Raw genomic sequence first — 141,905 nt, 5'->3', positions numbered from 1 at the left:
GATCCTCATTTACATACGAAATACTCGGTATCGAAGAGCTTGAGTGAAAACTTGAATTTTTCGTAAAAATGATGAATCTGACAAGTTGAATGGATTTCTTGTAATTCGTATGAGTTTAGAAAATGATTGTGAAAAGGCTTGTTCTGATGAATTTTATGCTGACTTTTTTCACAAATATTTATAACGTTTTTTATTGAAGTATACAATATCATCATTTAAAACTAGAATATCTATATTTTTCGATCTTTATTTTTGGTACTCTTCTGTATCGTGTTTCAACAATATTTCAGTAAGTTCATCACCTTTACTTTTCGTTTATAGATGAAGAATATGTTTCGAGATTGTTTGCCCATTTCATAATTTTTTTAATAAAAAAAAATAAGCAACAGTCTTATAAAGTAGTATAGAAATAAGTTTAAAATCTGTGTTAATAAGTAACGCAAGTAAGTTACGGAGTCAGTTTAAAGTACTACGAATTTGTTGATTTTAGCTCTCGAACGAATCTGCAGCAGTTGTTTCTCATCTAAAGATTGTCAAAAAGGTTCATTATTGGACAGAAACGTTGACATTACATTGAACGAGGAGTTGAATTATTTTAATTGATCAACTGTCAACCCTGTTTGACAACATACTAGATTAGGAGCAGCTCTTAATTTAATGAAAAACTGAAAACATGCTAACCTGCTGATTTAATTTGAATTTCTTCTGTTATTTCTTCACTCAAAATCGTTTATGTTTTTTATTGTTGAGAATTTTCTTACTTACGTGAAGATTTATAGTGTTATGATATTATGGAATATTTGAAACAGTTACATGAAAAAGTCAACAAGATCGTATAATAAAACTATCGTTTCAGGACATTGAACAATGGTGCAATGATAGTTGTTAGCACAAAGTTCAAATAAGGCACACTCATATTGGCCAAATTTTTATTGGAATTATAGAAAAGTTTATTCTTGAACATACTAACACATGGGTACTTTTTGCAACCCCCGTGGACAGCTGTATTTTGGTGTCTTCTCAAATTGCTTGAATCCCCAAATTTTTGTTCACATTTGTCACATGTATAATCTTTGCAACCTGTGTACAATTTTTTTATGCTTGAACAAATCTGATTTTTGTCCAAATCTCTTTTCGCAATTGTCGCAAGAGTAATCTTTGCGACCCTCATGAACCGTTGTCATGTGTAAGAGCAAACTCGATTTTTTTCCACATTTCTTCCCGCAATTATTGCATAAGTAATCTTTGAAGACGTCGTGTACTGCCCTTAGATGAAAAAGCAATTGATCTGCTTATTTACCGATGTATCTGTTTATTTATTGTCCTCACAATATTTGAACTAGTTTAAAATTCAAACTTGATGACGATTTCTTCGGAAATTTTTTTGCCTTCTAAATTATAAAAAACTTTAATATTCATTTCGAACTTTGCCGACCCAATCCACTGCCACCCTCACGCTATGTTGTGATTGTCGTACTCCATAATACGCCACCGTCTATAAGCAAATCTAAGTAGAAAAAAGTTGCAAAAACCATTGACTCGTCGTCATTTTTTGGTAACGTCAAGTAACTGAAACATCGTAGAAGCATGAAGCTCAAAATATTTCGATGTTAAAGTCCTTTTTTTAAAAAGGTTTGATAGAAATTTTCATTCTGTGCTATTGGTCGTTCAAATATTTGTGCCTGGAACACACACGGGATGATGATACACGAATTGGCACGGGGACATTACAAAATTCATAATATTATAAATGTATGAGTTAGGAGCGCGAGCTGATTCGATGATCGGCAAGTCATTATTCGATTAAAATCCAAACGGGTGCGGAATATGCACATAAGTTCAACGAAACTTTTTACTCGCATTGCGGGGGCACGCGCACACATACATAAGCGCGCGCGATTACAACGAATCTCCGCGGCTCTGTCTCTCTCTGTCTCGTTGAATATGCACGTCACAAAAGATGCATTGTAATACGAGCGTGAGACGCATCTTTTATGCGTGCGCGTTACGGAAAAATGGCTCACTTCTTTTTCTCCTTCTCTCTCTCTCTCTCGTTCACTCTCTTTTATCGTGTATGCATTATAAAGATTTATAAATGCACGAAAGAGCTTATGTATACTCTTGGATGAAGGCAGTCGTAAAAATATCGTAGTGCAGAAGCCATGCTATTAGTACAATTACATTTCAGTCGGATCAGGCAAAAACGTCGATGTCAATACGACGAACTCAAATTTCTCGATTGCAATAAGTATGAAATGTAAAGCAAGTGTGTTACTGTTGCTGCTAGATGCACGCGTATGTGAGAGAGAGAGAGAGAGAGAGAAAGAAAGAGGAGGGATGCAATGACGCAAATCATATCGGATTCTAATTTTTTTTTCACTTTAATTTAATGCGTTTTCAATTTGATGCCTGATACACCGCGCGATATACATGTATATAATAATATCGACGACGCGTGGAATTATCAAACGTTCTAATAATATACATGGCACACATAAGCAAACATTTATTCGGACACTAGCACGCTCGCACATATCGCGTCGAAATTTTCAGTTGTCCCGTTGCAAACATTAAATATACGATTAGGTAAACATGAGCCCTGTAATATAAAGCCCAGTAACAACTTAAAGACACTTGAAGACATGATTATCGATTTCTTGCGAGCGCGGCTTTACTTTAGCTGTGCCACTAATATAACAAAAGCTTCAGTAAGTTGCCGATTTTTCATTTTTTATTCGTGGCGACCGCTCGAGTCATCGTATCGCGACGTACACTAAAAAAATCGTAAAGGTATGGATCAAAAAAGATATTTTGCTGGTACAGCTGTCCACTTTTGCTGGATCGAACACTAAGATTTTTGTCAATGTGCATCAGGCAAACAGCTGAGACAGATGAGGAGGCGAAACGAGAGCCTACTACGCCCACGCTATCGTAATCCAAGGCACGCGAATGAAAGTCAACAGCTGCGATCGCGATCGTGAGATAACATGCGCTGAGAGGTCGAAATATACTAAGTTAATGTCCACTGCTCTGTCGGGCTTATGAGGTGTTTTTATGATAATGCGTATATGATATCTACGAGTTCGATAACGTACAGCTATTCATACGCGCTCGGAGGACACTCGGCCGAGGCTTGGATCACGCTGCTGTAACAGGCTGCTGTGCGCATAATATAGCTCTGAAGCAAAAGGCGCGCAGGCATGAGCGATCCACAATTTGGCGCTCTCCATGCCGCGGCTGCTGCTGCTGCTGTCGCTGCTACGGAGGTCAGCATTGACGCAATTCCATTCGCCGAGTCACGTGGTACTGCGCAGCGATCGTCGTGCTGCAGGAGCCCCTCGACTCTCAACACTTGTGGGATTATGTACGTGTGCATATATGCGCGACATGCCTACGTTACATTGAGACGCCTACTGTTTCGTGCACTCGTATCGAACGCACACGCGTATTGTATGATCGTGATACGCACGTGTAAGCTCGCGGTCGTAGTCAAAAAATTTCGTGAAAGAGAGAGACTTTGACGGGGAAGGCGAAAATCGAGCCAGAAAAGTAGAATCTACAGAGATCGAAGCCGAGCTGTATGATTCCGCACGCCGACTCGGACCTCGATACATCGTGATTGATCGTTTATATTATTCACACATATAATTACTGCGTCGAGAGAGCAAATTGTTTTTCGCTACTCGCAATATTATGCTACTGTCCACGCAGGTGCCTTTGTATACGTTCGAGATTTAATGATACAACTCCAGAGCATAGGCTCTCGGATCGTAACAAACGGGATTTTTCTTATCGCACATAGCAACAAGAGTGAAATTATTACGATTGCCGTCGAGCTGGTTTTTGTGCGATGGTTTGATCGTCGTTAATTCTCCGATCCCATATCCGCGCGAGCAATGAAAGATTCACGCTCGAATGAAATAATCCCAGTTACATACACGCGTGGGTGTGCATTGAGCGATCGATAGGATATTTTTCACATTTATTACAATCAAGGACGAACAATATGACAAATACATCTTTCGCGCGTATAAATATATGTAAAACCGCGACTCACTCGCGACGTCATACCAGAATTCCAGCTGGATTTTCTGTTTATCCGTTTCTGATAATTCTATCTGCGACAACAATTGTGCACCTGGCTAATTTTGGGAATTGCTCTTGCTACTTATAGGGCAAAAATATATCGTGCGATTGACGTACTTTTTTTCGATCGACGATCGTGCATGTTATTATACGCTTCGATCTCCGAGGGAAAATTCATTATCTCTTATCGTACGAGATTAAATATAGAAGAAAAAATGCTCTTGCTTCTTTAGTGCGCTTGCTCTTAAATATATTTTTGTATAACTTGATCGACTTAAAAGTCGATTCGTCCCATTCATGTATACACCAGCTATGCAATAAAATAATTCGCGCTCGAGTTTTATTTTGAAAACGAGCATCGCTGTGAATTTAATGTGACATTGTCGAAAGAACATATCGTCCACTTGTGGCATATATAAAATACAATGTCGCGGAAAGGATGTAGCGTTCGGCGCATGTCATTATGAAGAATGTCTCTCTCGCCGGTTTCGAGAGAGAGAACAAAAAACAACACTCTATACCTACACGAAAGGCGGGCCCATTTTGCGTTATTTCGAATGCGTCAGGCCTCTAGTCGAGCAATATTATGATCTAAACAATCATGAGTAATGCATACTCTTCAATGATTTGCGGTTGTGCCAATTTTTTCGAGTATTGCATCATATATCACACACATATAATACATTATATTATACTCGAACAGAATACAAAAAACTTTTTTTTCTCCTAGTGATGACAGGCGCGTCCGCATGCAACGTGTTTAACATCCACGACGCGGTCCTGCGCTAACCACCATTCGATTCTTTTATCTTTCTCTCGCATGGAAAAAACTATATAATGCAGTGATCAATTGGGCCTTTGTACTGTACATGTAAGTGAAAGAAAAAAAAAATGAAAAATGAAAAAAAATATCAAATAATGCCCGAGTTGATTGGCAAAATTTTCACGTATATTGCAGTACATGAATACGAGACACTGCGATGCGATATCGCTACATCACTCCCAAACATCGCTTCGGGCGAGCAAATGTTTAAAGGTAAAATATGTTGTTAAGGATATTAAGCGCGTTACTATCAGATTTTGTGCAGCGCACACATCGTTTCGATCGTTGCTTTCATCGAATAAAAGTTTGCGCGTATCACGTACATAACGCGCGTCAATCATTTTGCGAGAAGTCGTATCATTCTCTCTCTCTCTCTCTCTTTCACGCTGAATCGCGTAATGAGCCTTTATCGTTTGGGATTCTCAATTTTATATTAATTATTTCTTTAATATTTTTCGTCGAATTTCCTGCAATTTTTTTTGTTTCGTATCCGGGGTTCGTATAATTCGTAGGCTTATATCTTTATGCAGCCTAAAAAAATACAAGAATCATATGATGATCGATGTAATTGAAGAAAATTGGAGTAGAATATAACTCTATTAAATGAATTTGATTTCATGTGAGAAAATACAAAAGTTTATTAATCATAAAATATTTAACCACAAGTTAATAGTCTTATAGTAATGGGTTGACAGACGATACAAAACATCAAAACACACATTTACAAGATTCCATTTTCACCTCAGAATATTCTTATATAAAAATATTACATAATTTATTAACATATTGTTGTACAGGCACTTGTTCAATTTCTTCTTCTTCTTTTTTTTTTGTAGGATATATTACAAAACAATTGTAATGTTTCAGCTTCGCAACATTTACAAAAATTGGGAAAGATATTCAGTCAGCTTATGTACAAATAAAAGTCGCCCATTTCACCACGCAGCTGCACGGTAAAATCGTCATCAGTTGAATATCACCTGGGGCGTATGACTTGCAGAATGTACTCGAGCATCTTTTTCAGCTCACGCTCCTTTTCGCCATTTTCGTTCTGTTGTAACGAGAGCCGACTGATGGCGGCGTTTAAGCAGGCGGGAAAACCGGCGCTGCGAGCTATGACTTTGCCACGTTGATTGTTGCTCACCAGAGCCCACAAGGATGATCCTGCGATTTCAATGTCCATCAGATCGCCTTTATTCATTAATGTCAGCAACAGATCCAAAAAATCGGCTGCAAAAATAAAACGAAGAAAAATTGTTTGTTTAATGTTTTTTTATATTGCTCAGGGCTAAAAGTGCCATTGACATGTTTTCCGCAGTCGAGTCTCGTTATCATTAAAAATAGGTAAACCGAATGCACAATTGCTGCGACATTTTATGACTTTATGACGGACGACTTACTTGAGCCCAAAAGCCTTGGACGATTACTCGCATTGAACGACAAGTTGCGAAGGATTGACATTGCTAAAAGTCTAATAGAACCAGTCGATAGTCGAGCTAAATTTATAAGCACCTCCAAGCTATCCACAGCCTGAAAAAAAAATTAACATATTTTCTGCGGTCACGTTGTGTTTTGTTATTATTTTACGTCGCAATTTCAATGCGAATGAATTGTTGTAAGAACGCATTGTTACGAGAAAAATGCAATTTTCAATAAAAAATGAATAATGACCAATTTTTTTCACTTCTCAATTCATTAATAAAAGCTTCATTACGTAAGAATTATAAAATGTAAAAAAATGACTTACCTTGGAAACCGCCATTTGTCCTTCGTCGTAAAACGTGAAGTCTATTAGAAATTCTAAGAAATTCATTTCGACGCTTTGCCAAACTTTTGTCCTCTTAGTTACCGCTGAATGGATTTTTGGAAAAATCGTCAACAAATTGCTCTAATTTAAACATAATCATTCAATCAATAAAAAAGTGTTAATTATATTCGACAATGTAATGAAAAATATTCGCATTACTTTTGATAAAACGACGCGGCACTCGTGATTGTGAATGGCATTTCTCAGCACGGTCAGTGCATACCTCAATTTTTGGCCATGATTGTTGCGACCGATTGTTTCTATTTCCTTAACAATGAGTTGTACGATGACGTGTACTAGTGAAACAGAATTTGGGGTTTTTCTCAGTCCGACTCCAGGCGTAACAGTCGTCAATGTCAATGAATGAGCGGCTGCGAAAACAAAAAAAAACGAGGCATCAGAAATTATCAATGCTATTTTTTTACATCATAGCAAGACCGAGTCAATAGTATTGTGCAAATGTCAACAATGGTCAATCTAAAATTAATCTTCCACTTGAAAACAATGACACGACAGCTCGATCTTGTGCACAAATGTATAAAGAAATTCAATGAAAATTCTTGCGTTAGTACGCGATAATGAGAGAGACGCTACCACAACTCACCTTCTGTGCAATTAGCGGTAAACGCCGATAACATCGTTAATGTGCCGATCAAAACTTTTTTATTAGTCGAGGTGTGCGACCATAGTTTGTGAATGATGTCAGCAAAGCCGACCTTAGCCAAAGCTTGCTTCGCCTCGTCGCAGTCGAACATGAAATTCATAGCTAGCATGTAGATTGCCTCGATCTCTTGTAACAGTGGATGTAACTGTAGAAGAAAACAACATAAGAGGGTGAATATAGTAAGAAGCACAGAATTTATCGATCGTAAATTGCAATTTATCGCTCGTTTGTAATGCCGCGCCAGCAACAAAAAAAATCTGCATTTTAGATGGTAATTTTCATTTCGATTCAGCCTGCTGCGCGCATCGCGTTGCTATGACGAGAATGTCGAAGCATTGGATTATGTGCATCGGGCGATAAAATTAATACATTTTTGTCCTATAACAAACCTTATCACCGGTTTGATTCTTAAACGTTGTTATTGGTAACGAGTTGAGCTTGAGGTAAATCTCTTTCAGCACCATCATAATCGTAGCGGGGAATTTTTCGCTGACCGCAAGTTTTTTAGCCGTCGACGATATACACAACAGATTTGTCAAAGCCACAGTTATGACTTCTCGGTCGTTGCTGTGCTTGTTCTTCTTCGCGCCAGTCTTTGCGTAATTATGCGTGATGAACAGATTGATTAAAGTTTTGCAAAGATCTGCCCCTATAGTGATGGCATTTTGATTTTCGGTGGCTTCAATTGGATGCTCGATCGACGCAGCGCCAATAATATTTCTCGTATTTCTCTTTTGCATCGTCGTCGCTTCTTGATGCTCGTTATCCCAGCTGTCTTCAGACTCGACGATACGTTTTGTATCGAGTGCATCTTTGAATATCAAAACTTTTTCGTCTTCCTCACAGTCCTTTTGCATTTCTTGACTAAGAAGGAAAGCTAGAAAACTGATGGCGGTCAGGCCGAGGTCGCTCTTAGAATTTCTAATTATATTGGCAAGCGTGCGTGCCAAAGATTCCACGTCGAGTGACTTGAGAGCTGTCTGAACAGAGTCAAAGTGTTGACTTTCGGTCAGTGACAACGATGTAAAGAATTTGAAAATTTCTGTAGCCAATCGATTTCGTAGAGAAATCATTCGCTGCGTATTTGTATCTACAATCATTTCAATTATTTGAATTGTGCCAAAATGAATTATTATGATTTAAATACTCACGGTATAGGTCAACATTTATGAAGCCTAGTAGATGGCGAATGAATTCTGGAGGAAAGACTATAATTGAGGCAAAATCCGGACTATGAATCAAACAGTTGGTAAGGATGATTGTCAACGAAGCGAACATTTCGAGAATGTTGCAGTAGTTTTCCACATCTCGTTCGGTATTGATTGATCTTGGAAAATCGCTATAACAGCTGCATTGAAAGTAAAAATTCAATATTCACATTTATTCTCACAATTATAAGCTGTAACAAATCAAAATTTTATGGCGTACCCAATTATGTATTTATGCACCGAATGTTCGAAAATTTCACGGATAACTTCGGTTTCTCCTATAGTTATGAGGCTATTAAGCATAGTGCACAGAGATGTTACTAAATTTGGAGTAGTTATGAACTGCACCTGACTTTCGTCGATCATTGCATCGTCTGAACTTCTAGCTGAGTCTAGAAAAATAAATTAAAAAAAATATATTAAATTTGCTCAAACCACCTTACATTATCAAGAACTTACATCGCTGTAAGTCATCGTCACAGTCATACAAATAGTAAACGGCTCTGGGTACCAATGAAACGGTACCACTAGATTGATCGCCCGACAAAAGTTGGCTCTGTGCCCCCGAGGATTCGAATATCTCGCAAATATCAGGATCCAAGGTAGCGAGCATGTAACAGTTCGACAACATAACGGCTATCTCGTGATAAACGTTGTTTTCCTTGACATAACTTAGCATTGCACTAGCATTCATCGAGTCGATCTGTAATTGGAATTATTTTTATTTTTATAAACATTCGATTTATAATAAGAAAAACAAGTCTATAAAATTAGAGCAACATAAAATTCAATTACATAGGCCAAGTTAACTTACGTATTGGAACGCAATTGTTTTGGAATTCCTAATGAGATTGGCCATCGTCAAGCAGGCTTCTTCTTTGACGATCGACGATTCCTCGCGAGCCGTCACGAAGTACAGCAAAGCCTGACAAAGCTCGTGCGGCGATATGTCAATGGCAGCGAGCAATTGCAAAGCCGTGTGAGGTCCATCGACAAGACTTGTCAGAAGTTGCAAGGCAGAGGCACGCACCAATGGATCTCGGCTACGCCACAAAGCCGGTAACCAGCACAAACTTTGACTATTGTCGTCGTACCAAAACTTCATCCAAGACTACGAAATTTATAGAAATTGAATGGTTCGGCTCGGATAGGGTGAAAATTCATTACTTACGTTTTTATTCAAATGAGTTTGCATTTCGAGCAGGATATGATTGAGGCAAATGATGCAGTCTCTGGTAATCGTCAGACCCATGAAACTAATAATTCCATTACGATGAAATGATAATATCAGTTCATTTAAGGCTAGACCGATTGATGTTAAAGAGTCTTTGTGAGTTCTCCAATGGCAGTTTTTAATCACATAAGTCAATGTTGACAAGACCCAATCGAGAAAAGCTGCGATTGATCGAATTATTATATGGATAAACTTGAAACACTTTCAATCTATTTTCACAATTAGTTATTTACCTAGATTATAATATTCTCCACTGAAAAAATTAGACACAGCAAACTCGACGAAATTGATCCAGACGTTTTTCGATTCATCAGATTCATCTTGATCCGTTGTGGCACAAGCTCGCATCAATTTCAGTATAGAATGATGCACTTCTTCTCCGCCTTCCGGTACGTTTAACCAGTCCGGTAATGATTTAATCATTCTTTTGACAGCCTTGCAAAGCCAAGTTGATTGATCTAATAAAAATTAATATGTTTACATAAAATAAAGTTCTTCATTGGATTTTTTTTTATTTAAAAATATAATTTTACCAGCCGCTAATTTGATGTATAAATGTAAGAAGTTGAGAACATCTACGAATAATTCGTGGTCTTCTTTATTTGTTGGGTGAGCTTGCAAGAATCGTTCAAAAGTGTCTGCCCACGGTAAATCTAAAATGGCTTGGAAATTATCTAAGCCAACCAAATTGGATAATTTCAAGTACCTATGAAAAATTTACGATTAATTTTTTAAAATTAATTTATAATTATTTTCAAACGTAATTGACTAACATGGTTAGATAATCAACTGCCGAGGTCACTCCACTGTGAGTGATTGAATTCTGAATATTGTAAATTTGACGTTGTACGCAAAAATGAATGGAAGTAAAAGTTAGACAAGCAAATTCGTTTTCTTTAATCATTAAATTTTCATTTATTGATTGGTCGTTCACGTGTTCCCATTTCTTCCATAAAACTTTTTCTGCTCCATTCCATTCCCAAGCCCAAAATTGTCTGATGAATACTGAAGCTGCGGGATTGCTTCTGTGCAAAACTAAAAGAGAAAATTCTTATAATAAATTTAAAAAATAATGAAGAATATTTCAAAGTACTTTATTTATTTTATACCAGAAATGTCTGCTCTTCGATGGATACTGGTTTTCCAATGTGCCTTACAAGCAAAAGGAAGTTTCATATTTACAGTTATGATGTAAGGTAACGATATATTAAAAGGATTGTTAGCAGACATATCTGTAAGTCTCATTATGTATCCACTGTAAAGTAATAGAACTAGAAGTTGTGCTGCATCCATTTTGTTGTTATCATTATCAGGATAAAGAAATAAACCTTAACAATTTAAAAAGTTAAAATAAATTAATAAATTAAATTTTTTCATTTTTAGTATACTTGCGTATATAAAAACTTACTTCTGAGTATATTATAAAATATTTCGATAGAATTTGAAAGCTCTACTCTAACTGAATTTTCGGAAGATGCAAGGTTTTTCAAAATCGTAATAATCGATATTACTGAATCTGGATAGTTGGCGTAATCTTTTTCAATCTGTCAAAAAGTAATTTCAATAGAAAATGTTTTGTAAGTTATATTCAAAAATAATTGATTCAATACCAGTGCTTTTGTAAATATATCAGATACTAATGAAATTCCATTTTCTGCTATAAACGGTTTGTGCAACGAGGAGTCAGACAACATAACACTTATTTGAACCAACGCTGATTTTCTAACGGTTGGTTCAACGTTTCCTGATCGCAACATATCAAGAACCGAACTAAGAGAACTTCGCTGAAAGATAAATAATTTTTTTTATAAAATGCTACAGACTTCAAAATGTGCATAAGTTCTTAAATTTACCTGATAAGTTCCTTCCGATCGTCTAGCAGTATTTTGCTGATCAAAAACACACAATGAACTAAGAGGAAGACCATGTAATGACGTTAGACGGGGTAATTTTTGCGTTGAATTCTTTTCTTGAGATAGCATCCATAGAATTCGACACAATGCTTCGTCTCTTATCTCTGATATTGGAAAGAACAAAAATCTGACGTTGCCTTTCAAAACCTTTGGACAAATCAATAATTATTACAACTTTTTGATTTACTCTTTCATTTACTTCATGATGAATGTATTTTATAGTTTACTTCTATAAATGGCAATTGAATGGATGAAGATATGTCAGGATCGAACATTTTAGTAATTGATTTCCCAAGAGAAGTTGAAGGATGAGCAAGGCATTGTAAAAGAGGTAGCACTGGAATTAATTCTTCTATGAATTTCTGCCATCCAGCCTCAGTCATTTCTATTCTACCATTCAATAAAAATAATAGTATTTCTTCAGCTAAAATTTTTACCTAAGAAAATATAATACATTTAGTACAGTAAAATAATGTATAATTTTCATAATAAATGTGCAAACTTTTTGATTTTCTGATACGGCGCCATGACAAATGATTTCTGTTAAAATGTGTGAGTTCATCATAAACATTATATTTTTCCAGTTACTTCTGTAATCTCCTACTAACGTGGATGTGACAAGAGAATGGCATTCAGTATATGTTACTTCTTGCACATCATCGTCACTATGAGCGAGAAATGAAAGAGTTATTTTGGTTATCATTTCAGTATCATTGGCACTTAGTTTATAACTGTTAAAAAAATATAAAATTAAATAATATATAACACTTTTGAGATCCATTTTGCAATAATTTGACTAACCAGGATTTATTTTGAGCGAGAATTATGAATTTTTTAATTAACTTAAAATTTTTATGGTAAAGTAAACTTAATTTTGAAGCATGGATAGCTTTGAGTTCTTCAGAAAATGTTTGTTCCTTGGTATTTTTTATTAGTGATATAGAAGCTTTAATTGATTTTGTAACTAATCGAGTTTCATCTAATAATTTTACTAATTCACATTCTTCTGCTCCCCGGAATCTCTAAATAGAAAAATTTATATGAATAAAACATACATTTGGATCAAAATGATTTTGGATGCAATACTTACTCTAGCATATTCTTGTATTGTTATGTGCAATGAGGAATACATCAAATATATAGAAGCATCCATAAGAGCTGAACACATGGACAATTTCATTTTCTTTGGTATAACTTGATCAGCTAGCTCTAAAGGCACAACATTACTCAAAAACTTTATTGCTATCCACAAGAAGTATATATAAGTTGCTCTGTAGTAATCAATACTATCAAATTGAACAAAATAATCTAAAATTTCGCTGAATGATTCAAACACATTTTTCATGCTTTCATGAATTCGAAAAGCTATGTTATCGTTGCAAAACCAAACAGTTGGCATAACACTTGTTATAAGTAACTGAATAAGTTCATATGACAGATCGGCTATATATTTCACAATTGTCAGTGGTCTAGTTGGGTCATTTGGAATGCTCAATAATCTTAAGGCTGTCAACAAAGTTTCTGTACAATATATTGGAATATACATTTGGTGAGTTTGTGATGCTGAGTCATTTAAGTCACTCATGATACTAGGATTTCTTGCACTTGGCCGCTAAAATTTATAAATTGCAGGTAAATATTTTATTTATTAAAACTTATATAAATAAAATTATAATTATCATTACTGCTGATTGAAAAGGGTCATGTTCATCTATTGGTTCGCCATCTGGACTGTCTCTTTCATGATTTATTGCACAATATTCACTTGTTAAATTTCTAACTAAAATCTGAAATAAAAATAATAATTATAAATTTATATTATGCAGGCATAGATTTTTATATTATTTTTTTTAGTACCTTGTTTGCTTTATGAGCAATACCAGGATCACAATAATAGCATATTCTAAACCTCAATAATTGTGTTAATTTAATTAACACTTTGAGTATTGCTAAAATTAAACTGTGTGATTCCTCAGTAGAATCACTAATATGAAATTCTAAAAGACCTAATAATACCTGAAAAAAGCAGTATCTTTGATTTTGTATTCATTTATAAAATTCATTATAACTAGAAATTTTATTTACTTTTACAGTAGTAGGTCTCTGAAGGAAAACTTCTGCTGGAAAATCTTGTAACATAATATTAGTGATGAACTGACAACTTTGTAATTTAACAGGTATTTCATCTGCGTTTCTGAGGGAATCTTCTAATCTAGATAAAATTCCTCTATCTGATGAAGCCAATATTTGCCAAGGCATAGCTAACCACCTGATACTATTATCAGATCGTCTAGCCACAACTGTCGTTTCTCCTGGATTCATAGTCAGCTCAATAGGTGCAGTGCTGAACAATTAAACATTTTTATAAAACAGTGTTTAAATTCATTAGTTTTGCAAAAAATGTTTTACCTGTCTAAAGGTGATACATGAGGTAGATTGCTTGATTCCAGATTAACTTGACATTGCTGATTAAAATTACGTTGTAATGATTCATGTGGGGAAACAAAGTGTTCATTCTGTAATGTTATATATAAAATTAGTTAATAAAATTCATATAGAAATAATTAAATGTTACCTACATCTAAATTATTTGAATATGACGATAAATTATCAGCAAGTTCTTCCAACTTGTTTAGTTTATCTTGCCACCTGTAGTCCAATTTGGCTTTCAAATCACGCAACTCTTGTTTGAACCTAACTCTGCCAAAAGAATTCAAGTAACTTCCTCCATCGTGCTAAAAAAACGGTCAATAAAATACTATTTACATTGCTTCTAAATTGACATTATTGTTTACTTTATTAAAAATTACCTGAGATAATTTGATGAGTAAATTTAATACTTTTTCCTCTTTGACAATAGGCTCAAGCGAAAACCACTTGAATAGTTTGGCCAGCAACTCCTTTTTAATGGCATTGCAGTCACATTCGAAGCCAAGTTCCAATTTTGAAATTATATTTTCCAAAGCTCTCAAGCGAATTTCACTTAAACTGTGATCTGCGATGGGAGAAAAGAGAAAAAAGTAGCATTTAAATTGGATGTCTTATTGTGTTTACATTTTCAAAGATTGTGCATCCTAACGACCAGCTGATGAGTAATACACGCAGGCACGCTACGATGTATACAAACATACAAAAAGAAAACAAGCCAATTGTTCTTACCGAGTTTTTTAACATGCGCAGCAGTTATGTGAGAAACGTTCGACATTTTTGCAAATGTAAAATTCAATCACAATCAAAATAAATCCGATAAAGAGTACACGCTATATTTCATATAAACTTTAGAGCATTTTCTGCTATATATTTATAGTGTTGGCTTGTGTATGTCCTGCTGCGCTGTAATATTTGTAATGTTGTGTCAGCGGACAGCGGTTGTAACGCAGCGCCTGTGCCGCCGCATAGTTCAAAGCCCCGGCGAGTAAGCCTACGCGCTCCGTTCCGTTACAACTCCGACAGCAGCAGGCAGCTTCGCAGCGGCACATGAGCGTGTAAACATGAAAATGCGCGCCTTTATACGTGACACACAGAATGACATCTGTGACACATGCAGTGTATATACAAGCGTACGGCATTCGATGACGCGACGAAGTGCATACGATAACAAACAGTCATTGAATTATGCATCTTGACCAGTCAAATAGGTGTTGATTTTACATATACAGGAAGGAAAACGTGTAATTTTGTCGGCAAGGTGAGAGAACGAGAGGCAACTATCTCGCAATTTGAACGCACATTAATAACAGACACGAGAATTTGCATCTGGGTTGCGTATGCATGCGTTAACTGCGAGCGAATACTCTCGCAACGCGAGGGTTATACATGCGCAACGAGCTTGTGCGCATCGCAAAAAATCGCGCGCTTTTCTGAGCAGTTTCATAAACGCTGTTAAATGTTAAGCAATATATTTAGAAACATTTTACGAAATTTTAAATTTATTCAAGGAAATTAGCGAGGAATATTTTTTCCATTTTCATTGTTATTTTTCTTTTTATAATAGTAGTTGAAATAATGATGTAAAGATACATCGAAACTAAGATTACTTGCATCAAATTATCGGAAAACGAATTCAATAATCTACTCGTATTTTTTTGTGAAAGCAATAAATTTTACAACAAAAGTAGTAGAGAAAGACCATCATTCTGTTACCAGAAATTACTTATACATATGTCTGGGTGCCTTGTAGCTTACGCTTGCATTACAGTACAATATATAGTTGTAGTTGCTACAAAAAGAAATGAATCACTCAATTTTATATTTTACTTTCTAAACTTTGCAAAAGGGTAAGTATATATTCTATGCGCACGATATATCGCTACAATAATACATGGCTGTTTTAAACTCGCAGCCATTCAACTTTCGACCTACATCATAAAACTCGTTTGAAACTTCCAAGAGGAGCCGGAATAGTTATATATACTTACATCTTTGGAATTCCTTTTAACGCAGCGACGAAGCCAAGATATATTCTTACAAATTTCTACTCTGATGATGAAAAAGAAAACCATCGAACGAGGCATTTCATTCGAATTTTTTGAGTTTATTAATATAGAACAAAAGGCACAAGACTTTTTCAGGACTTAAAAATTCAAACAAAAACCGTATTCGAAGTAACTTTTGGAAAAACCGCGTAAAAGGAAAAAACCTTGAATTAAAGAAAAGTGATAATAATGTTAAAATAAGATGATCAAGGTAAAATTGAATAATTTGTTGATTTATAGTCAAAATGCACTTTATTTAATTTAATTTTTATCTGTAATATTTATACACCATAATAACACATTATATCAAGAGAAACATTCGAGCCTTTTTTTTTTGTTTTATCATTTTTATGTATTGCACGCAAAAAACATCATCCTTTTGTACGCTGAAAAGGGCGTCGGACGTTTTTCCTCGTATAATGCACGATTTTACACATATCAAATAATAATCATTCGCTAACTTCGCTGACTTTTAAATTTTATATTTTCAATATCGTAATCGTTAAAACATACACGTCATCGCCATAATCGAAGAGCATACTTTTGGATTTTGAATTTTTCCTAATATGTTCAATCCAGTATATCTTAAGTATTTTTATAATATATAATCTTGTTACTTTTTTTAGTTATACAATCGAATGATCGAATTGCACAATTATAAAACGCCGCTTAATAAGGGAAGTTTTTTTATATGGAAACTCCAAGGAATATACACATTTATCTAGGGAATAAGAAATATAGGATTATACATTATGTATATTTATTCGTCAATTTTTTTTTTCAATAAAATTTGGATATATTTTATAAGAAGAAGGAATCGCACTTGGCGTCTATTATAATCATTCGTCTATAACTTATAATAATTTCAACCATTCAGATTAAGGATGCTTATTGGATTTTCAAGAGACTGGTTTATTTTTATCGCTGATCAATAGGCGAACGTGCGAGACACGGCACCGAACATTTCCTTAATTTTTGTGTTAGATATTTTGTCGAATACTTGTAAACCTTCAAAATTAATGACGAACAATCATAATTATAGTCTCGTTAATTCTGCGCAAGTTCGGCTATTAATCTGGGTATTATTATTTTTTTTCATTTTTCGTAATTTTTTTTCAACATCAATAATACACCATTTATATACATTATTTAACTGCATATAAAACGTACAAAACAGATTTGAAACATATATTTTATATTCAAGTAGATATTGATAATCATTTCATATTAATCGTGTCATGTCGACAAAAATTGCACGTTAAATTATTTCTGAATACTGATGTCTTCTGTTAATATGCGTATCGACTTTTTTTACTTTTGTTTTCTTTTTCTCTTATATTTTTGAGCTTCATTTTTTTGTACTGTACAGTATAATATTTTATTGTATCGCATGAGACAAATTTTGATATTTCTCATACTGGCTAAAAGTATCGCAAAACACTAATGCATTATTCGTATAAATTCTAAATTTAACTCTTCGTCCTCCCTGAAAAAAATTGTATATATAACTTGTAAAATCAAGTTCTGCTGAAACTTTCAAAATGAATAAAAGAAGAAGATATTGTGGTTTAATAAATTTTCTAGCATTAAAAGAAAACTCGTCATTCTATTGTATAATCGTCGATGATATTTGTTTGTCCTGCTTTTCATTCGTCGATACGCACTTCGTCCGGGGGTTGTTTCACTCTTCGTTATATTTATTAATTATTATGTTGGTACGAGTAAAATCTTTTAAAATTATTTTTCATCGTATAGTAAAAGTGACATACAATATCATTATTAAGTATTGTTTGTATATACTTGTAATCATAATTGTGAAAAAACGTCGATACAAATATGTTTTTAAGTTGTAATCGTTGTCGGCTCTTATGCGTATCCAGTCGATTCGAGAGTTGTTAGTTTTATTTTTCTCGTTATATATTTTTTAGCATTGCCCATGTGTTGACTTTTTCATGCATTTATTGCTTAGTTGTTTATCACTACAATTTTTTGTTTTTTTTTTAGTTTGTTTTAACAATACATTGAATAGCAACGAGCGAGTCCTCGAAACTCTAATATTTTTGGCTCGGAGCAAGATATGCGTATGTTTTGATTTTTCCACGTTTTTTTTGTTTCACGTAGTTCATAGAAGCTTTTTGGCTTTTTATAACAAAAAATTCAGCTGTCAACTTTTATTCTCAATTAGAGCTCAGAACATCGAATCAAATTGAATACGCCTGTTTTCATCTCAACAGTGACGTAAATTTAATTATCTTTTCACATTAACACGTGCAATTTTAGAAAAACCATGGGCAAAAATTGAATCGCACTATTCTTTCGTTTATATCTTTCGTTCTCGGAGTTCTCATTAAATAAAAACGAAAAATCCCCCGAATAAAAGCAAAGAAAAAAGGGCTTGGCCACACTTTTTGGATACACTGTTTAAAGTATATCATTTTTTGTATGTATAATAAAACTTACTTATACGTACACACATATTGTTAGGTAAAATTTTTTCGTTAAATGTAAATGCATCATATAAAGAGCTCGTTTTTTACGCGGCTGCAAACCGTCACGGATAAAAACCCTGTAATATTGCTTTGAAACACACATTTACTGCACACATCATATCGCCTACAATACAAACAATAATAGCAATTGTTTGAGTACTTCACGCTGTATCAGCACGAAATTAATTTCCTTTTAACTAGATTTGGTTTTTTTCTTCGATATAATTATTGAACGATGAAAAAAATCGTTTAAGACGATTTACACACATCAATAAATGGTGAACGAGTCATCAATAAAGATCCACAAAAATGTCAACATTTATTGCATTGAATTCATCAAAATTTTAATATTGGAGCTTAACAAGTTGAAGAAAAAAAAAACGACGAATCAGTTTTGAACAAGCAACACACATTTGTCGTACATAATGCGCCACTGCATGAGAGAATTGATTTGTCAAATTGTGTATACTCGTGCTTTTGCGTGCGATAAATATGGATGCATATAGGTAAAGGCGAGTACAAGTTAGATTGACACTCGTCGGGTGTATGATGAATTAGCTGCGGATGTTTTATTTGTGCGCACGTATACTTCAAATCAAATGCTTCGCCTTATTTTTTGTTCTCGTTTATCTCTCACGGCGAGAGTATAAAACACATATATACGTAAATATCTCAGGCTATAGATGGGTCGAAGGAAGATTGTTAATTTTTAATCAGTCGAACGAATTTAATTTAAAGTCGAAAGTTGCCGAAGGAAAAGTTTGTTACTGTATACTACTACTATGCGCGCGAATGTACTCATGTTTACCTCAAGTTAAATTAAATTCCAAGCCTTCATGTATAAAGCCGTGCTGTATTACACAGTCCGACCCTCTTGTTTTTTTTTCTCTTTGCTTTTTACATCCGACCCTATAGAACGCGTAAATATAGTACGGAGTCCGGTATAAAGAAGATGGGAAAGGAAAAAGAAACACAAAAATCAGGTTAATCAAGCTAAATTTTCAATATAAAAACTCGTCACTCGGATAATGAATCAACGTGAACTGATTTATTATAGGAATAATAGCCGGACATTTCATGATTTATATGCACCTATAGATCGTTAAAAAAAAAAGTAATTTTTCGTGTCAGTGAGAGATAGAACATGTTGGCTGTTATTGTTGGGTCGGATAAAATACCGGCGGATCGTACGAGCTTAAAAAAAGGGGCTTTATACCTGCATCGTGTGTAATAAAGTTTTCTGAATCCACGAATACAACACGTTGCAGAGAGTCGACTAATTGTTTCTAAACTTGCGCTCGTATAATTTACGGGTTTTGTGCGGAATTTAAATATAAACTTGGATTTTCTAACTGAATCACCAGATCTTGGTGTTTATTAATTAATTTTTTTCCCTTCAAGATTTACGACTAAGGAAAAACTTATAAATAAAACGGCTAAATGCGAGAGAAAAATAACATCGACGCTGCTGCAGCTCTGATCCCTCGTATAATCGAGTGCTTTAATACAATGTTATAATTCGTGCGCGTTGCAGCAGCAGCCGGGGGACGAGCAGAGGAGCAATTACGCGGGAGATCTATTACGCGCGCATAGTACGTGTGTATAACTTAACGACAGTAACAAGAACAACCAACAACAATGCAACAACACGAGCTGCAGCAGTGGTGAAATTCACGCACTGCTCGAGGGTCTAAATTTCGAGCTGCTCGCAACAAAGGTTGTACATCAGTCTCTCTCTCTCTCTCTCTCTTACTCTCTTGTGCATAGCATATATAACGCAAGCCGAGGCTAACGACACGGCGGCGGCGGTGGAGGCTGTGTTCCTCGCGCGGTTCGAAATTTATCGTCTTTAGATTTTACACCCTATATATACCCGTACGAACCTGTACTAATCGCGCGTTCTCATTATAACGCGCTGAGCGTGAAATTAACTCGACTTCGAGAGACCAGAGTAAGAGAGAAAATCGATGATTTGTGGCTGTGTGTGTGTGCGTGCGTGCGAGTGTGTACGTAAGCGCGAATGTATACAGACACGTTAGCTCTTGTTACGGCGAGCAAACAAATTGTTCAAATTCGATATTTTTTTCTCGTACAAGCGCGCCAGAATAACAGGCATTTTCGAGGGCCATCGAGTCGAGAGAGAGAGATGGAAAAGTTTGTCTCAACCCCGATTGAACTAATATTGACTCTCATTGGATACATTCGGCCCTCCGCTCACTATACTGTAATTTTAAAGCTAACAGCGAGCTGTAAAAAAGGGCTGCAGATTATTATTTTTTGTCATTATACCTCGTGACTCGTACTTGGACGAACGCATTACGAAATTGAATTCGCGTGTACGAACCGACTACGCGAGCTAAGCTTCGTGACATGCAATCGAGCTAATTTTGTACGTCCAAACAATTTTCAAAAGCAATTTTCGGTATTGCGTAAAAAAAAATATCGACAAAAATCAGCCTCGGTATAACGCGCGAGGGCCAAAGAGAGATAGAGACGCGCGAAAGTCCACCGCAGAGATTAAAAAAGCTCCGAGATACAGCCTCGGAGCTTTTACACTATGGCTTTTCTGTATAGGAGAGCGAGAGAGAAAAAACATAGCAGGCGGCCAAGTTATATGTACTATATGGCGCACGATCGTTCGGACTGACGGAAAATCTGGCTAATCCGACCCGGGATGAAGGGGAGGGAGGATTCGGGAGGGCGTTACGAAACTTTACGGCCAAGTCCCACGAGATGTGTTTGATCAATATGGGCCGAGACGAGAGAGAGAGAGAGAGAGAGAGCGTGTGCGAACGGAGATCGATGGCCTCTGGCTTTATAACGTGTGCCCGTTTGTCTATGTACTTTACCTATACTTGTTTACGTACGTGTACAGGTGAGTGTGTGTACGAGCAAACGTGTACGTGTGAGCTCGAACGCATGCCCGTATATATGTGTATAGCATCCATCAGCGCACCAGTAGCCGGCCGGTCTATTCGGAAGGCTCTACCACCTGAGATTAATCTCCTGTATGGCGGTGTCAGATTTTGAGATTATTTTTTCTCTACCCGCCCTCCTGGCGCCCCCGTATAGCCGATGCGAATCGTTCGCCCGGCAAAAGAAATGCGTATGTGATTGATTTCGAAAGTGTTCGGTTCTTCGGTTCGAACGTGGTATCATCGGCCTCGAACTCGTCGTTAAATTTTCCATTTTCTCATTAAACGAGCGCAGGGCTTCGTTAGAACTGGCGCGCGAAATAACCGATTGCCTATGCGTACGCGTAAGCGTATAACGAAAAATACAAGAGAGAGTGAGAGAGAGATAAAGAGAGAAAATTAACAAAGTTACCGAGAACTATAAGCCGATGATCTTAACATGCAGCTATCCAACTCGCTAATTAATTTTCTAAACTTTCCGATACGAAGACGACGTTGCGATAAAGAAGGAAGAGACAACCTTATGCGGTGTTCTTGAGAATTCTCTTCCCTTATAACTCGACGTATCCGCTAGAAAATATAATGATGCGTTATAGACACCCGATAAAATGCGTAATAAGTTGTTCAGAAGGCAGTAGGGGCAAAAAATTACTCCGTATAGAGGGAGAACTACACACGTAGTCGTAATTATCTATCTAATACAAAGTAATGTAAAGTTTTCAACGTTTGTATATGCAGTTAAACAATTAGCGAGAAACGCGCCGTGGACGTACGCTAGCCGGGGCCTCTGCAGCTCTTTGCTGCAAACTCGAGCTCGGAAAACAAGACTGCGCAATCCTACACATAAAATACACGTACAGCACATTTGCGCGTCTGTGCGCGGGGGTGTGCAGCTAGGAGTCCAATAGAGGGGAAGAAGGCGAGAGGGTAGTAGTAAGACGTGATCTTACCGACGCGTGTACACCCACTCTCGCGCGTATACACACACCTAGAGAGAAAGAGAGTAAACGCGCCGAGGGGTCAGCTAAGGAAAACGACAACACGAGCGTGTGCGAACACGAAACTTTCTTCGCTTTTTTTTTCGCTATATAAGTAAGGTAACAGTTTTTTTTTTCTTACTCTCTACACAATTTTAGATTTTTCTCGGGGTTTATTTTCATTTTTATTTTTTCAACAAGAACACGGACGAGAGAGAGCGAAACTTGCTTCTCTCGTATTATATATATATACTGCACGCGCACACTTTGTCCGCCAAGACTCGACTGTACGATAATCTATTATGTATGCATCATTAAAAAGGAAGGAGCTAGAGAAGAAAATAGGAAATAACGGAGATACCGAGAAAAAGAGAGTGCAAGTAGGAGAGAGAGAGAGAGAGAGCAAGAAATGCGAGAAGCTACGCGAGTTTATCATTTTTACTTTTTTTCAAGTGTCCAATAGAACGAAAGATCAGGCGTATAATATGTTCGGGTTGAAGGTAATTCTTTCGGATTGTTTCTTTTATTTCTATTATATTACATTGTACAAGTAGTTAATTGTTGCGTTAATTTTTCATCGTGTACCCGTTTGTCGTTATATCAAAAAAGTAAAAACACGCTTCGGCGGTGTAAAAAAATTGTTCATTATATATTTTCTCTTCTTATTATTCACTTATCGGTCAAAAGCTGGTCGCAGCTGCAAACTATGTTTTTTTACACATTTATATTTTTCTAAATGTTACTTATAATATAGACGACTTATCCCAAAGAAACGACGTACATACATATATCAAACCGGACTAACAAGTATATTTTATAATAATGATGCTCGATACATATACGCGGTTTATCGCAATTTTTAAATCCTCAAATAAGTCGTATATTCATCGAGCGCATTGCTCGTTTACAGTATACTCTCGTCGAAAAAATGGGCTAAAATATTTACACGTCGATGCGAGAAAATCTACCGCGCGCGTCATTCACAGGAATCCGCGCGCTCGTATCGATACTATATGTACATAAATGTCACGGCTCAACTTGCGCCATTCCTTAAATCACGCATTCGACTGACGTTTTTAATCGATGAATATACTTTCATTTTAAATAATGCATGCGGTACGCAAATCGAGGTACCATGGCAACTTCTAGTTAAAATATCGACGCGCGCGATGATATGTATTAATTCAGGATATCGTTTAAAATCTACCCGTGTACAGTATACAGCGATTTGTTTGAGTTTTCGCGCGCGTGAATTCTTGAATATTTTAATTTGTACGGGCGGTCGTTTATTTGATATGTGTTATATACAGCACCGCACACGGATCGATGAACATTCGTCAATCGAACTGAAAACGTCCATCTGAATCATGATATCGAATGCAGAGCGCAGAAGCGCCCTGTGTCTCAGCTGCGATCGAATCGCGGATGAAAAAAAAAAGACGAAGAAAAATCGAACGATTCGCGCGTGCGAAAGCTCGACAATGTCATAAATCAGTCAATTAAGAGCCTTTTTTATTTTACAATTTTTTAATCATATGACGTGTACCGTGCGGCAATTGATTGTATATGATATGTTCCATTCATCTTAGATTATAATGAGAAAATACTTTTATAGCGACGCGTACTATTTTACCTAATACTTTCTTTGTTTGATGATTTTTAGTCTTGTAAATATTATCGATTACTATTAATCGAGGTACTCTATTTTAAAAAACCATATATAAATCAATTTGCTTAAGAACACTGAGGTGGAATATCTGATTTAAAAATGAAAAAAAAAATTCAGTGATTTTCAATAAAGTTGTGCTAATATTCCTCGTCATAAATCATGAATGTAAGTCAGTCAGCATAGATATGAAGTCCCATCTCTTAAGCTTCGACTTTTGCAAAAGTTCAATACTGTGCGCAGCTATGTAGGGGCTTTTGTTTTCTCAGCAGTATTTCGCTGTGTCTTATATATATTTATACCCCGTACATCTGCCCTGGAAATCATTAATATTCCAAGTTTCTTATGTGCATTCGAATTTTCACGAACACGCCCGTTTCTTCTATATACATATTGTATATATGCCGACTCAATGAAATTCTGCAAAAGCTAAACCCTGCCTTTTATAGGATGATACAGTTCTGCGCAAGTACTTTTTCATCGACGTCGAGCTACATGATATAAACCAAAGTTCTTTTTATTTTTACGCGTTTTCTCATATTGTGTAAAGCAGAAGAAAATTGTACCTACGATGATGTGAAATTGGTATAATTCATTTAACGAGATTGATTCACGATCGAAAAAATATAAGCGAAAATGTTTGAGCTCCTATTCTAAGGTTTTTTCCTTGAGCGATTTCACTTACATAATACACTATATACACGCATATTGATCAGGAATTTCACTAAAAAATGCATTAATTGTCTCAAAGTTGAACATGCGAAACTCGAAGGTTTTATATTGTACATTCACATATAAATATTATAATATATGTACGACTCATTAAAGTGTATTTGTATACATGAATGAACTGGCTGTTCTTATTCTTTCCACGTTAGCGTGCAACTCATGCCCGGCTTTTGCTCTTTTTCCCCCTTATTTTTGCTGTTTGTATAATGCAGTCCTCGTTTTTCCTCCTCGCGTGCGCTCGAATTAAAAAGCTCTTCGATCGGTTTTTAAAAAATTTTTTTCTACCCTTTACATGATGGCCCAACACGATCGTTAAAACTCACGTCCCAAGATAAACATCTTTTCCCTAAGCCTGCCTCTACAAAAGCTATTCCCAGTCGATCTAATACGTATACGAGATAAAAAAAAACGAAACGAATAATCCTTTTTGCCAAAGAAATTCCCCTGGCATCGATAACTCGTTTTAGATACAGTTGAAAAAATTTCGACTTAATTTTCTTACGAGTTGCATATGTATGCGCGCGCACATCTAAAAACAGTCCAGATGAAAAACGAAGGTAAAAAATAAAAATTGACGGTGAAAAAATACCGCTGCACTTTCGAAGTTCGGGTGAAAATTTTTTGCATTCGTCGAGCGAATGCGATGCCCTATCTCTCACTCCAGGCTGTGTTTTTCATTTTTACGATTTTTCGCGTTCACGTACAGCAACGTCGCGTGTTTGGCGTTTGTATAGGTATATATATATGGAGAAGAAGTTTTCATCGTTGACGGTTTGGAAAATTGCTCGGGAAAGCGACTTTGACTAGTTATCACATACGTATAACACGCAAAAGTACATCGGGTGTTAAAACTCAACTATGACGACGACGATGACGACGACCCAGGCAGGAATCCTATTAAATCCTCCGGCATCACGTCCGGATATATAATTGATATAAATGAAACAAGAAAATAAAAGAGGATATGTCGAGGAATGAGTTGCACGTCGACCAAGCTGACAATTATAGATTCCGCATATCCGAGGATGAAAACTGTCGCTCTCGAGTTATCTAATGATAGCACGTATTCTATAAATATCTATTTGATGAACAACAGCATTGCAATTACATGGATAGAGATTAAGAAGAGAGATAGCGAAAAACTTGAAATACTATCTTATTTTCGTCTTTTTTGTCATCACTGCATCATCCTTTTAATCCTCATAAATACTTTTAGTTTCTTACATTATTATCGACGTCAAGCCACAAAAATTAATCTTCGTTTATTTGATATGTATCTTTCATGCGCATCAGTATTTGTACGCATATATTATATTTTTATATAAATCACAATGTCGATATGTATACGTTTCTTTAAACCGTTTATCTTTTTGCGCTTAACTTCGTTAATAGGAACTTAACTATATTTATATGTAACAGCAAAATCAGAGCACATTTAGTATAGAGTTAACATTGTTTTTTTTTCATTTTCCCGGAAAAGTCGAGTCGTTTTACAACAGCACCTTCGAGTTTCCCTCGTAAAACTGTTGCGGCTCTTTGTCCGAATAAGCTTTTCTCTGTTGTCACGAAAATCCCTCTTAGTTTTCCTTTTCTCTTTTTATTTAATCCGTTGCTGTAAGGCAGTTGTTGCGGGCGCACAACGTAGAGAAGCAGATCATCTTTTTTTTTTATAGGAAATGAAAAAAAATAAAATAAAATTGAAAAAGCTTCAGCGAGCGTGTAATACCTGGGTTATTTTTTTAACGTCACAATGCTCGCATACACAGAGTTTGTCAAAACCCTGCGCAACTGGCGTTTCATGAAATATTTCCGGGATGTTTCGAAAAATATTTCATTACTCCGTCTGGCTCTATACCGTACGATATCTGCATTTTACCCGCTTTCGAATGTTTTAGCACGAATGGAAAATTTTTAAAATACAAGCTAAAATCCACGTCGCGTTTAATAATCAGAGGCAAAAATGAAAAAGAAGAAATCGCGGATAAAAGTTGAAATGATAAAAAATAACGAAAATGCTGCACGATCGATAAGCAGATTGCGCACAACAACGGCCACCGAGAGAGAAAAGTCTCAAGAAAGTCGATGTGCTTGGGCGACGAAAAAACTCGCGAGCGCTCCAGCAGCGATAAGCTCACGGCAGAAGCCACTGGCACGTGTCGAGAATAATGAAAAAAAAAGGAGAGAAAAAAAATGAAAGAAGCGAATGTTCGTTATTATAATATGTACAAAAGGTGGAAGCACGGACGAAAAAAAAAGAAAAAAAAGAAAAGAATTTGCGTGCGGATCGATGCTGATTTTTATCGCGTCACCTTTTGAACGTCGACGCGTCGTCAAAGCCAATCGAACTAGCTGCCTCCCGTCGTTCTCTACCGTATCCGAAAGAGAGCCAGACGTATTGCTTTAGTGATCGAGTGAACGCGAGACGAGGAAGCTATGTATATATGCTATATATATTGGAGTCGTGCATGAAACAGACACATACACACACGTGTACGTACACACTTGGACGGACGGACGGAGTGAGAAACTACTGCTCGGCTGAATCGTCCTTTCGCCGAAGTTTCCAAATTGCAAGTCGAACTCTCCTGGGAGGGGACAGAGAGGCTGGGATAGCGAGGAGGGGAACTAAAGCTCGCAACTGGCAACTGATATTGGACACGCTCGAGCAGAGCCAGCTAGTTATCAGCTACTTGCTCTGGCTCGACTGCCCATACATACACACACATCCGTATGAGCTATCCCTCGCGCGTATGTAGCACCCATGTAGCACCTAACACACAGACACACACACGCGTATGTGTATACACGCGATCGTTTGTGACATTGCGGCGCGCCTGTGCAGCTCGTAATTTCTCAACTTCCCCTGCACATTTCGATCGAGCAGATGGAGAGTAAGGGAGAGAACGAAAATGGGAAAACGATCAATTTTCACCTTGTTTTCGATCCTTAACGCCTCGTTGTTTTGATGCTTCTACTACTGGCTTTGCGTTCACGATCGTATTCGATGTTTCGCCGACTGTGGCAACCGCTTAATTACAGAGCCTCGTTTATAATGCCATCTATTATAATGTACACGTACAGCCGCATTGTGCGCGAGAGGCGCGGCGTCGCCCGTGGCAGTCGAGCACTTGCCGAAGTAATTCGGCATTATGTTAATGCCGAGGCGCCCAACTGCACTTTGGGCGGCGCGGCGTTAAAAGCAACTTTTAATTGATCTCTCAAGGCTCTAAGGGAGGTTGAGAAATGGCCAGGCGTGGCCACATAATTATGGACTCACCGGCGGAGAACAGTTGTTTCAACTTTACGGGGCGAAGCTTTCCACACGCGGCCGTGTGTAGATTAATTGAAGCTCCTTTGAGAACTTTCCTCGTCCGTTTGTCTGTGCAGTACGTATACGCGAGTGTGTGTATGTGTGTGTGTGCTGGTGGCCCTTAATTGCCACGCGACGCTGCTACATAGTGAGTTCCTCCGTGCACACGCGGAAAAAATGACTCTGGTTACGCCACGCGCTCGCGAGAGACATGGTCCAACTTAATCAGCATGTACGTAAATTTATATACACACACACGCGTACACACCGACGATCTGCTGCTCTACTTTACTATAGGATACTAGCACCCGATATAAATGGTAAGTTCGTGCTATTGTGTTTCTATTTTGTTTTTGTTCTTTTCTATCACGCTGATCGTGTTAAACCACACGTGAATCGAAGGACAGAGACAGAGAGAGAATAAAAAATTTTACCTTCGGTGAACAATGAAAAAAGAAAAGAAAAAAACAAGCCAAGACTTTTTCAGTCAATTGATCGACGAAATAGTTTAGTTTGAATTATATAATTTATACCTCGTTCGCATCTTCATTAATATCATCATTCACGCACACACACATGCACGACTTGCTGACGAATATAATTTATAAACTTTGTTTTACAATTTACACTTATTATATCCATACACGTAATGTATATATAATTTCATTATTATATACTTTTGTAATTATCAGCTTAACGATTTAATTTTTAAATATTATAATAACAACTTCCAATGTGAATTAGAAAAATATTAAATCTTCTTATGCATTTTTCAAGTATTATTAATTTTTACCTCACAATATATGCATATATTTATAGTGATATGCAACTGTAATTTGACAACTATATTGATATGTTTAAATACGATCAAGTCTATGCTGTTTTTTTATTAATATCTCAGCGTTACGTAGCGAATTGCATTTTTCTTTATCGTCATTATATCTACCTAGCAACCCTTTTGGTTGTTTCGAGCAGACCAATATGATCCATGGCTCCGAAAATTGTAAATCTATATGTTACATACTTTTTTTTTATACACAATACACAATGAAATTTTAACATTTTATTCTCGTTCTTCGCAGCGTCTTACATATCTATATAAAGTGTTTATCTGTGCCATACGTTGCCAATCACATACGCTCGATATACGTCGTTATAACGTTCGAACAAACCTCGTAAATTTGTGTGCGTTGTGTGCGGAGAGAGAAAGAAATACGTACAGGATATAGAATCGAAAGTCGATCTACTCGATACAATATTTTTGCGCATTCGACTGCTCCGTACGTATCGAATACTACATACGTACTCTCTGTCAATTGTCACGCGGCTCCGTCGTATATAATATAGTGCACTCGCAGACTGTAGTTTCTTGTTTGGTATAGAGACGACGACGGCGTGTCTCTTTTGTTCGGCGCTGGCAGCTGCTCTCCGGGTACCGAGACACTTTTCGTATATACGATCTTTTGTGCATACACACAATCACAAACACACATAGACACGAGCTCGCGTTTTCTCGGCACAGCTCGCACACCTACACGTGCACTCGGTTTTCTTCTTTTGTGCAGCTCATTCGTACAAATACAAAACTTGAACGACTCTCTCACTCTTTCTTTGTGTTGTATACGCTCACACACATACAGCCACGTTCACAGCCGGTCGAGACCTCTGAACTTTCGCGCAATGAGTCGCTTTTGGCTTCCGCATTCATTTTCTATTATATCGCGCGAGTGTACCGCGCTTGGGGCAGGACCCGCAAGTTCTTAGTTCATATTTATAAATATAAACGCGGTTCGTTGAACTTTTCCGTAAAGTACACGAAAGCGGAAAAAAAGGAGGCAAAACTTTATTTCTCCATTACGAATTAATAAATGTTTACAATAATAGCGATGTGGGAATTCACAATCCGAGCACGAATAATGAAATTATATCCTAAGCCTATAGAGCGCGCAGAGAGCGACACAGAGTTGGCGCTTGCAAGCTCGGCGCGTATAATTATCATGTCCATTACGGCAAATGGCCGCTGCTGTCGACTGCATGTACATACACACATACATTCACACACACATATATATATATATAATACACACACGCGAAAGTCTTTGACTTCTGAAGCTTTGAAAGTGTCGTTGAGCTTGCAGCAGGTAGCAAGCAGCGCGAGGCAGTAGCCGTAAAAAAAGCGAGCAAACACAACAGAGCCCCCGCGTGCTGCTGCCACTGCACCACGCATACACACAAACGTACACACGAAAAAAGAAACGAGGTCGTAGACTCGAGAGTGCGAGAAAGGTAAAAGGGCGCCGGGGTGCAGCTGGATACATGTGTATTTGTGCGCTGCGCGCGTATGTGTGTACGTATATACATAGCATCTAGCCGAGGCGGTGGGTTCTTTGAGCTGCGCCGCGCGCGCGCTCCGACTTGCGTGCGATACATATATATGCACTCGTCCAAGTCTGTGCATGCACGTACACACTACACACGTAGCAAAGAAGTCAGCTTGTGCTTAATTAAGTATATATACGACGTCGTTCATCTAGTCGTAAAAAAGCTGCTGGTGAGTTTAATTTATAATGTCGTTGTATGTGCACGCTGCGCCGCTCTGACTCTCACTCTGTACAGATATACCTGTATGTGTGTCTGTATAGGATACAGACGCAGCTGCACTGTGCAGCTTCGCGCTGCGGAATCTTTACGAGACATGACACGCTGCGAGAGAGCGAAAGCTGAGTAAGAGGAGTAGAACTCACTGTACGCAGCTGAAACTGCTGCAGCAGCAGCCGTATTTTTCAATATATCTCTTTGAGCTCGTTTTATTTCAATATAACTAAATTTAATTCCATGAAGCGACCTGATCGATCTTCGATACAGAGTTACGTGGAGCTACGCCGGGCAGAGTCACCCCCGCCGCGCGCCCTCGCGCATAGAGAGTAATTCAATTTTACCGTGACGAGCGAGAGAGAAAAAGTAAAAAGAGAGAGAAAGAGTGTCCTCCCTTTTTTCCTGCTTCGCAAGTGGCTTCGAGATCGTCGCTTCTTCCTGCGCGCCCGAGCGAGCGCAGAGGGAAATTCAAAGAAATTGTTTTCATACTCTGTGCGTTTTTTGCCTTTCTCTCACTTTTTCCTTTTGAAAAATTTCGTCTCTGATACAAGTTGTTTACACGTATTTTTCGTCTGTGTACATATACGTACGGTGTCTCGAAGCATAAATAATTAGCTTTGCTGCTGCAAACACGCTGCTGGCAAACGGCTCGATCTCGAGCGCGCGCCCAGACGCCCTTTCCTTTTCCATCGTGCCGCACGCGATTAGCTGCAGCATCTCTCAAAGATAAAACAGAAACAAAAAGCACTCGGCTCTTGAGACATACACATGCCCACACATGCTCCCCACGATACAGCCTGATAAAAATCCAATCCCCGAGCCCTTTTTTACTTTCTCACCCCTTTTAACCCTCCTACCTCGGCAGCTGGAACGTTAATGCGCGAGGCTCACGTACATATACGTATATGCACAGAGAAAGAGCTGCGAGCTGCAGAAGATGTCTTGGAGAAGTAAGCTTTGTCGAGCTTTATATATACGTACACACGTAGAGAACCCACGGTGTCGCGTTATTTATCGCAGCCACGCCACTTTATATTTTGCAAAGTGATTTTTTTTTTGCTCGCTCGTTCGCACGCGACTGCATTACCCTTGGCTCGTGGTAGCATGCACAGCACGAGGTGCGCTGGAATTCGTGCTACTTCAAATATACGAAATACAAATTTCGAAGCTAGTTCTTTTTTCCTTTTCTTTCTCTCCTTTTTTTTTGGAGTTCGTTGTTTTGAAGTGCGTCGCTGGAAAAGCTTGAATACATTGCCACATTCGGATTTACTGCGCATATATATCTAGTTTTTTGCATATTTTTCAAATCGTTACTCGGGGAGCTGACTGCCTCGGAGGGAGAAGAGGGAGGCGGAAAAATTTTACGCTGCAGCGATCGACAAAAGCACTTGTAACAATGTTCTATTTTTCGCGATCGTGCAGCAACGTACGTACATAAAGGTATACGTGTGCGTGTTGTCATATACAGCTGCGACATTTACAATTGTTTTTTGAGCATTGCCTTTCGCTCGTTTGCTCGCACTATGGTGTCAAAGAGTGCGCGCAAAAGAGGGATTCCTCGTTTTACCGTTTTCCCCTCTCTCTCTTTTTTTATGAACTTATCTTTCTCTCTCGCGCGAGTACGGGTGCGCAACAATGCCGCATCGATTTTCATAGAAATACTTGGCGAGCTTTTGTACGTTGTCATTCGTATAGAGAAATTCTCTTTGTATCTCATTGTACATTCGGCAGCGGAGGCGATGAAAGAGAAGGAGAGCGAGAGAAAGAGAACGAGAAAAAACGTCGATCAATCGAATGTAACAAATTAAAAGCTCAACGACACGTTGTATCTACGTAATTTCGTGAAAATATATCGCGATGACTTTGTCAGGTACTGCAGCAGTTGTAGCAGCGTTCGAGCATTTAATTTCGAAGCTAACGTTCGACGGAGGCTGCGGGGCATATAGGTGCAGACACGGCATAAGTATACATATAGAGCTGAACTTTCAAGCAAACTGTCCGAGCAATCGACGTGCTCAACTTTATGCTGACTCGAGCCCGCATTATATATTGCAGAAGTAAAATAGTTTCTCCGCACTGGCAGTACATTTACGAGGTCGCTGACCTCTCTCCGTCCAACACACGCACACACTCGCACACTCACACTGACATACGTGCACTCGAATATGTACACACATACATATACGCGTACGAGAGAACGAGAAACGACGATAGTTGATGCGCATCTTTTTCTTCCTTTTCTTCCTACTTCTTATCTCGACTCTTTTTCTTTACTCCTCAGGCCAGCCGAGATCCTCGCCGACGAGATCGTAAAACTTGCGATTGTGCTCGCTGAAGAAGCGCCTGAGCTTGCTCACGACCATGGGGCTGACGCGCGGATGGCGGCGTCCCTTGCTCTCCTTCAGGCACTTCTCCTCGCTGTCGCTGCGCATGCAGTAGAAACCCTTGGTGTGATTGAAGTAGAAGTTGTGGCGGCCGATGTGCGACTCGAGGCGCAGAAAGCTCTCGATGCGCTTGAGCTGGGGCACCGGGTCGTCGATCAGCTGGTCGCCGTTCACGATCAGGATCTGACGGCGCTCGAACACCTCGAGCCAGCGATACATGTGCATGTGATAAATGGAGATGGCGATCGGCCGATACGACTCGTTTATCGTCCCGTCCGATCTGATGGCCAATTCGTCGAAACTGCGCTGCTGCTGCTGTGGCTGCTGCTGTTGCTGCTGTTGCTGAAGCGACGTCGACGTCGACGAGTTTGGACTTTGAAAACTGTTGACGCTGTTGCTGCTGACGGGTGACATCGAAGGAGAGGAGGACGAGGACGAGGACGAGGACGAGGAGGAAGAGAAGGACGACGTTGGCGGTGACGGCGTAGACGACGCGTGACTGCGCAATTGAGCGTAATCGGAGATGGCCCTCGTAACTGGCTCACGTACAATCACCAACAGACGCACAGACGCGTTCATGGCGAAGATTCGCTCCGGTACCTGAATGATGAACAATTTGAACAAAATGAGTCGTTGCAGCTACATGTAAGAGATTCATTATCATCGATACCCAAATAACCTTGTTGACAATTATAACACTGAGTGCATATCACATGATATATATTTTATATTGAATAAAATATCGGTGCCTTATTACCGCGAGCGCACACACTTACACGCAACAGCACTTCGATTCATTAATCGTAATGCTGCACTTACCTTAAAGCTCACGAGCTTGCAGGTCAACTGGAATTATAAACATTGTATTGTAATATGATATATGAAGGAATCGAAGCGCTGTCGCTTGGTTTTTTTTTTTGCTTTTTTCGGTTGCAGCAAATAATCAAATTGGATATATACGTTAGCTTGCGATCTGCATCTCCGCAATTACGCAACGAGCTCAAGATATACGGAGTCGCCTCGGTATTCGCGGCTAAAACATAAAAAAACAACCGTTGGTAAACTGGTATACGAGCGCCTACTTATTATGCTACAGCAGTGGTGTGGGAATTAATCAAACGAGCGCGGCGATACGTAGCCATTACGCGCGTTCGATAGGAAAACAGGTTGGCTCTATATAGCGTCTCTGCGCCTCGCGACCCCCGCACTCTCGTACATAGGTATACATATTGCAGCGCGCGCGGGACGGACAGTGCGTATATATCAATTGTTTGCGCGTACGCCAAAATATAATTCGATCACGCGCGTGGCCCGCGCGCCTCGTGTGCGCATTCATAATAATAGTACGTCCGCCGCGGACTTGGGGATTGTGTACTTGCGCACACGGCAACTCGATCAATTTTCATAATTAACTGCGACCTAGTTTTAATAAATATAAACCTTCGCCCTTGCATACATATACAGTTCGACTGTCAATGGGAGCTATATGTGCTGCTGCACTATCGATAATATTGCGCGCGTGCAGAGCCATGGCAGGTAGTCAGGTACAATTTTCAGCACAGACATAGTACGTGTAGAGCTAGCTGCTGCTGCTGTTGCTGCCGCTGTAGCTGCCATTGGTCTCTCTCTCTCTCTGTGCTGTTATATTTGCAGCACGTCGGATGAACACAGGGACTCTGGGAAATCAATATTAACTAACCCTCGAAGCTAGTTCCTTTGCAAGCTAGAGAGAGAGAAGGAGGGAGTTCGGATCGGTGCGATTGTCATTCCAAGCGTAACGAATCCAATTGATTATCGTTATTTTAGCTTGCGGGCGCAAGTGTGTGCGCGAGCTCATATCGGTAATATAAACGTACAGAGAGGCACGGGATGTATTGTAGTATATATAAAAAAAAGAAAGAGATAGAATATTATAATACGTACGTGAGCTAGCGTATGTGCGATAGGTGAGAGAGAAAAAAGAGAAACAGGCTGTGCTTTGTACATACATTATCTCATATATATTATATACGGTGAAGGCATTGGTGAAGGTGCTTTTGAAGGCTTGCAACATTAACACTCTCGAATTCGTTGCCGATATATGAGTATTCACAGGCAAAGGTGCACACGCGCGCGCGCAACACGACACAATTTACGTTTGCGGATTCCAGTCACATATTACAACTGTGCACATTTTGTCAGCAGTCCTGCAAGGAAGCTAATAATTTTGTAATTATCTATCGTGTCCACTGTTATACTACTCTCCTGACGTAAAACGAAATCGACCCTATAATGCGCGCAGAAACGAAGCGCGCGACTTGCGACAATTTTTTTCCTTTTTTTGCTGCTTCTTTCTTTCAACGAGTTTAAAATTAATCGGACCGAGAGATAAGTCGCGTCGAGAAAGTTTTATCATTCAACGCGCACTTTGTGTAATGCACACAAGACAGAACTTGGCCGAGAGGTCTTCGAAGCGCGCACCACCACGAGACACTGTGTTGTATTGCTGGCATTACATCGCGGGACAGCCAGCTTGCAGCGGCAGTCGACGGGAAATTTCATTTTGATATTTAGTATTCCACAACGGAAGCTACAGCTGCAAGCTCGAGGATTTGTCGCGTACCCGAGCCAACTTATTATGTGTATATACGGAATTACGAGGCGAGTGCAACAAAAAGTAAAAATAAAATTACATTTTCATGTACATAATCGAACTACGATTGCAGAGCTTTTTCATTTTCATTCCATGTAATATTGCTGTTGTGGTGACCAAAAGTGCAATTATTCATAATAACAATATTCATAGTGAACGTGAAATATACTAATTTTTATTGCAGTTGATATATAGGTGCTTTGTCAGTGCTTTATTACACACGGCATGCTGTGCATCGGTCCATACGTTGTGAAGACCCTAGAAAAACTGAATAATATTGCTTTAACCCAATTCGTTTGAAAGTTAATATCTGCTACGTTGTGCTGTGTTACTCTTTTCCTTTTTTTTTACATTTAGTTTTTTTCATATGCTGAGCGCAAAAGATACATGATAACGGCTCGAAATTGATTTGCCATATTGGTAATTGAATACTTGATGAAAATCTTATAACTGAATCGATTGATCAATCTAATGTACATTATTTTATCAAAAGTAATTGAAACATTGCTTTCGATAAAAAAAATTGGGAGGAAAATAAAATTCTTTTTTTGTTTGTAATTGAACGTGGTTAATTGCCAGTTAAAAGTACGAACGTAAAATCATTGTTAGTAACGAAAGCAATCGATAAATATATAGTTTCGACCGAAAATTTTTTTAGAGTAGTTCATAATTTGAAAAGTTTTGAGTGCTCAAATTGCTGCAGTGATTTTGCATAGTGTGTGCAGTGACGTAAAAAGCTTATTAATTTTCTCATCTTATATTATGTGCTAAAATCACCGTGTCGAAGACAAAAGAGAGGGAAAAAACAGATGGTGTATGAAAAAAATTAAAAAAAAAAAAAAACGAAGCTGCATGTGACGGCAGGTGCTCTGTGATGTATTAAAGTTCATCGACGATCGCGTGTTTGGCAGAGACTGCTCAGTGCAGGACTATAGCTTTTGCTTTATCTGAATCGCAATCGCTCTCACCTCAGGCGTCACGAAATAGCTCGGACTCTTTTCGATGGTCACCTGGCCCTTGAACGAGTACGGCATTTTTTTCCGATACCACTCGAGGCCCTTGGAGTAATTGTCGTCGCGGTCGAAAAAATGCACCTCGCCAGCGGCCTTCTGAATCTGCGGATGCAGGAACAGCATCTCGAGGAGGGCCCGAGTGCCGCACTTGCGCACCCCGACGATGATCGCCTGGGGCAGCTGTCGGCTCGTCTTGGGAAAGTGGGCCTTGGCCGGCGGCGAGGCCGTGTTGTAGGCCGCCGTCATCCGGAGCTGCAGTGAGGGCGTGACGGCCGCGGGCGGTGTCCCGAAGGGGGCAGCGGCGACGACGTCGATGCTGTTGCTTTCGTAGCTGTTGTCGTCGATGCCATTGTCGAGAACCAATAGGTCCAGGGACGACGAGGACGACGAAGAATCAACGGCCTCGCGAGCTGCCGCGGCCGCCGCTGCGTGTAGACTGTAAAGCGCGCTGTCGTAGAGTATGTGGAAGGTGAGAAAGAGCGAGATCAGGGCGACCGTGAGGAAGGCCGCGGCCAGCTTTGGACGCGACACGCCGACCACGAGGATGCAGTCGGACGCCGACTCGGCTTCCGAGAGCCTCATGCCAGCACGCCCCATCCACCTGTAACAAACAATCAACAAGCAGATCTATAAGTAATTAGCAATGCAAAGATGAAGGATTTTTTTCGAAGTGAAACTTCTTTAGGTGTGATAATCGTGGGAGTGACTCCTCGGTGACTGAGTCTATATGGCTCGCTGGGACTGGGCGACACTCAATAGTGTCGAAAGTCAGTTCGTTCCCCTTTACGTCCCAACGTTTTTATGAAATCTCTTTGTTTAACAATGAGTATTACAATAGACATTAATGAATAAAAAAATTGTTGTAATAATTTGTTTTTAGTTGAATATAATTCCAGAAACTAAAATTCGTCCAAAAGAAAAAGAAACCTCAAGTTTCATTTTTGGTGATTTAATCATCTAATATACATTCCATATAAAGGCACCGGAACTGAAACTTCGCACGATCCGTTTTCTTTAATTTTTTCGACAAGACGACGTATGAAAGATGCAAAGATATTCCTTATACCCCACTGCTGACGAATTATTACAGGGTCGCGAATGCGTAAAATACAATTGAAAAAGTTTACTCGAGCCTGTATTATAGCCGGGCATGTACGGCGTTGACACGTCTCGACCGAGTACAAAAAAAAGAAAATAGAGAAAAGGGCTAGAGGGAAAAAATCACCGTGAAACTTTGCTTATGTAAAATGCGCAGCCTTTTTTTCTCTCTCTTTCTCTTTCTCTCTCTCTCTCTCTCTCTCTTTTCTCCTTTCTCTTCGAGTTCCAGGGCTGTATAGAGTACTTGGGCGCGCACTATACGAAATAAAAAATAAAAACTTTTAATCGTCATAACGTTCGCAAGTTTTTGCATTATACGCAACGACGTCGTAAACAATCGTTGGCTCCTTGACTGTAATATATATAATACCGTAATAATATGTACGCGCGCATTTTTTTGTATGGGTGCGCGCGGCATATATAGCCCGAGTTGAAAAGCTTCAAAGTATTAAACTGAAAGTAGAATCTTTTTTTTTCAACGGGGAACTGAAAAGAGCCGAAGTTACCATTGCGAAAGTTTGTCCTCGGGTAAGGTTTTTCGCGCGTTGTATACGTAATATGAGAAATACGAAAAAATAATTTTTGCAGGTAAACAAGTCAGTACAATACATTATAGGGCTGCAGCAAAAACATTAATCTTTCATCGTGATCGACTTGTTTCGCGCGTGCGTGCAGTATTTCATATCGTAAGAATCGCTCATTTTCATGTCTTACTTCATTTTCATAGCATAACTTGGGTATAGCTATATAATATATTATACATACGAACTCGCGCCCACAGGCACAGACACGCGCAGCCGAAGGATCAAAGTACACTGCTCTCATGTATAAGCTCGGCGATTTAAAAATGCATTAACCCAGTAAACTTAGCTCGATAAAAGAGCTCGCCGTACTACTCATACATGTATCTATGTATGTGATATGCGCTCCGGTAAGCCGGTCTCATCAAACGTATATACACACATCTCAAAGTTGTCTCAGTGGCCTTTTTATCCTCTTTTCCATGAGCCATGGCGCGATTCGGCACTCCGAGTCGAACGTTTACACGTACAAAGGACGTCCACACATACACGCATACATCCAGTGCTGTGGAAGGCAAAAACAAATCCGCCTGCGGATCTGCCGGAATAATGAACGAGCTACCGTGTACACACATTTATATATAACACGTATCACGCTATGCCGACATTACTCTCGCGAGCGCTTACTCGACGAGCTTTTTTTGCCTCTCTCTCTACGATTCCTCGTATACTCGAGTGTACGGAAATAAAGAAAAAAAGCTCGTTTACACACACATACACACACACACACACGTGCGCGGGCACACATATATTTGCAGGTAGCAAGAGCAGCGGCCGCGCGCGCCCGCTTGTGACCGCATTGTCAGCCGAGAACTGGCATTTTCATGATACGTTTGTATTTTCGCGTGCACCTCTTTTTTGCTCCTGCCTGTCACAGCTTTTTTTGCGACGAAAATTTTCGACGGCGGCAGCGGAAGCAGCGCGTGTCTGCGGAATCCGAAAAGCCGCTCGCGCGTCGATTTTCATCTGCGCCGCACTTGAGACCAAAATACGAGCTCTTATCGTAGCGGCACAAGCGTTAAATATTTTAAAGGACGTCGCGCGGGCTGAATTTTTTTATAAAATCAAGAAACCAATTAGTTACAAATGAAGTTAGTAGGAAAAAACTAAGAAAATAAAGTCGAGACGTCGCGGAACTTTAATGCAATTTTCATCGAGTTGAATAATCGAGATGGCGAAAATCTCTCGCCATTCTCTCCATCTCTATGTGCGTTATTATTGTTCTCGGGTCGGCTGTACAGGGAGTTCACCTAGAGGCTATACAGACGTGTACAACAAACTGCGCGCAGCTATTATATAGACTGAACTGCGCTCGCTTACCGAAAAGCAATTTAAAAGCCGGTAGAACGGGGCGCCCAGTCGGCTCTCTCTGTCTCTTACATAGCTCGTATATAGCATATACTTTCGTCGGGCTAGTCCTCCTTATTCGCTCTTAGCCATCCCTATTAGATTTTTAATTGCACTCGATCCAATTACTCGACTCACTCCGGCCTCGCTCTCTACTCTATATACCTACACTATGCCGTGTAGGCGTAGCACCCACATCGCAGCTCTCGCCCATAGTTAAAAAAGACATGCAGCAGAGAGAAAGAGAGAGAGAGAGAGAGAGAGGTGAGTCCGAAGCTGCAGTGTTGGGCGCGCGCGACTCGATAAATTCTATCGCCCACTTCGGCGCTATGTACTGTATAAGGACCTCGGAGCAGATAAAGCTACATTCGAGAGACCGTACCGAGACTCGAGAGTCTATATAGATAGAAAGATAGAGGGAAAGAGAGAGAGAGAGAGTTCTGCACTTGGAAAGCAAAAGAAGAAATAAGATGAAAAAAACGAGCCGAGAGAATATGATTTTTCCGGGAAATAAAGGTTGTGCGAGATAGAGAGTAACGGCAGCAGCGGCAGCGACTCGCTGTAATACGAAGAAAGTGCGCAGCAATTCGGCGATAAAGTATATGCAGCTATGTATTTTACGGGGCTCGAGAGCTCGTGCCCCCACGTAGCTATACAAACGTATGTATAGATATTATATATCTCCAGACAGCTTGTGGCAAAGAGAAAATGATGAGGTGTATGCTTTCGTGTACGCGTGTATGTGTAAAAGGATAGATGCAGGCACGAGCGCAAAAGAATAAGTATTGCGTGAGAAAAATGCGCTACTCCCCTCTGGATATGTATAGTGCCTACACGCGGGAGAATATATATACGTAACACGTGCACAGGCGTGTTATTACTTCACTCGAACTTGCGGAATGCATATTATAATACTCGAGTGCGAGACTATATGTACGATACGCGATGTACGCAGCCTCCTTGACTCGAAGCTCGACGTACCTTGCATTACATGACATTATTATTATTATATAAATATATTATTATATTTCACGAAAAGTGTCGAGAGTGCGTGCCACGCGACTTTTTCTTCTCTTTTTTCAGCAGCTCCTTCGCCCGCGAGCTCTTTTTTTGAAATTACATTTCCATGTGAATTTGACGAGCTCCTGTGCATAGAGTAATTAGCCACTACTCGGTTTATAACTCGGTTTTCTCTTGCCGAAAAAAAGAGATTTTTACAAGTGTACGCGTGCCTCGTACTTTTACGTGTAAGTATGCTCGTATGTGAGCTATTTTTTTGAAAAAAACTTTCAAATTCCAGGCTGAAATTGCAATTTAAATTTTTGTCACTTGGCGTGGGTAATGGACGTTGATGATTGTTCAAATTAGAAAACTCGTAAATCTGAGGCATTTTTATAAATATTCTTTTATAGAGCTATTTTTATTTTCCGTTAATTTAGCTACTTTTTCCAGGTTTACAATTGCCAAAATCATTCCAATCGTTTTTCTGACTCTATTTTTGGGTTTGGACATCAAATAACTTGAATGTTTACTTATCACAGGTAAAAATAACAATTTTTTAACATTTTTTTGTACTTTTTGGATCCATTTTATCGAAGCACGCACATTCTTTGTTAAAAGTGATTTATTTTAATGGCGGACAATTAATTTCCGAATCTACTCTGCTGATCTTTACCAAATTTTGCTCATTTCTTTGTTAGCGTATGAGACAGGGTAATACATTAGGACATTATGGAGAAAAGAAAAATTGTAATGAGTATGAGACTTATTTGCAAATAATTTTCAGACCTTCATCATTTTTTTTTCTCAATGAAATATTTATTTTTGTTGGTTACTTTTATCAATTTTGTCATGTCTGAAACTTGAACAAACACTTTTAATTTTTCAAAATCTGCCCCAAATCCTCAAAAATTTGAATAATTTGAATAGTTATTTATGCAACAAGTGCCTGGAAAGCATTTAAAGTTGATGTTTGTCGAGTTAAAAATAATTGGATTCGTGCAATATTAGTCTTTTTTTTATTTATCCGATTTCTCAAAGCTAAAGAGAGAGTCACAGAAAAGTTGCAAACGATATCGGAAAAGTCAAACAAAACTTATCAAAATTTTCATTATTTACACATTCACCATTCTTTCTGGGACCCCCGAAAGTCAAGTGTAAGATTATAATTGAGAGAAAAGGTCACGACTTGTTGGTACAATGTGTGCATCCATAACTCAAGTCACCTTTAGCTTTCAACTTTATGTGCGTGTATGTGCGTGATGGTGTGTATTATAATACGCAAACGCGTATACATGAGTCAGTCTGCCTGCTTCGTCCATCCTCCGTGTGCACGCACATAAAGATACAGCAAGCAGGAGAGAGAGCGAGAGAGAGAGAGAGAGAGAGAGAGAGAGAGAGAGAGAGAGAGAGAGAGAGAGATAATGCGGCCACAGAGAGTTGCGCGAGCGCAAACTCGAGAGTGAAGCAGCTCTCGCTCGTCCTCTCGAGAGGATTAAGATACGCGAGTGTATGTGTGTACGCGGCAGAGTATACACATATGAACCCCGAATGTGTGCACAAGCATAGGTGTAGATCGTACGCGAGCTTTCGAGCTTCCTCTGGGCGCAGAGCAGATGAGAGCAGCCGCGCGCGCACAGGACGAAATACATAACGACTCTCGAGACCGATGCCGAATCTCTCCGCGTGTTGCGCAGATATAATAACGTGTATGTGTCAACGATTGCAAGCTCGCGTGATCGCCTTCAAGATTCAAAGGGACAGATTGTGTATATCGTGCCGTGAGCAGCTTTCGCGATCGCTGCATAATCAAGGCTTTTATGATTTATGTTACAGTGCGACGCATGTCAAGATGCTGACGAATAATTCATAATCGTATCTAAAATTGTATTTAGCTTATCTACGTATAATTAAATTTGCATTAGATGAAATTAAATCAGAATAGCACGTAAACTATTCTACCTATGGACGATATGCTGCGCGCCGAGTCGAATGTAGTATTTTTCGCGAGCTTCGAGCATTTCATTAAATATTTAGGTTGAAATATCGGCGCAAGCTGTATCGGCGAAAATTTGTTACATGTATTATTCGGACGAGCTCAAATAGACCAAAACTATTAAAAAACTGTGTTCAATACAATTGAAGTGAAAAGAAAAAGTTTATTCGATAAATTTAAATTCATCACGTTGAAAATTTTCCTCGAGAATTTGTGCGTGTACAGTGTAATATGCATATTTATTTCATATGTAGATCGTAAATATCCTACAGTTGAATTAGCGTAGAAATGCCACCTGGACTGTTTCAAAAGTATGAAGGTTCATGCTCACGCAAAATCTCGTAGTTAATACGTCGAACGCTTGTGAAATAAAAGGGAAAAACAGGAAGCTTTTTGTGGAATCCCGATTTGCAAACTCCTTGCATAATATATACGATGGTATTCTGCATATATATGTATATGAAGAGCGTGTGAGCAGTAGAGAAGACATAGATGAAAGGAATGCTGGGAGTGGACCGCTCACGAAGGACGTTGGCTTGAATAAATCTTGCAGGGCTAAGCTGACGTTTGAGAAAGCTGACGTTTGATTAAAAGCACATACCCGAAGCTTTAAGCATATCACTGATTTTTCAAGAGTATATTCGTATGTTGTTCTTTCCTGTTATTACTTTCTTATTTGCAAATTGTGCAGTAATAAGCAAAAGTATAACTTGAGTAAATAAATGGCCTGGCGAATATTTCGAATATTTTTGCGGTAGGAAAATAAAATATATATAAACGCACTCGTGCATTCGTTATAGAATATCGTTCATTAGCAAAGTGCAGCTGCGCACGTGAAACTTTATTCAAATAATAAAAATACCTGAAAATGAAAAAAAAATGGTTCGTCTGAAAAAAGCACGCAACTGCAAACACAATTTTTAGGGAAGCAGTAACAGCGGCAGAATTAAGAGAAGCATCGGAAAAGAGGTAAAACAATTTTAAAAAATCTTATCCCTTGATCCATCCTCAACAATCCTTCAGGTCGGTGCGTTTTTAACCGCGTCGTTTAACACTTAACGGTTAAAATAGGCTAATAAAAGAAGAAAAAAAAAGATGCGTGCAAACTCGAAGAGCGGGAGAGAGAGAGAGAGAGAGAGAGAGAGAGGCTGCGCAATATGATAATGAAGCTCTTGAATGAAAAAGCGTATAATATCGTATTATATTCGTGAAATTATATATACGTACGCAGGACGCATAAATCTCCCGCGCGCTGGCTCACTATTGCGGTTGAATTAATTTAATTAAAATATCAAGTACACACAGACACGTACACAAGTGCACTATCTGGAGCGACACGTCCGATAAAGAATAGCGTAACGAACGATCTTCGGCCCTGCGTACACACGCACTGCGCACATATATATATCGGAATTCATGAAATATTCTCCCTCGAGACAAAAGATTCAGCACCGCTGCCGCCGCAACCACAAACGAGCTATAAATAATTCAACGAGGAACTTTTTAGTGCGCAGGCTGCGCACGTGCACTCATGCGCGGAGTTTGCTAGTTCAATTTGGCATTTCTTGAAAAGCAAACCCGTGTATTATATCGCACACGATATCACGCAATATATCGCACACACGAGGAAACTCGCAATTTTCGCGGTTAAATAATTATTATTGTTTCACGCGTCATATATAGGCCTTAATTGGATGATTGCGTTTACGCGATCGTTCGTGAAGCTCTGTGGCGTGCGCGCGTCTGGAACAACGTCAACTAGACGATTATTTGAAAATATTTTTATAATCACCGTCATCCTGGGTCGGCACTTTTTTCTTTGTAACACCTTCCACGCTGCTTGAGTTTATATAATGACGCGGTGTCAGACGAGAGGCGAAACGCTATATCAATGATGGATGATCGAGTGTGCGCTATAATCGCGACTCGATGGTCAGAGAAACGAGGCCAAAATCAAAACGCGACGGTGTAACACTTGGCTCGGACAGGTGTACCCTCGCGATAAAAAGCCGCACCCACATGCGCATCCATTGTATATAAATGGAAAAAAAATGTCACCTGCAAAATTTGACGATTCGTCGAGTTCCAAATCCCACATTTTTTTACCAACACTGCATATTAATGCGTAATATACGCAATATGCCCAATATCAAAGTTAGTACCTCGTTATACTTGATCAAGAAACCGAAAAATTTTGCCTCACAAAAGAATAATTTCCGCCTTCGTCGAGACACGCAAGTAGAGCTTTCGGCGTGAACCTAGGCCCCCGCTGCTGAGTGTGCATGGGCACTCGACTCGCGTTAAAAGCAGTTTGCTTCGAAAAATCATGCCTTTTTTTCGAGAAAAAAAATAATAATAACAAAGACAAGTCGGAGAGCTTTTTCAAAACGGAAATCAGTCTATTTCGTCTCGCCTCTTAATTAAAATATGTAAAAATTGCGCAAAGTTTCCACTATACGTAGTAAAAAAAAATCGGGGCACACGTCGAAAAACACGCATCCTCCTCCTGTCATCATGGCTTCGGGCTTCGGCTGGACATAGGTGGGTGGGTGGGTGCGGACACACGCGCGCACACCCACACACACACGTACACGTACAGGTGGGTCGAGGGGATACCGTATCATATTATTCAGAGAACGGCGCACGAGTGCGAATAATTACATACATAGAGCTTCCCTCCCGCGCATGTGTGTCGTATACGTTTTGCGTGTACACGCGCCGGATAACGACATAATTATACAGTTGAAATTCCGAACGTTCTTAACTATATACACACACACACACATGTACTCACCTACACACACCGCGTGCATGCATGACCTCGTGCGGTTACTCTCTTGCACATATATATAGCACACTTGAGAACGCATGTACATGCATATGACATACGAGAAACGGAAAATTTAATTTTCCATTCGCGAGCCCGTGCGTATACATACGTATGCGTGCCTGTAACGAGAACTTGCATTAGCCTATGTAAATATTAGAAAGAGGGAGAGAGAGAGAGAGAAAACGTATAACTATATTTTAATGCATGAATACGATCTGTATATAAAATTGAATCGTCGTGCGCGTGAACGATCGATGCCAAAATCCAAGCCGGGGATCGAGGACGCGGCGGCCGGACGACTGGTGGTAATTACATGCAAATGAGAAGTCGATGTATGTATGCGGGCTGAGCCCCGTGCTGTACTTACAAGACATCTAGGGGGAATTGGGGAGGCCACTCGTGACGAGTCCAAGCTTTGATGGTCATTCGCCTTGTTGTACTGCTTCCCTCTCTCACATTTCAGCCACCGACGTTGGTCCTGCTGCAATCAAGAAAAAAACAACAACATTGAATATTTCATAACGAGACAAAAAGAAGATCGGTAACGTATTTGAGCCCGACAGCTTTATACATAGATAAAGGATCATTATATAGTTTATGATAACTATGCTACTCTCGCACATAATTGGATCGTATAATGTTCTATACACATATAATATTTTATCTATGTACGTGTGCGTGTGTATAAAAGAGCAGTTGCTGCGCGGCCGTTACGGTGTATATATATAACGATACGGCCAAGTTTATAAAGCGATCTATAATCGGCTGGTAATAAGCTGGCCAACGACTACAAAGTTAATGGAATGCTTGGCTGGACACGTTCTCTATACATACGTGTCTCCTTCTTTCGTTTTTTTTTTTTTTTTTTATCATTCTCGACTCTTATCGCTATACAGCGTGTACGTAGATCGGATGAAAACTTGCTGCACTTCCTTTATGCATATTTTCTCTATTCTTTTTCTCTCTGGGGTAAATTCATATACAAGGAAATAAAATACCCCTGACGTTGCATAAATATACATGTAAATTGGTACAGCGAATATACATATTCGGTCTTTTTTACCCCCATGAAATATCTAAAGGATCGATCGACGTTGCGCGAGAATTGTTTTTCTCCTTCTGTGCTCGTGCTGCATCGTTTTTCTGCTCTCTCTCCCTCTTATACTTTCTTCTTCTTCTTCTTTTTCTCCTTACCTCTTTTTTTACGATCCCTTTTATTAGTCTATTACTAAAACGTGTAAGTATATGCGAGCTCGCACGGGTGCCCGTGTGTGTATAAAAGAAAAGAGAGAAAACGAGTTTTCCTCCTTCTACTCGGCGCTTAAAAGTAAAACGGCCATTATATGCATATGGATATTATTTTTCCTCGCTTTCGGAGAAAAAGTATTAAAAAAAACTGCGAGGAAAAATTAAAGAAGCTAATTCGCTCTAAACGCCACATCGTGCTGCAACAAATCATCTCCTAGGATTCGTTATTTTACTCTCCTTTTTCTCTTCCTTTCGCTCGTCAATCGAATGCAACGATCTCGTCGCGTTGAGTGAGTCGTTGTAAAGAAATAGGATCCCATGGCTTAGGTTATATAAGTTTTAGGAAGCGCAAAATAATTGAATCTCGATCGATTTTCGATTGCTTTACATCGTTATATTTCTCCCTCTATTTCCTGGCCTCAATATAAAATCTCGGCGTCGGTTTTACTACCTTATATATATGATACGCGAAACAATTTTAATTTTTTTCTTTCCATTGGCCTGATTTTTTCGTATTAAAAGGAAAGATAAAATCTCAGCGACAATCGGGACCCTCTGGCTTTGCAAAAGTCGTTGATGTTAAACGAAAAAAAAAATACAAGAAATGAAAGAAAATAATTGACATAAAAGCGAAAAATCACTTTGCTCAGTCTTGAAAAAGTAATCGTCGTATAATATGAAAAGCGATATTTTGGCTTCGCGAGTCGGAGGCTTTTATAATAAATTACCCCGAGCGCGTAAAAGATTATTGAAACTTTGCGCTCTAAGCATACGACGTTGCCACAGCAGGAAACTCGAGGCGAAAATAGCCGTATAATATAATGTATGCTCACAAAAGCAAGCACGAGCTAAACTGCCTCCGTCGCGGAGACATGTATTTTTAATTTTAATTATCGCTGAGTAATGCGCTCCCTGCTGCACCTCCTTAAACGAGCTCTCTCGTAAGCTTCGCGCCCGTACGTTCACCCGAAGCCAAATGTATTATCTAAAATTGCATTTTGATCCTTTTTATGCCGATCTTTCAAAAAACCAATTAAGCCGATAATTAATTAATCGTGACGCGTTACAGCGTTTTCTACCGAGACATCTACATGATGCGGACCGAAATAGAGGTGGATTTTGATATAGCAGCAGTTGCAGGTGCCCCAGCTCAACTACACTCGGATTTGGAAGGAGGGACTGCGAGAGACATCTGAAATTCATTGACCCAAATCGGGAGTACCTAATTACATCTCGTCAGTCGGGGAAAAGCTCGCGTAATACGACATTGGAAAGCTTGAGATAGAGAGAGAGAGGCAGCAAGCCAAATCAATAATATACATATATATAGAGAGAGACGCATCTTTCCAACTAGCTATCTGCCGGAAGCAGTGCCGGTATCTTATCCCGTTGGTATATAACGTGAAATTTCACTCCTGCTCGTTCGAGCGCAAATGTAATTAAGCGTGTACCTACACAAAAGATGGAACTTTAGGTTGAAAAAAAAAGAAAAAATGAACTTGCAACGACGGAATCAATTTACTTTATGCATATGATGGATTTGCATACATTATAAAACCAAATGTTTTGCGATTGAGTTAATATCGTAATTCTACGAAAAATTGAAGATAAGATGTAACATGTTTTATAAAATTTTCATAAGAATAAATTGAACAGAAATTTTAGAAAACCGAATTATTCAACTGATGTCATGCTCAATTGTTATAAAATGTTTGAAAACGTGTTTTTGCCTGCGCTATGTGCTCGCTAGAATTAAATTTATTTTTTCAATATTTTGATATGTTTAGTAGATGGGTTTGGAGCGATGACCATGGAGCAAAATTGAATCAAAGTTATTGCTCCAAATAATAAGTGCAATATTGTTCTCGCACTAACGCTGCAGGAGATAAAAAAACATCGAAACTTGAACAATGCACCATCTGCAAAATTCAAATTCCCCAAGGACCTGCTATAGTACGAGTTTTTCATAGAATGACGCGTTATATATATAACAATATATATGCACGATGGTATTTGTGTGGTCACGAGTTGCGGTTTGGCCATTCGAGAGCTTCAACTAAAGCGTCGACTCGATATTATTATATGGCTTGTATCGCAATATTGGTCTAGACTATCCACAAACTAGCTTATTTCTCGCAACACCCCCTTCGTTAAAAAGCCATTCAATCTGAATATATATTGTGTGCGCGACCGTAATTTTCCCGTATTATAACGCTATTACGTTTGATTCGAGCGTTTCCGAGAGCATTGCGAGAGTAAGCGGTGGATGATCGTTTGAATAAAAAAAAAGCTTTTGAACGTTTGGCAGAATATTATTTCACGAATCGATTAAATTTACGCTCGAGATGCCTGAGTGAATTGCGATATAGTTCATCGATAAAAAAAATGTATAAATTCATACTTAGTCTTAGTGACACAAAAAAGAGGAGAAAATGCAGGTATAACTCAACGGATAGATGGCGGAGAAGGAAAAAAAAATTAAAATTCACTACCCTGCATGCGCCTGAAGCAGCAACGTAATCAGAGTATCCAAAAGCAAAGCTGCAGCAGGCAGCAGCGGCAGATGCAAAAAAAAGAAGAAAATATTTCCTCATTGCGTTCTCTAGTCTTGGTATCCGAGCGTTCGCGCGACACACTTGAAAGAAAGAGGAGCGAGCAGCAGCAGCAGCAGTCGGTACGAAAAAAAGCAACAACAAAGAGCACTCGAGAGGAAGCGCAGCAAAAAAAAAAGAAGCATAAAATCCCATCTGCATAAATCACTCGGCGCGCGTGGATCAAGTAGCACGCGCTAGAACAGAAAAGCAGAAGCTAGCGATATCTCGCACTTTGTGAGGGCAGAAGGAGCGAGAAAGAGAGTGAGAGAGAGACGAGGCGCGGGCGCATACAAAAATTACATACAGAAACGCTCGGCGAAATGTATTCAAGGGATTTTTGGTAAGAGAGGGAGAGAGAAAGAGAGACAAGTCAGGTAGACAGACAGACAGACAGACGAAGAAGCGTTTGTCTGCTGCGAGTATACTCCCACACAAATACGTACACACCCACACGTAGACACAGCTGCACTGCAAAACTGTCGTAGTGAATCCCATTGACCCGCTATGCACTTCTCTCTCTCTCTCTCTCTCTTTCTCTCTCTTCCGCAGCGCTCTCCGTGCGGCGCGCGCTGCAACAGTGCAAGCTTATATATGCAACACTGCTATAGTCACTTTACGGTATATATACATATAATATACAGCAAGAGTTGATTCTTAATCATCCTTGACCCGTTTTTTTCGCGCGCGCAAGCTCGCAAACTCTCCCCCGGTGTATATAACTCGCTACTCCCCTATACACCGCTCGTATATATACCGTAATATAGCATAGGAACGCGGCTGGCTGGTGCATCTTTTTTCCCCGAGCTTTTATCACTGCGAAGCTTAGAAACGTAGACCGAGCTTTTTTATTCCTGTATGCGCGCGGGCGTCTCTGCGCGCAGTAAAGCTCCCGCAGCGCGTACGTTACATATATTAAACGGCAACTTTGTCAATTAAAAAAGCTCCCAAGCTTTCGAAGTTATTAAATTTGATTCGACTTTTGCCAGACTCTAGCGATTTTTTCCCACGTACAAGATATAAACGGAATGTTATAAAACAGAGTGTGTACGTGCGAGGATCGATTGCTCTTTTTGGAGCATTATAGAGTCAAAGTAGCCGTATGATAAATTTACTATATCGAGCGAATTGCAATCTTATATGCCCAATTCTCATCCTTGTGGCTCGATTGAACCCGTATGTAACAATAATTGTTTCAAAGCTTGATTAGATTAGCTGTTAAGTGCTTTTTTATTCAGTCCAATCGCGATCGCTACGTATTTTTTCGTGGACACTTTTTGTTCATAAATAAGATCGAACGTCATTATCTGTTAATTCGTATATTCGGAGTTATTCATCTTCCCCACAAAGCAAAAGAAGTATAAGCAGCTTTAACTTCTTGCGAAATAGCTTTTACACGAGAATCAACATATGCACGTACGAAAAGCTCTTTTTCTTTCGTATGTTTATCGCTCGCAAATATGCTATATACATTCACTTACACATTGACGTAGACGTAAGCGCAAACGAGATTGGAAACGGACGTTGTGCATATACACAATGATAATAGCAGAAAACAGAGAGAGAGAGAGAGAGAGAGAGAGAGGCAACGAGAGCTTTCGCTGTATGTTTGCTCGAATAAGTAGATTGGAGCTTTCTCCGAGTGTATGTATACAATACATAGATGTGAATCCTAGTGTGCTAGTTTGTCGGGAACTATATTGCTGACTGTGTCTCTGTATGTGTGCTTGCATTATTCTTCTCGTTGGCAGTTTACTCGAATTCCATTTTGCGACGATATATTATTATTATACATTCGCCATTCGGACTTGGTGCACGAAGCTCTGTGTACACATCGTCCATGCTATATCAGTCTTAAATTAATCGTTCATTTTTTCTTATGAACAGCAGTAAACAGGGCTATGCGGTGTGTCGACCCACAGACACGATTTTTTTTATCAAGTTCAGTGGTAGAGAAATGAAAAAATATCATACTTTATTTAAAGAAGTTCTCGGACATCTCGGCGCTTGCTGGGTCATGTATGGTATATTATAGTATATACGCGAGCTGCAATCGCAGAAACCGCAAATGTTCTGCATTGGGAGGATGAGCATAGTGCGTACTACTATCCTGTATACGTATACCTACCTCTATATAGCTCTCATAGCGTGCCCGACTTCACTAGACACACTGCGCCGCAGGCTATGTGGCGAGTTAAAAAAAGAAAGAGAGAGAGAGAGAGAGAAGAAAATAAATAAGAGAAATAAAGCAAAAGAGCGGAGGGCTCGTTGCACTTTATATAGCACAAATTGCTTGCTCTATTATTCACACGGCGGCGGATAAAAGCAGCCGTAAACTTGCCTCTCTGCGCTTAGGTTTTGGCCGCGGTGATACGCTTTGCTCCCCTCCGCAGTAATATTTCCATGTCCCTATATACGTATACATACGCGACAAGATGTAAACTGCACTCTATATAGTGTGCTTTTAGTCCCGTGTAGAGTTTTTGGCTCGACCCCACAGAAAAAAAAACAAAGGCAATCAAGAGGATGACGAGGTTGAAGTGAAAATTCTCTAACGCGTTTTATGCGGTTGATGAAAAAAAAATTATTTCGTAAAAGAACATTACAGATACTTTTAGCCTTTCGGTGGAATGTTCAGCAAAAATTATGAAATATCCGCTTTAAAATTGTTTCACTTTTGCAACATGATTTTTTGATGAAAAATAAAATTCCGAGCTTGAATCATGTTTGATGGAGAAAAAAACGTAAATAAAAATAAAAAAGCTCTTTGAGCTCTTGTCGGTCCACTTCCACAGTACGATTAAAGCTCGCGCTCTCGGAGTACAATGTCACATTATAGAGATACGCATTTTAATCTTCGACGCGTTGCAGTAAATTCGTAACCGCAGCAGCGAAGCTAATCGAGCGTAATCGTCAAGTGAGTATCAAACGGCAATTTATGTATATAGGTATGTATAATTCCAATATTATACCTTCCGCTTTTTGATTAGCTAAATCACGCTCGGCATATCGACTCGAATTAATCGATCGTTTTGGATTAGTTTCGATCCACCACATTATGTGAAATTCGTTCTCGGGAATATAATTTCAAGCATCTCTAGTCAGAGGGTGTGCATGTGATATATGTAATAGTATTCACATCGACGAGTCAATAGCTACTTAAAAACAATGAGTTTCAAAGAGATCATCGATTGGATGGAGATGTTATTATGGAGTCAGGACTCGATGGTAAATCGTATATTTGATGTGTGACCCAAGTAACGCACACAAAGTAGTGAGAAATAAAAGTAAGTCCAAAAATCATTTGTTAACCTTTTTACAAAGGTGAAAATCGAATGAAATAAAGAATTAGATTTTCAATAACGAATAATTGTGTGTGTCCAACTATTATCTATTACATAAGGTGTATTATGAGGTTTGAAGGTGACCCTTTACTCATCGTATGATGAAATCTAATTTATTGCAATAGAACAACAATACGTGTTGACTTTTGCTCAACGGAGTTATACGTACGAAGCGCGAATGTACGTAAAAATAATTATTTTTCGCATAAGTGCGCTCCCGTTAATCGTTACAATAAAGAAGCCGCTCGTAAACTAACCCAGTGCCATAAACGGCTTACTATCGCGACCTCGTTCTATAGTGCATTATATATACTCCGATATATTCTAATAACGCTCGACAAATATTTCCTTGCCTATGTGTAATTTTACGTCGTCGCTAGTCGGACAATACAAGTATTGTTTAATATACCGACGGCTAGCAGCGACAGTAGTAGCAGTAGCAGTAGAAGCTAAAATTGATATTCAATGCTTTTTTGAGCGAGCATGGACGCTCGCATATCTCTTTATAATAGCTCAATACTATGAGGCTCATGCTTTTTAATGCCATATCGCAACGCGCGATGCGATATTGCTCGCGACTTCGATCCGCAGACCGTAGTTGTGCGCTTGGAGCATGAATTATTTATCAGAAAAAGAACTGGTTGATCGCGATTTTTCTGCTCTCTCTTTATTTTTTTTCTTTTTGCTCTACTATATAGATGTGTGTATATTCTTTGATAAAATAATAACGACTGCACAGCGCAGTGCACTCAATCGACATAAGAACGAATGAACAAACTCCCCGCGTTGAACAATTTCATATCTGGCAAATATGCTCGTGTGCGTGTGGCTGTGGAAATGATATAACATGCGTTGCAAAAAACACATCTTAAATATACAATATATATAATCTATATTCACGATTGGCACAGAATTGAGCGATTAAAGATTGTTATGGTTATTATTTGGCTTTATGAGCCTGTTCAGCGCTGATCAACCTGTATTAAGTATTATACAAAATTTATATATTGAACTCATGAATAATATTTGGTATTATTTGGGAATTAATACATTTTTTTGGTAATTCTGGCGCTTCATCTGTTATACACTAAACCGCTTAAAATATTAATTGGGTAGTACTTACTCGACACAAAAATCGGTTATCGATTCATCATCAAACTTGTCTAACCAGTAATAAGCAGCTTTAGACGTAGAGGAACAAGAACAACGTTAAGTAGTAAGAGTCAATCTGTGTTCGGACGTTGACTCGGTTAATAGCTCTTGCTTGATATACACACGAGAGAGGTCGCAAAGTGACTCGGATCTTTAATTTGATTGCTGTTTTTTCTTTCTCTTCGTTCTAAAGGGGTAAGGGAGCTTGGTGGAAGGTAGACTTAGGTCGATTGATCGCGTGCTATCTATATAAAAACAGCTCGAGCTCTACACACTCCTTACTAGTGCAGTCAAGCTCCCTCTATCTTTTCCTCTCTTTATTTACTGCGGGCGTTTATTAGGATTTATCTATTCCTACATCGGCTCTGGCTTGGATTTTCAGGGTCTATAATATCGCGTTTGCGTACGGTATACGCTATATAATATGTTCTCGACGCTAATGCACTCCTCTGTCTCATTTTTTTCCATCGCGCTCAGCATCACATTTATTGTGCTATATATATTGTACGTGTACGAAATGCTCTTTTGGAAAACAGCTCGAGTGCTAATGTATACACAAACACACATATTCGTCGAAGGCCACGCGTTTGAAAATTGATATATCGCCTGTGCGTGCTCGTATAAATGCGTATATATTGTGCACTGCGGATACATGCGTATATGTATACACGTATGCGCACGTGCTGTCGTAAAAGTGCAATTTAACGAGGAACAAATTTTCATTTACGTCGGTACGTACATGTATATATTGTAGCGTACGTTTATTTTTCTCACTAAAAGTCGACAAAATCAGAGTTCAAAGTAGTCCGAATGCGGCCCTGTATATATGGAGGGAAGAGTAGCTTCAAAAAAACTCTTTTTTTTAACTCACGCACAAATCCGTAGATAGCCCGCGAGCTTGTTTGCTCTTCTCTTTCAATCTGCATTAATTCTCCCGCGGTGCAGAAAGCGAAGTAACAACAATGACGTGATAGCGAAAGAAGAAAAGAGAATGGCAGGCGAAAAATGAGGAAACGAGCGAGAAAGAGAGAAAAATCAACAATGTGGCAACTGTATCATATGCATATTAAGCGTGACACAATCGCTCTCGTGAGCTCGCGTCTGTCAAGCTGCCTCCAGGCTAATTAGGTATACTAGTTGCCTCTCCCTCTCTCTCTCTCTCGTCGCACTGCGCACCCTTACTTGGCCTCGGAATGACAAAGTCACTCCATCTATTCAGTCTCTTGCTCGACGAGCACAGTGTGTAATACGTGCCAGTATTTGTGTATGTGTACGTGCGCATCTGTACATAACACATAATTATCATATTTAACTGCGCAAAATGCGTACCCAGAAATGTACGTACACACGTTCATACGATTCTATGTATCTTTCACAATTTATTGTGTATATCTTCAGTAAGTTCTTACTAATGCGTCCATATTACTTTATTTAAAGACAAGATTAAGAAAATCAGCTATTTTTCCATATCAGCAATATTTCTTTTTCTGTTTTTTCTAATTTTTTGCGTATTTCAATTTTTCTTTCCATTTATTTATTCTCCATTTCATTTACTTATGAAGCAAGCGAATCATTATATTGGTACTGTGTAAGTTAACGTACTTTGCATTATACTTACACGCCAAACGGTATTACGCGCACGTGATCCGCTACATGCAGATATCCCATATATTATAAGCCTCCGACTATACACGAGCCTCATGTGATCCTTATCAGCCACAAAGTAATTCGTGTGCGCTACAAGTGCATACGCATAAGCCTGCTGCAAGTCCAATCGGCTCGAGAGAGCGAGCGAGCTAGAGATCCACAAGCTGATGATTTTCAATCACTGCATCCGTATATATATGTATGTATATTTACGCGTGCCTTTGATACACCGATCGGTACTCCGTATTCATTACATGTGTTTGTGCATGCGTGCATTGGGTTGACGATCGTTAACTAGAGTATAGAGCTTAGGCTCTTTGCAAAATGACATTTTGTCGCACGTATAACGTGCACGAGTACATAACACTTCGATTTCTGATCACTCATACTCTTGCACATGAAGCATATACTCACGAACGGTTTTACACGCCTAATTTGCTGACCGTGACGCATGGAAATTATGTTTCATTACAGATGAAAGATTGTGTTGTGCACGCAAATCGTATATGTACGTAACCCGGCACGAGTGTCGCACTATGGAGAGATTCGTTACCGAAAAAGTAATTAATTAATAATATACGATATATTTTGCAATATCAGATATACAGCGTCCATTGCGCATTACTTGCATGTATGTATAATTAATTAAAATTCAGGTCCTTTCTGGCCATAATGCATGTAGGCAGCGAGGCGATTTTAATACATACACGCTTTATTTAATGCAATCAATCGCCTCGTCACTCTGCGCCCTTGCATCTCTCTCTCTATCTCTCTCCCTAACTTATACGTCTGCCGCATGCATGCGCAAGTATACTGCATACGGCCGACTGCATTCGCACTCGCATGCGTAATCAATTTCGTTCCAATTACTCCCGTTTATATACATATACGTGTGTATACGTCCCTCGCCCTCGCCCCACGTCTCTTGCATACACACACACACACACACACACGTGTGTTCAAGTCGTTTGTATTGATACAGACTTACACAGAGAGATTTCATGCACAACTACGTTACGCGTATGCCTTTGCCACATATACGAACAGGTACGAGAGTAGACATGTCAGGTTTCTGGTGCTGCTGCAGCAAACGCATGCAAATTTAGAATACAAATATGCGCTTACGAGATGTGCGCAATCTTTTTGAGATATAAAAATAAAGCCACAAATATTATTTTCATAGTAATTGCGAAACCCGTAATGTTTGAAATTGACACGAAAAAAATTAGCCAGGAAAGGATTGCAAAAAAATCGTGAAAAACTCATTGAAGAATGATCCGGAAATTTTCATTTTTATAATTATTTGATTGAATGGCTTTCTTTGTGTCACTTTTTTGGATAATTTTCTTCATACATTATATAGCTGATATTTTTGTCGTACGTACTATGGTTATGCTATAAGCACAGAAGCACGAGTCAAAATAGGGAGAAGTTACGTGAAACACAATCATTTTATTCGTGCACTCGGATCTCATGTATTTTCTGAATTCTTGCTTACTTTACATATGTAGTTTTTCCCTTTGATTGATCCTTCATAAAGTGCAACGGTCAAAGATGTCAAGACCAAAACAGAAATCAAATTCTTTCTCTCAAATCTAAATTTCTCTAATAAGCCCTATGGTACTCGGCAGAAAGTCAAAATGAAAGTTGACTTCTCCTCAATCACTAAAAGAAGTAACGCGCTCCTGTTTTACTCTCTTAGGTAATACAGGCAGGCTGTATCATACGACACATTCGTACGGAGGAGTAAAATACGCATATTTATATACATACACCTACACACTACGTATAATAGAAGTAGGCATCGACACCCGCAGCGTTCTCTCAGCACTCGATTGCGTTACGTCATTACGGGTATAATAGTGAGCTAACGAGCACACGCGCAACGTATCTCCTATATATATCGTATCGTACTACTACTATAGTACTACTACAGTACTACTACTGGCCTTACTACGGTCGCGCGCATATATATATAGAAAGTACGACGCGGGGTCACGCAGACAAAGCGCAGCCGCCGTGCCACGAAGAGTCGGTCGGCAGGTATACGGAGCTTTGTACATCACGTGGCCTCGCGCTCATGCAACCAGTCTGCGAATTCTCTCGCTCTCTCACTGCCTCTGTGCTGTAAAACGTATATATATACTTGAGCGCGTACTCACACACATTCGTCGTCGTGCGTATGGACGGCAGCGATCGATCGCTCATCGCGCTGTACGCGATTCGCTGTACGTACGTTGAAATTTGTGCGTACGCAAGCTTCCGAAAATTGTGAGAAAAGCAGAGAAAGGTAGCGGGGATAAGTCGATCGTGTATACGCAGTTTAGACCACTATCGCGGAAAGGAAGAGCATGCAGTAGAATTATGCTAGTTTTATGGATATTTTTATCAGATAAAAGTTTAGTGGATTGTGATAAAGTCGCGGTAATCGCTGATATAACAAAGATATAGGACGATTGACTCGAGTACATTGGCTAATGCAGTGGCTTGAGAAGAATAACTTCAATCGCTATTTGAAGTTCACGGTATCAATGTGATTTACCATTTAAAACAAAATACCATTTGAGTAAAGGCGTCACTCGCACTTTTATTCGAAATTATTATCTATTTTTAAAATTTAATAGAATAATTTTCTGCGGACTGAATAGATAAAGTAAGAAGGAGGTGAGAAAGGAAGAAAAAGCGAAAATCGTATAAGGGTGCATTTACGGATAATCGTGCGCCTATATTGCGCCTGGCTACCAAGTAGGGGAGACCGGGGTGTGTTGGCATACGAGGTAAGTTGGCACACCGCATATTTCTCCTTATCAGCTACTTGAAAGGAGATGGCGCTATCATTAATTAAAACACTCTATGATGATGGATGTTTGTACAGAAAATCAGTTTCGAATCAGTGTTGAGCACCGAAGCAGGGGCGATCGAAATATTTCCACAGACCGAGGAAAATATTAAATTCTACGAAAACTTCGATTATTTTTCCATCGAATAAAGTAATCGTGATAATTTTGTTTCTATTATATTAAGATACCTCTTGAGTAATGTACCGAAGTGTTAAATTAGTGTCCGAATAATGCCCCTTGTTATTAAGTGTTTTTTTATAATGTCGGAGTGATCGGGGCATATTGACACTAAAATTCTGGGGGACATTGGCACATTATTTTTGTCGAAAAAATGTTTTTTTCAAAATGGTTCGCAATTATATTAGAAAAACAAACAGAGCTAGTGCGACAAAAGAAGACATACTTCGTGCGATAAAAAGTATACGATATGAAAAAGCTAAAATATGTACCGTTTTGAGCTTCTACATTTGTAAATGCTGAGGGACTGAATTTTATATAACAAAATTACATATGACATCAGTGTAATATTTGTTTCAGCCTTATGATATTAATAATAGTAGCTTCAATGAGTATCGCAATAAAACTATATTTCAATGAGTTTTTTGTGGAGTCGTCTAAATTATTATTGGGATAATCGGCAGTAGCACACAAAAATAGGGAGTATGTTTAGCGTTTAATGTCTGATACTACACGTACACTAGTATAGGTATATATGAACACAGGTTTTCGTAATTCGCGTGCCTCTATTATATATTAGGATACACGGATGTTGCTAAAAAAGTATACAGCACTCCATCAGCACCCAAACAATGCTATGTAAAATTTTCAGATCGATTTGTTTATGCCTGCATGAGTTATCGCAGTTAGAGTAAAACATCGAAAATTAGCAATATCGAATGTAGTTGCTTCGAATTTATTGGTCATGACGTTGAAATTCATTAAATGTTAAATAAAAAATAATTCAGAGTAAAATGAACTCCAAATAAAATGCCATTTTTATTGTGCTAACTTGCCCCAAAGCTTTGCCAACTTACCCCCCGCAGGGGCAAATTGACACTTGTGTCTTCACTACATAAAAAAGCCTAAACAGGGAAGAAATATTTTTTGATTGGGATAAAAGTACATACATACAGTTAGGTCTGTACAAGCTCTATTTATCTGTGAAAAAAATTCATCGATAAAATCTTAATATCGATTAAAAAATAACCGTTGTTTAAAAGTAGCGCCAACACACCCCGGTCTCCCCTAGTCTATACGCGTGTATAGTCAGCCGAACGAGCGAGCGTGCGCGCGTATTACAAAGTTGGGATGTATACTTTGACGATATCGATTTAATTAATGCGAAATGCGTGCGTGTTGCTTCATTAACCTCGTTTCTTTGGTCTCTCTCCCTCTCTTACTCTCGTCTTGCGCATTAATTAAATCATAATTTCATATTAGAAGTCGAGCGTGCGCAAGTGTGGGCGAGTGTGTGTGTATGTGTATGTGCACGTAAATATATATATTCATGTATGTGCGAGGAGAAAATTTAAGTAAAGTTTATGCATCGCAAACGTATATGCGTCGTTCCCCGTAGGTATATATACCTAGGAATGTGTACAATACGTGCCGCGCGCGCCGCACGTGTGCTCGCAATTTTGCACAGCGCTTCGAGGATACCACATATAATTATAAACAATGGCAAGCCAAAACGGAAATTACTATATGCATATCATCAGGCTATATTTTCTATAGCGCGTGGCTGCACCACGTGGCAGCCATGTAATAAGACCGAGTCCATTCATCTTCTGCAATTTGTGTTGTAAACGCGTATACTTTTTTTATAAATCTCCATTTATCATGATTAAAGTCGGAGTATAGAACGCTGCTACACGTAGCTCGTCGGACGCGAATCTGTCACTCATTCGACCTAAAAATATCCGAAATTCTTGTTAATTGACTCGCAGTTGGACAAACTCTTTTTTTAACAAACGAGCCACGCTCTCTGAAAAGATGGCACGCTCAACTCGAATTCAACTCAAATTCTACGTGTAATCTGTGAGAAGTTCTGCTTAAAACAGGAAGTATACTCTCGCAATTTTTCGTCACGCGCGCGAGAAAAAAACTTTGCTCGTTACGAAAGTCTCCAATTTCGTAACGAGTGCGTAGGCAGCTATCCTATAAGCTACCCTCCACAGCGCTTTCGTCCTGCGCGAGACCTCCTAAAAAAAAGTTCCATAACAATGATCCGATATAACCGTGCACAAATACGAGCTTCGTTAAAAAGAAGTGTAATCGAACAATTTTTCACGTGCAATCTAGCATGCACACTGTACAGCAAGGACGAGCAAATTCACGTAGCTGCACAGCTCGAGGTGATTGCGCTTTGTAAGTATTCTTTTGCCGTAAAATTTTATATAACAATTACATATTATATTTAGAGGCTAGGTACGGGTCACGGGTAAACAATATTTTTCTTCTTCGTACTATGCATATTGTATATGGGTCAAAATAATACTTTTTTACAAAACCGTGCGCACGTATGTCACCGATCTGAACGCGCTTATGGTATGTTATAGTACATCGTCGCCCCAGCGCAAGAACCGCACAAATAACTCAAGTAGCAAAAACGTGCCTTAGTCCTATGTTAAAAGGATACGATTAAGGCACCTTTTTGCCACTTGAGTTTATTAGTGCTGTTCTTGCGCTGGGGCGAAGTTATAATAAAAAGGTCCTAAAAACAACATTTTAGACCACCTCCTACCCCCCACCGCTATAAATATCTATTTTTGATCTATATTTATTTTCAAGCCCTGAAGCAATTGAAAAATCTGAAAAAATTCATGAAGGTACTCATCAACAATCCAAAACACGTTGAATTCAGGTCTTCAGATAAAATCATTTAAAATTTTATAACTCTAAATACGACGATATGAACCGAGACTAAACTCGAAAATTTTTTCTGTTTTTTATCGCTTTGAAAATTATGATTATTATACTTTGATTCTATTATGGCTCTAGTCAAATTTTTCAAATGAATTATTAAATTCTGCGAAATGATTATTGACGCTTTCTTCTTGATTCACCAAATTTTTTTCAACAATTTTTAAAATTGATTAAAGAATTTAACAGAGATTTTTTTCAAATTGCAATATTACAATAATATCTATATTTTGACGAGTAAAATTCATATCTAACAATTCTGCGATGTACGCAAACATAATTTTTTTTCAATTTTTTGCTAACTTGCGATCGACATTCGTGAAATTTCCGCCTACACTCCTATTGAATTTAAACTTGTACCCGCTTGAATAGATTCGAGTCAATATCGAGTTATTGTGAGTTACCAGTAGTATTTAAGCACAACACTAAAAATTACTGAAAAAAATTGATTATTTAAAGGTGTCCATGGACTACAGTAATTTTTTTATCAATATCTAATATACTTTACGGCAAAGTACTCTTTTCAACGAGTAATTAAAAAAAATAGAGCTCTCTATGATTATTTTTGCGCCCTGTAAGTCGTTTTAAAAGTACCATTTGTGTGCAAAATGCCTAAAAATCGATTACATTGGAATGTTCATAAAAATTACTTGTAGGGCCTATATATGGGATAAAATTACGCATACTAGGTTTCGTGATTGGGTACCAGAAAGCAAAAAAAAAATTTGTTAGTTAAATTCACTTTTTTTCGATAAATTTTCTTATACTATTTTTAACATGATCATATTTACGATTTACTTTTAAGAAAAATATTTTGCATTTTGACGGAACACTGTGAGCTCAAGTGTAGTTTCTGCTTTTTAATTAAGTCAATTAATTCAAGCTTGAAAGACAGTACGAGAAAGAAATTTGATAAAAAAAAGAGATAAAATAAAAAACCAAAAATCAACCTCGTGAACATCGCAATTTGCATAAATACGTAATGTTAATTCGCAAAAAAATTAAGAGCATTTTTCTCTTTCATTTTATACCCTGTCGGTGCGCCCAAGTGCAGTTCGTTGCTTTCATATTGGTTGCGCGTATACACCATACCTAGTATAAAATATAGATAAAAAGTGGAAAAAGGAAACAAGCTGAAGGAGGATTCTCTTTTCTGCGTATAACCGTGGAAAATAAAAACCTCTTTTCTTTTTCACTGTGTGTGCACATAGAGCAAGTGTGCGCGTAGTGACTCAATACACAAAGTATATCGACGACACAATCGTTACAATATTTAAAATACTACTATACTGCGTGAATTTTCCACGTACCACTTTTCGTCCAAGATTTTATTTCATTTTTCTATCGATAATGCTTACAAAGCGCTATACTTGTGCCTTTATAAATTGCTGTATATAAGTAGAAGGGTTCTTATTTTTTAGTTTACAATGGTTAAAACAGTTTATGCGTTATGGTGCACAATTCGTATGGGCAAAAAATTTTGATATGCAATAACAAAGGAATGGTTCAATCAAAGAAAATCCCAAATGAGGCATGATTTTAACTTTTTTTAAATTATTTATAATAAGACATTCATATATTCAGTTGCGATATTTCGTTTGGCTAAAATTGAACCGTCTGTATATTTTAATATATATACGATTATTAGAAAAAGGGACGACAATAGAGTTTTTTGTGTGATTTCCTTTTCCCTGAAAGAGACTAGAGAGATATACGATTTACACGAAGGTGCGCTATAACGTTCACTTCTACAAGTGTAATGTAACAATCTTTAATTTTCCGTATTGGTGTTGATAAAATAAATGTAATTGTGTAACAATCTTATAGTGTACAAACATCTTCGCGTTAAAAAATGATAGCAAGTGCTTAGAATTATCTCTTCATATTTATTTTATTTGTTACTAATGGAAAAACACCATGTCAATATTATATAGATTTGTGTTCGTTTTATCATGAAAAAATTATTTCTTACAATTTTAAGTTTAAGCTTTGTCTTGTTACGAAAATAAAGTACGATTAATTTCGCTGCTGAGAGTTTTTTCGAATTATAGTTTCAAAAAATTGCTAACAATACAAATTCTTTGATTTATTTAATTTAATAAAAGTTGGAAGCAGTTCCGAAAGTAATCTCATCAGTCAGGTTAAAAAAATCCATTCGTATCAGCAGACAGGCCATTAGGTTCATTTTATTTTTCATTTATTTATTTTTTTTTACAAAAATACTTGTGGTTATCTTGAAGGTTTCATTCAAGTTGTAGATTTACACGTCAACGTGTGTGTAGTTGGTCACGTCACGAGTCATTGTACTAGCAAGCGCACTGCGCACACAATACCAGGCACGTGCATAACGTGTGTGTGTGTGTGTATACGTATACACAAGTTCAACCAGGGCAATTCAGCAGGGGTGAAGCAGCTTGAATTGTACGACGTGTTTCTGCTGCCGTCGTGTTACTGATGGCAAAGGGATACGGTGGCTACAGCTCGAGGCCATATACGACAACGTATATGTGTGTATGTGTATGTGTGTATATATATTGTGTGTTCACACACGTTGTGGAAAGTGGCTAGGATGTGTCCAAGTCGTCGCGGTCGAGCGAGCTTGTTGCGCGAATAAAAGTGGCTTCTGCGCTTGATAGTCCATGTTCGAGTATCCGAAAGCTCGGCTCGGTCTATGCGACTTTATACGTATAGTCTTCCTTTATACCGTGAGCTTGCGATATCGACATACAGCGCATGGCTATGTGTATTACGTATCCTCCCGAGCGATCAAAACGATAAATTTGCAAGCTATATGCTCGTTCGACTTGGCTTAGTGATTTTTTTCGTCATCTGGCTCGGTAAAAATGTTGCTATTAAAATAACGCGCTACTTTGTTCCTATTGATTCGAAAAAACTTTTTATTATCTGCACCCATTTATGAAATCAAAATTTACAAGAAAATTTGTAAAATAGTTGAATTCATAGATTTGGATTGAATCCACGAAATCTAGTTGAAACTCTCTAATTGGCCTAATAAGCTAATGCGAATTCCCAAAAGGCGATTTGATCTATGCACCATATGCGTACTGCATTTTGCGAGTAGTTCCGAGTAAAGCACAACACGTTGCAGTTATTCGTATTTTCGCGCCAGCGATATCCTCTTTGTAAACACACGAGAAACAGAGCTAACATAGCAGCACGTATTTTGTGTACATCCGCTCGCACACATGCGCACATACACACGCACACTCAGTCATGGAAGCGCGTTAAATCGCGAGTTATCAACAAAAAAAGGGTCTCTTCCTTTCTCTCTCGTACACGCCACGCACATCGTTTACATTGCGTCGTGCCGCATGTACGCGTGATATCGGCATTATTATTTTAAAATATGCTTTTCCGCAGCGGGGCAAGAGTGTGTGCGCGGCTGTGCACTGCGTATTAATGTACATATTGTGTGCTTTTGGGAAAAGCCGCACGTATTTGCGATAAATATGACGCACCTGACAAAAGTACGCAATATTTATAGTACATTTTATATTTTACATTTTATTTATTTTTCATTAAAATGTCGTTCTTTTTACTTTGTATACTGCTTGCAAGCTTGTATTCTAACTTTACATATACATTACACGTACGTAACTGCTCATTCAACGTTTCTGAACATTAGAGCTATGCTCGCACTTGGTATACTTGAACAATACAATATCAGCCAGGACGGCTACTTCGAGACGTTCGGGCATTGTTTAAGGGAATACACATTCGAGAACGCGTTTATATACGTACGACACATTATAAACGTGGCAAGATATACACGGTTTATAATGTCGTGAGAACAACGAGTCGCTTTTCGTGAACGTCGACGCTATAGCATGCCTATATCATGGCAAGCGCGCGGGGTCAGTAGCACCGCGAGGCAGTATAAGCGCGCGCGGCTGAATATTCATTGACCTGCACTACTGCATACAGCCTACGATATATGTATATACAGCACGAGTACAATTCGCTCGGTAACCACTACTTGTCTATGTATATATATGCCTTATATGTATAGTAGGTATTTTATATACGTGTATATAGGTATTATATACATGTATGTGGCGGCGTGGGAGGCGCGCACCTTCCCTCTTCCTCGGCTAATTGCAAGCCTGCTTGGAGAAACTTGCGAATTGCTGCCCCCGCTCGCTCCGCTTTCATGTGCGTGCGCGCGCGTGTGTATATTCTGCAAATAGCCCAAGTGTGTTGCGTGATAATTGCATATAAGTGTGTAGCAGCGATTCGTCGTGTGTATTTACATTCGCGCGAATTCATTTGGCGATCGTCCGTTAATAATTCCTCACATTGATAATGTCACCACGAGCACGCTGTAGCACTTTTATCGCGCAACAATTGGACCATTTTATACCTGTGCATTACTTTATTTATTTTTATTTTTACTTTTTTTTCAGCTTCGTCGTAAATATGTAACTGCAAGTTGACCGAGTGCAACGCGCAGTCGGCAATGTAATCCACGTAATGCAGCGCGAGCCCGGGCGACTTGTTTGTATACAATAACGTACATATACAGTACGCGTGCGTGAGTGCACTGACAGCCGTGCGAAACCAGATTTTATATCCCGCGTACAATATGCACGCGCAGCTGCCAATATATACGGTGTGCGTAATAAATGTACATTATTGGATTTTCGCATGCAGTTGTCGAGAAAGAGAGATATTTTCAAGATTGAATTTCGAGCGATGAATAGAGGGGGAGTAAGAAGAAGTTCTTGTTCGCACGAGACGCAAGATGTTGCTGTGTGAATGAGCTCCGAGAGAAAAATTTTATATTACTGTTGCTGCAGCGAGGTGAATTTTTAAAGTCACCGACTCGACGGTATATGCGTAAGCGAAATCGCTTTTGACGTTTCACGTTTTTTTTTCGACGTTTTTCTCTTTTTTATCCGACCTCGTCTAACCTCGCACTCGGCGCTCGAGTCCAGAAATATTTAATTATTATTTATTGTTATGCGAGTCGTAGCCGCTGTTGCGCTTCATATGAGCGTGCGATCGATTCCAGCGAAATTTAGTTGCTCGCAAGACATAGAGGGAGCAATGGAGAGACAAAAAAAGTCCGAAAAGTAAATGGCTTCATCCGAGTTAATAACAGACTATTACGGGAATAAATTAATTGAAAACTATTATGCTTGAGCTGCGAAAATTATGCTGAAAGTGGGCTCTTTTTATGTTATACGAATGTACGCATATCCAAGAGTCGTATAAAAGCAAAATTTCATATAATAGAGCGTGCTAGCCCCACCGAGAATAAAATAAAATATAATTTTTTGAAAAATCGCGTATATTAAAGTTTGATTGAATCGGCGTTAATTGCTCGTAGCTATCGCCTGCGCGAGGTACATCTAGTATTATATTTTAGTAGTCGTGCGAGTAAATTCACCCATCGCTCAAAACCTTCAAATTAGACCAATTAAGAATCTGCTCGATCAACCAAAAATGTCCAATTTTTGATCAACGAACTCGAAAAGCTCGATGCTTCTATTGTCGCTCGAAAACGACATTACAGCTCTTGCGCATCGGCGCTTAACGTTCCATATGTCTAGCTTTTGTACAAGAGCTGACGCGAAACATTATATAATATTGAAATCCAATTGGATTCTTATCTATTGGCGTTGGCGTGAGCGTCTCTCGCATATACGAAGCTCGATCATTGCACGCGAGATTGTCGAATAGAAAAGCTTGCCACGTTGAAATTTTTTAAAGCGTATAAAAATTCTTCATCTCTCTTTTTTCTCTTCTCTTTATACTTTTTCTTTCCTTTCAATTTTATTTCTAATAACTTTTTTCGCTAGCTCGACGGAAATTGTCTCATCAGACAAAACAGCGCGAGCCCAGGTATTTCGTGAATATTATAAAATGTACAATGGGGAGCTTTTATTAATACTCATAGTCAAAAATTTTTTCCTTAAATATTTGATGAGAAAAGGAAAAAATTTAATACCGATGTAGATGGAAGTGGATTTTATAACAATATAACAAGGCTCTATTTGAGTTTGAATTCTGACAATCATACATTTTAAAATTTTAGATTATATATCAAGGTGAATCAACTGTCAGAAGCCTGGTTAAAATGATTATTTTCGAACACTTTCTTTGAGATTTATACTGAATATTTTTTAAAAACACGTTTGAAAATGTTCAGTTGGGCCTCGCTATAGTTTTTCTAAATTAATTATAAAAAAAATATATTACGAAAAAGAAAAAAATTAAGAAGCGTTACGTTATACTCTAAAGAAAGTGACTAAAACCGAAAAAATTTAATCGACATAAAAGTACTCGGAATACTACTAAAGAAATATATTAAATAAGCGACAAATAAAAACCGATCAGAGGATTCTATAAAACATTGAGACGCCTATTCAGCTTGTGCTATATACTTGCACAAGCTGTCCCCCTTATTTTTTTTCACATCAATCGATTGGTCGAAAAGCAAACATACTCCACCAAAGTCTCTCGCGCGAAACAAGCTGAGAGTGACTCTTGTAAAACACGCATACGCACGCCCACTCGAGAGTTCGTGTGAGCAAAGGAAAAGAAAAAATAAGGGGATCGCTGAAGACGTTAAAAAAAAAGGGAAAAAAAAAGAAGAATAAAAGCACGTCTATAACAACGGTAATAGAAAGCTCGCGCGCGCGCGTGCAGTCACTCAGGGTTCGAGCTCGGCGATAAGCCATTAGTCGCTCGAAAAACACTCAAGTTGCCACATACACACTTGCACACACTCTGACGGATAGCGAAGATCCCTTTCTGTTTCTTTACTACCTGCACTGCTGTTTAGCTATATAGCAGCTAACTGCCGAGCGGCTTTCCATGCCCCGGCGATGCGGCATTATATTATAACCGGTATACGCGCCAAGGTGCATTAGACGAGTGCGCGCCCGGGATCCTACGCGCCGCGGAGCGCAGCGGCAAAACTTTGTAATTATTGACGGGAAATTAAAGCGTATCACGCAGAGTCTGCTCCGGCTCTTATTATTATGCACGCGCGCACCCGAGTGCAGCGTGTATCGCGCAGTCATGTAGTTTTGCTATTAAGCCTTATATACGTGATATGAACACACCCGCCCCCGCGATACAACACTCTTATTGAAATTCGCTCGAGTAATTACGCGTTTGCCGGTGCGCGAGTCATCCAGCCAAGCTTTTCCATCGATCGAAGTATATTATTTATATAAATTTATATACGTGAAAAATACATTAACGAGCGAGGATTTAAATTTGCTTGTGGGATACATTTTCGTAAAATCGACGGCACAAAATTTTCCGCAACTTGTATATATATTACCATATACTTTTCACTTGGCTGGCGAGTGGCGCTGCTTTTACATACCACCGACGGCCCATAAAGGCAAGTCACGAGCACTCCTTTAACAATGCGACAATTTACATGAATACATTTTAATATTTACGCCACGGCAGCTGGGCCAGATATATGTACAGGTATACGTACCTGAAGCACGTTTAAGCGAAGAAAGAGTCCCGCGAAACTCGTGCGAGCTTGCAGCGATGCTAATTACGAATGGACATTTTATGCTTTTCATTAACAGCCGCGTTCGTCGTGAGCGCTAAACTCGTATAAATAAATGACCGGGCCAAGTGAGCGCAGTGAACGAAAGAGAGTGAAAAACGGGCGAATCCCAGTGAAACGATGTATATTATACACTGTTTACGACCAGCTTAACAGAGAAACTCGCTTAAGGATTCCCTTTAGCCTTTTTATTCTCGCTTGCAAACCGATCAAAATAAACTAACCTGCGAATCGCATATTAAAATCCAACGGAATCGTCATTGTCGTGCTCATTTTACGCATAAAATACAGCGCGGTGCGCCGCAGATCGCAACCCTGCAATCGTTTGAGCTTTCTAACTCGCGAGCATACTGAAATCAATTGCTTAAATTTTTGCGTCGTATATTTTGTGCTTATAGGCGCGCGCCCAAGCATGGAATGCGAAAACGCTCAAATTACGAAGTCAAGCTGCGGCGGCATCAAAGAAACAAGAAGATATAACCCGGCAGCAACAGCAGCAACAGCATCGCAAGGAAGTTTCTATTAGCTTTGTCGTTCGGAGGAAGCGCCGCGGCGCTAATTTATATTGCGAAGATTCGCTGCTCTGTTCTTACCAAGCTATATCTCGACTCTTCTAGGCGCGCGAGCTTAAACCCTCGAGGCAAAGTTACGCCGCGGCGCGCGAGCGTAATTATTCGTGGAAAGCCAGCGAGAGTCTATATGTATACACGTATATATGTAAGACTTATAAAGCATATTTGCGTCAATTTTATTCCTCGAGTCGCGGTTTTCTCCGCCCACGCACGCGCGATGTAGCTAAATCAAGTATATACTCTTTGCAATTAGTCCTTGCTTATATTACGCTCGATTATATTATTTAATAACGACTGAATTTTATTTTATACATCTTGTTTCATGCACTCTACATGTGAACGATAAAGCGACGTTTTGTGCTCGTAGCTTGATTTTATGCCACCAGCAGCTGTACGCGGCTTTAATTCCGAATGACCATGTTATATAACTGTATTTCCGATCGTGAAAGCTCACGCGCGCGGAAAGCTTTAATGCCGCGCATTACCTTTTACTCGATGGGAAAAACAAGAAAAAATAATAGAGAAAAAAGCAAGTCAATGGCCACGCGCTGAATAAAAAAAAAAACAAGTGAAAGAAAGCGCACGACTCGCACAAAGCAAGGCATTCTCGGCGCAAGTCGAAAAAAAGGGGATGTTTTTTAACTCCTGGGCCAGTTAAGCGGCATTTATTCACTATACACACGTTATAAGGGTACGGTATAAATGCAGACGTGAATGTAAGACTCTCGCAGAGTACGAGAGAGAGAGAAAAAGCGTGAGTAAAGTATTGCGAGAAAGGAAACTATTGGAAAAACTCTTAAAGCTTGAGCTGCGTTCGCGATACGTCGCGGCAAGCTATTACATTATCGCCGCGAGTATTTTTCTTCGCTTAACAATACTTCTGGCCGCGATATAGAGCTCGGAAGCCGACTCTTGGTTTTCTTTTTTGTGTTTCACTGAGGAACAGTATTTTTTCGAAAATTATATGCAATCTAGACTAAGCGAGCTTTTTGTTTCGAAGCGAAACTTTTGGTTTTTCCCAGCGTTAACTTTGCCACGAGAGTGAGGGAGATAAAATTAAAAGTGCACATATTTAAATATATTGAGAGTATCAGGCTGGAAAAAAGCTACACGTCCTGTCGTGACGATATATTTATATACACGAGGCAACGCTTGTTTCATGTAAATAACGGCAGGTCATTTTGAATAATTTTAACGTTCATTTGATTTTACTGTAAAATATTCCGTGCATACATAACGTGCTTTGAATTTTCAGGCTATATTTAAAATAACGATGAACAGCTCATTTTGTTAAAATTGATATTTTTTTCCTCAGCTCACTACGATAGAAGATATAAATTATTCAAGTGTGTATGAAAAGTTAAAGTAAAAAAGTCATAAAAAAGCTCCGATGATTGTTCCAATTTACTGAAATACATCTGTCGCTCGTTCGCGTGCCTATCCATATACCCCATAAAAAAAGCATAAAAGTTCAAATATAAAACCTCCATCGGGAAATCTTTCCTCGATCTCACTTTTTATTCATTAATTACACCCATACGTGCACAGCTGCTAATAATTTTACGTTGTTGGGTTGTATCGTTGGACCGTATTAAATGTACCGCGATGTGTGTGTTGGCGATTCGTGATCGTAAGTGGCACGTCATCGCGAATACAACGCTAGCTTATCTGATTTGATGGAGGGCAGTAATTTTTTTTTTACGAACAAGAGTTCTTTTTTCTTGCAAATTAAGAAAATTTACAAGTCGACAGTGGTACGGAATTCGTTCGCCTCTCGGAGAGGCATTCCCAATTTTATGTTTCTTACTTTTTTTCTTTTATTTCTGTGACCTCGTAAAATTGCCGTCAGATTTATCACTGAAATGTATCTTAGATCGTGAATAGAAAAATATTTGATTTGAAAATAATAGTTGAAAGTAGTAAAAGTTTATTTTCATCTTTTCATGACTGTATAAAATACTATTATATGCAATATACGTATATCTATAAAAAAAGTTAAAATAAATAAATGCGAATATAAATATTACATAATGTATAAATGCGAACATAAATTTAAACTGCTTTGAAAAAGAAAAACAAATGAAAAGAGAGAGAAAGAGGCGAAGAAAATGTCGCGAAGCTTCAAGTCAAAGCCGCTATTGAAGAACAAACGAGTCGGAAGTAAAAAAAGTATTGTCAGAATGCAGAAATTGAAACGAGATCAAAAAAGGAAGAAAAGACACGTGTTGCGGAGCGAACAGACGCTTGTGCCAAAGTCGAATCTCGCCCTGTCGAACATTTTGTTGATTAAAGGTTGCCTTCAAGCAGATATATCTATATTCGTGAATGTATACGGCGAATTTTTTACGCGCTGTAGCAGCTGCTGCAGTCGAAGCTAATAAATCCATCGCGTTGCACACTGAGCAGAACCGAGAGAAATGGAATAGTTTTTGAAGTTAAATTTTTCCTGTTATTCGTTTGTTTGTTTGTTCGCTTTAAAACTCGGATCTACCTTTTATCAATATGTAAAAATGTAATTTCGCATTTTCGGATTCAGAGGCGCACAGGCAACGCTGTTTTCGTTGAATTAAAGAACATATTTATCTGGGGTGCATCAAGTATATATTATATAAGATTTGGTAAAAAGAAGAAATTCTACGGTTTTTAATTTCAATATTTGTTGGAATATTCATGAGGTAAGCTTCGTATAGCAAAGAATTATGAATAATCGAGCAGTTAGAAAGGAGGAGAAAAGTTTTACTGGATATGGTTAAATGACGTTTCAATTAGAAAACTTGGCATCGAACTCCAAAGAGGGAAAGGATACTCGTGATTCGTCGGTTAAATTCTAAATAGCAACATATAGCGAAACAAAATTCTTTACGATAAAGTACAATTTGCTCGTTGCGCTTGGAGAAAATAATTTAATAGCAACATTTAGGTACGCTAACAAGCGCGATATGTCTTTTGAAACACGTTTACACACACACACATACACACACCCAACCGCACGCAAAATAAAGGCGGACATAAAAGAAAGCACATATATATACTTTCTGCGCTACAACTCGACCTGATCTCATTATTTTCTTTGATCAAAACATTTAAGCTTTACTGCTAAAGAGAGAGAAAGAAAGGAAAAATGGCATTCACCCATGTGCGCCTCGCGAGCGTTATAAGCGCATCTGCATCGAGTCCATTGTTCGCATCAATTTCCATGAAGGGTACACAAAACACAAAGTGCTTCGAAAAGTAGGCTGAGCCGATTTTTTTTCTTCTATTGGCGCAGAGGCTATAGCGCACGACAAAAAATCCATTCGAAGTTTCATGTAAAAACAACGGGTATAAATTAATACACACACGTATTGCGTCAAACGTTCAAAAAGTGCAGAGGCGACCGAGCCGGGCCCGGCCCAACTACTTGTTGGTTCATCGGCTCTGCACACAGTGGGCTCGGAATGCTGCGTTGTTGTAAAATAGTTTCCCAACAGGCAGTTATCAGGCTTGTGCAACGATCGCGATTTAGGCTAGGTATATACTAATGAGCGGCAAATTCTTGAAATAGCAATCGGCATCGAGCTTAAATTAGATTCTCATAGCGGCTGGAGTCGCGAGACGAGGAGAGAAAAGGGTATGTCATGCATGCAGGAAGCGGCGCAGTGATAATGGGGCGAGTGCGCGCCGAGCCGAGGCGCCGTTAAGGCATCGACACGCAATAACGCGATCGTTTCCGCTAACACGTCGCTTTGGCAAGTAACCAAAAACGAAAAGAGCACACAATATTGTGTACGTGCGTGCCCGAGCCTATATAAGTATCCGTAATATACCGACTCGAGAGCAGCCGGAAATTTACCGGCACATACTGTCTTTATCAAAACTCATTCGGCATCCTGTATATAGAGCTGTACGATATCGCATAAGTATTATAAGCCACATGTTGATGAGAATGGAATTCGTGGCTGCTCACATTCGTACATCATATTTGATGCATATATAGTCAAAACGAGCTTGCCGCTGGCGCATCACTCTGTTTCTCGCGATCTGTCACGGATATGTATACGCGCGTACAATATAAGATGCACCACGAGCACTCGTACGGCTTGGCTTACTTCTCATTACTCGATGTTATATATCGTATAATAGTTCAACTCGTGTCTGCGCTTTGTACGAGGGATTATCATTTCGAGCTTACGCAGTAAGCTCCTTCTGATCCGCGCTGATACACGCCGCGCTGAGAAATATCCTGCCCGAGCCTCGTGTGGCAGAGCGCAACTAGTCGAGAGATCGTGTGAGAGCCTTTATAGAAAAACTTGACCTTTTATCGGGTGATTTTTAATTGATATCTGAACTACGCGCATTAATAGTGCTTTATTTGTTACTTTATTTTATTGTGAAATTCGCGTGTAACCGCATTCGATCGTGCATACGCTTCGAGCTTTGACAAGAACGAATTTGATCTTGAAAGGATTCATGTGTATGGGAAACAAACGTATGAAGCAAAGACGATCGCTACGTACACACACACATACGTATTACGAACCGTGTATTTGGAATATAGGTTTACAAAGAGACTCGTGAAAATCGCATGAGGGGATCGCTGCAGCACATGAAATAGAGAGAGAGAAGCGATCCAAAGCGCCACTTCAATCCTCTATGCATATAACTATAAGCCGCTGTGGAGTATATGTATTTATGGCTAGGGGTTACGAAGCGCGGAAGGGTTACCATTAAAGTAAAACGACGCGATGTGCGCGTTGTCGTTGGTACGTTGATGCCGCGTATATATAAGAACTCGAGTACGCACGCGGAGGTTTTATAAACACTCGTGCGGCTTACAGGTAGGTATAAGTTTTGATTTTCATGCTTACGCGTTCTTATGCCTTTATTAAAATCACCCTGTGCCGTCGCGAGTAATATACTACTAGCACGTGTAATTTTCATCGTTTCGACTTTGCGAGATAGCGACTGCATTTTTAATGCTGCTATACCAAGTTTTTTTTTTTAAATTAAAATTACATCTTCAAGTTGTATTTTCGAATTTGAATTTGAGTCCTGCTTTAGAAAGAAATTTCAACCTCGGCATATGATATAAAAGCATATTTATCAAGCACGATGTCTACAATTGTATAAAACTTTACATTGAAACTGAGATTATAACGTGAAAAATGTAAGTGGCATGTTGAAAACCAACTCACAAACGGAATATTTCTTGTGAAAACTTGAAATCCTTAATTACATCATTAAAATGTAAACAGACACAGAGTTGCATTAATTATAAAGCCTGAAACGTAGGTATCCGCGCAGGGTTTTTACCCGCTTAAAAGCTTCCCCAGTCGATTCCCTTCACTCGAAGAGTCATTTACATTCGCTCGAAGCGGCGAGTTTCATCAATGCTCATCTCGCCAATCGTGCATTACAGCTGCAAGTTCGTCGTAAAGAAAAAAATAAGAAAGCAACGCAAGCCAATGCTACGGCTCTCGCGTACGGAAGCTTTCTTTTTTCGTGTATAATAGCGAAAAAGAGATCGATGGTCCACATAGGTACGTGAGCTTTATAGAATCAAGCACACATGGCTTAAACAGATAACGAACCTGCAGAAGTAGTCGCAGTAGTAATTTTAGTAGTAGCAGCAGTAGTAGTAGTAATAGCGGTTGTAACAGTCAGCAGAAGAGCAATAAGAGATTTATAGCAAGTCGTCGGTGGCGACGACGACGAGCCGTGGGAGTCGGAAAGGACGGCGTCGAGCACGAGTAGAAGCAGTGGCATCCCCAGCCAAGGTCGGGTTAGTAGGGCGCTGCGCGCGCCTCGCGGGCTTCTGGCCCGCGCGTTTAATGCCCCGAGCCCCGGCATCAATGACACACCAGCAGCACTCACTCAGCACCACCACGCACGCACGATCGTGCCCCCACGGACACGCTCACACTCGCGCGCCCCAGCCCGTTCGCACTACCTCACGAGGCAGGAGCTTGCTTTTGCTCGATGATACTATTTATCACTCTGTGTATCGTATCAGCTCACTCGATATTAGGATGCACACGAGCTTTTTGTCCCGTATGTAGCACAACCGCACAGCTGAACTGATTAAACACAAATAATATATCCTCACACGTAAACAGGGGGTAGTAGTCGTAGTAGTAGTAGTAGTAACAGTAGTAGTAGCAGTAGTAGTAGCAGTTGGTGTGTAAAGCTCGCGGACTGCAAGCTCGTGTCAAAATTTTCTAGCGAGCGTCCGTGTCGTAGCTCTCGCTATAACTCGAGCGACGAGTACGCGTCCTGTGGCAGGAGCTTTTTATAATGACGAAAACGAGGATGACTGGGATGATTTACAATTTCCCGCAGCGAGAGATAATGAGCAATAACGTCGAGGGAGACACATGCCAGCGCACCAACACACGCCAGCCCGGAGCGAATCGTGTGTCCAATGTATATGTGCGAGTGCATATAAGAGCGCAGGCGCTATACCGTGCAGAACGGTAGTCCCGCGCGCGTTGCAGCTGCTGCTGCTGCCCGCTCGAAGCAGCCAGAGCGCAAAGCCAGCACCAGCGCACTCTCTCGCACACACGCTCGCACACACTCGCTGCACTGCACTCGCGCGCACGACACTATCCGACTCTGCCACTCGCCGACTGTGCACTGACTCGAGCTCGTGCTGTAGGTAGCCTCTATCTCGTGCACTCCGTACGCGCGTGCGAATCGTGTAGACTTGCGCACCAAAGCTCTCTCTCGCTCTCCCTCTTTCTATCTCATCTGGAGCTATGCACGTATTGGTACCTTTTTTGGCATGTGCGATTGGGTCTGTGTGTCTGTGTGTGTCTGTGCTTTCTCGAGCTCGCTGCAAGCTCGAGTTGGGCATGCGCACGGCATCGAGGGCCAGAGCGCTTATTATATACCTGTGCCGTATACAGGTATTCGACAAAATGCGTGCACGGACGTATACGTGTATTTTATACGAAGGTTGTTACAGCTGACGAGACCCAGCGACGTATATATAGATTCATGTATACATTGATCTAAAGTATATCTTATGTAAGCACATTCGCGTCACACATGCACAGTCTCGCATCGGCGTGCGCCTGTGCTTAGCGCAGCCACCTCGTGCTCTTCGAGTGGTATTTTTGAGAGCTTCCAACGAATCCTCCAATAACCCGGCCCTCGGGTCTTTGACCCTACATAATAATATCGTATATATCGATTATGAAGCTCGGCTTTAGAATTTCAAAGAACATTTACGACGACGACGGCCTTTTATACTACTACTTGTCGACTCACGCTCGAAGGATATGTATCGGCAAATGCGCATACGATTTCTCTTCATCCTCCTTTCTTTCATCGAAAAAAGGAGCTACCTCTTTCAGCAAATACCTAAGCAAAGTGACCTCGCAGATGGAACCTATTACTACATGCATTTTTCGAATACTTTTAAGTCTTTAATTCTACATAAATATGCAGATGTGCAATAATAATTCGATTACGAAACGCTATTTCTTGAGCTATAAGGCAATACTTTTACCTTTTATAAGCTCATTTTACTGAGGGTTTGAGGCCGTTTCGGAGCTACTGTAGTAAACGGTAAAACCGTAGTACCGTATACGTAGAGTAAAATCGTATACGTTAATTTACAAGCTGGTTAAACGAGGTATTTATAGGATAATGAGCATAATTGTTTGCGCTGTGCGCACGATATTAGCTGCGCTTGGACTAGCGTATAAACTGATGCACCTTCTTCACTGCTCTTCGTTTTCTAACGATCTAAATTGTTTCTCGCACTGGGCTGGTTTATGGCTTTTCTTGCTCTTTGATTTTACACTCGTGTGTGTTTATATGTGTGTGTGAGCATAAAGCGTCATGCAATTCAAAGTCTTACAGTCAAGCTGCGCCATTGGCCCGAGTACTGTATAATCTGCATAGTTTATGTAATATTCGTTCGTACCAGATGTAAATTTGATTGCCTCGATTTAATTGCCGACATAACTTTGACCGTTATGCCTACAAATGACAAAGGTATCTCTTAGTTACGATAGCAGAGTATTTTTCATCTACATCGCTCTCTCTCCCTCTTTCTTACATGCAATCGGTCGATTCATTATTGCACTAAAAATAAAAGGAAGAAATTTCTTTCGTTAAACAATTTTTAAACAATCAAAAGTTGAAATTCGTTACTTGTTCATGGCTTATTTTAATAGAGCGAAATTAACTTTCATTTGAATTCATCCTTTCTCATCTTACCGCAAACTTAAGCACTTGAAGACAACAGCTGTTTGCTAGATTTAAGTTACGCCTCACTAAAGCGTAAATAATTATGTTTGTTTTGAAACAAATTTCTCTCTGTTTATTTATATATACAGATTGATGGTATGAGGCGAGCAGCTTGTATTTTCATATCGTGTTAGATTTTCAAATTAATGAAATTGAATTGTTTGTTACAAAATGAATTGAAACTCATTAACACGGCATAAAGTAGAATCTTCCAAATTTTAGCATAACGTTATAAAAAATGTATCTCAAAGAAAAGAAAAGCCACTACTCGGATGAAGACGGATACATTTACCACGGTTATCTTTGACAAATCCTAAGCGGAATGTATAAAGCCTAAAGCAAAGAGTACAGAATAAAACACATTTGACAAAATACGACTCCATAACAGCGAATTTGTACATTTGTCGCGTAGAGTTACTCAAAAGAAGAAAAAAATAAGAGGAAAAACATCAAATCTCCCACATATGTATACGTATACGTAAAATATAACCAAGAGAGGCCGAGTATCTCGAGTTCCAACTTACATTGTATATAATCTCGTACTTGATCGTCACATAATGGCTAATGCTGTGTAATGCTCTCAAATTCCCGAAATCCACCTTACATTTTATCCACTTAAAGAGTTCGCTGTATTTTACACTCAAACGTGCATCGTCACGACATCGCAAAAAGCAAAGCTCGCGAGCTATGTGTGTGTGTGTGTCTTCTCTTGGTTCAAGGATTTTTTTTAAGTAGATGATTGCTTTACTTCTTTCGCATTCGGCATGAGCGAAAAGTTTGAAAGATGCCCGTTGTAACTGTGCACTGCTGAAAGACAGAAAACTAACTCTCTTGCTTGCTCTTTTAGCTTCTTTGGTTTAACTTGCTCTTTAGTATTTCGTGTACTGCTTGTTTTTTCTTCTATCAATGTGTCAAGGGGGTTGAAATGGAATTTTGGAGTATTTTGGCCCGATGTGAAAAAAACCCTGCCTGTAGTAAACTCGCAATTTTTTTTCAACGAGTTCTATTTTAGTTAAAAACAGTATTTTTTTGCTCAATATTTAAATTCGTAATTGAGATATTTTTACAAACTTTGCACATAACTCACGAAAAAAAAAATATTATTCATGCAATCTATGGATCAGATAAGTTGAATAAAAAAGTGTCTTCTTTATCCGAGCACGCCAACGATAAAAGGAAAGCTCGAGCCACAGATATTACAGCGAATTTTCTCGTACAACGTCACAGAGGAGCAGCAACCAAGAATCAGAGAAGAAAGAACGAGTAAGTTATAGACCCCTCGTGGCTGCTCACTGACAGTTGCAGCGGTAACATAGCGATGGCAGTGCTGATTTTTTTTCGCCTTCCTTTTCTTTCCTATTATGCTGCAGCTGCTCGTGCACATCCCATCTCTCGCCTTCTCTCACTTTGTTTACGTGTGCTTTTGTCGGCGCGATGCTGAGGGCGAAAAAGGACATTCTGCCCATCCACGAAAGCGCGTAAATTCGATGCTGTGCCCCATGCACCACGCTTACTCGCACACAGCCACGTAAGAAAACACAATTGAGGCTGGGAGGGGACCACGATGATACTCGCGCGCTTGCGCCACCTCTCTTTCTCTCAACTGACCTACTTTCTTCTTTTTTTTTTTTTTTTGTAATACTCGAAAAAAAGGTTAGCGACCTAATTGCCCTTCCACAGCTGACAGAATCAACAGTCTCGCATGTCGTAGGTTTGAACATTTTGCTCTCTTCGCTTTTTGGTTTAACACAAAAAATTGAATCTCATACATATAGAGCAAAGCTTTTAACGAGCTTTTAACCACGTAAATTAATTATCTGCATTTAAAGCGAAAGTTGCGATAGACGAGCTTTTGTGATAATTATGGCGACACTTTTATTCGAACATATGCAGTAAACTTTATCATTGGACTTGACCGTGCGTAAAGTTTTATCGTTTCATTTCTAAAAGTTATCAAGCTTTCAAAGTTTAACACTTAATCATCGTAAGTTTAAAAAAATTACGTTTGTCCAAGATGAAGCTTAAAGCGCGCGAGCTTGTGCTGAACTTTCCAAATTTTCTCTCCCATAATCATTAAAACTCTAATGAGAATTGATTTAGATGTTTTTACTACTTAGGGGCATTCATTCATTCATTCATTTCTTGAACTCGATTGAAAATTACAACTTACTTGCATATAAATATAAGCGCAAATTCATCATATGCTCTTCAAAACATTGACAGTAAATATTAAAAAAAAATGCAATAATTTCTATTTATGTTTTAAGTTCTTAATTTGTAATTTCCTTGCTACAGTTCTTTTGATGCTCATTTACAAGTACCGATAAAGCGTTGTTTTATAAATCTATTCGAATAAACTTAAAAAAAAAATAATTAAATTCTAATTTTTATGTCTCGATTATAATGTACCTCATCGAGGAAAAATTTGTTTTGAATAAAAATTATTTTGAATTCGTCGAAGAATAGGTGTGGATTTTTAAAAATTTCCGGAAAATAGCTGAATGCGATCCCAAAATAAGCGTTCATTGTCTATCATAGAATATATTAATTAAGAACATTCATTTTTCGATCGCCTTTGAATTTGAACGCGTGTCGAGAAAATGTCATCGAGGTAAGCGTGGAAACATCTCGATTATCCGTCAAGTGCGTTAATAATCAAGCAGCTTGCAACTGTGATTAGATAAGTTTGCAAATTTCTTTAGGCATTTGTGCGCTATTTCGGCGTAACGCAGGCGCTCTCTATCTATCTCCCTCTCTCTTCCCTATCCTCTACCTGATGTACAACTATTTACATTCGAAGCAAGTCTTCCATAGGACATCAACGTGATAACTCGGTACGTCACTAAAGTCAAAGCTCTGCGCAGAAGCTGTATAACGCGTAAGGCATAATTTGCCACACGCACATAATAAGCACGCGTAACTTTGGACGCTCGCTGGAATATTACGCGCTGCATACGCGTGTGCATCGTGCGTAAATTTCTCGCACGTACAGAGGCTCGCTTTAGATTGTAACGATAATTATAAGGACTCGACTCGTTTCGTGCCACAAATATCTTTTCTTTCGAACGGGACTCGAGAAAGCTCTACACTCCTACCTCTAGGCTCCTATGAACATAAAGCCCCCAAAGAAGCTTACAAGTGTACGTGTGTAAGCAAAGCGAACCTTTTCGTGTGCGTGGGAGGGAGTTGAAATACGTGTATAAATATATAGCGAGAGGGAAGCGGGAGGGAGGCAGCAAGGGTAATGAGAAGTTAGGTGAAGGAACTCGAGCTGCTGCGCGACCAGCCTAATTCATAAACGTGACTGGCTTACACGATATCCCGTATAGTAACATCTGTATATATGTATACCTTAGTTTTCCCAAACGTAAAAAAAAAGAGATAGAGACTAACCCCTTTTTTCTACTCCACTTAGATTGGCTTACAAGCTGAGTGAGAGAGAGAGAGAGAGAGAGTTTCTTTTCGAGGGTTAAAGGGGATTTGCTTTTCTGTGGGGAATCCTACGCGCCGTAATATATACAGAATGAAGAATAGCGCGCGATTACCCGGCTATGGGCAAAAAGAAAGAGAGCAAAAGCGGCAAATTTTTTCTTAAGCATCCTTATGGGATTCGTATAATTGTTACGACTGCCGCTGCACGTGCACGTGTGTTAACCATTTGAAATTAAATATCGCCACATATATACCTTCGTTCGTGCTAATTATCTTCGTAAAAACGTCTCTAGCAGAAATTTCCTGAAATGCTATCATCGTCGGCGAATTCGTGTTTCTCTATAGGTGAGTATTACAAGAAAATGTCAAGCTCGAGCTCGATACTTGTGTTCCAAATGAGATTGCGTATATAAACGTACCGCACAAGCGTGTATGTACGCGAAGTAAACTGCGATCGGTATTTTATTTACGCTAGTGGGTGAGCCGCATTCTGCTACAGTGAGAGCGAAGAAAATAATAATGAGTTGCTTGTTTTTGGACAAAGCCAAGTGTGGTGAGAACCGAACAAAAACAAACTTTTGAGGATGAAAAATAATGCAAGGAAGATAAAAAGAAGATATCCATAAAAATTGTTGTGTCGGGAAAGAAAGAGTTCGAGTCTTTTGTTTTTCTCAACGTGGACAATAGGAGAACTTAATGCGCTTCAACAATAGCCGGGCGCGCACGGGGCAACAAAATAATGACCTCTGTTTTGAACGAGTTACTGCACGAAACACGTTCGCGATCAAGGATAGCACGTGCAAGCCGAGCATCGATCCGAAAGCCGAGCTTTTCTTTCAACCATTGCCCGCGTCGAGCGATCCTCGGTACGATTAGAAAATTGTTCGTCGATCGGGATGGTTAACCACAGTCAATCGTGCAAGAAGGATATAAAGCCACAGATAAAAAGGGAGGGGGACGAGATACTAATATATATTGGAAAAAAACGCAATAAATACATTTGCGAGACACGTCGCTGAGATAATAATGCGACGCGCAAGCTGAAGAAATGTACATCGATGCGTGTACACGATACATATATTTATATCGCATACAGCTTGCGCTCGTGCGTACGCTTTCAAAGCACGTACCGCTTATACATACACTCTACATTATGCGTATTGTATGGGTACTGTAATATGCACGAGCGCCAAGTGCGAAATGCTACGTTTTATGTGAGCCAGATAACAAGTTGCATCTAGCACGCGTATACGTATCACGCATGGGTTCTCCTCTCTTTTTACATTTTATACGTCAAATAGTAGCAATCCATACCTATCCGTACATATCCTTTTCTTCCTCGCTTTGTTTTCGTCTTGTAACACTTGGATGCTGTAGTGGCCCAAGACGATTCGATTTCTTCGGCACATTTCAGCATAACCGTCTTTCTATTATACATACGCCCTCCACCAGTTAATAATAGTCTTGAGACTTGAGAGAACTATCACATTTTGCACTCGCGATCTCGAATTTTTGTCATTCACTGGTCGTTCGACGGTCGATGATTGTTTACGTCCGAAAGCGACAAAACCATGCGCTCAACTGAATTGGCGCTCGATCGTCAACCGTCATCAATCGTGCGAACGAATCACTGCCCCTTTTTTTCAAATGTCCGTTTGAATCGTTCATGAACGCGGGAACAGTATCGAACGTTATGGCGCCAACGATTGTCGTCGCGCACAAGCTTTGCATCGATCTTGCCATCGCGTAAAATTGATCCTATGATTGCGCCTATGCAAACTGCATCCAGACCATGACATCGGGAGATCCCGTATCGAGTGACGATGTGCGTGATGCGCTTCGGAGCCGCATCGCGGTGTAGGTAGCAGCAGCACCGTATCATGAGACCTACAACTGCGGTATCATGTTTATGTGTGCGTGTGCATGCACACATGTATTATTATAAGATAAAAAAACCAGGGAATACGGTATAAGCGATTCTTCTGTAAAAAGAAGAACAGAGAAGAAGAGAAAGAAAAAATTAAAGGAAAATTTCGCGCTGAACCGTGTGCTGAACAGCACTTATCGTATTGCTGTCTCATTCCGATCAGTTGCATTTCTTTTTTTTTAATAAAAAACTAAAAATCCAGGAAAAAAAAACAAAGAAAAATAAACCAAAGTTTTAAACGTACTCATCAAAAACGTTCTAAAATTTTGTGTGCTTGTGTACAGTTGTGCGGTGTGCAAATTCGAACGACCAACCATAACCTCGGTTTCGTCGGAAGAATTGCGTGCAGTATTCGCAACACAGGCACATTTCGTTGCAGTGCATACCTACTACATATCTACTACACTACACACACGTTCCGGGCTAAGAGCCGCCAAGAACACATATATATGAATATATATATATTAGTGCACACAGTTGCTGCTACTGCTGCCGCTAGTCTTCGTGCGCAAACCAGCATTCGTTCCGGCATCGTCATAAAGTCCAAGTGTTTTCCGACGACCGAGAGTGCTTTATCGATTTCAAATACAAGAGCCGAGTGTTACTGTGGCGGCTCTGCAAGAAAGACGTTCGTATTGCAGCGGCTCTCGAGTACTTTTTTACTTCCTTCCTATTTTTTTGTAACCGAGCTCAACTGTGCGCGAGTGTTGTTTCTCCGCGTGCTGGACATTGCTTGCAGCACACACACACACACACCTAAGATTCGTAATAATTTGTTTTAATTTGTGCAGCGACTTGTGTGCGATCCCTCGTGCTCATCAGCAAAGCCGCTCATTCGAAGCTTTTTTACACTTTTACATATAATATATGCACGTATAGTGTCGCGGCGTAGCGCACGTACTCACACAGAGCTACCCGCCAGCATCTTATAGGTTAGGCGAGCGCGCGTTAGACAGTGCGTGCTGTAGTGGTGCGTGCACCCAACCATCGTATTATAAACGAGAGTCGGCTTCGTTCGACACTTGAAAAAGGAAGCCTGCGGAATTGAGTTTTGATTATTCCTTGTTTATCTACGTCTCCTTTCAAATCATAATGGGTGCATACTTATCAGAGCCCATCATCGACAAGGAATCGACCGACGAATCATCCGGCAATCTCGTCTGCGGGGCCAGCTCCATGCAAGGCTGGCGTATACACCAGGAAGTAAGTCATCGTATTTTTGTTGCATCTATTTCCATCCAAAATTAAATCCATAGCCGTTATTTTTTCGTTTCGGGTTCTGTTCATCGTTCTCGCGTCTTCCTACACTCTAACTTTACTCATTTACTGTGTAACTTTTGATCCTTAAACCCTGATAATAATTCAAAATAACTTACTTTCCTTCTATTAGGATGCTCACAATTGTTGCCTCGACTTTGATGAAGATACAGCCTTGTTCGCTGTTTACGATGGCCACGGAGGACATGAAGTTGCAGTATACTCCGCGAAAAATTTACCACAGTATATAAAGCAAACAGAAGCATACAAGAAAGGAGACATGAAACAAGCCTTGATTGATGCCTTTCTTGGTTTTGATGCCACGCTTGCAACTCCAGAAATCGTCCAAACTTTGGTAGAAATATCCCGCAAAAAGCCCAATGAATCAAAAGATCAAGTTGACTCAGGTAAAAATCTAATTTTCTACACTTTATTTACTTAAATTATAATATTTATAAATAAAAGTACATTAAACAATTTGTTTTAGATGAAGAAAATGTCAATAGTCTTCGACAAGAGGCTGATATGCCTTTAGAAGCAGTTATGGCCAAGTATCAAAAGAAAGCTTTAACTGAGAACAAATTTGATGGCATGAAAAAGATGACACTTGATCAACTGTATGACGTCATGAAGTGGGATAAAAAGCAGCTAAATGAGTTGAAATCTGTCCTTGAACCCAATTCAGAAGATAATGATGGTGCTGGCTGCTCTTCTTCATCATCGGCTTGGAATACTAATGAAGAAGACGTTAGTAGTTCTAGCCAAAAATGTGAATCTTCATCATCGTCTGATCCATCAACATCAACATCTTCTGTACCACCAACTTCCACTTCACCTGCACCTCAAACTTCAACATCATCTACACCTTCAACATCAACTCCATCAGCTCCTTCAACATCTAACTGTAAAATAGAAGCAGCTGGCAGTAGTGAAGCTGATCAAATCTTAGATTCTACAACAAGTAATGGAGATGTTTCTCGTGCACCACAAGTGGGTTCCTCTGCAGATTCTCAGCCTTCAAAATCATCAGATATGCCAGATAGCTCAGCTGATGTAAATGATAAGGTCTCGCCAAGTCAAGTTTCAAATTCTACAAATTGGAAAAATGAAAATGAAATGAATGGGGAAACTCCATCTAATAGTGGTGAAATTGCTGATAGCAGCAAAAGTGGTCCTAGTGACAATGAGTGTAGTAGCTCCTGTACTCCTTTAGAAAATGGTGAAGCTGAACAGCAAGGAAAAATAAGTAGTAGCGGTCGAAAAAAAATTCAATCTAAAGATCTTTACAATAACTTCTTAGCAGAAGCAGAAAATTCTGAAGATGATGATGATATTGACGATGACGAAGATAAGGCTAGGTATAAGAAAGCCTTTAAATATCTTTTGGGGTAATTAAATATACTTTTGCAAAGTAAAAGTATAAGTAAAAATTGAAATTATCGTTACAATTATATTGTTTTTTTTTTTTTAGTGGTGAAGACGGCAGTGACGTGGATGATGATGAGGAGGAAGATGATGAAGATGATGATGAAGACGACGATGACGACGATGATGATGAAGATGATGAGGAAGATGAAGATGATGAAGATGATGAAGATGATGAAGATGAAGAACATCTTATTGAAACCGAAGATGTAAATAAAAAAAATAACATTTATGAGTTAATTTTTTAAAACATTTATTCAATTAATTTCAATTTTTGTAGCCTGGTTTTGATAGTGGATGCACAGCAGTAGTAGCTGTTTTAAAAGGTGATGAGCTGTACGTTGCTAATGCTGGAGATTCTAGATGTGTGCTCTGCAGAGAAGGCCAAGCAGTAGAATTGAGTTTTGATCATAAACCTGAAGATGCACCTGAAATGGAACGAATAAAAAAAGCAGGTGGTAATGTTACAGCTGATGGTCGAGTTAATGGTGGACTTAATCTATCAAGAGCTCTTGGAGATCATTCTTATAAGAAAAATGTTGGTTTGCCAGCACAAGAACAAATGATTTCAGCTCTACCAGATATTCAGACTATAACAATAGATAGGAAAAAAGATGAATTTTTAGTATTAGCTTGTGATGGTATTTGGAATTTCATGTCAAGTCAAAACGTCGTGAGTTTTATCAAGTCCAGATTAGATCGGGGATACAAGCAAATGTCGAAAATTTGTGAAGAGGTATGTTTAAAAATTATAATCCTTGAAATTATTTGTACTTTTCTCAGTTATTTTAAAAATGAAATATTTTTCAGCTCTTTGATCATTGTTTGGCTCCAAGTACGTTAGGTGATGGTACAGGATGTGACAATATGACAGCAATAATTGTTCAATTTAAAAAAGCTGAAAGTGATGAAGGTGAAGCTAAAGCCGTTGAAGTCACATCTGTTTCAAAGAAGAGGCCCGCTTCGCCGAACGCATCAACGGAAAATGGAGCTGATTGCAGTACTGATGACAATGGCAGAGACGATAAACGTTTTAAGTCAGAAAGTTGCTGAGAATCGATCAAATCAGTTGTAACATAAAGCGTTGATTATGAATTTGTCTGTGTACAAGTTCATAAATTATGGTACGTTATAAAATCGTGTATAAAAGAATAAATCATCGAAGAATGATTATTTACTAGACTTGAAAATAATGATAACAAAGATTAGTTCTTTCTATAATTCAATAATTATCAATTTACCATTGGTAACAGCACGCTTTAGAAATGATAAAAAACAAGTTGAAATTTCCTTTACAATTGGCCAAGATGTGATTAGTAATTTCTTTTTTCGAGTAGATTTTACTTCGTATCTATTCCCAATTTTTAGATAGTATTTGTTATTTTAAGAATTTTAGATTTTAAAGTAAACATAATAAAATACCTTAATAGTTTCTAACTATGATGAATTTCAACTTACCAGATAAATCTTATTGTCATGAATTTAATTTCGTGTTAATTTCGATTAATTTGGTTAATCAATAACTTTATCCTTTTCTAGGCACTTCGATCTTATGTGACAATGATAATTTTTACAGTGAGTCAGTACAAATGAATATTTGATGATTTTATTTGTTGCATCACCAAATATTACATTATTCAATTTTATGTCCACTTGTTTTTTATTTCAACTCTTTTTGAGTAAATTGAAAATAATGAGCCTTGACAAGCAAACAATTATTAATATTTTGCTCAAAAAGGTCTGTGTATGTATATATTTATGAAAATAGTAATAGAATTTGTACTTGTGACCTAGGACAAGACCATTTTCATTTTCATAAAATTCAATAGAATATTTAATATATTAAATTAAAACTCATATTATTTTAATAAACAGACTGCTATCATGATTGTGATTCAAGTTAATATAATCTATAATAATCATGAGAATCAACGATTGTTAACAAAAAAAAAATAGTTGTATGGTATAAATTTTCTTAATTTATAAGAAAATTATATACATTTGTTATTGAGTATATAAACTGAAGCTTGATATTTTATTATTATGTAATAATTAAAATAGCGTAAACCTTTTAGCGTTTATTTGAAAAAAAATATAGCTATGTATTTCAGTTTCCAACAGCAGATAGAATCAACAATTTTTAATTAAGTTTTAAATTTTTTAGATATAATTTGGATAATGTGCATGTATAGACTGATATATATGTATATTGATTTATACAAATATATATATACACACAAGATATATATTTTCATCTAACAATAAATTTTATTTTGAATAACTATTTGCTTTGTAAATAACTGTGAAAAAATATGCTCTTGCACCTCGTAAAAGTTTATTAAAATGAACTGCTAAGTACATAGTTATGGGTACCATTGGTATGTTATTTTGTTAAGATGAAATGATATTTAAAGCAAAACTCTCATCACATTCTCGGTCATGATTATTCATCCAAAAAATTGACACAAATAAGTTATATAGATTAAAAAAAACTACAACTAAATAAGTCCTGTAGAAAGTAAAATATGCGTAGTGATAAGTTGTAACGGAAGAATCGAGCATTCTTGAAATTTGCATTTTTCTATGTATACAGGAAATAAAAGAACACACTATCTATAATTGTAAAAACGTGCCTTCCTTCTTCAAGAATTACTTATTGAACTTTTTGTGTTCTTGTCAAGGAACGCCTGCCTATTACATTGAAAAACAATTGTATACCTACATTCACTCGAAAATATAAGAACGAAAGAGAAAATTCAACAATCTGGTCAAGCTTTAATTTTTTACTGCCTATTATAATTATCACATCACTGTTTACACGTATTGAATAAGTGATTCAATTCGACGTCAAGTGCTCTATGGTCTCGAGCTGCTCCATTTCGATTTTCTTCAATGACTCGTACTGCACGCGCAATCTCTCCAGTTCCATAGACTTTTCCACGACCAAAGCCTGAAACACTCGGAAATCGTTGAGCGGCCGATTTGATGCAAGTATAAAGTTTGATTTCGTATCGCAATGTAAATGTACCTCGAGCTGTTGCTTCTCAGCCTCGTGCTCCTTTGTGACGGTGTAGAGCAAGTTTTTGATACCGATCGATCGCATCCTCTCACGCTCGACCTCGTCCGCGAGATTGCTCATGATTTTGATAAACTCCTCGGCAGCTTTGTGAAAGTCGCCGATCTCTGGACACCAGAGGTGAACAGTGAAAATCATAAAAGAGGCAAACAAACGAAATGCCGAGAAACAAACAAACGAAAAATGTACTTACTCGTTACGAAGCTCTGGCACTCCTCGCGAAGCTTGTCAGTCTGCGAAGCAACCTCGGGCTCGAGGAGTCGCACTTTCGCCAAATCGTCGATGTGCAGGCCGTATTTCTTCAACGAGTCCGTCATAACTCGTCTTCTCAGTTCTTGTGCATATGAGTCGTGTAAAAAAACGTATCTTTAAATAATTTGCTCTAAAGAATCGAGTACTGCACGCATTCACCTGAATGTACCTGGTTACCTAGTTACGAGTACAGTGTCAACAAAGTGATCTGCGCGCACACGTGGAAATTTCACACCCAACGCTAAAATATGAAATTTGAATTTCTTTCGATTGCATCTTGTATCTCGTCAAATTCTACTGTATCTTAAGCATATATAGAGTGTAGTTCGAGGAGCTGAGAGTTGCATACCAAAGCGTAACATCCTCGACATTATGCCGCGTGAATTCCAATGCGATCCATAAGACACAGTGTAGTGGTATAAGCCTAATGTATGCTGTGCTTAGCAGCTGCTGTTTACCGTTAAACGTCATAGATAACGGAGATTACGAACAGAATGACGGGAAATCGACAACGGATTCGTCAATTATCGATTGTATTTATTGTGACTTGAGCCTTGCATTTTATATATAAATGTATTTTTTTTATAAACAATGGACTCTCAAAAATCGTATTAGTCAATATTAGTTTTTAGATGCGTTGCCTAACAATACTATGTTTTGTACGATCTTTTGGAAAATTTTTACACAGTGTGTAATCGATCAATTGCAGTAATATTGAAATAAAAATATTAATAGTTGCAGGGTTGAAAATAATTTTAAAATGTAGGATTTTTAGTTAATAAAATGTATTTTATCGTATTCTGTACAATTATTAATACCGATTTTGTATCGATATCAATATTTCAATAGCGTATTTTTTCTAATTTATTTTAATAGAAAAACAGAAAAGTCCCACAGTACGTGTAATTAGCGGCCAAGGCTAAGTACACTATTTTTCATACTCAGTGGCCCGAAAATCGTTCTTCCCACTTTGCGCAGCGACAGAGAAGTAGTCACTTTCAGGCCACTGGTATGAAAAATGTTTTGAATGAAGCAATTCTCCATCATAAGAAATTAACATTAGTCGATTCAATATGAACTATATTAACAGTAAAATAAAGTATAAAATATAAACTACACAGTTTGACGTTCACGCTCTGCAGGTTCATTTTCGTATTCATACTCGATCTCAACTCTAGGACGAGATGATGTGCCTTTACGTTTCTTGGTAACCTTAGGCTTTTTGGGTTGTTTACTTGTAGATGCCACTGCATCCTAACAAAAAATAATTTCATAAATCAGTTATTGCTATTTACTAACGGAATAAAATTTTATCAAGATAATTGAATTTAAACGAACCTCGATGTCACTAACATCTGATTCAAAACTATCTGAAAGTTCGACTTGTTCTTTTTCACCAGAATTGCTTTCTGCATCCTAAAAACAAAAAATTCATTTCCATTTTTATTATTACCTGACAACAGTTTTTAAAAGTCAATATAACTAATAAAAAAGTACATACCGATTCCATTTCATATTCCAATTCATCGCCATCACTGTCGCTATCATCATCATCATCATCATCATCACTGTCTGCTGCAACAAATTCGCTGACTCGTTTCTTTTTTCTTGAATCTGCTTGCATTTCTCTTTCAATTTCCATATCAATTTCTTGTTCCTATCAATGGAAAATTTAGGTATATTAATTTTTTTTCGTGATCAATTTTAAGAGCTTTGATTATTTTAGAAATTAACAAAAATTAACATACCTCTTCTTCTTCATAGTCACTTTCAACTTCACTGTCTCCTTCAACTTGAACAGCAGAAACTGCCTTATCAAATACTCTTTGCGGGAAATTGTAAATGTCGTCATACTAAAAATTAAAAAAATATTTTTGAGTATATGAAAAACTAAAATTGAGTGTTACATTCTGAATCTTATAAATATTTACCACTCCTTTCTTGAGTCGTTCCATGAGTTGTTTTTCAATATTTGTATCAAGCTTAGCAGCAATCAAAGCTTTCTCTTCTCTTCTTCTTTCACGTCTTTCTATTTTCCTTTGTAAAGGCACAATCTTCTTTTGTCTTCTGAGTTTCAATTTTCTCATACGAGTAAGAGTTTGTGTAATGGTAATAAACCTTTGTTTGCATTTTGCTTTTATGAAACTGCTCCAATACAATAAGTTCTCATTGATTTGATGTATGGCTTTATCAAAATTACGGGACAATTTAACCTTTTCCCATTGATCTTTTGGGTTGTGTACTCTAAAAAAATGAATTATCTCATTGAATTTTTGATAATAATAATATAAAAAATAAGTTAAAAGACTATCAATCACTTGTTTTTTGATGCTGAAATAAAATCACAAAAAATATTTACCTTTCAGCTGTCCTCATGTACAGATATACGATACCCTTTTCTTCTCGTACAGTAGCATACTGACTGTTTGCCAAGGGGCATGTTGATCTGTTACACAGACCAGTGAGATTGTACTCATTTTTACAAAATTTTTGAGTTTTTGTGCTGCAAAATTATATTAACATTAGAAATACTTGCAAAATTACTATGTGATCTTTGCGCACATGTCGCCGTAGCTTGTGCATAACCAAGTAGTATGGGGTACTTACTTTACTTTGAAGGAACAAAAAGTTTTATTTATAATACTCCAGACAACCTAAAATTAAATTCACATTAATGTATTTATAATGAAAAGTCAAACCCTAAGCAACAATAAGTGTCAATTGAACTCACGTCGTCGTGTTGCATTTTGCTAATTTAATAATATTCGCTGTTGAACTACACTCGAATCTAACGTAGCACGTGGACTAACCGGCGGTAAGGCGGTGGCGTTGTCTGATATTTGACGAGCATATACAGCTAGCGCCGCTCACGTTACGTTACTCAGTTACCCGCTCAGTTTAATTATCCCTAGACTCCCGCAAATGTTTGTCATTCAAAGTTAATTAATTGTTTATTGATTCCTCTGCAATGCACCCTTGAAGTAATGATGTTAATAAATCCGCTTGATTACTAAAAATATAATCTAGAAATTAAAGATGCACATGACTAGCAATTTTTTTCCTGACTCGAAATTGTAAAATTTTTTTCAGTTCTTCAAGAAATTTCAGTGCAACATGAATATCTATAGATTCATGATAATATTAATCGTTATATATTAACACATCATTTCAATAACAGTTAAAATTTGAAGATAATCGTTAGATTCAGATCCTCGATTTACGAGCACCATCTGTAATTTGTATCCATGAGTTACGCACGAGTCATGTTTAGATTGTACCCTCATAATATCTAATTCATTCATCAGTGTTTAGCTTACGAATGTCGTACGAACAACATAGTGTTGCTCTTTCGGTAATTACGAAAAATGAATAATTCAGAAGATATCACGTTCCACGATTTGTTTAAACTCGAAGATTCGTCTAATTATGCAGGGTAACGAGAAGAAAATGTAAATTTAGTTTTTTAAGCCCTTAAATGACGGATGTTTACTTTCAACATCACAGATTTCCATCGGTCAAAGAAGCTAATTTGGCCGACAGTTTCGTATCGAACGTCTGCCATGGCTTGAACGCGACCATCGATTCCGAGATAGACGCCGGGGAGCCCGAAGATCTGCGAGATTGCTCCTTTTGGCTAGGTGAAGATGCGCTAAACAACACTACATCGGCAGAGTTTCTCAAGTGTCATCGAAAACTCAAATTCCAAGACTCGCATGACTTCGAATCGATCGACGTGGATAAACAAATCGACAAGTAAACAATCGCTACTTTACTATTCATAATTTTACCATTATAGAAAAATTTATGGATATAGATTCGATACTGCAACTCGTGCAACGGACACAAAATTTTACCTCACCGACTTCTCACACCTACAGAATATATAATACTCACTTGCGTTAATTTTTTTTTAATTTAACAAATTTGCATATTTAAGAGAGCAAAATTAGTGGATTTATTATAATTTGAAAATTTTTTAGAGCTCTAAATCTGTCGGGAAGCAGTGATGATTCTAACGACCAATGTCCCTCGAAAAAAGACGAAAATTCGCTCAATTCCGATCGTCGGTCTTCCGTCATTTTTGTCAAGGAGTTTCGTAAACCTCCCGAATGGTGGATTACTTCAGAAAATGAAGAACCCGACCGTATTTCTATAACTGAAAGAATGGAAAAAGGTGAAGGGAACGTTTTATTCAAAATTATTCTAATGAACCTTAATTATGAAAAAACATACTGAAGCAGCGAAAAACAAGCTCTCGGAAGCCGATGTATTCGATGAGTCTGGCCAGCCTCGCGTCGAGGTATTGAGAGATCACTTGCTTCTCGAGGGTAGAATTGATAAGTCAGCCGCCCTCCGTATTATCTATGAAGGTACCGAAGCACTGAAAAGAGAAAGTAATTTGATCGAAGTTGACAAGCCCGTAACAGGTATACCAAATCATAGATAAAAACATTTTCAATCGCCGACACTAAAATACTTCGTTGTGATCCAGTTTGTGGAGATATCCGAGGTCAATACTACGACCTTATGACGGTATTTAAAATCGGTGGTGCGCCACGCCGCACGAAGTACTTATTTCTTGGGAACTACGTTGGCAAAGGTCGCTTTGGTATCGAGGTAACAATTTTTTTCAACAATTAACAGGCTCGCATTTGATAACAAAAATAATGTAAATCATAAGGTATCGTTTTTTTGTCTAGTGCATTTTCTACCTTTGGTCGCTCAAAATTCGCTATCCGAACACCTTTTTTCTATTGCGAGGGAATCACGAGTCTCGTTATCATGCGGAAAATTGTACTTTCAAAAACGAGTGTAAGTAGCGTCATTGTTTCCCCAGTTTTGATACCTTATTTGAAAAAAAAACATGAAAAATAAATTTATAAAACACAATTCGTAGGTGAAGTAAAATACGATCTTGAAGTTTACGAAGCATGCCTGACGGCCTTCAATGCCCTTCCATTGGCAGCCCTCGTAAACAAGCAATTTTTCTGCATTCACGGAGGCTTAACGCCAGAAATCTTGCACCTCGAGGATATTATCAAGGTATTGATAAGAAATTTCGAATTTAATGCTAAAGATGCGCAACGATTCTTTGCGTTTCATAGTTTATGTTTTACACACAGATCAATCGATTCACGGAACCTTCGTTGATCAGCCTTCTCTCCGGTTTACTCGGATCGAATCCTTGCGAGCATTACGGCACAGAGAAAAAGTCACTGTTTTATAACACGACGAGCAATTCGTTCAGTTTCAGGTAAAATCATTCGTTTCCTTCGCTCGCGAGAATAGGAATTATGTATTACAAGCACCGTTGATTTTCGTACAGCTACAAAGCGGTCTGCGATTTTCTCGCGCGTCACGATTTACTCTCGATGATCCGAGCTCACGAGGTACAAGGAGATGGCTTCGAATTGTATCGCATGACCGAGCGAGGTTTTCCGTCCATGATCACGATATTCAGCGCGCCGAATTATCAAGACGTGTGCAGAAATACCGTTAGTTGGACATTTTCTCGAAATAATCCTCGGAAACGAAAACGAAAGAATCGGAAAAAAGTTTTGACTCGATTTTTCTGTTTTTCAGGCAGCTGTTATAATTTTTCAAGATCATCTGCGTATCAGTCAATTCGATTCGGTACCTCATCCACCTGGGCCAGATGACATAGTGTCCCGGCACGCGTCGCCGCGGCTCTGCGATTGCGACTTGAGCTACCGTGATATACTTGAATGAAAATACGCCTTGCTTTCAAAATACTGTTGCAGCGCCTGATTGTTCTGTAAGGATAAAAAAGTGCCAAACGCATTATGTTATCAAGTTGAATAATAATAATTATTTAAAATTAAAAATATCGAGTGTTATCATGATTAATGTTTAAAATATAGTTGTCATGTTCCCTCTCCCGCAGTTACGCATTCATTGTAGTTTGTTGACCCTACCCATGCAAAAGGTCAAAAATCTGGAGAACATCATATGAAATGTTCAGGGCGGAATTGTCCATTCACGAAATACTCCTTCTGCCTAGGTATGCTCAACTTTAAGATACGTTACAAAGGGAAGCCCATAGCGTGGTATTCACGACGACGCGAATAATACGGGCGACTGGAAACCCGAGCGCGCCTAAATTACAAGCGCAAAACGAGGAGCTTGACCCATGTAACACAACATTGCCCACTGCAGACGGACTTTGAAATTGGTGTGCGTTGTCGCTCCTATGCATACCCATAAATCATCGTGACGATAGTGTTGGGTTAAAAACGGGTTAACGCGTGCTCTCAGTCTATGTTTGAGTTTACTTAAATATGCACTAAATATATTGTAGCACGTACATCACCATCATTCAGTGCGTGATCGTGTATAAAGGTTACGTATAGGTGTTGTGTGTGAGTGTGCATGTGTGTAAGTCAGTTACACGCACGCGACGACAAATATCACATACGAGTCTATTGGTATAGCCAATCTATAGCTTTCGCTTCTCTCTTTATCATATCGTCATCGTAGTAACAGACGTACGCTATGTTGGTGTTACTATACACATACACACCTATATGAACTGAAATGTAGCAGTGTCATTTCGCTTTAATACATATACAACGAGGCAATAACGTGCTGGTGCGCTACTGCTGACTGACTGACTGCTGAGTGCTGCTGCTGCTGCGCTGGCCTGCTGCTGCTAGTTCGCTTAGACTGACAACGCAGCAGAGGAAGTGTGCGGATGGAATATAGCATTTCTCCACTCGGCGCGCGTGGAAGGAAAACCAATAGGCCGTTTACAACATTAGTGATAGGAGAAAATCATTCCGACCAGCTCTCGCTCTCTTGGCCGTTTTGATTTCCATCCTTACGGCCCGATACATTACTCGATATTATGTACGTTCGATAATCATCAGGGCCAAGGTGATACACATCGGTGCTCGACGTTACAGACCAAGAGAAACGTCGAGTTTTTATGTAAATAATATCAATCATCTGCCAATATCGTCCGTTGTTGCTCAATTGGGTAGGTACCGCACAGACTCTTGTCTAATGACTTTTCGATGACGCTTAATATGTCGTATGACTGTGGTCCCAAGTGCGTGTCTGTTCATATAGAATAATTACGAACTGCTGGGTTATATATAACTAATACAGACACTCGGGTTGTTGTGCACAATTTCTGCGAGACTGTATTGGTGTGTTCTACTTTTTGCATTATGCATTATCGTCGACTGTGTTGTGTATAGCACTCGCAGATATGCACATGATAATTGATTGTCTATTACAGAAATTGTAGAGACTTGTGTATCGAGGTTTTTTATGCACATTTTTGCTACTATGGTTAAACGTCAATAGTCGCTGACAACAATTAAACAATGGGTAATTCTTTTTTTTTCAATTTTTTTAACAATGATTATGTTTTAGTTACATGTGTGTAAACGCTGCAAAGCTTTGTTAAATAACATTAGTAATCTAATTGCATTAGCATCATTTTGGATTGAATATGTCAGTTACTTTATACACCGATACCATGCATGTTACTGAAACTAACTGAAACTAACTGAAACTGAGGGCATGACAATTATTTTAAAAAAATCCTCTTTCTTATTTCATCTTATCTCATTTCAGATAATTATTAGACATGTCAATTGAAGCAGTCAATTGTCCTCACAGTGAAAGTCATGGCAATTTTTCAATCGTAGAAGAAGTTTTCACCCACAAAGAAATTTTTAGTAAATGCTCTGACTGTGATAACGAAGGCCCAAATCTTTGGTTATGCTTGTATCCAGGTTGCAGATATGTGGGCTGTGCGGAACAACACCTCGATCATAGCACTATCCACAATCGCAAGTTTCCATCACACTCGGCTCATATGAATTTATCATCAACACGAATCTGGTGCTATTCTTGTGAAGCAGAAGTATTGACCAGGAATACAAAATCACTTTCACCAAGATCATCGAATCAAATGGATCAAAAACATTTTTCTCTGTATAACAAATATTCTGGTGATGCATCTATAAATATGGATACCAAATCAGATACGGATGAGTATTTGAATGATCAACTTCTGTTTAAAAAGTAAGTCAAATTTTTATATTCTTTGTTGCATAGTATGCGATACAATTAAAATAATTTATTATATGAATAGACTAATGGCAAATAGAGGAGAAGCGTTCATCGATAAACCTGAAGATTCCCCTGATAGTACAGATTCTGACGAGGGCAGGGATTATATGATGAAACCTACAGGATTGGTTGGATTACAGAATATTGGCAATACCTGTTACATGAATTCTGCATTACAAGCCTTATCCAATGTACCTCCATTAACACAGTATTTTTTAAGTTGTGATGATATGGTTTCTTATATCGGTGGAGACAAAAAACCAGGTTTAAGTTTGAGCTACTTGCATTTAATTAAAGAGATGTGGGACAGAAGAGCAAGGGGTTTTACATCACCACATAATATACTGACTGGCATTAGGACTGTGCATCCAATGTTTCGAGGTAAACTAACATCAATTAATGCTCACAAAAAGTATCCTTATCAACACCGACATAGAATTTACCGCAACGTAATTATTTTCATTAACTCTATCGCAGAGCATTATACGTGCGTAGTAAACTGTTTTTTAAATTACTTTTTAAAATATACTAATGTCAGCGTTCGTGCTAGTCGTCGTTCCCTCTATAAATCTTTAAATTACGGTATTAAAATTAAAATATTAAAAAAAAAATCATCGGCAATTGACAGGCTATCATCAGCATGATACGCAAGAATTTCTTCGCTGCTTTATGGATCAGTTGCACGAAGAGCTCAAAGTATACGAAGAAGATCGCGAAAGTGTACACCGACTGAAGAGCTTGGGTGATCAGCCATCCTCGGACGACGAGGAACCCGAGGTCGACGGCACCGCGTCGAGCCAATCCGACGGCGAGTACGAGACTTGCGACTCCGGAGTTAGCGAACAGAGCTCGTTGAGCGACGAGGGCGAGCGTGGCCAGAAGCGCCGATACTCGCGGCCAAATCAACCCGACAAGTTGCGCAACAAGTTCACGAATCGCAGCCTGAAAAAGGTCTCCGTAGACGTGGCCTTTCTTCAGCAGCAACAGAGGTCTTCGCCGAACTCACCCACAAAGCACCGTACGAAAAAGCAATCGAAAATGAGGAGCATAATCAGTGACATTTTTGACGGCAAATTACTTAGCAGTGTGCAATGCCTTACCTGCGATCGTGTTTCCACGCGCGTTGAAACTTTTCAGGTACTGCAGCTTAAATCAAGTTACATTTTTTTATCTATAATGTATTAATGTATTATTATCAAACAAGCTATTAATAATCAAATATTATTGCAGGATTTATCTCTACCTATACCGAGCCGTGATCACATGGACATTTTGCATCAAGGTTCGATTACTCCACAGAAGGCTGGTCCTTGCTCGGATGTTGTGTACGTAGCCAATCAGCCCGGCTGGTTGAGTTGGATCTTTCAATGGTTTCGCTCGTGGTTTTGGGGACCGACCGTGGACCTGCATCACTGCCTATCAGCATTCTTCAGCGCAGACGAGCTCAAAGGTGACAACATGTACAGCTGCGAAAAGTGCAACAAGTTGCGGAACGGAGTCAAGTACTCGAAAGTTTTGGAGCTCCCCGAGGTGCTTTGCGTCCATCTGAAGCGCTTCAGGCACGAGCTCATGTTCAGCTCGAAAATTGCCAGCCACGTGTCCTTTCCCAGTGACAGCATCGACATGCTCGACATGCGGCCGTATCTTCACAAAGATTGTGTATCCAAAGTTACCACGTACGAGCTCATCTCGGTCATCTGTCATCATGGTACCGCTGGTGGTGGCCATTACGTTTGCTACGCTTTCAATCCGATGGCCAATCAGTGGTTCGAATTCGATGATCAGTGCGTCACGCCAGTTTCCCTAGAAACCGTTAGAAATTGCGGCGCTTACGTGCTCTTCTACAAGAAGTATTCACCGGAGATGCATCAGATTCGAGAAAAGACAGCCGAGCTTATGGAGATCTCGTCCAAAACGTCAACCGACTTGAACTTTTTTGTTTCGAGACAATGGATAAATCGATTCAATTCGTTTGCTGAACCAGGGCCGATCGACAATTCTGATTTTCTATGTCCTCACGGTGGTGTTATACCGGCGAGAGCGAAATTCGTTGAAAAACTCTGCACCCCTCTGCCGCAAACTGTTTGGGAATACCTGTATCATACGTAAGTTAATTTTATCAGGGAGACCGAACATCGTAAATTATCATTGCACTTTTACTTGCAGCTTTGGAGGTGGACCAGCTTGTACTCAGCTTTACGAATGTCCTCACTGTGAAGAGAAATTCGAACAAACGGAAAAGCGCCGCTGTCATGAATTAGAAGTGTTCAATCAATTGAATCGACCAGATAATCCAACTGCACTTTATGCTTTATCCATGTCTTGGTTCAGACAATGGCAAAATTTCGTTAAAAACCAAGAAACTCCGCCACCTGGTCCAATCGAAAACAATTCAATTGCGGTGAATAAAGGAGGTCAAACAGTTTTGAAACTTGGTGAGTTTTTATCTCGATCGATATCTAGTTTTTTTATTTCAAGTAAAACATTTATGAATGTAATTTGCTCTTTCAGGATCCGATTATGGTCCGATTCCCGAAGAACTCTGGCAGTTCTTTGTTAAAACGTATGGTGGTGGGCCGGAAGTAATGTTGACTCCAGGTCAAAGGTCGATGACCATGCATTCCAATATTTCTCCACATTCCGCAACGAGTCTTAGCGGGAGCCCGCAGGACGCAGTGAAATTTGGCCGAGTCGAGTCGAGGCAGAAGCAGGCAGGTACTGCAACGAAGGTTGTCACCGTAACCACATCGAATAATGATCAACCCAATAGTTCACAATTAGTAATGACGTCGACAGCAATCACGACTTCGTTACCATCTGCGCCGAGCACCGCGGAATCGCTCAGCGGTGTCACAGTACAAACCGAGCAATCGAGTGGGCCCGTCACAATGCCGGATACCACTTGCGCAACGGCCGTTGATCTAAGTGAAGATTAAAAATTTATGCTAAGAATATATGCAACGAGTGTGGTGCGATCGATAAAAAGTATAACGCCAGTTCTCGATGCACAAGTAGATACTGAATTTATTTACTGATTTCTAAGTCTATAGAATTAATTACGTAAAGCCGATATTGAATAGTGGCTTGAAATATTTTTGAAACTCGCTTGGTCTCGTTTGTCATTGCACTCGTGTCTTCCCATTTTTATGTATGTTACCAGTGAAGTTACATTTGCGCAGGGATCGAGCAAAATTATAAATAAAAGCGACGTTTAATGCTAAAAAAATATGAAATTTTAGATAAGCTAACAATTCACATGTCAGTGATGTTATTTTTTATTTTTACTGATATATTTCAGAATTATATTACCGAATTGACTGTGCTATTCGTCGATTCATTCGTAATTTTGCTCGAAACCCTTAACGGCAAAGTAATTCAAGTACGAAAGATTGCATGAATTTCTACGCTCTCGACATTTCGAGATGAGCTTTTTTACAAGCATGCAACTTTCTTGAAAAGATTTACTTAAATGCTTGAAACTTAAATAATTCACTTTTCGTTGAATTTGTGCTTTATTCATAAATTGCCTAATCGGCTCATGTTCAAATTGTAGATAATTAAACTAAGCGTACATAAAAATTAGAAATCACATTTTATGTATCGAGACTAATTCTGTATAATAATCTCCTTGCAACAAGGAAATAATAGTTAATAATTAAACAATCTGCCATGTCTACGGTTGTCGACGAAAAGTGTTGCAACACGAGACGATGCAATATAAAAAATAAAAACAAACTAAGAAGACCAATGATAGTTATAAAACAAAGAATAAAAGTCAATGAATATTTCTCAAAAAATAACTAAATTTTAAAAGAAACTACGTATCTCGACGCATTGATCTTGCTATTCTTAACTTTTTACTATTTTACTTTACTTATTGTGAGTGTTATAAAAATTGAAAATTATCACCACTTAAAATATCGATATTTCACATTTAATGTACGAAACTTTGAGTATTTTTACACCAGCCTTTCTGATAAATTGGCATTTATGTTAGCATTCTTTCTCAACGCACAAGATGAAGGGGGATACATGCGCGATGAATGAGAAAGAACACAAGACTGACCATTGCATGATAAATTAATTTAGTGAATTTTTGAAAAATTTGCTTCTATATATTTATGTAAGCTGGCATACAGGTTTATGTGAAAATGAATTAAATACATATTATGATTATTACGTTTTTAGTTAATAAAATAAAATTTATTAAGCCGATAAAATGCCAAATTTCCGCGATAACTAATTTACATTAAAAATGATCACTTCATTTGTGCTATGTTGTACGGTAGTTAATTAGTTAAAATGCGAAGAATGATCTATGGTGCGTGGTGAATGATGAACTATACAAATGAAAATTAACTAAGTTTTAAGATTGTTGAAATGATGTCATTAATGCTGTAAGTATAGGCATAAAATTGTTACAATGAATTCATTTATTATAATCAATTTATCTTTTTTGAAATGGGTTTGTACGATATGATTTTAATATTATTATCAATTTGTTTCTCGTTGTTTTTTGCGGCAAGTGGTTGTCTCGTTTATATTAAAGAAAATGTTTATGTATAGAAGAAAAGAGTGAGTTTATTTATTTTAAGGAGAAGATTATAAAATATTGTGAGAAAATTTCAAATATAATTTAAATAAAAACATGAAATTCAAAGGAAAATAATGCTTTAATCTTGAAATATGTACACACTCTCGAAATGGTCGCAGAGCCGAGTTTGTCGATCGACACGGAGGATCCGAGCGGCGGAAACGCGCAGGCTCGCGATCCGACGGCGCCTGCATCCCTCGTCGTCTCGTTGGTGGGTATAGGCAGCACGCGCGAAAGCTCGCGCGCGGCGCGCATCCCCCGAAATGGGTCGAAAATCGATGAGGCGCGCGCGCGTACGTACACTCTCGCGGTTGTAAAGCAGTCGAGCTCGGGGGGTTGCTTGAGTCGCTTCCTCCTCGACGCGCGTATCCTCATCGTCGCGATCCCTTTTTAATTTCGGGCTCTTGGCCCTTCGTCGTTTATTTTTCTTCGCAGCAGCCTGCCATTCATCCAATGCCACGCTTCAAAGTCGACCAGTCGTTTGATTAAAAAATATAAAATAAAAAAAAGTACAAATTAAAAGTAATAATAAAAAATAAGCCATCTTCAAGTGGGTTAACGCAAGATCGCCGTAGGATCTCGGCCTAAATCGAATGAGTTGAGCTCTAAAAAAAAATAGTAATGTGCCAAGTTCGCCAGTAAAGCTTCACAGAGAGGATAGCGATAGTACAAAGTAGTAGTGGTAGTGAAAGCTCACGGAGCGCTCACGGAGCGTGGAGCGAGCGATCGATTCCTCACACGTACGAACATCCATACACAAACACACACGAACGGACAGAGGGAGAAAAGGAGGACTAATTATCGAATAAGCGTAAGTTTCTATTCCCTGAGATCAGCGATACCCACCCCAACATTCAGTCGTTCGATAAGACCAGTTTCATTTTTTCTTTTTCTTCGCGTTTGAGGGGGCGAGTTTGTGCATTACAATCGTCGTGCTGAATATAGAGAGCTTTGACAAGTACACAGAGGCGAGGAAGTGATCGTTGGACTACATCTTCTCATGCATATATAGATATAGGTACTTGTTGGTCTGAGAAGCTGTTTCCGAGGAGGGATGATACGTCAGTCAGTTAGTCGGTCGGTCGGTCGGTCGGTTGGAGAAAGTGAGCGCGACAAATCGTTTGTATTTTCTCTCGCCCCCCTTCTTTTTTGGTAAATGGAGCGAGGGACCACGTTGGTAAAACTGCAACCTTGCACGCGCGTTTATTACAGTTTCTGATCGAACTTTTTCAAGCCTAGGGGTTTAATTTATAGTTTCGAGAGCTTTTTCGCAAGCTCCAGGCTAAATGTTGTAATTTAAAATTTATCGATCCATCCGAACCCAAACACGTGACTCATTCGCTCGCGTTCATCCTTAAAAATGTGATGCAATAAAAAAGAGAGAGAGTGAAAATTCAGGATAATCATGACTCGAAACGATCGTTTGTTCCAGTCCAAGGCCAGCGATGGCTTCCTTCCGCGGTACATTCATACCGTCGGCCCAAGCGACGTTGAACGTCGCCTGGGAGACGGTCAAGGCCCTCTGGCCGGAGAACAGTCCGTGTATGGAGCTGATCCGTGGACCCAATCAAAACGCCGATGGTTACGGACAGCAGCCGGCGGCGGGCTCTGGCGAGGCCGCCGAGATGCAGACGCTCAACGATGGCACGACCAACACTTACGGCGAGAAGCACGTGACGATGGCCGAGGAGTCCTTCAGCTATCAAAGAAACGGGTAAGCTTTCAAGTTTTTTTTTAAGATTTATTCGCATTGAAAATGCGCTTGTACCTGTGCTAAATGACCATGATTTAAATTTGTCGTCGACAACAGCGATCAAGTGAGACAAGCGAGCATGACGAGCAGTTGCAGCGAATTCGACGGAGGCGGTGGCGGTGAATTCGACACGTCCGTAAAAATTGATGAATGGCAGGCTGCTTGGAACGTCACCAACGCGATCCAGGTAAAGATCTCGTGAATCGCACGCTTTAAACAAAAATCCATTGTAAAAAAATGACCTCGGGCGGCTATGACGCAGGGTATGTTCATCGTGTCGCTGCCGTTTGCGGTGCTGCGCGGCGGCTACTGGGCGATCTTCGCCATGATCGGGGTGGCGCACATCTGCTGCTACACCGGCAAGATCCTCGTCGAGTGCCTGTACGAGCTGGACCCGGCGACGGGTCAGCGCGTCCGGGTGCGCGACTCGTACGTGGCCATCGCCAAGGAGTGCTTCGGGCCGCGGGTGGGCGCCCGCGTCGTCAACATAGCCCAGATCATCGAGCTGCTCATGACCTGCATACTGTACGTGGTGGTGTGCGGCGACCTCATGATCGGCAGCTTTCCCGAGGGTGCGATTGACGCGCGCAGCTGGATGATGGTGAGAGCATTGACGTTCGAATTTGTGTAAAAGTGGAGCAAGTTTTTTTCCTCCACGTACATAAATTTAATACCAAATAAAAATTTTTAAATTTATGTGATTTTAATCAACTAACATTAATTTTACACTAAATTTACATAAAATTGATTCAGATCACAGTGAATTTTATTTCTTGTACGTGAAAGCCGATTCATATACGTTACAAAAACTTTCTTCGTCCTTATCGTTACTTCTAACAAATTTTAATGTGCTTATTATATTATTTTAAATATAAAACTACAGTTGCATTGATTTCGTGAATTTGAATGTAATAACAACACTTTGACACTTGCAGATTAACAAATAAAGGCTCTCTCCATGTATTGGTGGAGAGTTTGGCATTACTAATCGTGGAAATTTCATGAATAGTTTTGAGCATTAACAAAAAGTATCAGTATGAAAACATTCATTCCCTATCATAATTTTTTTATTGGATTGTAGAATTAAATCTCTTTGGTTCATTTTTGAATTGAAAATGATTTATTTAACTACATTTTTCTGGATTTTTGTGTATTTTATGTATACAAATAAATCAATCCTTAGATTGATTTTTAACGAAGATTTCGTGTAAAAATCCCGTAAAAATAAAATCCAATATTTGTTACTTTAATTTTTATGTCTGGTTTTACTATCAATCGGAATTGATTTTAAGATTCTTTTACAGATCGATAATGATGGAAATCATTATTTCAAATAGTTCAATTTCGAAAGATATTTTTTCCATCGGAGGCCAGCGTAAAAAAGAGAATTTCGCTTACGTTTTCCGAGAAACGAACCCAATTTTTTTGTTCGAAAAGACATGCGTAAAACATGCTGAAAACTGCTATTTTCAGAATTCGTAAATAAGAGAAAGAAATTTAATTTATTTTTTCTAATTTATCATACGACGAATTAAGTTTAATGTAAGTTCAATTTTCCATAATTGAAAACAAAATCTTTTTTTATATGATCTAGTTTCTTAGCTCCCGTAAAATTTATCGAACAAACGTAAAAAGCTTGTTGATAAATGTATTCAATGTAAATTCAGATTTATTTCCAAAACATTCTTGGGTTACGAATGGGTGAGGTTGAGCTATTGCCAGTGGACCTTTTAAAGTGACGTAATCGATTTGTCGAATCTGTCGCAGCTGATCGGCATCTTCCTGATACCGCTGGGCTTCCTCAAGTCGCTGCATCACGTGTCGGTGCTGAGCTTCTGGTGCACGATGTCGCATCTGTTCATCAACGCCGTGATCATCGGCTACTGCATCCTCGAGATCGGCGACTGGGGCTGGTCCAAGGTCAAGTGGAGCATCAACATGGAGACGTTCCCGATCTCGCTGGGCGTGATCGTCTTCAGCTACACGTCGCAGATCTTCCTGCCGACCCTCGAGGGCAACATGATCGACCGGAGCAAGTTCACGTGGATGCTTGACTGGAGCCACATCGCCGCGGCAGCCTTCAAGTCCATCTTCGGCTACGTCTGCTTTCTCACCTTTCAGTACGACACGCAGCAGGTGATCACGAACAATCTGCACTCGGCGGGCTTCAAGGGCCTGGTGAACCTCTGCCTCGTGGTCAAGGCCCTGCTGTCCTATCCGCTGCCGTACTACGCCGCCTGCGAGCTGCTCGAGCGGGCCCTGTTCCGGGGCAAGCCCAAGACGCCCTTCCCGACCATCTGGACGCTCGATCGCGAGCTCAAGGTCTGGGGCCTGGCCTGGCGCGTCGGCGTCATCGTCTTCACCATACTCATGGCCATCTTCATACCGCACTTCAGCATACTCATGGGCTTCATCGGCAGCTTCACCGGCACCATGCTCTCCTTCATCTGGCCCTGCTACTTCCATCTCAAGCTCAAGGGCAACAGCATGGAGCAGGGCGAGAAGCTCTACGACTGCTTCGTCATCTTTCTCGGCGTGCTCTTCGGCATAATCGGCGTCTTCGATTCCGGCAAAGCCCTCATCAAGGCCTTCGAGATCGGTTTGCCGTTTTAGGCAAATCAAGCTTATTACCTTATTGCCCGCTTGGGATTATTTCGCGCGACTCACTTACGCATGAATATACGAACAAATTAGTTCTTACGATCGCGCCTCGCTCGACTGCAATTTACTCAGCTTCCTCATACGTGCGTATTTTTTCATGATTTCACTAAATGAGAATCGTTAACGACCAGTTTTGCACGAATGCCTTTTATTGGTCGATTTATAACAAACGTATTTGAATATAGCTTGAATTTTGAGCTTAATCCGTATTCGTTCGATTGATCGCTGATTCGGTAAATCTCATGTCTTCCAAAGTCCGATTTATGTCTTTTGATGTACGGACTTGACTATGTACTGCTCGTGTCGATATGTTAACCGCTCTATATTATATATAGTATGAATTTTCAAAGTGATAAAAATAACGAACTGTTGGTGATTAAAAAAATATATCAATTTACTAGTAAGACCTAGATCAGTAATAAAATGTATTATACTGCGTGTGGCGTTTACAAGCTCGAAACAAGAAGTCTTCCAATGAAACAATAAGCAAATGAGTCAATTCATAAAATGAATTATCTATATAAACTATATGTATCCTAATTTTACATTACTAAAACTCGAAAATTGCAGTCAAGCGAGTGAGCGAAAAATTCGGTTAAAGCTGAAAAATCGTCAATAGCACAAGTGAGAATGAGAGCCACGAGATATTTTTTATTCGTTGTTATTGTTTTTATTTTTTTTATCTTCGTCGTGTCATTGAGTGCACATGGAGTTTGTTCAATACGTAGAAAAAAATAACTGAACAAAAATATTTTGCGTGGGAATCAACTTTAACTGTACCATGCTTGAAACTGCGTACGTTTTGAAAGAGAAGAGAGTCAACGAGATATGAGATAAAAAGTTTGAACGAAATGTGAATTTTTGTTAATCGGTAGATGGGACTGCTTTGATACAAATCTTTTTATTCATTATTTATTCATTATTACATACATTTTTATTCAGTATAATATTTTTAAGTAATAATTAAACGTATGTATTTTATATATTTTCGGGTAAAAAAATTAAGTTAGTTAAATTAAGTCTATTAACTTTCTTAAGAAAATCTGTGATTTATAGGAAGATCTTTTTTTTGTGAAAACACATTGAAAAAATATTGAGGGCATATACCTTCCTGAATTTATCTTTGATATGTTTTCAGTGTATGTATTATACTTAATAGTATAATTTATTTAGTTTTTTATATAGATTAATTTTCTATAATTTTCGCGAAATTTCGATCAAAAATGCAAACAGTATTATCTATTTTTAAGATATGATGAAAAAGTTAAAAACTTACAGTGTATTGTACTTAACCGAATGGGCATGTCTCGTTCGGCTCAATTGTAACGAACGTCTTCCACGGAGATTTTTATCTTCGACGTAAAATTAATATCCATATTATATTAAAAAAAGATGCACACAAAAATATGCGCAATCGATAAATCAAAGTTAAGCTCGTTGATTTTTGCGTGACGTTGATATAATTATATTACCTGTAATCCGTATGTCTTCCAGTTGTTTGCAAACCAAGGGTAATCACGACGCGAGTATTTTAAAAAAAAATCAGCAATAGCCGTATTATATTATAAAATGTCAAAATACTATAAAACGTGTCGGACAATAAGAAAATAATGAGACTGCATTGCTTTCTCTCTCTATATCATGTACACTTATATCGATGTCTTCCAAAACAAAACAAGAAATAAAAAAAAATATCAATCACCGGCTCGGCTCGAGGAGTTTGTAAACGATGTTCGAACACGAGCGACGCGGGGATTTTTGTTCGATCGGAAGTATCCGGTATCGTAAACGCGTGGATAACGTATGTTAAGACAAAGGAAAAGGAGATAGGATTGTTTTTCTGTTTCCAGTTATATAGTTTATGGTATATAGTATTACAAAAAAATCACTTGTTAATCGTGCACGACTTCGAAGAATTTTATGATTGTTTGTTCGAGACAGCTGGCGGTGGAATTCACCCTATGTGAATCCCATGGATCGATGCGAAAGAATTTCGTTTCTTTATCAAATGGAAACTTTTCAAATTGACAATATACAGTATAAAAATGTGATGACAAATAATTAAAAATATTTATGATCGAACGTCTTCCGAGTTTTTGTATTGTAACTTATAACTGTATTAAAAATTACAATTGTTAAATTAAGCCAGAAACATCAGGTGAATTTTTTGACGCTTTACACGCGAGATTTGTTAGTAGTTCAAATTTTTTCTCCTGCATTGAGATAATAGTCTATGTATAAAAATATTACATATAATCTATTCTTTGAGAGAATCGCTTATGAAAAGTCGTCAGAGAGATTACATATTATTGAAATTTTTAGGGTCTTGATATTTATCAAAATCAAAATTTTAATGGCGATGATTGTTGCGAACGTGAGAAAAACATAATCTCCGAATCTTGTAATATACCACAGTTTCGAGTATTACCCATTATACAAATCGAATCGCATTATGCGATTCGCATATCGCTTCGAAAGCTCAGATTTAACTTATATATAAATATACACAAACAAACGTATGTCTTCCAAAGATTGTAATATGTAACCATATTGCGTCTATACACACGATTATGTGTAAATAAAATCTCGATATATATGCGTGTATACATATGAAAAAAAGAATAAATAAATAGAATTATATATATTTCAGTTGCAACATATTATAAATATGACAGAAAATTATTATATATGTACACAAGTTAAAAGGAAAAAAGGATTAAAATTATAGAATACGACAACCGAATGTGTAACACAAATCATATAAAAATTACGGTAGCTCATCGATTTAAAAAACCACAATGATAAAAACGAAAAATCAGCCCGAGGATGGTTCGATATAATCTCTGATTCTCGTGCGGCTGGCTGACACGAGTCCACGTGCAAATACATATTCAATTTGGCGTAGATCGGTAAATTTTCAAATTTTTTTTCGCATTCAAGAATGATGATAATCGTTGAAAAGAGCAAAAATATGCGACACGATCGTGGTATGTAATATGTTTAAACCGCACACGAACTTGAAAAAAGCCTTTTCAGAATAGTTGACAAATTCGATATTATATTAATTACATCTCAGTGTTAAACAAATGTTGCATATATTATTGTAATAGGCGTTATTTATCAAACGTACGATTTACTGTAACGGGATTTCCATATTAAAAAGAAGTGAAAAAAATTGAAACAAAATATATAACTGAAATTTTATCTCCTGTGAGTTGCATTGATTTGCTTTATTCCATCATAACTTACCTATTTTAAAATCATATCAATCGAGATCTGGTCAAACTTTCTCGAATAGTAAAAGCGTGCAGAGGCGAGATCGACGCACCTGATGGGTGACAAAGAAATCGACCACGGTCACGCTCCATTTTTCGATAATCAATGGCAGTCTATAAAAGGAGAGCCGTCGATATGGCAAGCGCTCAGATTTTTGTGGACAACATGAGGAGACTACTTGTTTTTTATTTTAGCTTCGTCGTGATCAACGCGATGGTCAATGCGCAAAGCGAGGAAAATTCGGTCTCGAGCGAAGAAGAAAATTTGAGCGAAGGTAGAATTTATAAAAATATCAATTTTTCTCGAAGATATTAAAAAATTCATTCTTTTATCGATATTTTTTTATGTTAGTGCCACGAGTGAGAATAAAAGTTTTTCGAGGCGAGTTGAAAGAAGAAAATGGAGAACATTACGCACCATGGGGATTTTGGATAAAGCAACCAAGCGGAAAATAAGCCCTGAAATTGCATAGACTTATCCGATAAAGCTTTGTTCCTTTTTTAGTATTTTTAATCGTAAGCTAGTGCATTAATATTTTTGAAAATCTATCAATTTTCAAAGTTTTAGAAAAAAAGCATAATTACTTTGTAAGCTCTGCTCTTTGACACCAAAAAATCGTACACGTTCGATCGCTACGCAGCGAGCGTAAATATGGCCAACTGCGTGTACGCGCGGGTCTTTTGGAGGGGCAAAAAAGAGTCACGCTCGTCCTATAAATACGGGCGTTATCCTGGACTTGCACAACACTTCTCCGACCATCATCGATATATTCGCAGCTTTGAGCTTTATTCTCATCCGATACGCAGTCACCTCTTCGTTCTTGCAAAAGTAAGTTCTATTCGATTTTTCAATGAGTACATTTTATTTCAGTCGATTAGGTTTTACTTTTACTGAGATATATAGCACATTTTATATTGATATAAAGCTTGAAATTGTACGCGATTAACTTCAATTTTGGTTTTATTGAAATTGGGATAACAAATGACTATATTTGTGAACATTGGTTTTTCTTCAGATGGCCGATCGTCAAGGACAAAATTATCAATACCAACAGCAGTACCAAAATTCTGCAAGGGACCAAAATGCCATCGACAATAGAGCCAATCAGCTGAACAAGAACAATCGTTTGTATCAACCTACCCAGGACAACATCAATAATAGATCAGAACAACTCAATCCGAATAATTATAAATATCAAGGTCAAAGATACTAATTACAATTAACATATTCTTCTGCTTTAAAATTAACATGTTTTACAAAAGAAACTTTTTGTACTTTAAAAATTGAATTTCATATTAATAATTAAAATGTTTTTAAATTATAAATGTACTTTTTCATTATCTTTGAAAGCTTAAAATAAATTTGACTTTAAAAAATATACTTTTCTTATAATTTTGCACCTTATTGCTACCAATTCAAAAAAAGTTTTAAATTACTATAAAATGATAACTTTGAATTATATTAAATATGATTTTAGCAAATTTCACTCACATCATAAAATAAAAATTGCACAAAAATTTATTAAAAAATATTATATTTTATTTTAGATAATCTAATAAAAAATGAAGTAAAATTAACTTCTTCACACGAAAAATAAAATCTTATAAGATAAATAAAAAGAACTTAACTTAGATTTTCAATAATATACTGGGAATAATATACAAATACTTTACATGTATCAATATAACTCTTTTAATAGAAAGTATAGATTGAATGACTGACACTCCAGCTAACTCATAATTTCACTCACAGCAGAGTCAAAAGTCCTAGAAAATTAATTTCATAAAATGTATGAACAATTGATTAAAGAAAAGTTTAATAAAAAAAAACATACTTGGATTTAATTTGATCTCCTGGAATGTAGAAAGGATCACTTACAACGTTAGCATAAGCGATGTGTAATTTTCTAAACATCTAAAATTCATTAATGAGAGATGAGTACACATTTGGATAAATTTAAATTTCTTCAAACCTATGAGAATTATTTCATAGAACTTACCATTCTCACTTCGTTATCTCTTAGAGTTGCATTTGAAGATTGTAATACTATAATAAACTTGATCTTAGTATTTGTTGCGTATCCAAAACTGTAATAATTTTAAAGATTGCATAATAACTGAATATTTGTAGTATGAAATTGTGTAAATTTCTTACTTACATTTTATATTCTTCTGTTGAGTAAAGCATTCCCAAAAATAGTTCTTTATTATCAGCTACAGTTTTAGTTCCAATGTTTAATTTTTCTTCAACAATATCAATTGATGTGTGTACTTTGTAATGAAACTGAAGGGCATTTGTCTCGTCCACACACTTAATATACTTTGGAGAATTCTAAACAAAAACATAAACTTTTTAAAATTAAATTCGAAACAATACAGTTCATACTTTTTAATGTTTTATCGTCGTTATGCTACAACTAAATTCCAAGAATCATAGACTAAATTTAATCCTTAAAGAATTGACTCGATTTTCAAACAAAAAACTCACATCCTTTCCTATGACAGCTACACAAACAGCCATGGTTATTAATCAATTAATCAATAACTTAAAAAGTGTTAGCTCGGTGTATTCATGTCACATATGACATTTCAATTTAACTTTTAGGTTATATTTACATCACAATTCACAGCACTGCAAAGTGCAGCCTAGCAGACACGGTTAATCTTTAGGTACTAATTGTAGTTTGATGTAGAAAACGTTAAATACTTTCAACGAGTTCCATTAGTTAAAACTCGACAATGATTAACTTTGGGGTAATTTGAATCGTTCAGATAGAGGAAAATAAGATACTTATTACATTCTATGAAAAAATATTTATTTATTTTTCGACAACAAAAATTATTTACAAAATATTGTCTTATATCGACTATAAAACTTCAATCGTCAAATTCCTTGCGGTAAAATTATCACAAATTTTCCGAATTTTATTTACGCTCTCATAATTTCGGCGATTCGTCATAATATCTTTTTTTCATCGTTCGGTACTTCTTCAACATATAAAGAGCTTGCAGCTCCCTTATGACATAGTTACCATGAACTATCATCTTTTTTATTTGAGTTGGGTCAGTTTCGTGGCGATTCTTATCGAAAGCTTTTCTTAGCTTGTCTCGAAAATAATCGTAGCCCTGGGGATAATCTCGACCCATGTAGAGTAGCTGCAATAAATGGCATAATGCGTTATAAGAGACAAGTTATCTGTAATGAATTGGTTATGTTATCGGATTAAATAAATTATGTTTAATGAGAATTGAATGAGCCACCTTTTTATCATAAAAAACTATATTTTCTTATGTAAAAAAAATATTAGGAAATTTGGACTTGTTTTTCTTAATCAATTACGGTGTATAAATCACTTACGGTTTTGTACAGATTAATAACTTTGCTTCTTAAAGCCATTGAACTTTCATATCAACAGGTTTATCCTTTTTTTAAACCAAAGTCTTTTAGCTGCGATTATTTTTATTAGAGAAAATCATACCCTCCGTCCGCGACGATTTAGTAACAAACTGTAATAATCAATCGGTATCTTATACTCATCCATGAATTATGCAAACTCAACAGAGACAGTTTATACACATAAAATATTGTAATTACGTAAAATCATTTTGATCAGCTGTGCTGTGCGGGCTTTAAAAGTCAATGAAATCATCATTTCTATTACATTCATAAAACGTATTCAATTTTTTTTTTCATCGATAAATTTAATTTTCCATCATTTTTTTGTTTCACTGCAATGCGATTATTGATTGATTCGTTTTTGTTTTCTATTTAACAACGTTACAATTATATTTTCAACTTTGCTCGATAATTTAAAGCGTAAATTGCGTTTTTCGCATAAAAATTTCATTTTCAAGTGAAGTGATTGTGATGTTGTATGTATAAAAGTTGAAAACTTAGTTAACAATTTCACCGATTTGCCGGCAGCGGCGTTACCTTACGCGTATCAACTTAATGTTACATTTAAAACTGCAGATGCAGTGCGATGTTAAATGTACAAAACGTAAACAATCAAACCCGCACAGTCATTCAGTTACTGATTCATTCATTTATGCGCAAAAAGAGAGACAGGGACAGACAGACTGTGAGTTGAAACTGGCCCTCGAGAAATGATATCCGTGGCACATTAGTAAGTGAATAGACAAAGACGAGTATATAGAGTGAGATAGAAAGATAGAGGGAGTGAGAAAGACAAAGATAGAGTAGCAGTTGTTGTTGTTTGGATCTTTGATCCCGCACGTCGACAATCGACACAAAAGAATAAAGCCACTGCTTTGCGCTTGCAGCTCGATATATTATATTTATGCGACGTCGGTCAGTCGTTGTAAGAACGTTACAACGCATCGTTCGGTGCTTCTCTTGAAGTTTTTCCAGAGGTATGTAATACAATCTTTTTTCTTTTAAAAATTTGATCATGCAAATTATATATTCAAGTTTCTCGCTGAGTTTTTTAAAATCGCCAATTTCGCATCTTTCATCAGACACTGTTGTTTCCCTATAATCTAAATAATGTATGTACATTAAAAAATCCTTTTTTTAATAAGATTTTTTATACATCGTTATTAAAATATTTGTAAACATTTAATGTGAATCACTACTGATAATATATGTTTATGATGCTCAAGCCTTAAGAATTTTCTTTAGTTTCTCAGAATTTGAAAGACATTGCATCATTCTTAATAACTCAGAAATGATCCACAATGCAGTGATTATCACTGACCTATGTTTATTATGTATGTTATTATAACTGATAGCAGTTTCGATTAAGGTCAAAAGTTATCAAATTAATCATACAGATTTCTTTTCAGAAGCAGAATAAAGATGAATACTCTTACCTTTATCTGTATTCTGTTGCTGTGCGGTAAGTTTAAAATTTTAAAAATAAACACTGAGATTATCAATCTAATATAAATTAGTTAATATACTACATAGCATATTGTTTATACTTTAGGATATTGTTCTGCAAATCCAGTTCAAGCACCAATTTTCAGCAATGCTTACACTGCCAAAGGATCATTATATATTCCATATGCTGAAATTAGAGAGCCTTTTTATGCTTGGTATGATGGCAAAGGAGGCAGAAGTAGAATAGATTATTATGGAGGTAAATATCCATTATTTTAGCTGAAATGACTTTTTTTAAATAAATTAACTATTATTTTTAATTTTAGGTATGGTCAAGACCTACCAACTTTCAACTGAGGGTTCTTACGGATCTAGTATTAAAATTGCTCCAATTACTACTGAAGAAGCAGAGAATCAGGAAACTTGTTTACAAGTAAATGGAACATATGAACAGAAAATTACACCTCAAACTATAATACCTGACACAACGGGAATGCAGGTATTTTTTACTATTTTGAATACAGCAAATTAATAAAAATAAATTTTAACATTGTCGCTATTTTCAATTGTTCTTTTTTTACAGTGTATTGGATCCGATATGATAAATGGAGTTGAGTGTGAAAAATGGCGCCTTGTTGAAACTATTGGTGAAAAAACTAATAAATACACTTTGTGGATTCGTTATAAAGTAAAATTTAATTTTGTATTTGTTAAATTATTCAACATAAAAATCAATCATCTAATGAACATTTTTATTAGAAATCTTCTTCTTCACCTCCAATGAAAGAAGTAGTTCCAGTACGCTATGAGATGAAGGGTTTCAATACTCTCTTAGGATCCCATTATGATCACTACTACTTGGAATATGACTGGTTTTCTTCTGAAACTCCTAGCTCTGAAGTATTTGAAGTAGAACAAAGTAAATATCGTAATTTATTTGTAGAACTCGTATATTTTTAAAATTTTAATTTGAAATATTTCCTAAACAGATTCCTCTTGTATAAGTTTTCCTGGACCAGGAGAACATCGCATTTATACTTTCAATCCCATTAAAGAATTTGTCCATAATCATCAAGATCATGTTGATTTAGCTTTCGATCGCTATAAGAGTCTACATAAGAAAGCTTATGCCCATGAAGTAGAACACAAAACAAGAAGAGAACATTTTAAACATAATCTCAGGTAAAGTTGTACATTTTAATGAAATTTACACGAAATGAATTGAAACGCTCCAACTCATTACTCATTGAAATGTTATTATTTAGATATATTCATTCTTTGAATCGAGCTAATTTGGGTTTCACATTAGATGTAAATCAGTTAGCCGATCGCTCTGATGCCGAATTAAAAGTTTTGCGTGGAAAACAATACACCGAGCACGGTGATAATGGAGGACTGCCGTTCCCCCATGACGTTGAAAAAGAGAAAAATGATGTTCCAGAAAGCTTTGATTGGAGATTATATGGCGCAGTTACACCCGTTAAAGGTACGTAAATATTTGATCATTTGTTGAGAGAATTTTTTTTATAATAATTACTTTTCTATTAGATCAATCTGTCTGTGGATCCTGCTGGAGTTTCGGTACAACTGGAGCAGTTGAAGGAGCTTACTATATGAAGTACAAAAAATTAGTAAGACTTTCACAACAGGTAATTATCTATCGTTTCGTTTCATTAAATTAAACTGTTTTGTTATTCTAACATTATTCTTGTAATTCAGGCTCTTATTGATTGCTCGTGGGGCTTTGGTAATAATGGATGTGACGGAGGTGAAGATTTCCGCTCCTACCAGTGGATAATAAAACATGGAGGATTACCAACGGAAGAAGAATACGGTGGTTATCTTGGCCAGGTTAATATTTAATGTAACAAATGTAGTTTTTTAAAATATCAAATACTTTTTAACGTTCAAATAATATTTCTAGGATGGATACTGTCACGTTAAAAATGTGACTCAAATCGCAAAATTGAAGGGCTTCGTAAATGTTAAAACTGGAGATATTGATGCCATGAAACTGGCAATCTTCAAGCACGGTCCCATTTCTGTCGCAATTGACGCCTCTCATAAAACGTTTTCATTCTATTCGAATGGTGTTTACTACGAACCATCATGCGGTAATGACAATTTATCTTCTTTGAATATTTCAATTTATTTTTGAAATCTAATTAACATTTTGTGATTAGGAAATACCGAAATGTCACTGGATCATGCTGTCTTAGCCGTTGGATATGGAACGATGAATGGAAAAGGATATTGGCTTGTTAAAAATTCTTGGTCCAATTACTGGGGTAACGACGGTTACATATTAATGGCTCAAAAAGATAATAATTGTGGTGTTCTGACAGCACCCACGTATGCTATTGCGGCATAGTTCCTGAACATCACGATGAATCTCTAAAGAAAATGAAGTTTAAATTATCCTAAAACTACGTGATATTACAGTTATAAACGGCTATGAATCATAGTTATTGATTCAATAAAAAGACTTGATGACTAAATATCAAAATATTTTCTTGTACTAAGTTTGTAAAACATCGAAATACAATATTTTTAAGTATAAAATTATATTTTTTGGAAACATTTATTTGAATTAATGAAAACCCATTGATTTAGAAAAAAATCTTTTTATGATAGTTTTGCCATAAATGTATAATATTCTTCTTGCAAATCGTTTACAATAATAAATTTTATTTTACATTTTTACGAATAAAACTTTTATTTCTCAGAAGTAAATTGTATAAAGTGCACAATATTTTTACGATAATTTGAACAGTTTTTTAAATTCATTTTCGAAGGAAGTAATTCTTGCATACGTTCGACTAGTTGCTCGACGTGGTTATTTGCAGGAAAATATATTTAGATCTTAAATATTTAATTCATAAATAATATTGTTGAGTGAGCTTAATTTTTTTTACCGCAAAAGAAAGCAGCATAAATATGAATTCATTTTTATCTTAAAATCACAGAGACGTTAGGTCATTTTTTTTCTCATCATAGAGCGCACGATTGCACAGATAAAATAGTAGTTTTAGATTAAAACGATCTTTTGCTGTTATACTTAAGTACACGCACACTTACGTAAGTTCGCGAGATTTTCACATTCATTAGTCACAATTTCTTTCTCTCATCATTGAAACATTCGTATATAAGTAATAAAAAAAGCTCGCGTAATTCAATCTTACGTTCGGTTCAGAAAACAATTCATCTCGATAATATGAACGTTTCATTAAATTTTCCGTTATTTTAAGTTTTACTTTCATATTTACTTTCATATTTGGTCTTATCTGTCTGTACAGAGGATGATACCTTACATTCTAATTTTTCTTTTTTTACGATAAAATTAACTTGATAAATTAATTAAATGAACAGTAATGTAAAGTTTAAAGTTTAACGGCGAAAATAGTTTTGATTCTTCGCTACTTTCATTTCTCGATTCAGTTAATCGGCCAACATTCGTTCAAGCTCCGAACTTTATCCATATATACTTTCATTATACTAAAAGCTAAAATTGAATTAACTCGTAAAGATGTCTCGAAATCCCCTTAATTTTGTACAACGTCGCGTGGAAAAATTTTTAAGTAAAAACAATCTCTTGGCCTTAAAAAATATTCTACTTCTTTGTACTTTACGAATCGAATGATCTCGAGCGGTATAATAGATTTAGTCGTTGGCGAAAGCGAGGCGCGTTACAGATAGTCCATCTCGAGGGCGTTGTAGAGCGCCCTGATGTCCGAGTGGCCCTTGATCCTCCAGAAGGGCAGCATGTGCGCCTTGGCCACGGTCTCCTCCTCGGCGCCGTCACCGATGACGACGTAGGTGCAGCTGCGGCCGTAGCGCGCCTTCACCTTGTTGAAGATGCTGTCTTTGCCTGGCAAAAGGGAGAAAAATTAGTTTACGAGAAATTCCGCATTCACGGCACACAAACACGCGTTTATATCTCTCGGACGCATCTCTCTTGCAAGCGATCACTGGTTCAGATAAGAATCGGCGAGTCTCGATAGCACAGACGAATAAGGCAACATATACCAACCGGTTTTAGAAGCCGAGTAGATATTCTCGATGCCGAAGATACCGCCGAGGCCGCAGACGAGGACTTTGCCGAGGGTCACGATGAGCTGGTCGCTCGTCACGAGGACGTTGGTGCTGTCGGGCCTCTTGGCGATGATGTTGAGACACTTGAGGGCGAGAGTGAGCCAGCTGTCGGTCTGGGCCTCGATCTCGGCGCGCAGACTCAGCCACTGCTCGCGCCTGTTGGCCCCCAGCAGGGCCCCGACGTTGTTGCGATGCGACGTGTAGGTCTCCTTGATCTTGCGATAGCGAAAGGCCAGCTTTCGCATCCAGTCGACGCCGCCGCGCACCCCGCCGGGCATGCAGATGCCGCCCCCACCGGCGCCGCCGTTCGAGCTCGTGTCGCAGCTGAAGCCGTCGCTGCCGAAGTTGTAGCTGCTCAGGTCCTGGCCGTTGTCGTCCGAGGCCACGTCGTCGATGTGCGCCTGCTCGCAGTCCTGCGTGCGCAAGCTCTGCCGGACGTACGCAATTGTATTAATTCGTTCAAATTTTCCCATTGAAATTCCAATTTTTGCTCACCTCGATATCGTGCAGAAAGAAGTGCTCGTCGGTGAGGGCGACGATCATGCCCTCGAGCCTGTAGGCCAGCGTGGCCAGGACATTGGGGTCCTTGTTGTGGGCCTGCGCGTAGGCGCCCGTCATCAGGCTGTGATAGAGTATGATGGTCTCGTCGAGGTCCCAGATGAATATGCGATCGGGGCCCGGTGCCGTCGTGTCCGCCGCGGCCGACTGTCCCCCGGGCAGGACGTTGCTGCCGCTGTTCAGGCCGCCGCCCCCGGCGCCGAGCTGACTGTTGGCCTGTCGGCGTCCGCGTTTGCAGGCCTTGCCGCCTCCGCCGTGGCCGACCCCGCCTAAACCTGTCGAAGTGGTCGAGTCACAGGCTGATACGATCATGATCGGACGACGGCTCGCGCGAGAGTGTGAATGACCCAAGCACACCCGCGGCTCGACGCTCGTACTTTTTTTGTCGTTTTGTGCGCGTTAAAGAGAGAAGCAGAAAAAGACGGAGAGAGAGAGAGAGAGAGTGGAATGCCGAGCGAGAGAGTATTGTATTGCCAGTCGCAAGCTTGAATTTTCATTACTGCAAACTCGGCGCTTTTCGGTGTTATTATATAGCGGCTTCGATGCAGCTTTTTATGCACCCGATATTTATTCTACTCGTATAAATCCCGTTCGACCGAGAGCATAATCCGACTTTGTTTTGATCGTCGGCGTGCATTGAAATAGGAACAGAGTCAATTTTTGTCATTAATGGCGATCTGCAGTTTCGTTTTCGATTTCATACAGTACACGATTTTTGCAAAATTTTATTTGCCCGTTCAGAAAGGAAGAAAATAATATAGATGAATGTAATATACCTTCGATGCCAGCGGCGTCTCTCGCGGTCAGGTCGTTCGAATCGTGAGGCGCTCCGTCCAACGTCAGGGCTGATTTGCTTGAGTCTGAAGGGGGGACAAAATAAAAATAAAAATGCATCACTCGATAATAACTACGAAAACTGAAAAGTCGTAAAAAATATTCAATATCCAGCAAAGTTGCCGCGTCAAATGTCTTTATTGTCTTATGTGTAAGCCACGCATTGCGACGCATCGAGTCAGTCTAGACTTCGAATTAACCGATTCATTATATAAAGCTGCTCGCGTCGTCTAAACCGCGATCAAAGTCGCGGGCGATCATACAATAAGTATAACGCGCTAATTGCGGAGAAAAAAAAGAAAAGTCTGTGTACTCGTACTCACCGACGAAATTTAAATTACTTATGTTGAAGGAGGCCGGCGACGTGTGGTATCCCGGCACCGAGTAATATCCTGGATACTGCAGCGGAACCCTGTCGTTGCTGTAGAGCGACGTACTGTAGGCAGTGTAATCGAGCTTCTGCATCAAAGTAAAATAACGATTGCATTTATTGGTTTCGATCGAGAAAGAGGTAGGATGAAAATAGTCGACTGCTGCACCTGGGAAGCCGTGGATATGTTCTGGGGTACGCCGGTGAAGCCCGTGGAGCCGCTGTTGTAGCCGCCGTACGTGGAGTACTGCGTCATCGAGCTCGGCGCCGTGTAGGAGCTCAGATACGAGCTCGGCAGCGCGGACGAGCCTTTGGCGCCGGCTATGCCGCCGCACGACGGCGAATTGTATATGCTGAAGTGGTGACAACAAAAAACCAAGTGTCAATTTTTCACGGAAACTGTATTGCTCTTCTGATCGGCTGTTTGTGTACTGACCTTGGATAAAAGTGCGTGGGATTGTAGACGGCCGAGCCGTAGTCCACTTTGTCCATCGGATCGGCGTACTCGTGCTCCTTCTCGTCGGCGTTCTCGTCGATGTAGAGCTCGCCACCGGGCACGCTCTCGGCGTCTGGGCAGTCTTGTATCTCGTTCTTGACCTCGGCTTCTGCTTTCGACACGTCAACATTTCTCTTAGATATCTCTTTGCTTCGTGTTTTTTTATCGTTTTTGTAATAGTGTTATTGTAGTAGTTGAGTGGAGAGATCGTGGATCGACTTTCAATTTATTCTTATGATTTACATCGTCGCCAAGGAGCAGGAAGGAAACTCAATAAACTCAATAGACGGAGAAGAAAAGGTTTTCCTGCTTTTTGTTTCATTATAAGACCATTAACTCTTGCGTCTTTATCGCGGATACTCACGAACTATTTTTTCAATATTTTTTCAACGTCTAGATCTTTGCCATTCCTTTTTATTTTTAATATCAATTACAGCATTTTTTAAATCACCTTTTTGTAATAATAATCTAACAAGGCCCTTGCCGCAACGGTTGTTCACGGGATACCAAGTTTCACACCCGTTTGACATAGACTTAATGATGAACATTCACTATCGTAACGTTTGAATAAATTAAGCTCATTTTCGATTAATAAATATTTTCTTTTATTCATGGTGAAACATTCTTGTCTGTTGGTCAGTTTATAAATGGAGGCCGAATTCAATACTAATGTAAATGTTTACCGATCGAGTGTTTTGGACATATTAACCGTACGAGGATATAATAAGCAGATTCCACAGCACATTTTTATAAGTGAAGTATAGACGCGTCGCCGCTAGATGCTTAGCACGTCAATTTGTCGTACCCGTAAGTAAGTAAGTAAAGTTAGTTACATTCATACAGGTCTAGTGTGTCACATAACAAATTTTGAGGTAATTCGAGTCACTGGAGGACATGATTCAGAAAATGTGCGTTGATTAAAAAATATTCATCTTCCCGTATAAAGCCATACTATTTGAAAAAAAAAGGAAGAAAATTTGTTCCTTATTATTCAGTAACACGTGGAAGAAATTATCGTGCAAGGTGCATTTTTGTTGCATTATATTATTATATTAATTGTATTATACAATGACAAATGAAGGTCGCAAAATGCAAGTAGGGAATGATTTATACTGTAAGTACATTGGATAACAAGGCGGTGCGAGCTTACCATTGTTGGAGGCACGAGACTGCTGAATCGAGCTCTCGGACGAAGAAGAGACGCTGCCGGTATTGTCTAAGACCCCAGCTAGCTTGGTCGGGTCATTGTCTTCAGTTAACATATCACTTGGCCTCTAAGACAGAGTGACGACGATAGGCTCGAAGGAAGGAAAGAAAGGAAGAAAGGAAGGAAGGAATGAAAACGAGGAGCGAGCAACGGCGTTGATAATCGCTAGATTTTAACGTCTTAGAGCCTCGCGATGGTCTTGGGCGGTCCAGCTGTAAATCAAGAGGCAAATATTTAAATATTATTTTCTCATGGTAACATTTTGTAACCGAATCAATGTTATTAAAACTTGAGATAAAATTAAAGAGGCCCGAAAACGTCGTCGTCCCGTTGCATACACAGCACTGAAACCATACAATATTATTGGTTTCCGGTCAAATTCATACGAGATCAGCACGCGTACGTGAGTGTTGGTAAACAAGATACGCACGCTGCACGTATAATAAGGAAGGTGCTGGAGGGGACGGTGGCATACATCGCACAGATGCAGACGCGGGCGAGCGCGTTGCATATACAGGTACACACGAATCGGAAGGCGTGATCGGTGCGTCCTGCACACGAGCCAATGCGCGAGGAGGGGCCCTAGGTACTGGACGCACACGTACTGTGCGAGTTGCACGACGCATATAACAGAGGCCCCCGTTGCCAAGTCACTATCTCGCCCGCCTTGGTAATATAGGTGCAACAAACAGAGCTTGACTTATATACCTGTGCATCGCAGCTCGCGCGTGTGTAGGGCAAGGACTCCGCCCTTATTCTTCCTTCTTCTTCGTTGACTTGTTCGCGTTGTGCACGTCTTAAACTTCATATAACGTACATTGAGCGGACTATATACGTAGAATGGAAACTCGAATTCATGGCGGCGGACGCGCAAGGTGCGATGGGGATTGTATTCGCAAGAACAACCCTCGAAAGAGTCACGGTACGCTTGCTTGAGCACTTTTTAATTCGAAGCAAATTTGTGTACACGCGCCACATTTTGGCGTACGGAAATCTCGAATGTATAAGCATGATTATTGTACAGCGTCGAATTGAATCGCAGTAAAAATCGCTAGCGAAGGAGTCTTGACAATGACATAAAGTCGAGAGAAAAAAAGCACACGCATACATCTCGAGAGATAAGAAGAAGAAAAAAAGTCGAGTAAGCGTAATCGTTCGCGCTAAAACGAAAAATACCATGTATACAAACATTTTCTGAATACTGCGGGCTTTTCATTTCCAGCGAAAGAAAAGTAAAAGAAGACTCGATCGTACGATGCATAGTTATGCAGTCCAAGCTCCCAGTCGAGATAACTTTTTGCGCTGCACTTGAAAAAATGTAGTCCAGGTAACGATATACTTGTGAGAAACGTTTCGTTATTGCGTTACTCTTGTCACAGCTGACTTATGCGAGTGTCTCGGCTCTAAGACACGTCGATTATTTCTTATTTTTACAGATGCACGTGTGTGTGTATACAGGCACCTCAAGTTTCGCGATATAGAAAATTTCATAATCTCCCGATTGAATTTCAACTTTTATAATATGCATGCGCGCCGCGAGTGCATAATATTGGAGCACGTGTATACAGCGGACGCAAAAAGTTACGAAAAAGACAAACGAATTGTCGCGCTTATGTGCGTAATCTCGTTAAGCCACTCAGCCGAGCTTCAAGTTTTAAAAGCCGCAAAACCGATTGTCGTCGTCGTCGTGTATACGTAATCGGATTATCGTTCGCGGGTATATCAACCTTTACGGCGCGTACAAGTTTTCGTGTACATCGCTGCCTGTTTAATATACATGGAAAAATTGATCGCCTCCGCGAGGGAAGAAGCGCAGCCGATGATCGACTTTAGGCACAATTAATCGCTGCATACAAATGACGGGATGTGCTGCGGCTGTATGTACCTTGACGCCTGTAGCGCAGACGTCTGTGTGCGAGTGCTGCAGTATACGCTATACACAGACACAAGCTGACACTTCTCTATTGTGTACATGTGCGGCATTCGCCTTCGGCAGCACGCGTCAATTAAAATACATTAGCCGGCTAACGAAGTGAATTAATATAGAAGACGAGCGAACGCGTCGAAGCGCAGCTTTATAAATTATGCTCGTACGACATAGCATACGCTGTCTACGGCTGCTGTGTGGCACAAGTCAAAGTTTTAATTCGATGGGAAATACATTACATGGTGCTAAAAAGTCTCCTGTAAATGCTAACAGTTGTGATGTGTTCATTGGTTTTGCAGCTGTAATTTTCACACATTATGTCTGTATGGGAAAATGTCAATGGCTCGGTAAATTTTTGGCTCATGCTCGTGTGTGTCCAGTCTAATGGCTGTATGTGCGTGGAGTATGTCGCTGCGATAAGAGCCAACAGTTAGCGGCAGATGCTCCGAAGAAAATCCCGATGACCTGTACAGTAGCTACGTGCGTACTTGCTGTCCAACCATTAAGGTCAATGACATCCGGTGAGTAACGAAAATGTCGCGCTAATGGATATCCATCATTGGGTTTTTAATCCATATCCAAAACTGAAGGAAAAGGGCGCGAACTTTCGGGTCGACTCGGGCGCGTAACACGAGAGGAGCGAATGCCAGAGGCCGAAAATATTCTCCCGAAGTTTGCGATCCGTTGCACGTCGCGATAAAAGTTACAAATCAAATATACAGCTCGGCTTCGACAAAAGCAATTAAAAAGCACACACACACACACAGCCAAGCGAGTTACCGAGAAACGGACTTTTGTTTTGTCAGAAGAGCTGGGGGGAGGCGACTTGTATTGGCATTCTGCACGAGTCGAGTAGAGTCCGAGTTAACAAACAGAGTGACGTAATATCGTGGCCGTTGCGCGAATCAAAGCGCTTATGATTTCTTTTATCGGAACAGTAAAGGAGAGTATGCACGCGATGCCGGCTTCTCTCGCTAAAGGGCTCTCGAGAGCACGACGTTCTTTTTTCATCGTATAATAAAAAAAATTTATAAAATCGCGCTCGGTACGTACGCGAGAAAAAATTCATTTCGATCGAAGGTGTAACGCGTTCCACGCGTGGGATCGTATTTCTATAGGCAATTTAACGAGCCGTACCAAGTTTTTATTATTTTTTGTTTCGTTCCCGAAAATTTCTCTGAAAGGGGTACGTGTAATATACATAGAACGCATAAGGCGAAAGAGGAGAGGTGCTACGCACCAAATGTTCGATGACATTTATGGCTTCTGACACTATCTGCGTCCTTATAGCTATATGTACGCGGTGCGCAAGGCGCGAATTCGAGGCAACTATATCCGCCCGTCCAACACATATATACACGATATATATTATGTTGTTGTACGCCCGCACGCAAATAGATACAGAGCGTAGCTGCAGCGGCACATCTAGGATGCAAATTACCAAGTTTATTCAAGGAGTTTAATGGCACCTGCGAGGCGCGTCGTATATACGCTACACCGGCTTCATTTATTTTTACTCTGCATCTCGTGCCGTGCGACACGTATGCAGGTCGCCGCTGCACTGATACGGATATCAGCGCGGCGTGTATATGCTCCTTCGGGAACTCGTTGTGCCGTACTTTGCGGCGTCCGGTGTAACTCGCGCTAACTCGCTCCTCGCATCCATATAACACGTTCTCGAGCGTATGTGCAGCGCGTAAAAATTGGAGGGTGCGCGACCGAGACATGTGTGTATTTAATTTGTAAGACATACGATATGCGTTTTGAGACGCGATTGACAAAATACGATTGAAAATTGATTGATTCATTTTTGCGTTCACACTCGTCGGCGAGGGTTGAGATACGCTGATGAATTTGAATGTATAATAATGGCAAATTGTGCACAAGGGTCGGTAGGCAATTACGCGTACTCAATGACAATACTCACACTCGAGAGAGCAGACGCACGCTTTCTTAGGCATGAAAAGCACTTGGCCGATGGAGCCCAAGCAAAAGGGGGTAAATATCCGGAGCCGGTGACTCTTCGCGTGGCGCAAAAAAATCTTGGAGCAGTCGCTGCAAATACTTTAATCTTCGGCTTTGAAATCGTTTTGTTCACGCTGCACGGCACTTCACTGGCACTGGCGCCGTTGCCCCGCACACTCTTTTTCTCTCTCTCTCTGCTGCACACGCACAAGCTCCTCCGCACACAGCACTGCGTGATCGTGTATTGAAATCGTCGCACGGAATATTCGTGCACCTCGCTCACTCGAACATAATAAACACTTGGCTCTAATTACTTCTTCGCTCTATCACTCGCGTGTCTCTCTCTCACTCTTTGTCTCTTTCTCGGCGCACGATCAACGGAAGCCAAGACTTTTACATGACAGACGCGTGCACGGCATCGAGAGCTACGAGGAAAGCGAGAAAAACAAAAAAAGGGGAAAAGAAACGTCGCTGGGAAGGCAAAATTCGGAGTCTCTGTGTCGAAGGATGCGTCGTATATTTTGTCACCGTGTATGAAACGAGATGCTGATACTGCAGCAGCCTGTGGAGCTCTGCTTGCGATTGCCTCTCGCGCCGCCGCTCGCCAGGCACGTATGTACACACACTCCACGAGTCTCTCTCTCTCTCTCTCGCTCGCTGCTGCTGCTGCAGGCCGTCCATAGGCTGCTGCTGGTGGCTGGCGTCCTCGCGCCGTGCCGCCGCTGCCACTACCACCATCAGTCAGCAGCAGCAGCAGTAGCAGCAGTACCACCCCCGCCCCATCATGGATCACGTGGTGGTGGTGGTGGTGGTGGTGCTTAGCTGCTGTACTGCAAAAAGGTATGTGTATATACGTACAGACGGATCCTTGACGTCCTTACGGAGCGAAGTGCCTGCCCGTATATTACGTTATAGCGTGCTCCGTACGTTTCCGACTGTGTGGCCTGGATGTATGTAGCATGCGTGTACACACAATCCGGTTATGACGTATGCCATGTACTGCACGCTTGTGTGTATGCTATAAACACACAGAAGCCGCTTAATTAGAGAGCATATACGTACACGGGCTCTTCTCTCTCTCTCTCGTTGCCGTTGTTCCGTGATGAAAGGGGATTGTTGCTGGATGTTCTTCGCTCTCTCGCTCGCGCTGTCAAGGGGTGTGCTGTGTTGCTGCTCTCACTGGAACGGCCGCGCACAAATGTACCCTGTATAATATACATGTATATATACAAACGTGCCCCCCCGAATCATTAGGGTGCGAATGATGGGCGGTTGGTACAGTAAGCTATATACGCTTGAAATGTACTACGAGCCAGAGAGACGGAGCCTCTTCTGTTTGCCGATGCTCATTTTCTACCCTATATATATTATGTATTATATTATAGGATACATAAAGAGAGAGAGAGAGAGATTGTTAAGCTACCACTACTAGCCACACGCATGTAATATTACTATACATAAAAGCATAAATCGGTCCGTCTCTCTTGCTTTGCGCGTGCTGATGCTACCTCGAAGCTTTTAGCAACTCTCGCTCGATATGACGATAATAATGACGACTATAAACACCGATCGATCTGGCTAACGCATCGATTGATTATTTCCAATTATGTGTAAGGGGACGAGCTGAGATTCATCCAGCACCCCGTCGATCAAAAGTTTCGTTTTCGCTTGGAGCTCGATTTATTCGTTGAATTTTGCCTACCCTTACAAAAGTGCAAAATATTTGTTGATGCGTTTTTTTTAATATCGCAACGTCTTGGTCTTTGAAAAACTGCCTCAACCCCATTATGCTCACGGCCACTGGGATCTCTTAATACGGAGCTTATATATATTATTATTGTGCGATGTGTGTGTGTATCTCCAGCGACGCGCTTATCGCTCGTCGTGTGCACGCTATATACCTACCAACTACATGCATTCTCAGAATCGAGCACGTGTGCGATCATGGCTAAGTTATGCGTCGCGTGCAAAAAATATATAACAAACGCCGATCGAGTCTTGATTGTGCCAAGATATGCGCGAGAGCTTTTATAAATTAATCGCGTCGAAGCAGGAAATTTTAGAAAACTGTGGCACCCATCGAACGGATAAAATAGGCAATTTCCTTGCGGGTAATACGCAACGCGCGTTAGCGAGACGATTGCGGATAATACCGCAAATTATTACTCAATCGCGATAACGCAATTGTATATTCCGATGTGTGTGTGTGCGCGCGAGAAAAGCCCGCGAAACCTTGAGATCGATCGGTAATCGATATTTATTTTGCTTACTATATATCTGACGAATAATTGCGCCAGCGATTGACACTAGCATTGCTCTCGGTACGTGTCGTCGGGTAATTGCGCTGCTATACGAGTGTTTACAAAATTTACCCGCATGCACGCACACGCGTGTGATTGGCGTACTGGACATTGCGTTACAATGCAGAATCCTAGACATAATAATAGGCGTCCGCGTTGATAAATTCGCGTGGCTTTTTTACATAAATTTTACAGGTGACGACGAAGAAAGGCCGCAGAAACGAGCGGCTATATACGGCAGCGCAACTCCGGCCTTACACATATACGTGTATACGTGCATGTTTGAGCGCAGACCGCGGAACTGGTTCTCACGTCGAGAATAATGTGTCGTCTCATTTTACAACTTGTTCTTCTCTTTCTCTCTCTCTCTCTCTCTTTCTCTTTCTCTGTCCTCCTCCCCCACGGGTGTCCTGACGTTTCTTATATTCAACGTATCCGCGACACGCACACGCACACGCAGCAGCCTCTCGAAAATGCTTTTTTTTTCTTTCTCTCTCTCTTTCTCTCTCGTCAGCACGAACGCACGCACAACGCATATTATTTTTTCTCTTTTTTGCTCTTCCCGCATTTACGCTTGATGCGCTTCGGAGTCTATACATAAGTAGAGTCATATTATAGACGAGAGGATTTACGCGCCAGTTGATCCGATGTTTAAGGCAACGACAGGCACAGGTTGATGCACACGACCTGTAAGTAAATTTCGCTTTTCTCTTCTTCAAAAGCTTTTCGTCGCTTCTCGAGCTTAAGTAATATCAACTCGCGCGCTCTTCGCAACTTAAAGACGCGAAAAAATACATTTTTCAATTGCTAAAACTTGAGTAAACTTTCTTTTACTTCTATGTGCAACTTCGACCTATCACGCAAAAGAAAGGAGAGAGAAAAATAAATTATTCGCCACCTCGTCGTAGCGAAGGAGGAGAGAGAGAGAGAGAGATATGTGTAAATATACACAGACAGCTACGACGAACGATTGGTATAGAGCTCGCGAGCGAAGCGTGATAGTACCCGTGGCAGTCGGTATCGTATTGCCCTTACACGAAGTGCGCACACCATTATCCGCGTGACTCGACGAAACAAAAAAAAGATAAAAAGAAAAAAAAGAAAAAACAACAACACGAGCTCGAGCGAGTCAGTGCGCCGTATATATAAATGTACGAAGAGGAAGAATAAGACTAAGAAACAGAAGAGAAAAGCTTTTACGTTACTCGACGCATTTTCCTGCACTATCGTATAAAAGAATATAATATATTTTTTTTCTCCCGTCACCAGTACATAACACGAAGACTGGTACGATGACGAGTTCGTCGGATGAAAAAGAGGGACGCGAAGGAGAGCAAAAAAACTGAAAAGCTTTAGGGACATGCACATCGCGTAGTCCTAGACGGAGAGCTTCGGAGAGAAGATGGCAACGATGACTTTCTTAGCCTTAATACGTATACAATAAAGTACTAAGAGGCCCCGCGAGCTGAGCCAAGCTGCTGGGGTGTGGGGGGAGGCGACGGAGGAGCTTCGCACAAGGAGCTTCGGCTCCTTGTTCTTCTTCATTTTTCTTTGCCTTTTTTTCGTCGCTCTCACTTCAACTCTATTCTCAGGCTTTTGATGGATTCTCGTATTTCGCTAAAAGGTTTGCCTTTTAGCTTTCATCGCGCACCCTTATAGCACAAGCCCGCTGCTACGTCTTATATATGTTTACGAGAAAGAGATAGAGATAGAGAGAAAGAGAGGGCACAGATCGACAACAACGACGACGACGACGAAGACGAAGAGCTTGCAAAGAGATAGCGTGGAAAATCTTATCTTACACAGCAGCAGCAGCAGCAGTGGCGGCACATCGCTATCTCTATAAACACGCGGAGTTATGCCAAGGAGGAGAGAACGGAGCGAAGAAGAGGCAAGATGAGAAATTCTGCCGAGTTATATAGACTGGAGTTGTAGTAGTATGTTTAGTGACGACGTGCCGTCATAGCATTCCTGGAATTTAAGTTGCGATCGCGCGCATTGTGTCTGCCTCTGTGTATGTATAGTATATACTCGAATGCGTGCACGCGAGTGAGAGCGAGAGAAATGCGCCTCTACCTTTGGGGAATGTAATTTGAAGGAAGCTTTGCAGAGGCGCGCGTCATCCCTCCAACACCTCGTCTTGTATGAGGTACATCGCGCGAGTCTTTTCCACTGTTTACGTACGTAAAATGTTATATCAAGCGCATTTATTTGACTGTACGTTTGAAAAATAATTAATACAAGTCCTTATTTTTGTTTGCATAGAGGTGGAAAACCATTACGAAGAGGAAAATGACGACCGTTGCTGCATACGTACTATTATAAAACGTGCGCGTGTACGCAACTTGGATATAGATCGTGGGTATGTATCGCGAGCACAAAAGCCCGAGAAAAAAATGCTGCTACTGCCTTCGATTCTGTATTACGCGCCAGGGAGCATCGACAATGGCAGATTAGCGGCTTTTATATGTATAATGCGTATAGCTGCTCCAGTCCCGGCACACATGTACACAGGCAACATGGGCCGCCGCGAATACATGCGCATGTACGAGCTAAACGGCATCGCAGTCAGTATATTTACAGCGCGTTAACAAGACCAGCATCGGACTTTAATAAAGAAGGACTGCTACATACACTTCTCGTACGTTGTACAGCTCGTGCTTTTATTCATAGCAGCTGATGACGAAGGAAAAGTGACGGATGCTCTTTTCATGAATTCCCGTTGCCTATACGATGGCCGAGTGTACGTACGAGTATTGGATATGTTCGTGCGTGCATTATGTACGTAATACATTAGCGATCGCAGCTTCTCCTGACCCGATCTCGATCTATTCATTTCCCATACGCACACGCAGCAACATTTTTTTCAGATGTACATGACGAGGAAAACGCGAGGGCGAAGACGAGCGCGAGATCGGCCCTTTATTTTCCATTTTTTCTTCTTCTTCTTCTTATTCTCTCCTTCTTTCCTTTTCTTTTTTTGATGCAGCCTACGGATAGGAGAATTATTTTTTTGTACTTCTTTGGCGTCGGGAGAAAAAGAAAAAGAGAAAGAGATCAACGCAACTAGATAACTTGAAACTCCGTGCAAACGATTCATACACCTAAGAGAAGCATCCTCTCATGGCACACGGGTACAGGTTTGTGAATAAAAATTCTTATGCAATTGCAGAAAGTTCAAAAAGTCGATATCTTGATTTATGGGCAGTGAAATTTTTATTATTTTTCTGCTTCTCCGTTTTTCCAAGTAGCAACAACAACGCATGTGGCCCAAAGGCTATAGAGATTGTCCAAGCGATGGTTTAGATTGGCAATCGCCGGGTAAAGTTCTTCCTCCCTTCGTCGCTGCGAAGAAAAGTGCAGTGACGCGTGAGGTAACAAAAATCTCGTCGCCCTGCGGATTTATCCACGCGGCAACGAAACACATCGGACGCGTATACACACAATCGAGATGGCGTCGATTTAATCGTTGAATTTCAGACGACATCGATTAGCGAAGAGAAAAAAATAATCATAAATAAGAAATCGGCGATCTTCCAAGAATAAATTAGGGAACGTGTGCGCACGACTGCGCCCGGCGAAGATGCGATGCGATACGAGGGATACTCAATAAAATTTCAAAAAGGGGCAAATAAATTTAGTGTGTAAGAAAGAAGCGTAGAAAGAAACAGAAAAGATGTAAAACGATTTGCATATAGAGAGACGGAATTAGTTAGTCAATGATTTGTTTTTCATAGGATGTCCGATAATCTATATAGAATTAAATGAGTCCCTCTACAGTTTACGCAAAGAATGTGCCGTTTTTTCTGTCTATACGTGACGCTATGCAGTACCTGAAAAATTGAAAAAATCTCAATAACTACGCATGTTTTCTAATAATCATGATTTTTGGTTACAAATAACTTTTCAACAAACTACTTCAAAATGCATAGCAGTACATCTACCCCCAATCGATTCGACAAAAAATTCATCCACGAGAACTTGAAAATGTGAAATCTAAACATTTCTTAACTATAAGTAGACTACTCTTATTTATTTATGATACTTTTTTTTTATCGTCATACTTGTCAAGTTCAACGACAATTATTAACGAATTATTAATTTAATAACCATGTTATTGAAACTCCAAACGTATCCGTGATACTTTTGACATTCGTTGGGCGTTTTGGTCTTGACAAATCTATTTCATTATGCATCGGCAGCTTTTGGGCTGTTCCAACATTTTTTTTGCTACATAGAGATAAGCTAACATTATATAATAAATCTGTTAGAGCGTCTTTGTATGCATTATACACTCACACATGCAAATTTACTTACCAACAACATATCTTAATATAGGATCTTAGTAAACACGCTACGTGAAATCCGAGTCCATTTTGTGCCAGAGGTCAATATCTCTTTCTCTCTTCTACTCTGCATCTAAAGGCGTGAGTGTGTGTACGTAGGGGGAGGCGGGCGCTTCATATATAGCAGCTGCAGTGGCCGATTCGTTGCCACATCGCCTTAGACTTCGAAGCAGGTATAATAAATTCTAGGATTAGTACGATTAATCTGACGAAGTGCATTCGCAAGAAAAGTCGCTCAAGCTTTTGAGCTTTTTGGATCGACATTTTTATGCCGCTTTATATTTAATAATAAATATATTAAAAGGTATACAAAATATGGACGTAATTTAAAGTGAATATTTATTATATTTTTCAAATTTATTAGAAAATCGTACTGAGTATTAATTTTTCATGATTCAAAATTTCTTACTATAGTTACTATAACGACAAAAAAAATTCTGTGAAAAAATCAACAGTTGTTCGATAAATTTAACTATGTAAGAACTCGCAGGTACTTACGTTTTACATCATTCAAAGAATAAAATTTATAATTGTAGCTGTGAATCTTTTCTGTATGGTCGAAAAAATAAATAAACAAAAAAAAAAAAATAGAAGAAGACGCCAAATAAAATTTAAAAAAATCTTACAAAAGCATGCGCATTCGCACACACACACACATTCTATTTCTGGGATGTATACGGTCAACATCATGCTGGAGAAAAAAAGAAATGAATATATATAATAAAAAGAAAAGTGTAAAGGGAATATAGAACCGCAGTTGTAACCCAACGCCATCGCAGGTTGCACCAGCAGCAGCGGCTATGGCGGTGGCGGCGGGTCTGCCTCTATATAGTTGCTCTTTTCTGTCTCGCTCGTAAGGAGAGAGAGAGAACGACGGGCAGCAACATCAAGCCCTGAGCAGGTAGCTATAGCCGCCGCGTAGTTAAGTATTAGCTTTATATATATGGCCGATTCTCTGTGAAATCGAATGGCCAAAAAAATTTTTTTTCTGCAAATATGAAAAACTTGCTGTTCCCGATGTCAGAAATGTCCCCAAATTTTATTAGAATTTTTGGGACCATCTATCACTATTTTTCAGGGACCCGAAGTTGGCCATTTTAGGGTTTTTTTGAAATTCATGAAAAATCACAAATATTAAAATAATTCCTGGATTAAAGTAGAATGATTCAAAAGTAAAAGTGCCCAGCAACTTTTTTGTTGGAAATTGTCCAAATTTTCAGAAAAAAAATATGCCAAAGTGATTGGAGCCACCTAAATACCTACTAGTGGGAAAACATAAAAAAAAACACAAAACAAGAAATCTACTCGAGTTCGAACCAGACTTTCATTTCCTAAACTATGTAAAAAGCTTCCCAAAGATGTCAACTACTGCCTGATAAAGTTTTGTAATGGGTCTTAAAGTTTAACGCAATGTAGACAACAATGTATGGCGAAAAACGTGCAAAAAAGGCCTGAAAATGGCTGTTTTTGGTGATTTTAGGCATTTTGGGCCTATTTTTGACCTTTTTTGCACGTTTTTCGCCACACATTGTTGTCTACATTGAGTTAAACTTTAAGACCCATTACAAAACTTTATCAGGCATTAGTTGACATCTTTGGGAAGCTTTTTACATAGTTTAGGAAATGAAAGTCGGGTTCGAACTCGAGTAGATTTCTTGTTTTGTGTTTTTTTTTTATGTTTTCCCACTAGTAGGTATTTAGGTGGCTCCAATCACTTTGGCATATTTTTTTTCTGAAAATTTGGACAATTTCCAACAAAAAAGTTGCTGGGCACTTTTACTTTTGAATCATTCTACTTTAATCAAGGAATTATTTGAATATTTGTGATTTTTCATGAATTTCAAAAAAACCCTAAAATGGCCAACTTCGGGCCCCTGAAAAAGAGTGATAGATGGTCCCAAAAATTCTAATAAAATTTGGGGACATTTCTGACATCGGGAACAGCAAGTTTTTCATATTTGCAGAAAAAAAATTTTTTTGGCCATTCGATTTCACAGAGAATCGGCCATATATATGTGTAGCTTACATGGTGGCTGTATATGCGTGTATCAGTGTGCGTATGTGTATGAGGTGCTCGCTCTTCCAGCCATGCAAGCGCGAATCAGATTACATTTTTCTCGCTTATCTTCGTTCTTCTGCACTCTAACTTCCTATTTGGCTCAAGAAGTTCTGCACGAATGAGTTTGACCGGAGTTGTGTAGCATACAGAATTTTCCTCTCGGTATAAATGCTTAATACAGTGCGTCTACATGCTAGATGAATACTTATGTATATATTTGAGAAAACATTACTTTTCACACACACAGACACTACTCTGATTTTCAAATCATTGTTGAAAACTGTTTTACGAATAGAAAAATCGGCGAGTGTCTTTTTGATAATTTCGAGTAAATCGGTATAAAGCCAAACTTTTCTAATTCCGATCGGTAAAGGTATTTGAATGATTGCCATATAGCTGTGATTCTATGCAATTCATCATTTGGTATTTAATAACAAATCAACTTATGTCACAAGTTCAATTGTTGCGCAATCGCTACACCAATTAACCATGCAATATCAAACGCAATTTCAGGCCCAGAGTTTGTTTCAGGCGCTGAGTCCGTTTCAGGCCCAGATTCCATTCCAGGCTCCAATTCAATTTCCTGTTGCCCCGAACGTATCAAATGATCGTAACAATTAAATACTTATGGATACTACGCGATGTAATTCACATTATCGCAACGAGCTATAGGCCGCAGCCGTTACAATTTCATCTTACGAAGTGACAGAGATATCCTAATTATCGAAAACGGTGATTTTTCGACTGCTAGTTACTTTTTGCGTCTTTTTTTATACCTAAAGCAAAAAAAAGAATTTCCTCTTAAAGTTGAAAACTTTTTCAAGGGATGCACTTATGATTTTAGTTTTGAAGTTAAAATTGTGAAATTGACAGAGCTTCTCTGCAAGTAAGTTTTTTTAGCTAAAAGAATTTCTTTAAAAATTCTTTATAAAAATTATCGAGTAATGAACGAATCGAAAAACAACTACGTACTTTACTTGCAAATATTATTTTAAAGCTCCATTTTTAGCCCAAGCGGTTCATTACTTCCTGAGATTTCTTACCCGTAAGTTGGTCTTGTGTCTTTCTACAAATTCTGACTAAAACCTTCCCTGTCTGCATGTCTCCGTTCCCTCTCTGCTAGACTACCATTGAGTATTATTTTTTGCGAAGAGAGGCTGGAACTACGTGCTCTTTCTAGATGTTGTCTTCTCCTCATGGCTTTTCCTACCTGAATCCACCAGTCATATTCTTCTGATCCTCTATTCGTCTATGAATATATAATATTTGACTTGATCATTAACGGGTAAGCATCTGCTCCTATTAGCACATCAACGTGGCGTGGCTGTTCAAAAGTGGGATCTGCTAATCGCAAGCCGTCGAAATGCGACCATTGACTTTCGTTGCAAGGTGACGATGGTACTATTGAGCTGATCTTGTAGAGAATTTCTGCTGGGAACTGTAAGTCCAGTCCCGATGCATCGACTCAAGTGCAATAGTCTGAGACTTCTGAGCCAAAATCAATGAGTATTCTGACTAATTGAGTGTCATGTGAGTGAATGATGTGAGCCATAGCTGTGGCGAATAATGAGCATAGCGAGGGACTCTGTCCCATTGAACATTGAAGCTAAATCATGAATTTTATAGCATATATTTTGACCAAGACGCGAAACCTGTTCAACTCTGATAGTTATTTTCATTAACTACATCTAGAGATAGTTTCCACCCATCTGTGTAGATGTGAATATAATTATTATCATTAAACCTATTCAAAAATGCACAGAGAGAATCTTCAACGTTGGTAAGAGCTTTGTTAATTAGAGTCTAAATCTATGGTACGAATGAAGAGTAATAATGTTAACAATCTAAAGTTTAAAGTATTGTTATATTATGTGACGAATATATTATTCGTTAGACTCTCTCCCGGCAACTGTTGTTGCATATAATGATTATAAATATTATTTAATTCTATTTTAGCATGACGGATCGTCGATCGACGAGTCGCGGCACCGTTGGTGTGCGATGAGAGTGGGGAGAGATTTTCGGGGCTCGCGCCTAGGTTTGAAGGGCCGCGAGCGGAGACTGTTACGATCTGTTATACCGCTTGCTACGTTGATAGGCATACGCTGGCCTTATTAATTAATTGTAAAGTCACGATTGCATATTCGAGTCAAAGTCGAGTCACGGATTTTGTGCAAGTGCCTTACGACACGAGGATGCCAAGCGAGCCATCCCGAGAGGCCGACTGCCAATTGTAAGTACCTGTTCGACTTAAAAAGTAATCTCTCTCTTCGCACACTGAGCGGAGCAACGGCTCGCCGAGATCATAGTCGTGCGCGCATATTCTATCTTTGGCGTAAGCCAACTTCAATCTATTGCTATCTATTGCTTTATTTATTCACACAGGCCATTGCCTGATACAATCCTAATTATTTTATGTGTCCTTAGCTTTAATCCTAAATAAATCGATTTATAGTAAAATTAATTAGCACGACTATTTCCTCAGCTGAACCCAATCAGCTCCTACGTCTCACGGATCCTACGGATTAACTTCCCGTTATAATTATTATTTGTTCCTATAACACATTCATAAACATGACGCTAGGGGGCAAGCTCGCGAAAAGCTCGGCACCCGCTGTTGAGTTGTAACTGAAAATAGTTAAGTAAGTGAGTTGTATGAACGATTCATAAATTCCACTTCTTCTTGACGGTAGTATTTTGTTCTTGACCAATGCCCAAGACCGCTGCGCAGAAAGAATGGAGAATTAGGATTCAACAGCGCTGATTTCGAGCCCGGAAAAGGATACAGACGAAGATACACGTCGTCGTGAGTGATCCTCGTCTCCACCAGCGTCAAGTATTGGAATTGATGCCGAGATTGAACATTCACGTTGCCTCTGACGAAACTTCGATTGAACCGAATTCGGAATACGATCTCGAGTTCCCTTACTTTTAGTTAAAATCAACGTCGCAAATAGTCCTTTTAAGAGTTGTCTCGGAAATTTTTTAAAAATATTATATCAGGACATGTTGAGGACGAAGGAAAACACTTATCACAAGCCGATTTAATACACAACTCGGCTACATGATGCCTGCAACTGGAATTTAACAGTTGTTTCCCCAATTTCGATTCCAATGTAGTACAAGTTCCAGAGTGGCGTCTTGTATTCGATGCCGTAGTGTCGTAGCACATGGATACTACACTTAAATTCCACTTTTTTAATTAATCAAATACATGAGCCTCACTTATAGCTGAACCTGTACCACGCTCGAGAATAGCACAATATAATAAAAGCTCATCCGAACTGGAAGTGACAACCACTGGCAATAGCTCAACTTTTGGACCATTTTTTGGTTTGAAGGGTTTTCCGTCCCAATGGACAGTTAATGGAGTGAATTGGAGATTTTTTGATTTTTCCTCAATTTTACTTCTGTATTACATCCTCTGCCGTCTGACACTGCTTCTTCGGCTCGTTAGTGCTCTCCCTGGTCAAGTCGATTTGCATTTATTATTTGGGCAGCTACTCTATCGATGACACAATACCTGTTCAAAGTTGCAGCTAAATTCTGACCAAATGATTGTGTGTGCGCCATTTTACGCAATTTATTTTGTGGACCACAGAATTCATCTTCGTTCATTGATAATATGGCGAATTGATATGAAAAGTCACTCATACCCTGCTGACAAATCTCAATTGAGAACTCACTTGAGATCTCGTGCCAAATTCTCAATTGAGTTCTCAATTGAGATCGCATTTCGAGGTTTTATTTAAAAAATGCGAACGATGTCATTCTATGAAGTATTTTGATTATAATTTTTCATTATTTCCATTCGATTCGATCGATGTGACTGAATTTTAATTCTAATTGGAAAATTCATAAAAAGTTAACAAATTATGGATTTCAGATGTATTGTTTGAAACCGACAATATATGATATTTGAAATGCATTTTAAAAAAAAATTTCTTTGTGAGCATGATCTAATACCTTCCAGCTTTTCATTTTATCTTCAGTCCAACGAACGGTAAGTTTTAATAGGAATGTACATTTTGTCAAGAACGCGCAATTTTGTTATATTTATACAATTAAGCTTTTCAGCATAATTACTCAAATATACTCATTTTATGTTCATAAAAATTAAAAAATACTTTTTATTATTTAAAAAAAAAAAAAAGAAATTATTATTCCATTTAAGTTAAAACATAATTAATAAAAACCAACTTTAGCTGTAAGGATTTATTTGAACAATTAGCCAACACTTTTTACGAGAGCATATAAGAAAAGGAAATGAATGGGAAGCAAAGGATAAATAAATAAAAAATCTCATTAAAGCCACTTTATTCATATTATTTTGATTTTGATTTTGATTTTCGTTTTCGTTTTACTCCATTTTCATCGAATCCATTTCTTAAATCTCGTATCTGAATGGACAGCCGATAAGTAGCATCAACCATCAATTTGTCTTTTTCTACATCAGTTTTATGGTTCAAATATTCATTGATATAGTCATATGTCAAACCTATATATAAGGAAATAGGTAACATTGTTATTTTACAATTTTCATTGTTAGTATTACAATCCCATTTTCAATACTCACTTAAATATAATTCAAGATATTTATTTAAGTTTTATTATTGGGCACACCCCTTGACCAGCGAAAACAACTTTTTGTCCCTTTGGTAACAGGCATCTATTTGCTAAAGGTTCTTCAGGTCCCCGTAGGCTGCCTCTACATAGAGCGAGAGCTATTTTTCGTTCAAATTTAAAAAGACCCTGCATTCTGAACATCTTTAACGATGTTTCACCGACAAATATACCTTGGCCTAGATGAATCTAAATAAAAAGTATAACATATGATTAAATGCTCGAAAATACAATAATTATTTGACTTACTTCTACATATACAACTTCATATCTAGCATATTTATCGGGATTTTCAGTTGGAATCAACAGTCCTTTCTGTTCGTAAAAATTATATAAATCCTGGTGGTATTAGTGAATGAGTGGGAAGTTTTCATCGTATTTTATTGTCTTCAAATTTTCTAATTAAAATTTGAAATAAGCAGTTCAATTTTTACTTTCGAGTTATATAACCAGTAAAATCTTGAACATTAAAGAGAAATGGCCAATCGTTGCCAATTATTTTATTAATTTTTTTGCGAAAAACTTTTAAAAGTATAAATATTCAAACATTGAAGCTTGGGGACCTACCAAAGATGTCATTTCCATGCATACTGCATACTTTTTCACTTTCCTCTTTTCGTATGCTCAACTTTCGATCTATTAGAATAAAAAAGTTGATTCGGAACAAAAGGGGTTTTCATTCTTCTTTAATATACGCGTAAATTCATGGAGATAATTTAGCATAAAATCCATCGACAAATATAATTGGGAAAGTTGAGGATGCTTCGGAAATATCATTATATCACGAGGTAAATAAAATCTCTGCTTTTTCACAAAAGTATTCTTCAAGAATCTCATTAAACGCGTTTAAAAAATTGTGTATCCTGACTTTTTAATGCGAGGAGCTTGATTCGCGACTGATATTACAAATACTTTCAATACCTGGCAAAATCGTGTATAACTCGAAGGTTGTGATAAAAAAACAGCATCGTTTTTAATAATAATAATTATTATTATTATTATAAATTACCGATGTCTTCTTCAACTACTAAGGGTATTTCTTCGGCAGGAGGGTCTGAATGTTGAGATCCATGTGGAGAATTATTATCGTATTCAGGAAGTGAATGATTCTCGACTGGATGATGATTATTATCTTGTGGAGAAAGAGGAAGATTGACTGCCTGGGGACGATTATTATTATTTGAAGGGAGAACAACATTTTCTCCTTGAGGAGCATTAGTATCATCATAATTAGACGGGTTAGAATGGTATCCGCGAGAAGAACCAGTATAAGTCGGAGAATGATAGGATCTCTCAGGAGAATCATAATCGTGGTTAGAACTCGAGTTATTGATACCTCAGAAGTATCGTCACCATTCGGAGAATAAGAATGAACAGATCTCTGAAAACTATTGTTATTCAAACGAAAAGAACGGTCGTATTCCTGAGGAGTTCTAGTATCACTTGGAGAGTTTAACAGATTCGCTGAACGCAAAAAAGAGGGATTATCATTTTCAATATTTTTACTTTTTGAATTTGGTGAATGACTTGTTCTTGTCTCGACATAATCATTTGAAGATTCTGATTGTGATTGACGAATAGGATGCTGCAGTTTATTTAAATTGATACGATAGCGACCAGACTTGATTCGAGAGCTGCTGTACCGAGAAACAGGCTATTTATAAGATGCCAACAAAGTAGGTGTGCATGGAAACGATTCTTTATTATTAATTGGTAAAGATTCAGAAAAAACTGTTGATGTTTTTGTCGGTTGGATGCTACTAGGGTGAGACCTACTACGTATGGATTAGATTATTGTTTTAGGAACTCGATATAATTAAACTTTACAATTAGCCATTAATTTTTTATCGTTCTTTGAAATAGAATCAATCTTTTCATCCACTAGCCGACTATGATTATTTAAAAAAGAAGTTTCCTTATACTTTTCGATTATTTTCTGAGGTCTCATAAATTTCGAGGCTTGGTTGATTTTTTTTGGCGAATCTAAAAATTAAATTTTAATTTATGTATAATGTTACTTTATTTCCAAATGATTTAAATTTAATCTTATTCAAGCTTACATTTACTTTAATGTTCGATAAGTTGACATTTTCATCGTTCGACGTTGTATCAGAGCTAGTCATTTTTTTCCCCCATCGAACTCGTTTATCACGCTTCTTAGCATTATTCCAAGCAAGGTCTATGGTAGCTGTGAAAAAATTTTAATTGAGTAAAGACTGAAGTAATTTTGAAGTTAAAAAATATCAAGTATTTGCTAAAGTGATTAGAATATCTTTGTTAACTTGTTAACTTATTATCAAAGTATAATTCACTTAACTATATTTACTTATTGCAAAATGAAAAAAAAGTTTCCCAGTATTGAGAATTCAAATTAACATGCAAAAGATTTTAATGTGGTAACGCTAGAGCATGACTTAGAATTTTAAATGGGGCTATTCAACAGAGTTAACTTCATCATCAACATCAATCTTAAGATTTTTCTTCTAGTGATCCATGGAATCTTGTTTATTAAATGAGATATTAAATAATGAGAGCTGATCATAACAACAGTGATAATAGATACATAATAAAAAGCGAACAAAATCAAAAGTCAGATTCTCATTTTTATGGAATTTGTTAATTGATGATTGAACATCTTTATTCTTCATTT

At 38.8% G+C, this 141,905-nt stretch overlaps 13 protein-coding genes across 20 annotated transcripts; 6 read left to right on the top strand and 7 right to left on the bottom strand.

Moving 5' to 3' along the window:
• Window positions 1-5,528: 5,528 nt before the first annotated feature.
• Window positions 5,529-15,062, bottom strand: LOC106655779 (rotatin). Its single transcript, XM_014376335.2, has 29 exons — window positions 14,895-15,062; window positions 14,546-14,730; window positions 14,315-14,470; window positions 14,145-14,251; window positions 13,821-14,079; window positions 13,593-13,751; window positions 13,421-13,522; window positions 12,826-13,347; window positions 12,537-12,757; window positions 12,238-12,466; window positions 11,963-12,172; window positions 11,676-11,882; window positions 11,433-11,606; window positions 11,231-11,366; window positions 10,932-11,150; window positions 10,596-10,857; window positions 10,356-10,528; window positions 10,056-10,280; window positions 9,760-9,983; window positions 9,403-9,699; window positions 9,048-9,291; window positions 8,809-8,980; window positions 8,532-8,728; window positions 7,770-8,470; window positions 7,321-7,525; window positions 6,876-7,087; window positions 6,657-6,797; window positions 6,310-6,439; window positions 5,529-6,139 (listed from the first exon to the last, which is right to left on the bottom strand). The coding sequence occupies exons 1-29, from the start codon at window positions 14,938-14,940 to the stop codon at window positions 5,886-5,888; spliced, it is 6,369 nt and encodes a 2,122-aa protein (XP_014231821.1). The 5' UTR covers window positions 14,941-15,062; the 3' UTR covers window positions 5,529-5,885.
• Window positions 15,063-32,088: 17,026 nt separating this feature from the next.
• LOC106655720 (heparan sulfate glucosamine 3-O-sulfotransferase 1) lies at window positions 32,089-82,730 on the bottom strand. Of its 2 annotated transcripts, XM_023461418.1 has the most exons (4): window positions 82,627-82,730; window positions 46,139-46,252; window positions 36,876-37,521; window positions 32,089-33,875 (listed from the first exon to the last, which is right to left on the bottom strand). In XM_023461418.1, the coding sequence occupies exons 2-4, from the start codon at window positions 46,195-46,197 to the stop codon at window positions 33,162-33,164; spliced, it is 1,419 nt and encodes a 472-aa protein (XP_023317186.1). In that variant the 5' UTR covers window positions 46,198-46,252; window positions 82,627-82,730; the 3' UTR covers window positions 32,089-33,161. The 2 variants fall into 2 exon arrangements, with proteins under 2 accessions (XP_023317186.1, XP_023317187.1); XM_023461419.1 differs by lacking the exons at window positions 46,139-46,252; window positions 82,627-82,730 and adding an exon at window positions 44,169-44,309.
• An 805-nt stretch (window positions 82,731-83,535) lies between these two features.
• On the top strand, window positions 83,536-87,585 carry LOC106655776 (probable protein phosphatase CG10417). The gene is made up of 6 exons (XM_014376332.2): window positions 83,536-84,442; window positions 84,630-84,903; window positions 84,984-85,884; window positions 85,968-86,130; window positions 86,202-86,657; window positions 86,732-87,585. The coding sequence occupies exons 1-6, from the start codon at window positions 84,332-84,334 to the stop codon at window positions 86,972-86,974; spliced, it is 2,148 nt and encodes a 715-aa protein (XP_014231818.1). The 5' UTR covers window positions 83,536-84,331; the 3' UTR covers window positions 86,975-87,585.
• Window positions 87,586-88,239: 654 nt separating this feature from the next.
• On the bottom strand, window positions 88,240-89,428 carry LOC106655777 (intraflagellar transport protein 20 homolog). The gene is made up of 3 exons (XM_014376333.2): window positions 89,191-89,428; window positions 88,950-89,104; window positions 88,240-88,871 (listed from the first exon to the last, which is right to left on the bottom strand). The coding sequence occupies exons 1-3, from the start codon at window positions 89,312-89,314 to the stop codon at window positions 88,758-88,760; spliced, it is 393 nt and encodes a 130-aa protein (XP_014231819.1). The 5' UTR covers window positions 89,315-89,428; the 3' UTR covers window positions 88,240-88,757.
• A 603-nt stretch (window positions 89,429-90,031) lies between these two features.
• LOC106655708 (protein MAK16 homolog A) lies at window positions 90,032-92,085 on the bottom strand. Its single transcript, XM_014376228.2, has 8 exons — window positions 91,981-92,085; window positions 91,857-91,903; window positions 91,609-91,752; window positions 91,181-91,493; window positions 90,998-91,102; window positions 90,751-90,906; window positions 90,588-90,665; window positions 90,032-90,503 (listed from the first exon to the last, which is right to left on the bottom strand). The coding sequence occupies exons 1-8, from the start codon at window positions 91,993-91,995 to the stop codon at window positions 90,363-90,365; spliced, it is 999 nt and encodes a 332-aa protein (XP_014231714.1). The 5' UTR covers window positions 91,996-92,085; the 3' UTR covers window positions 90,032-90,362.
• A 460-nt stretch (window positions 92,086-92,545) lies between these two features.
• On the top strand, window positions 92,546-94,981 carry LOC106655750 (serine/threonine-protein phosphatase 2B catalytic subunit alpha isoform-like). Of its 2 annotated transcripts, none has more exons than XM_023461437.1 (10): window positions 92,546-92,682; window positions 92,754-93,002; window positions 93,230-93,423; window positions 93,491-93,676; window positions 93,742-93,866; window positions 93,950-94,061; window positions 94,147-94,292; window positions 94,373-94,503; window positions 94,576-94,744; window positions 94,833-94,981. In XM_023461437.1, exons 1-10 carry the CDS (start codon window positions 92,615-92,617, stop codon window positions 94,977-94,979), a joined length of 1,527 nt encoding a protein of 508 aa, XP_023317205.1. In that variant the 5' UTR covers window positions 92,546-92,614; the 3' UTR covers window positions 94,980-94,981. The 2 variants fall into 2 exon arrangements, with proteins under 2 accessions (XP_023317205.1, XP_014231783.1); XM_014376297.2 differs by having other exon boundaries at window positions 93,488-93,676.
• A 504-nt stretch (window positions 94,982-95,485) lies between these two features.
• Window positions 95,486-101,562, top strand: LOC106655748 (ubiquitin carboxyl-terminal hydrolase 20). Of its 3 annotated transcripts, XM_014376296.2 has the most exons (8): window positions 95,486-96,246; window positions 96,511-96,602; window positions 96,852-97,304; window positions 97,375-97,733; window positions 97,981-98,489; window positions 98,583-99,457; window positions 99,519-99,787; window positions 99,864-101,562. In XM_014376296.2, exons 3-8 carry the CDS (start codon window positions 96,865-96,867, stop codon window positions 100,286-100,288), a joined length of 2,877 nt encoding a protein of 958 aa, XP_014231782.1. In that variant the 5' UTR covers window positions 95,486-96,246; window positions 96,511-96,602; window positions 96,852-96,864; the 3' UTR covers window positions 100,289-101,562. The 3 variants fall into 3 exon arrangements, with proteins under 3 accessions (XP_014231782.1, XP_014231781.1, XP_014231780.1); XM_014376295.2 differs by lacking the exon at window positions 96,511-96,602; XM_014376294.1 differs by lacking the exon at window positions 95,486-96,246 and having other exon boundaries at window positions 96,254-96,602.
• Window positions 101,563-102,286: 724 nt separating this feature from the next.
• Window positions 102,287-109,564, top strand: LOC106655778 (vesicular inhibitory amino acid transporter). Its single transcript, XM_014376334.1, has 5 exons — window positions 102,287-102,757; window positions 103,379-103,660; window positions 103,757-103,886; window positions 103,962-104,300; window positions 105,467-109,564. Exons 2-5 carry the CDS (start codon window positions 103,392-103,394, stop codon window positions 106,310-106,312), a joined length of 1,584 nt encoding a protein of 527 aa, XP_014231820.1. The 5' UTR covers window positions 102,287-102,757; window positions 103,379-103,391; the 3' UTR covers window positions 106,313-109,564.
• Window positions 109,565-110,280: 716 nt separating this feature from the next.
• Window positions 110,281-110,849, top strand: LOC106655671. The gene is made up of 2 exons (XM_014376186.1): window positions 110,281-110,464; window positions 110,652-110,849. Exons 1-2 carry the CDS (start codon window positions 110,288-110,290, stop codon window positions 110,847-110,849), a joined length of 375 nt encoding a protein of 124 aa, XP_014231672.1. The 5' UTR covers window positions 110,281-110,287.
• Window positions 110,850-111,264: 415 nt separating this feature from the next.
• Window positions 111,265-112,368, bottom strand: LOC106655717 (trafficking protein particle complex subunit 2-like protein). Its single transcript, XM_014376241.2, has 5 exons — window positions 112,124-112,368; window positions 111,795-111,967; window positions 111,636-111,723; window positions 111,471-111,550; window positions 111,265-111,402 (listed from the first exon to the last, which is right to left on the bottom strand). Exons 1-5 carry the CDS (start codon window positions 112,154-112,156, stop codon window positions 111,366-111,368), a joined length of 411 nt encoding a protein of 136 aa, XP_014231727.1. The 5' UTR covers window positions 112,157-112,368; the 3' UTR covers window positions 111,265-111,365.
• A 143-nt stretch (window positions 112,369-112,511) lies between these two features.
• Window positions 112,512-113,588, bottom strand: LOC106655691 (electron transfer flavoprotein regulatory factor 1). Its single transcript, XM_014376207.2, has 2 exons — window positions 112,994-113,588; window positions 112,512-112,791 (listed from the first exon to the last, which is right to left on the bottom strand). The coding sequence occupies exons 1-2, from the start codon at window positions 113,030-113,032 to the stop codon at window positions 112,573-112,575; spliced, it is 258 nt and encodes an 85-aa protein (XP_014231693.1). The 5' UTR covers window positions 113,033-113,588; the 3' UTR covers window positions 112,512-112,572.
• A 325-nt stretch (window positions 113,589-113,913) lies between these two features.
• On the top strand, window positions 113,914-117,045 carry LOC106655690 (cathepsin L). Of its 3 annotated transcripts, XM_014376204.2 has the most exons (13): window positions 113,914-114,009; window positions 114,278-114,366; window positions 114,442-114,494; window positions 114,585-114,737; window positions 114,805-114,977; window positions 115,062-115,166; window positions 115,238-115,397; window positions 115,468-115,660; window positions 115,744-115,964; window positions 116,027-116,127; window positions 116,198-116,329; window positions 116,403-116,592; window positions 116,662-117,045. In XM_014376204.2, the coding sequence occupies exons 2-13, from the start codon at window positions 114,356-114,358 to the stop codon at window positions 116,847-116,849; spliced, it is 1,680 nt and encodes a 559-aa protein (XP_014231690.1). In that variant the 5' UTR covers window positions 113,914-114,009; window positions 114,278-114,355; the 3' UTR covers window positions 116,850-117,045. The 3 variants fall into 3 exon arrangements, with proteins under 3 accessions (XP_014231690.1, XP_014231692.1, XP_014231691.1); XM_014376206.2 differs by lacking the exon at window positions 114,278-114,366 and having other exon boundaries at window positions 113,918-114,009; window positions 114,430-114,494; XM_014376205.1 differs by lacking the exon at window positions 114,278-114,366 and having other exon boundaries at window positions 113,926-114,009.
• Window positions 117,046-117,214: 169 nt separating this feature from the next.
• On the bottom strand, window positions 117,215-126,514 carry LOC106655699 (eyes absent homolog 2). Of its 2 annotated transcripts, none has more exons than XM_023461422.1 (9): window positions 125,890-126,514; window positions 121,979-122,247; window positions 120,769-120,940; window positions 120,502-120,685; window positions 120,286-120,421; window positions 119,905-119,988; window positions 119,066-119,403; window positions 118,509-118,998; window positions 117,215-118,346 (listed from the first exon to the last, which is right to left on the bottom strand). In XM_023461422.1, exons 2-9 carry the CDS (start codon window positions 122,088-122,090, stop codon window positions 118,165-118,167), a joined length of 1,698 nt encoding a protein of 565 aa, XP_023317190.1. In that variant the 5' UTR covers window positions 122,091-122,247; window positions 125,890-126,514; the 3' UTR covers window positions 117,215-118,164. The 2 variants fall into 2 exon arrangements, with proteins under 2 accessions (XP_023317190.1, XP_014231703.1); XM_014376217.2 differs by having other exon boundaries at window positions 120,769-120,937.
• Window positions 126,515-141,905: the final 15,391 nt, after the last annotated feature.

This window comes from Trichogramma pretiosum, unplaced genomic scaffold (assembly GCF_000599845.2).
Source record: "Trichogramma pretiosum strain Unisexual culture from Peru unplaced genomic scaffold, Tpre_2.0 scaffold125, whole genome shotgun sequence".
Lineage (NCBI taxonomy): Eukaryota > Metazoa > Arthropoda > Insecta > Hymenoptera > Trichogrammatidae > Trichogramma > Trichogramma pretiosum.
This window is presented reverse-complemented; position numbering and strand designations above follow the sequence as displayed.

Coding starts and splice junctions, on each gene's coding strand:
- LOC106655779 (XM_014376335.2), bottom strand. CDS start 14,940: ATGTCGAACGTTTCTCACATAACTGCTGCGCATGTTAAAAAACTCG. Junction 14,252..14,314: donor CATATTCAAATAATTTAGAT/GTAGGTAACATT, acceptor ATAACATTACAG/AATGAACACTTTGTTTCCCC. Junction 9,292..9,402: donor AAACAATTGCGTTCCAATAC/GTAAGTTAACTT, acceptor TTCCAATTACAG/ATCGACTCGATGAATGCTAG.
- LOC106655720 (XM_023461418.1), bottom strand. CDS start 46,197: ATGACCATCAAAGCTTGGACTCGTCACGAGTGGCCTCCCCAATTCCCC. Junction 37,522..46,138: donor CAATTCCCCCTAGATGTCTT/GTAAGTACAGCA, acceptor TGTTTGTTACAG/GTGGATGGGGCGTGCTGGCA. Junction 33,876..36,875: donor GCTATTTCGTGACGCCTGAG/GTGAGAGCGATT, acceptor TTCATCATTCAG/GTACCGGAGCGAATCTTCGC.
- LOC106655776 (XM_014376332.2), top strand. CDS start 84,332: ATGGGTGCATACTTATCAGAGCCCATCATCGACAAGGAATCGACCGAC. Junction 84,443..84,629: donor GCTGGCGTATACACCAGGAA/GTAAGTCATCGT, acceptor TCCTTCTATTAG/GATGCTCACAATTGTTGCCT. Junction 84,904..84,983: donor AAAAGATCAAGTTGACTCAG/GTAAAAATCTAA, acceptor AATTTGTTTTAG/ATGAAGAAAATGTCAATAGT.
- LOC106655777 (XM_014376333.2), bottom strand. CDS start 89,314: ATGACGGACTCGTTGAAGAAATACGGCCTGCACATCGACGATTTGGCG. Junction 89,105..89,190: donor GTGCCAGAGCTTCGTAACGA/GTAAGTACATTT, acceptor TCTGGTGTCCAG/AGATCGGCGACTTTCACAAA. Junction 88,872..88,949: donor CTGAGAAGCAACAGCTCGAG/GTACATTTACAT, acceptor CGAGTGTTTCAG/GCTTTGGTCGTGGAAAAGTC.
- LOC106655708 (XM_014376228.2), bottom strand. Junction 91,753..91,856: donor TTTTGTTCCTTCAAAGTAAA/GTAAGTACCCCA, acceptor ATAATTTTGCAG/CACAAAAACTCAAAAATTTT. Junction 91,103..91,180: donor AACGACTCAAGAAAGGAGTG/GTAAATATTTAT, acceptor TTTAATTTTTAG/TATGACGACATTTACAATTT.
- LOC106655750 (XM_014376297.2), top strand. CDS start 92,615: ATGAATAATTCAGAAGATATCACGTTCCACGATTTGTTTAAACTCGAA. Junction 93,867..93,949: donor AAGGTCGCTTTGGTATCGAG/GTAACAATTTTT, acceptor TTTTTTGTCTAG/TGCATTTTCTACCTTTGGTC. Junction 94,293..94,372: donor ACCTCGAGGATATTATCAAG/GTATTGATAAGA, acceptor TTTTACACACAG/ATCAATCGATTCACGGAACC.
- LOC106655748 (XM_014376295.2), top strand. CDS start 96,865: ATGTCAATTGAAGCAGTCAATTGTCCTCACAGTGAAAGTCATGGCAAT. Junction 97,734..97,980: donor TGTGCATCCAATGTTTCGAG/GTAAACTAACAT, acceptor GGCAATTGACAG/GCTATCATCAGCATGATACG. Junction 98,490..98,582: donor CGCGCGTTGAAACTTTTCAG/GTACTGCAGCTT, acceptor ATATTATTGCAG/GATTTATCTCTACCTATACC.
- LOC106655778 (XM_014376334.1), top strand. CDS start 103,392: ATGGCTTCCTTCCGCGGTACATTCATACCGTCGGCCCAAGCGACGTTG. Junction 103,661..103,756: donor TTCAGCTATCAAAGAAACGG/GTAAGCTTTCAA, acceptor CGTCGACAACAG/CGATCAAGTGAGACAAGCGA. Junction 104,301..105,466: donor ACGCGCGCAGCTGGATGATG/GTGAGAGCATTG, acceptor AATCTGTCGCAG/CTGATCGGCATCTTCCTGAT.
- LOC106655671 (XM_014376186.1), top strand. CDS start 110,288: ATGGCCAACTGCGTGTACGCGCGGGTCTTTTGGAGGGGCAAAAAAGAG. Junction 110,465..110,651: donor ACCTCTTCGTTCTTGCAAAA/GTAAGTTCTATT, acceptor GTTTTTCTTCAG/ATGGCCGATCGTCAAGGACA.
- LOC106655717 (XM_014376241.2), bottom strand. CDS start 112,156: ATGGCTGTTTGTGTAGCTGTCATAGGAAAGGAT. Junction 111,968..112,123: donor TAGCTGTCATAGGAAAGGAT/GTGAGTTTTTTG, acceptor GTTTTTGTTTAG/AATTCTCCAAAGTATATTAA. Junction 111,724..111,794: donor TCAACAGAAGAATATAAAAT/GTAAGTAAGAAA, acceptor AAATTATTACAG/TTTTGGATACGCAACAAATA.
- LOC106655691 (XM_014376207.2), bottom strand. CDS start 113,032: ATGGCTTTAAGAAGCAAAGTTATTAATCTGTACAAAACC. Junction 112,792..112,993: donor TTATTAATCTGTACAAAACC/GTAAGTGATTTA, acceptor CATTTATTGCAG/CTACTCTACATGGGTCGAGA.
- LOC106655690 (XM_014376204.2), top strand. Junction 115,167..115,237: donor CTTTGTGGATTCGTTATAAA/GTAAAATTTAAT, acceptor CATTTTTATTAG/AAATCTTCTTCTTCACCTCC. Junction 115,965..116,026: donor CGCAGTTACACCCGTTAAAG/GTACGTAAATAT, acceptor CTTTTCTATTAG/ATCAATCTGTCTGTGGATCC.
- LOC106655699 (XM_023461422.1), bottom strand. CDS start 122,090: ATGTTAACTGAAGACAATGACCCGACCAAGCTAGCTGGGGTCTTAGAC. Junction 120,686..120,768: donor CCCACGCACTTTTATCCAAG/GTCAGTACACAA, acceptor TCACCACTTCAG/CATATACAATTCGCCGTCGT. Junction 118,999..119,065: donor TCTTTCTGCACGATATCGAG/GTGAGCAAAAAT, acceptor TACGTCCGGCAG/AGCTTGCGCACGCAGGACTG.